General features: G+C 56.9%; 8 protein-coding genes across 20 annotated transcripts; 3 read left to right on the top strand and 5 right to left on the bottom strand.

Annotated features, from left to right (window-relative positions):
• Positions 1 to 14,339: 14,339 nt before the first annotated feature.
• On the bottom strand, positions 14,340 to 31,949 carry TMEM141 (transmembrane protein 141). 3 transcript variants are annotated; one of them, XM_053996396.1, is made up of 5 exons: positions 31,803 to 31,884; positions 31,632 to 31,698; positions 31,437 to 31,520; positions 31,129 to 31,341; positions 14,340 to 14,471 (listed from the first exon to the last, which is right to left on the bottom strand). In XM_053996396.1, exons 1-5 carry the CDS (start codon positions 31,854 to 31,856, stop codon positions 14,425 to 14,427), a joined length of 465 nt encoding a protein of 154 aa, XP_053852371.1. In that variant the 5' UTR covers positions 31,857 to 31,884; the 3' UTR covers positions 14,340 to 14,424. The 3 variants fall into 3 exon arrangements, with proteins under 3 accessions (XP_053852371.1, XP_053852373.1, XP_053852372.1); XM_053996398.1 differs by lacking the exon at positions 14,340 to 14,471 and adding an exon at positions 30,181 to 30,497 and having other exon boundaries at positions 31,803 to 31,949; XM_053996397.1 differs by lacking the exon at positions 14,340 to 14,471 and adding an exon at positions 30,181 to 30,497 and having other exon boundaries at positions 31,129 to 31,260.
• Positions 17,358 to 28,668, top strand: ENTPD2 (ectonucleoside triphosphate diphosphohydrolase 2). Its single transcript, XM_053996387.1, has 9 exons — positions 17,358 to 17,668; positions 23,349 to 23,466; positions 23,958 to 24,108; positions 24,733 to 24,892; positions 24,982 to 25,209; positions 25,528 to 25,794; positions 25,987 to 26,106; positions 26,384 to 26,518; positions 27,527 to 28,668. Exons 1-9 carry the CDS (start codon positions 17,558 to 17,560, stop codon positions 27,725 to 27,727), a joined length of 1,491 nt encoding a protein of 496 aa, XP_053852362.1. The 5' UTR covers positions 17,358 to 17,557; the 3' UTR covers positions 27,728 to 28,668.
• Positions 31,839 to 34,254, top strand: PAXX (PAXX non-homologous end joining factor). Of its 7 annotated transcripts, XM_053996395.1 has the most exons (7): positions 31,839 to 32,008; positions 32,102 to 32,162; positions 32,295 to 32,329; positions 32,411 to 32,601; positions 33,161 to 33,204; positions 33,668 to 33,761; positions 33,876 to 34,254. In XM_053996395.1, the coding sequence occupies exons 1-7, from the start codon at positions 31,923 to 31,925 to the stop codon at positions 33,896 to 33,898; spliced, it is 534 nt and encodes a 177-aa protein (XP_053852370.1). In that variant the 5' UTR covers positions 31,839 to 31,922; the 3' UTR covers positions 33,899 to 34,254. The 7 variants fall into 7 exon arrangements, with proteins under 7 accessions (XP_053852370.1, XP_053852369.1, XP_053852366.1 ...); XM_053996394.1 differs by having other exon boundaries at positions 31,923 to 32,008; positions 33,668 to 34,254; XM_053996391.1 differs by having other exon boundaries at positions 31,923 to 32,008; positions 33,133 to 33,204; positions 33,668 to 34,254.
• Positions 34,255 to 34,533: 279 nt separating this feature from the next.
• Positions 34,534 to 37,875, bottom strand: CLIC3 (chloride intracellular channel 3). Of its 2 annotated transcripts, XM_053996452.1 has the most exons (6): positions 37,839 to 37,875; positions 36,834 to 36,943; positions 36,359 to 36,484; positions 36,113 to 36,219; positions 35,618 to 35,793; positions 34,534 to 35,284 (listed from the first exon to the last, which is right to left on the bottom strand). In XM_053996452.1, the coding sequence occupies exons 1-6, from the start codon at positions 37,872 to 37,874 to the stop codon at positions 35,123 to 35,125; spliced, it is 717 nt and encodes a 238-aa protein (XP_053852427.1). In that variant the 5' UTR covers position 37,875; the 3' UTR covers positions 34,534 to 35,122. The 2 variants fall into 2 exon arrangements, with proteins under 2 accessions (XP_053852427.1, XP_053852428.1); XM_053996453.1 differs by lacking the exon at positions 36,359 to 36,484.
• Positions 37,876 to 38,297: 422 nt separating this feature from the next.
• Positions 38,298 to 71,431, bottom strand: ABCA2 (ATP binding cassette subfamily A member 2). Its single transcript, XM_053996095.1, has 49 exons — positions 71,282 to 71,431; positions 65,070 to 65,163; positions 62,685 to 62,796; positions 62,105 to 62,271; positions 61,765 to 61,892; positions 61,492 to 61,596; positions 60,843 to 61,052; positions 60,543 to 60,761; positions 59,595 to 59,929; positions 59,189 to 59,348; positions 58,849 to 58,977; positions 58,405 to 58,572; positions 57,575 to 57,671; positions 57,047 to 57,220; positions 56,864 to 56,966; positions 56,203 to 56,317; positions 55,667 to 55,857; positions 55,294 to 55,444; positions 54,791 to 54,995; positions 54,171 to 54,335; positions 53,696 to 53,876; positions 53,203 to 53,415; positions 52,691 to 52,887; positions 52,428 to 52,610; positions 51,830 to 52,008; positions 51,621 to 51,741; positions 50,613 to 50,900; positions 49,350 to 49,568; positions 49,094 to 49,196; positions 48,438 to 48,763; positions 47,772 to 47,985; positions 47,489 to 47,594; positions 47,080 to 47,191; positions 46,595 to 46,655; positions 46,166 to 46,340; positions 45,965 to 46,080; positions 45,338 to 45,485; positions 45,005 to 45,128; positions 44,110 to 44,242; positions 43,823 to 43,940; positions 43,525 to 43,703; positions 43,078 to 43,219; positions 42,632 to 42,766; positions 42,352 to 42,455; positions 41,992 to 42,084; positions 41,610 to 41,712; positions 41,337 to 41,474; positions 40,921 to 41,127; positions 38,298 to 40,694 (listed from the first exon to the last, which is right to left on the bottom strand). Exons 1-49 carry the CDS (start codon positions 71,345 to 71,347, stop codon positions 40,659 to 40,661), a joined length of 7,548 nt encoding a protein of 2,515 aa, XP_053852070.1. The 5' UTR covers positions 71,348 to 71,431; the 3' UTR covers positions 38,298 to 40,658.
• A 222-nt stretch (positions 71,432 to 71,653) lies between these two features.
• Positions 71,654 to 77,597, top strand: FUT7 (fucosyltransferase 7). The gene is made up of 2 exons (XM_053996094.1): positions 71,654 to 74,745; positions 76,257 to 77,597. Exon 2 carries the CDS (start codon positions 76,301 to 76,303, stop codon positions 77,342 to 77,344), a length of 1,044 nt encoding a protein of 347 aa, XP_053852069.1. The 5' UTR covers positions 71,654 to 74,745; positions 76,257 to 76,300; the 3' UTR covers positions 77,345 to 77,597.
• A 2,482-nt stretch (positions 77,598 to 80,079) lies between these two features.
• On the bottom strand, positions 80,080 to 85,758 carry LOC128817718 (POU domain, class 5, transcription factor 3-like). Its single transcript, XM_053996480.1, has 5 exons — positions 84,950 to 85,758; positions 83,245 to 83,356; positions 82,712 to 82,842; positions 82,022 to 82,186; positions 80,080 to 81,266 (listed from the first exon to the last, which is right to left on the bottom strand). The coding sequence occupies exons 1-5, from the start codon at positions 85,445 to 85,447 to the stop codon at positions 81,015 to 81,017; spliced, it is 1,158 nt and encodes a 385-aa protein (XP_053852455.1). The 5' UTR covers positions 85,448 to 85,758; the 3' UTR covers positions 80,080 to 81,014.
• A 5,020-nt stretch (positions 85,759 to 90,778) lies between these two features.
• On the bottom strand, positions 90,779 to 112,307 carry NPDC1 (neural proliferation, differentiation and control 1). 4 transcript variants are annotated; one of them, XM_053996739.1, is made up of 9 exons: positions 112,163 to 112,306; positions 99,156 to 99,299; positions 93,871 to 93,978; positions 93,581 to 93,754; positions 93,398 to 93,464; positions 92,358 to 92,475; positions 92,128 to 92,207; positions 91,931 to 92,027; positions 90,779 to 91,035 (listed from the first exon to the last, which is right to left on the bottom strand). In XM_053996739.1, the coding sequence occupies exons 1-9, from the start codon at positions 112,254 to 112,256 to the stop codon at positions 90,958 to 90,960; spliced, it is 960 nt and encodes a 319-aa protein (XP_053852714.1). In that variant the 5' UTR covers positions 112,257 to 112,306; the 3' UTR covers positions 90,779 to 90,957. The 4 variants fall into 4 exon arrangements, with proteins under 4 accessions (XP_053852714.1, XP_053852715.1, XP_053852712.1 ...); XM_053996740.1 differs by having other exon boundaries at positions 92,358 to 92,442; positions 112,163 to 112,305; XM_053996737.1 differs by having other exon boundaries at positions 92,128 to 92,442; positions 112,163 to 112,307.
• Between the last annotated feature and the right edge of the window lie 10,848 nt (positions 112,308 to 123,155).

Below are 123,155 nucleotides of genomic sequence, written 5' to 3'. Positions count from 1 at the left end.
TCACAGGGACCATGACTTAAACTCCCCCACATTACACAATGAGGCAGCAGCACATGGCAAATAGCCAGCCCTGGGAAAGCAGCTGTCAGGGAGCAGAGCAGGGGCTGAGGTCTTGGCCAACACCCTGGAAGACTACATGCACTATGTGGGTTCCCTTAGACCCAAAGCGTCCCTTTGTGGGACACCTGTGTGGCAGTGGGTAGAAGTGACCCCATCCTCCTGCTGTGCCATTGGGACATCTCTGGTTGCTCCTCCTGGGAGATGGGATCATGCTCTGGGTGGGAACAGGCAACTGGAGGGACAGAGCCTGCACTAGGTCTGGGCTGCAGTCACATCCCAGGGAGCCATCAAAACCCACTCACGTAAAAACACCCTTTGACTGCCCTGCCTCAGCTGTAGACGAGGGCTAGGCACATGAACCATTGAATCAGAGAATCAGAATCCCAGATGGTTTTGAGTTGGAAGGGATCTTTAAAGATGTTTTTGTTCCACACCTTCTCATGGCCAGGGACACCTTCCACTATCCCAGCTTGCTCCAAGACCTGTCCAGCCTGGCCTTGAGCAATACCAGGGTGGGGTAGCCACAGCTGCTCTGGGCACCTTGTGCCAGGGCCTCACCATCCTCACAGGGAAGAATTTCTCCCTAATACACTAAACCTTGAGGCCATTCCCCCTTGTGCTGTGACTCCAGGCCTTTGTCCAAAGCCCCTGTTCTGCTCTCTTGGGGTCTTCTTAGGCACTAGAAGAGGCTCTAAGGTCTCCCTGAGCCTTCTCTTCTTCAGACTGAAAAAGCCTAACTTACGCAACCTTTCCTCAGGAGAAATGCTTCATCCCTCTAATCATCTTTGTGGCTCTCCTCCATGGACCAGCACATCCCCAAAGTTGAAAGCCTGGACCATTCCATAGGCACAAGCAGCCCGGCACTTCACTTACGTGTATTGCTGCTGACTGGCTGCCTGGACACAGGACAGGGGAGACATGACTCCCACTTTGCCTTGTGGCTGGATCCGGGGACAGCACTGAGAGTAGCAAGTCCCTTTGCCCTGGAGCCTCACCTGGGCATGTGCCCTCCTTTTACCCCCAAAGCTTCCCTGCTTTGGGTCTAAGAACCCACAAATGGGCCATGGGCAGCCAGGGACAACCCATCCTCAGGCAGGTCCAGGCAGGCAGGTTTGGTTTATTTTGGCTACTGAAAACAACTCCTGCCCACGGAGGACATCTGTGAGTGTCTGCAAGCCCAAGAAGACTCCAGGTAGGGACATGATGGCAGTAGACATGTCCTCTGGCCCTTTCCCTTGGGGGTAAAAAAATATTCCAATTTTTATTATCTAAATTATGACATCTTCCTGTCAAGAACCTGAGGGCAGGCAGGGCCGCCTGCGCTGCTAGCCCTGGGCATCATGCAGCTGCCATGGGCAAAGGTCACAACCACATCCACATCTTTATGCCCACAGATGGGGACCCACAGGGCAGAGTGACACAGCAGTGCCAGCCCAGTGCAAGGAGGATGTCCTAGCCCTGGGTCCCCCAGGCATGGCCTCTTTGCTGAAGATCACTGCTCCCATGTGATGCTGCTCAAACTGGGAAAGAAGCAGTCTTTTGTCCTATTCGTTAAATCAAGAAACCCAAAAGACATTGTCTTGGCCCCTGAGGTTTTGTTTAGCCCTAGATGAAAATGCTTTGCACTGAGTTCAGTGCAGGTGTCTTAAACACTTCCCTTTTCTCTTTCTGGAAGCATGAGTTCTGCTGGGCAGAAGGCATACGGTTCTTTGGGATCCTTCCAAAATCTCCATTAGCTCTTCAAATCTTCCAAGACCTTCATTAGTCTTCAGGCTGAACCACTTTTTGGACAAGGCCTTGTTCCATGGGTGGATCAACCATCTCACTGTGCCAGGCTGGGAGCCACCCCAGACTCTGTGTCCAGTGTCCCATCCCCTGTGACAGTTGTGCCCTGGCCAGTTTGGACAGGCCTCAGCTGGTTTGACCAGGAAGGTAATAACCAAATAATCTAACAATTCCATCATTAAATATTTAGTATTGATGGCTTAGGAAGGAAATAATTTGGGTTTGTGAGAGACATCGTGGTGCTGATGCTCCTCCACCAATGCCCATGCCTTCTCACTGTTGGCTGGTGAGTGCCTGCAGCTACTTCTCCTGCCAAGCTTTTCCCACTGGGTTAGAGGGACCCAGCATCCCAGCAGCATCCCTGGCACCCCTGCATCCATGACAGCTGGAGGCATGTGGCTGATTCTGGGGATGTTCTTGGTGAGGTCTGCAGGAGCAGCTTCACCCCTGCAGTGTCCCAGACTCTGCACTGCCTAGACATCTGCACTTGTCAACTCCTGTTTTATTTCTCTATCCCAAATCCTAAGGGGGTTTTCCAAACCCAGCCATTTTTCACATTTTCCTTGGATAAGTAGACTGTTGCATCACTGCCAACTCCCAAAAAGTCATAAATCTCCTTAGCCTTCAAGGATCAAGGAATTAGGAGGAAAAAAACACCAAAAAAAAAAAAAAAAAAAACCAAAAAAACAAAACAAAAAAAAAAAACAAAAAAAACCAAAAACAAAAAAAAAACCACAAAAAAAAAAAAAAAAAACAACAACAAAAAAAAAACACCCACAAAAGCAGCTTTTGTAAGAGCACTACTGCACTACTTTTAGGAGAGGATGTTTATTTCTCTCCAGGGTCCTCAGCCTTAGCTCCCTTTGCTCAGCTTCTCGTGCAGCACCCACCTCCAGAGCGAGTACAGAATTACAAAAATAAAGGGGCTACAAAAAAGCTAAGTATTGCAAAACTTAATTGGGTTGTTGGGGCTGCGAGGCTTGGAGCAGCTCATCCCACAGGATCCAACACCCCCAGGAATGACCCAATTGCTTTGCATCCTGCAGGACAGCTGTGCCAGGGGGGGTCTGAGGAGGGACAGAGCACCCACTGTGTCTGCACCATGTCCTGGGAACAATGGGAGCTGGAGCCCCTCACCGGTTCCTGTGGCTTTTCCAGGGATTTCCACCATTTCAGTGGGGGCATGAGCTGCTTTTCCTCAGCACACAGCTGAGGAGCACAGCAGCACAGCTGTGGCTGTAGATGCACATGCTGTGCCAGGCTGTCCTGTGGATGTGGACATGGTATGTGTGCACACGCTGTGACTGTGGTCATGCATGTACATGCAAGGATGCTCATCCTGTATCTGTGCCCACATCATGCTCGTGGATTGCACTGTCCATGGTCACATGTATCCATGCTCACACTGTGACCGTGGTCACACCGTGGCTTTGCTCAAACTGTGGCCCTGCTCTCACCACACCAAAGCTGCCAGACCAGCTGCAGGCTTGAGAAATGGCTGGTGTGTGCCAGTGTCAGGTTGTGACAGCCACCTTGGCTGACCACTGTCACAGCTCAACAGTTGCTGGGTGCTCCAGCACTGCCTGTGAGCATGCTAATGACTCCCTCCAATGACAGATGGATGGGGGAATACTGCCACAGACACTGCTGTGCCAGTATGCATGGTAGTGCTCTGGGAGATGCTCAGCGATTCAGGCACTGCTAGAGAAATCCTCTGCTTCAGGCCCACATAAGGGCACGAGCACAGCAGCGCAGCTGTGGCTGTAGATGCACATGCTGTGCCAGGCTGTCCTGTGGATGTGGACACGGTATGTGTGCACATGCTGTGACTGTGGTCATGCATGTACATGCAAGGATGCTCATCCTGTATCTGTGCCCACATCATGCTCGTGGATTGCACTGTCCATGGTCACATGTATCCATGCTCACACTGTGACCGTGGTCACACCGTGGCTTTGCTCAAACTGTGGCCCTGCTCTCACCACACCAAACTGTTCCTCTCTCCTTCCTGGCTCTTTAGCAAGGCAAAGATGAAAGAAGCCTTGCATGGGCAACCAACCAACTGCTGGGGCTCGTTGTCCTCCCGTCCAATGCCCCCAGACACCCTGGATACATGAGCACTGTTGCTGCTGCACAGTGAACCCCCCAGACAAGGCTGGGGGAGGCACCTCATCCTGCAGCAGCCTGGAAAAAACGGGCTGGGGATAAAATTAGCTGGAGTTTTTATTACTGGGATTTTATTTTTAAAAGCAATGGAAAGTACATCACTGATGGGAAAACCCTGGAAGTCTGGGCTAGCCTGTGGGATAGTAGTACGCCTCTGCTCTGTAGTGGATATCCTGCTCACCCCAGGAGGGATGTGAGGTGGGAGCTGGCTGTAGGAACAATCAGCATGGCAGCAAGGACCACGAGGGGACTGATCTTGCCCCCTGGAATGCACCAGGGTGGTGCAGTGGCACATGAGGTAGCAGGGACAGCTGGGCCCTGCCAGGAGGCATCACATGGCCATAGGGTCCTTGGGAAACTGTTGGGAAGGACCCTTCCTGTCTAAGCAGTACTGGTCCCTCCAGCCAGAGAAGATACAACTGGGTGTCTGCAAACTCAGGACAGTCCTGAGATTGGAGAGAGATGGAGCCATTAGCTCTTCCAGGGTATGAAGTGAAGGTAGAAGCCAGATCTAACCCATCCTAAAGCAGGCAGCTCCCAGTGCTGGGGTGCAGCGGCTCCCTGATAAGGGATGGTGCTTCTGGAGGGTTGCCTGCACTGCAGTAGAGAGATTTTGACAAGTACAGAGAGAAGGAATCTACTGAAGGGTGAAAATCAGAAAATCATGGCTGGCTCAGGTCGCCCCCCAGCTGAAAGACAGCTGGAGACAGGGAGAGGGCTCAAGGAAAGTGTCCCATATGCTGTCACCTTCTTCATTCATGGACACCTCTGGGTGGCAGGAGGGCATGGTGGAAATATCACAGCTGTGTTACTGCTGGCTGCTCCCAGGCTTATCTGCTGGGAGCGATGTGTGGCAGCCAGGAATGTGGCTGGCACAGGCTCCAGCTGGATTCTGACATTATTTTTTAAACAAGTGGAACTTGAACCTGTAAATATCTCACCTGAAAGCTTAAGCCTACTGCTAGGAGCCTAAGCAAGTGCCTGGTCCCCTGGTGAGCTGTCCAGTGACTCCCAGGAGACCTGAGTTATTCCAAACACTGAAAACATTTCTCCTTGTGCAACAAACCCACTGCTGAGCCACAGAACCAGGCGTCCATCCTTTCCCTGCTCCTCAGGAGTGATGGTCCTGGCAGATTATTGAGAGGCACCTGAGCAGCACCTGCAGCCTGGTACAGGGCTCAGGCACTCCATGCCTCGGGCTGGAAGTGACTGGGATGTGGCGGCTGCCTGGCAGCTCTTCTTGACCCTGGGTTGGGGAAGTCCTGCTGTGATTGGGCACCCCCCCAAGCACAGAAGAACTGACATTGCTGATCTCGGGGCTCGCTTCCAAAGAGACACGTGTGAGGTGTTGGAAAGGGAAGCTGAATCCTTTAGCAAGGCACATAAATTCTTCCTGCATGACGAGGTGACCGTAGGAGACAGTGGCAGCCAAGCAGGCTCCCAGTACCAGTTTGGCGCTCAAACCAGCCCTCAGAGGCTGAGCAGGCTCATGCCATGGGAAGGCAGAGGTGTGGGATCTTCCACGGGCTGCAGGTCAGTATCTGCTCCACCATGGACCTCCGTAGGTTTCAGGAGCACAGCTGACTCTTCATGGTCATCCCCACAGGCTGCAGGTAATCTGTTCTGGCATCTGGAGCACCTCCTCCCCTCCCTCTCCACTGAACTAGGCTCTGCAGGGCTGTGCAGTGGTTTTTACTCTTTCTTAAAAATATTATCCCAGAGGACCCCCCATTCACTGCTGGTGGGCTCAGCTTTGGGTGGTAGTGGGTCCAAAACAGGAACAGCTTTCTGGTGCCTTCTCACTAAGGCGCTCTACAGACCCCCACTGCACAAACCTTGCCAATGCAGTCCCAAGGACACAATGTCGCCCTGGCAGGATGGGGACCAGGCTAGAGCAGAAGGGGGATGCACTGGAAGTGAGATGTGGATGCTCATCCATAGCAGCCTCTGCCCAGCTCCTGTCTGGTTGATACACACCAGGCAGGACCATGTCTGTCCTGACAGAAGCTTTGCACACCTAGGCTGATGTTAGCTCTCCTGAGGACACACCAACCTGGGCAGCTGCTCCAGCACCTGGTGCAGGGGAGTTTGAGATCTGAACCTCACCGTCTGCTCCTCAGAAAGGAGACAAGTGACTGCTGAGTGCCTCTGGCAAACTGCCTGCAACCCTAGGTGCTGTCAAATCTCACACTCATGCACTGTTTCTCTGCTGAGGATTTAACTTCAGCCCTGCCTAGGGACTTTGAGCAAAAAGAAATTCCCTTTTGAATTTGAGGAGGAGAAATGCTCCTTTTGAGCAAAAAGAATTTCCTCCAGCAAGGAAAGCTTTTCCCCACAACAGGGTAGTGTTTCCCTGCAGCACCTGTCATTAGCCCATGAAACCATGATTGTTCTTCCACCTCACAAAAACTAAAATCCACATGAAACTGGAAAATTTGCACTCAGTAGTTTAATCCAAGTCACCTGTTGAAACCTGAGAGCAGGAGGTGGGACAAGCATCCTTTCCACGCTCTCCCTGGGTGTGGCCGTATCCCTGCAGGTACAGAGGAGCACCTGGAGGTCACTGCCAGTTTCCTTCGAATGAACCTTTCCTTTTGTCCTAGGAGCAAAGCACAAATGTATCTTAAAAGGGGAGGGCCCTGGCCTTGAGTGAAGCATTAGCAGTCCGGAAGGCCTGAGATCATCCCAGAACATAGCTGTTCTCTATTTCCTTTCCCCTTGGGGTGACTCAATCACCTCTGCAATCTACTTCAGCCTCAGAGATGTGTTTGACTGGTGCCATCCCAGGTGAGGGTCCTGATTGCTCACTTGTCCTGCAGCAGAGAACATTTGTCATGAAACCTTTTCTTCAAAATATTTTGCAGATCAGAACCATAGAATGGTTCGAGTTGCAAGGGACCTTAAAGTCCATCTTGTTTCACCCCCAGCCATGGGCAGGGACACCTTCCACTGTCCCAGGTAGTTCCAAGACCTGTCCAACCTGGCCTTGGACACTTCCAGGATGGGGCAGCCACAGCTTCTCTGGGCACCCTTTGCCAGGGCCTCACCACCCTAACAGGGAAGGATTTCTTCCCAATATCCCATCTAACCACAAAGGCCATTCCCCCATGTCACTTCCAGGCCCTTGTCCCCAGTCCCTCTCCAGCTCTCCTGGAGCCCCTTTAGGCCCTGCAAGGGGCTCTGAGCTTTCCATGGAGCCTTCTCTTTTCCAGGTGAACACCCCCAGCTGTCCCAGTCTGGCTCCAGAGCAGAGGGGCTTCAGCCCTCAGAGCATCTCCATGGCCTCCTCTGAACCAGTGTTAGTGAAGGAGGGAGCTGGACTCCAGAATGGACTGGGACCCTGCCCAGCACTGAGTGTGATGCTGTGCCTTGGGAGCTGTAGAGCTGCCCCAGACTTGCTTTGTGCTGAAGCAACATTCTTCATGTTTCAGAGGTCTGCACAAAGCCAGATGACCTGCCTGAAGTGGCCTTAAGACACCCATGTGTCTGTTTTGGGACAGGAATAGGTACGTGCAGCCCTGGGGCATGTCTGCAGGTGTCTCTCTGCAGCAGGAGAGATCCCTATGCATCCTTGGGAGCATCCAGCTGCACGTCAGTCACATTGGTTGGTAGCACGTGGAGGAGGAGGAAATGAATGAGGCTTCCCAGGGTTTTTTAAGATCTTCATAACACATGATTTTCTCACATTCAAGCTGGTGGCATGCCACAATCAGCTCAGAAGCTCGGGTTTCTCCTGAAAGACAAATAAAAGTCCAGTTCTGCAGATATGTCCAAAACCTGAAAAGTATGACCATGAAAATCTCTGCCAGTCATAAATATTAGAGGTTTTTCATTGTCAGGATTTTGGATTATCTGACTCCCATCTTTGAGTTCTGAGCTACTTGAGAGAAAGCTCTTAAGATAGCTGGGAGGCCCTGGGGTGTACCAAGAATTCAGGAGGAGAGTGCATACAAAAGGTTCCAGGTTGGGAAATGGTGGTGAAGCAAGAGGGTTAAATCTGGGAAAAAATGGGATTAATAAATTGGTTAAAGCTGAATAATTTCCTGGCCAGGGTATGATTTAGCTCAACAGTAACAGGTGATTTCACTGCAGCTGTACAAAGCTCATCCCTGTTTCTGGACAGCCCTGTAGAGCCTCGGTTTTGCTGGAAGGAGACAAGTCTGGCTGCTGGAGGACTTGCCGGGAGGTGGATGCTAAGGGATTGTCTCTGGGAAAGCGAGGTCCCAGTGGTCTTTGCCCAAAGTGGGAGCTATCAGCAGCTGGGAAAGATCTTCTGCCCTTTGACCAGATGTCAGCAGGTTTGAGTGGGGATCCTGCAGGGTCTGGGCATCAGGAACAGGGAGGGATGATTCCAGGAAGCACCCAGGGCTGAGAGGCAATATGGGAGAGGGAGAGATCCCTTGGCGAGCCTTGACAAAGGGTCACAGCACTCGCTCTCCTGCCCTTGTGTTGCAGCAGGCCCATTGCTGCCAGCCCTGAAACGGGGCTCCTGCAGCCAGTCAGAAGCATTCCAGGCTGCTTTGGGCACCTCACACTGCCCTCCCTGCCACAGTGTTGGGAAATGAATCTGTGCTCTGTGTGCGACTGTCTGCCACTGCCTGTGCCATCAACTGCCTGTGCCATCACCTGCCCTGCCCTGCCTATGCATCATGCTGGCATTGCTCTGCTGGACACAAGGGGTTTGTTCCGGTACCAGGAGCAGTGACAGCTGGAGGCAGGAATAACAACAGCCTGTGACATCCCCAGTGCTCCCTTCAGAAGGGCTTCTGTACTCCTCTACCCCCACCAATGACTGGGAGCCCTGGGAGGCCTGGGAGCATGTGAGCACTGACTTCCCAAGGGCAGTGGGAGCTGAGTCCTGGAGCCCCTGGGCAGTGCATTTGGTTTTTGGCTCTGTCAGCAGGATGGCACCAGGAAGTCCTTGTCCAGGAACAAAAGATGCTCTTCCAGTTTGGGTCCAGCATGGGTGGCTTCGAGTCATCTCCTGACCTCCAGCAGTCAACTGGCTGAGGCTGCACACTGGAATCCCAATAGTCAGGGAAGGATCTGGCTGGGATCCTTGGGTGGGGAGAGGGTGGGAAAATGCCATTTGGACTAAGGCTGGGAAGAGAGTGCACATCGTGTCAGCCATGGCTGGAGCCCTCAATTCTAGCAAAGGAAATGGCTCTCCTGAGATTTCTTGCTGCATTTTGGGATGTGTAAAGGACTGGAAATGAGCCTGCTGGCTGGAGGGGTGTCCTTAGGGCTGTGTACCTTTGCATGGAGGCAGTGACCATCTGTCACAAGAAAAATCCATTACTGGGGCCATAAATTTAACTTTAGCATTGTTAAGGCAGTCACTGTTTTGACAAAGGACTGCTCCAGGCTTGTGGGGAGATCTGAGCCAGTGTGCTGGGGCTGCTCTCATGCCTCCTGATGGAAAACAATGGGAAAAGAGACAGGCAAAACCAAGGAGTCCAGACAAGATGTTTCTGTGATGCAGAGCTTTCCCCAGAAGGACTGTAGGGTGGGGAGGAGAGGGAACGCTTCAGGACAGCTCTTCTTGGTGCTCCCCACCTCATGGTGGGGCAGGGGGGGGCACACCAGGAAGCCCCAGATATGCTGGGAGCCTGTTTTTTATTGAAGTCCTGCCAAGAAGAGAAGTGACCTTTCCATTCCCACAGGCTGAGTTTCCAGTATGAGGTCTTGCATCAAACAAGTATAGTTTGATGCCAAAGATTTGCAGGAGCCCTAGGACAGGATGGGACAACTTCTCCAGCTGCAGTGCTGTGCTGCAGCATGGAGGGACAGAACGTTGCCACTGGCACGTCAAACCCTCCATGGGATACTGGTCCTCAAACCAACCCTCAAACCAGCATCAGAGGGAAGAAAGATGATTTTGCTCAGTGCAAAATGGAACCACTTCCTGTATCCTTTCCCAGAGCTCAAGAAAGGGGTGCTGGAGCAGTGTCAGCTTGTTGGCTTGGGACTTGCTGCTGGAGAGCTACAGTATAGCAATAGGAAGGTGGCTTATGCCCTAACAGAGATGCTTCTGCCTCCTGAACTTGCTGCTATGGCACAGTGCAAAGGTGGGAGATGCTCAGAGCCCTCCTAAAATGTTTGCTTTTCCCTAACAATTCTAGGGATTTGAGGGAACCTTTGGGCAGAGAATTTCTCTATGCATCAGCAATGGGAAAAGAGCAAATTCACTGCACAGAAGAGCTGATGCAGAGACGCCTATACAAACCATATCCTTTTGGGTTACTTAAATTCTCCGTGCAGATCAGTACAATAGCTGAGCATGGAGTAATAGGTTCTGTTTGGAACTTCAAGGGACACAAATCCCTCATATAGCCAGGTTAAATGTAGATAACTGGGGAATAAGAGACCACTTCATGTCAGAAAGGATGTGAGTTTTGGGGGACAGTGGAGAATAGTGCTTGTACCCACCCCAGGAAGAGAAGATACCCCCACGTGACCTACTTCCCCATGCCCTACTTCCTATCATCTTGTTAATTATGGGGACCTTTGCAGCATCCCAAGGCCCTGTTCACTTCAGGCTTCTGGGTGATGAGTAGCAGGGTTGGCAGAATGGCCCCTCAGCTGCCCCCAACAGCACCCTGTTCAGTCAGAGCCCCCTGATGCTTTGGTGGGGCTCAGCAGGGACAGCCTGGGTGTCTCAGCTTCCCCCAGGGAGTCCATTCTTGCTGTGGGTCTCCATGGGGCTGTGGTGATGGCCATGGGCTGCTTCAGTGAGTCTGTTGCTCTGAAAGCCAGGCAAGGGCTCAGCCTCTGCATGGCCCAGCTGCTCACCATGGCCATGACATGTTGCTTGTGGGGATGAGCTGAGATTGTTCAAAACATGGTTTGTCACTTGGAGTTGGAGCCTGTGGGTAGTGTTGGCCAGTTTAAGAAAAGTGACAAGCAGTTCCCTGCTTTTTTCCAAGCAGAAGATAATATTCCGCTCCATCCTGCCAGCTCTGTCCCCACCCCACCACTGTCCCCTCCCTCACACTGAGGATGGGGATCAGCCCCTTGCCACAAGGCTGCCCAGGAGGATCTGCGTGTGGTGCTCCCTTCCTTCATGTCATATGCTTCGCTCATGTTCACCCAACCTGTCCTAACAGGCTTAGGGACAGGTGAGCTTGCAGTGGCTGCATGGAGCCAACAGGATGTGACTATGATCCTGGGCCTCCATGTGCCAAGGACACCCCTGCCCTAGGGCCACAGCGTAGGGGAGTGATGTTCTGCTGGCAGGTGTGCTCTCCTGTGCCCGCATCCACAGGCTCATGTCACAAGCTTGGGGAGAGAGTTCATCAGTTGTTGTGCCAGGGCTGTGGGAACAGGGCTGTCAGCCTGAGGGGCTGCCATGCGCCTTGATACTTCCCAACCCTCTGTCCTGGCAGGAGAGCGCTCCAAGCAAAACATCCAGGAGAAACCAATGGGGCTTTTCTGGAAAAGCTACTTACTTCCTGGCTGATTCAATGCCAGGACAACAGGGATCCCTGCTCATGGACCCCCTCAGGGCTTGCATCACACAGACACTGTCCTGGAAAACAGGAGACAAAAAAGCGTTTAGAAAGTGAGGCAAGAATAGAGATTTGTACTTGGGTTTGATTTTCCTTCCAGGCAAGGATCCTTGCCAGGAGGGGGATTATAGCCTTGGGTACGCCAAGATCCTTCCAGACCTTCAATGTCTCTAAGAGGACAAGATCTGGGCTTGGAGCCAAGGCTGGAACACATCCGTAGGCTCCCACTAACAGGGTGCAGAGGCTCAGCAGGAGCTGCACTCAGTCAGGAGCTCACTCCTGACTGAGGGAGATTGTTGCATTCCCTTATTTTTTTACTCTACTAGTGTAAACACTGGTTGGATTTGCATCTTCACTGGCCAAAAATTGCATCTTCACAGACTCAAAAACACCCCAGAATACCTCATATGTGTGTGCTTTGGCCTTAGTGCTGGGACTGGTGTGGGCATCCCCAGAAATTCCTGACAGATCTTTGCTTCCATTCCAGTCCTGTCTGACTCCAACTTCGTGCAGGTGGAGATGTGGATAAATGCACCCTGAGCAAAAACATCTTTCTGGGTCCAGGTTCACACATCTCTGCTGGAATGCAGGAGAGACCCAACAGGAGGAGAGGCATCTGGGAGATTTCCTGATACCCCACACAGTATTGTGATTCCTCCATGCAAGGCAACAAGATACTGGGGAGTCAGCCCCAGCAGCTGGGGAAGCCCAGAAATCCAAGTCCTTTGGTTGGTGCAGGACTCACCCTGCCTGGAGGTCCCTGAGGAAGAGGCATCTCTGGGCTTGCACAGTGGCTTGCATTGGTCTGCACTAGCCAAGAAATACACCTGATGCCTCAGCTGAGTCCCAGGATACATCACTCCAGGTCCTGACTGCAGTCACAGACTCCTGAGGACTGAGAGCAGGTTCCCACTCCTCTCTCTGGCTGTGCCTCCAGTGCAGCTCCCAGGCAGAGCTGAGATTGCGAATGGGAGTGGGATTGGAGTCTGGATTGAGAACAGGGCTGGGAAATTTCTCCCATGGACCACAGCCTGTGGATGGGTGAGCAGCCTCAACCCAACCTGAGACCAAAGCAACAAGTCCCTGCCCTTATTCCTTGGTCTGTGCTTCAGAGGCAGATGGGGGCTGTGCTCCTTCTGGGAACACCTTTGCAGCCTCATGCTGTTCCAAATGTCTTTCTGGTTGCTACAGGCTGCCCTCCAGCCAGTCCCTTTCTGTGCCTGATGGTTCTTGGTCTGAGTGCCTGTCCTAGAATGACTTTATGATACTTGTATCCCAGTCATCTGTTCTGTTTATGCTGGATATTCTATTCTGTGCCTTCAAGACTGGTTCTGAGAGCAAAGGCAGGGAGAAGACGAAGCACAGAGTTTGTTATCAGAGGCTGCACTCACTCCTCTAAAAGCAACACTCCTCCACATTCTGCACTGGACTGTGCTGTCTGGGCACGGACGGAGCAGAACAGAGTGCTTCTTTGCTTTTTAGTTAGTTTAGCCAGCTGAGGCAGAGAAGTTTTCCCTGGACTGTTGCTTTTTCTTTCCCTTTTCTTGGAACTGTTCGAAGCTGCTCCGGACCGGGACCTGGGGAGCAGCAAGAGCTTTCACTTTGTGACCTACTCTGGGCAGCAACCTTTCCCAGTGCCGGAGGGACTGAGAACAGAGCGACCAGCCACAGGAGAGGCTTTCTGAATTTGTCATCTCTTCAGAGCACCGAATAAGTTTTGTCATCTGGTATTGTTCATTTCTTGTGCTGGGGAGTGCTTTGCCTGTTAAATAAACTGGTTTTTTCCACTTCTCTCCGAGGAAATTTTCCCCGAACCGGTTGGGGGGAGGGGCCGTGTGGGTTGGCTTTCTGGGGGGAGCCCCTTTTGGAGGTCTTCTCCCAAATTTGCCCTAAACCAGGACAGTGCCTCTGCAGAGGAACCCCACGGGCTTCCAGTGCTCCCTCAGGAGCAGGTCAGGACCCCCAGGGCTTCTGCCAGGGCTGAAACCAATGTTGTACTGCAGCAGCTCTGGAGTCTGTTGTGGGATTGTTTGTGCATTGCTCAGGGATGGCCTGCGCTGGACCAATCCCAAAGCTGTTGAATGTTTCTGGATCGAATGGCCCCCTGCACTTGCAGATGGCTGAGGAGCTTGCAGATGGGAGCAGAGAACCCTGTCCCTAACCCCTCCCTTTGGACCGCAGCCTGTTGCAGTGTCTACAGGCTCATTGTGTTCTTCCTGTTATTACCCAACCACATGTGAAGCTGCAGGGCCGCCCACCAGTGCTCCCAGATGTGCTTATCCATGTTTTACAAAGCCATTGAGAAGCCCTGAGTCCCACAAACAGCAAGCCCCACCTCTCAGAGCCACCAGCGAGTCACTTCTCCTGCTCCAGTGTCTCCTTTGATCCCCATTCAACCCTGCAACCCTCACCCAGCTGGCCCCACCTCCGAGCCTTTTGTTGGAAGAGATAGATTAGAAAACCTCTCTCCTTTGTCTGGGGAAGTGGAGGTCCCCTGCACTGCTGGGTGACTTAATGCACTCTCCACCTCCTCTGTGTACTCACATTCCACTCTGCCCCCAGGGATTGTTTCCCCTGCTCCACGGTAGGAACAAGCTTTTCTGCCCAGCTGGGATGGGTGCCAGCATGCCCTGTCTTTCCTGGGAGTCTGTGCCTGTGCCTCTCCTTGGAGGAAGGCCGTGTCTCCCTGAGTCACTGAGCTGAAGCCCATGTCCACACTAGCTGCAGGGGATGTAGAAATACAGACAAGAGTCTTCAGGTGCCTCAGGCATGCTGGTGCCGCATCCTTATCCAGCTTTACCTGGGATTAAGCTCTCTGTTTATCCAGGTATGGGGTGATCCAAAGACACCAGTACAGTAGGGAGTTGGGGCTCCTGAGAGATCACTCCTGTGAGATCAGGCAGGTTCACTTGGTCCCTTGCTGCTGTGGCCCCATCATGGTGGTGACACAGGCTGTAATCACAAAAAATTGGCATTAAATTGTGGGGAACTTATTGCTGCCCCATAGCAAACCCTGCTCCTGCACTTAGTGGATTGTCTGGTTATTTCAGGTTTCAATGCCATTTTCATATCTGGTTATGCTGAGGGGATCTGTCCCTCCCACTATCAAAGCAGTTCCCTAAAAATTCACGGCGTACCTCTGTCCCTGGGAATGGTCAAGGCAGGATGAAAGTATGGAGAGCAGCGCTGTGGAGATCAACAGAGGTGACAGAGGTGAGACACTGGCAGGCAGATAGATGGCAAGCAGGGTGGCAGGCAGATAGGTGACAGTGTGACAGGTAGAAAGGCGGCAGAGTAGTAGTGTGGCAGGGCAACCCGGCTGTGCTGGGCTGGCTCTCCACACAGCCGCTTGTTCATTGAACCTGTTCATTTGGGCAGATTGTATGCTTCACAACCTGAATCCTGCAGAGGTGTCATCTGTTCTTGCCTTTCTTTGATGGTGCCCAAAATCCACATTCCTGTTTCCTCCAACAAACAAGGCTGCTCTCACCTCCTGCCATTGGAGCAAGTTGCTACTTCATCTTCCATGGTAGAGAAAGCCTTCCCTGCCCCTCATTTGCTTTTTCACACTGAACTTTCTTGTGCTTGGAGCTGAGGCACTGCCCACCTGGGGCAGCCTCCTCAGCGCAGATACCTGCTCCTCCCCAGGGACATGGCTGGGTTCCCTGTCAGTGGCTGGGGCTGCCCACACACCATGGGCAGAGGCACTGCCACCCTTGGTGCCCTGCTCTCCAGCCTGTGGTGCCTTGACAGGGCTACATGGGAAAGGAAAACTGACATGAGCCCCTCTCCACCCCACCCATCCCCCTTATTGGGGCAACAGCTGGCGGTCCCTGACCCTGGCTGGGCTGAGCTCAGACAGCTATGTTGGGGTGCTCCCCGCCTGAATACCCCGTACTGTCATGGGGTATTTGGGTATTTTCTCTGGCTATACATGTGTTTGCTTGGCTGATATTCCCCTGGGAATGGGAGTATTTCCACCCCAGCATGTCCAAGTTTTGGTGCCTTCCTGTTTGCACTGGAAGCTTTGAGTATCCTGGGACACCAGTGATTGTCCAGGGCTTGGCACAGGCTCCCTCAGACCTCAGACCTCAGCCCCTACCCCCTTGGGGCTGGAAAGAGGGTAGCAAAAGTGACCCCATGAAGAGGAGGAGCAGCCCACCCTGGGGAGGAAAGGGATGTCAGCTCCCATTTCAAAGCCACACATGAACAGCCTGGGAATAGGATGGCCGAGTCTGCGCAAGACCAAGGTACAGAGGACACTCAAATCTCCCAGGAAAGGTGCCACCACATCAAGGACCACCTGACATATAGGAACTTGTTCCAAAGTCCCCATAACAAAAAGAAGAATGAGGAGCAGGGAGACCATCCCTACGCCCACAGGGCTCCTCCAACCCTGTTTCTGCTCCCTACCATCCAGAAAAGAGATTTTTTTTGTTCCTTTTTAGTCTTTGAAGACCTCATTACTTGTCCATCTAAAGGTGAAGCAGGAGGTTTGAGAAAGGGATTAAGTGCAATCCAGAAAAGATCTCTCTATGATAATCCCTGGTGCAGTTGCACTGTGAAGGATGGCAGATGACTGCCTCAGAAGGTGAGATGGGCAGCATGAAGAGTCAATAATAGACAGGTATTTTTCCCATAGAAACTTGAGAAGATGCAGCCTGGGAAGGCAGAAAGGCAGCGGAAATGATGCTGTGCTGAGCCTCAGGGACAGGACTGTGGTTTCCTGTGGCATAATCAGCAGCAAAAGGAAATAATTTTTTCACATAAATTAATATATTAATGTCTTGGAATAGATTAACATGGATTTTCCAGGGTTAAGTGCTTAATGAATTGAAGTGAGGAGGTAAGCCCCTGAAAACAGACTCACAGATTGAACACGGCAGTCCTGCAGAGAAGCCCTGCTCCACAGTAATGGGCACTGCCAGGGTGAAGGTGGGGACAGCACTGGTGTGGGACCTCCAGCTGCAGAACCTGCACAATAGAGTGGTGCATCAGGGCTGGGGGCTCCTGCACCACAAGCCCTGGGGAAGGGCTTAGCCCCATGAGCACCTCAGCGCCCCAATACCACAGTGACGGGCAGGGAGCTCTGCAGAAGATGCAATGCTGCAGTGTGTGCTGTGCATGGGTCAGCTGTGAGCGGCAGGAAAGTTCCTTGCTTCAAGAAAGTGTTGAGGAGTGAGGCAGGTGTGAGGAGCCTCAGCTCACACCCTCACTGTGAGGTTGTGACCCTCAGCCTGCAACCCAGCTGCTCTAGGAGCCCTGATCTCCAGCCTTCTCTCCTTGTTTATTATTTTGTTCACTTGTGTATTATTTTGTTCACTGTTGTAAGCAAGCTGCAAATGTCCTTCTCAGAGGAAGGAACCAAACCTCCTTTGGCTCGCTGCTCCCTATGCAAATGCATCACATTACTCACTTGTGACCATATTGAAAACAGCCTCAATATATATTTGGGCTCCTCAGGGCTGTCACGAAGTTCTTGGGATGATTAAAAGCACAGCCACAGCTGTTAATCATTGTAGATAAGAGGTTCTTTGAGCTTTTCTGTATCTCAGGATGCTCCCACGTCCCACTGAACCCATCTAAGGGCTAAGTCTCAGGGAGGGGGCAAGATGGGGTTGAGCCTGGAGTCAAGGACCATGCCCGGAGGGGTAGATGGGGCTGATCCCAAGGACACAGGTTGTGCCCAGGGAGGAGGGACAGGATTGGGCTGAGCCCTCCCAGTAACGGTGATGCTCGAGGGACAAAGCTGATTCTGGGGCCGGGGCGGGGCTGATCCTGGGCAAAAGAACCGTGCCTGGGGGAGGTAGATCAGTCTGGTCCCGGAGTGGAGGGGGCAGGAGCATCTGAGCGCCGGTCCGAGGCAGCCGCAGGACTCGCAGCCCGGGCCGCCCCGCGCAGTGCCACGGAGCCCGGTGTCCCGCCCGGGTGGGCCGCGGCGGCGGTGACTCAGCCGGGAGAGGCGGGCGAGGAGGAGGCGGGGGAGGAGGAACGGCAGGAGCCGCAGCTGCCAAGCCGCTCACCTGCCCGGCTCCGCCATGGCCCGCCGCCTGGCCGCCCTGCTCTTGCTCCTCGCACTCGGCTGCCTACTGGGCATCCTCGTCCTCCTCCTCGGCTCTGGGGATACACGGGGCCCGCCGGGCTTCAAGGTGAGCGGGGCGGCGCGGGGGGACCAGGCGCGGAGTGGCGGCGGGCACCGGGAGGTGCTGGGCTGCCGGGAGCTGGGAGAGCCGCCGTGGGCACGTCGGTGTACGGCATTCCCGGTGCGCGGGAATACTGGTGCGGGAGAGACGCCGGCATCGGAGCATCCCCAGCGTCACGAGAGGCGCCGGGGCTGAGGGGTCCCTCATCTACGGGGAGGGCCGCAGGGAACAGCCCCCGCCGGGTGCGCAGGAACGGAGTAGCGAGACCCGTTGCGTGGCATCTCTGCTGCGGGACCCCCCGGCTGCGGGACCCTCGGCCGTCCATCCCGTGTGCTTTAAGACGTGATCTTTGGGAGGGGAATCTGTTGGAGACACTGAAAGATAGCGGCCCCCCAGGTCAGAGCAGCCGAGTCAGCATCTGCTGCTGCTCTGCCTGGGCCAGGGCTTCCCTGCGCACCCCAGCATCTCCCCAGGCTCCGCTGCATTGCCTGAGCCAGTGCTGCTGGGTGACAAATTCACTTTCCTTTGAATACAAGCTGCTTTTATTTTTTTTTTTCCTTTTTTCGTTGTAAATTCGGATAATGAAAGAGGTTCCCGAACAATTTCTTCTTGGCCAAGTACTCCCTTTGCAGGACAAGTCTTTTGTTTTTAAAATAGTCCCAGGCTCTTGTCCTGAAAAATATTTCATCTAAAACCCCCTTTTTCTCATCCCAAGCAATTTACTTGGAAACTTTCTGAGCCAGCCGGCATGCCAGATGTGCTGCTGCCTTCTCTCTGGGTTTGTCAGATGTAATGAAGACTAGAATGAGAAGGCAAGCTGGCTTAGCCAAGATGACCCTTTTTGCTCTTAGTATAATTTCCAATTTTTAACTCCTTCTCTGTGACACCTTTCTTGGCCACCTGTTACTACATGCTGGGGCATCTTGGGCAGTGCCCTGAGCTGGTTTCAAAGTGGATTTTATCTTTTGAAACATGGAGGAATTAGATCGGTACCAAGACCCCCAAGTAGCACTTGGATCAGCCTGGAAAGCCTTTCTTCTTCCTGGTTCCAAGATGGACTTTTGGTTTTAAACCAAATTAATTCCCAGAAACTTTTCTCTTGTGCTTTTTTTGGTGCTTTTTCTCCCTCTGAGTGGTAGCACCTTCTAGTCTGCAGGCACTGCTGCAGCTTGGGGACAAGCATCCCTGAACACCCACCTGGGTCCTGACCCTGCTCTGCACAAGGCCTGGCCCAGGGACTCGGGGTTCCTGGACATGCCAAGTGCTATGAGGTCCAGCATGCTGTGTGCTTCGGTGTCCGGCAGTGCCTGTTCCCATTGGGCTGGCACCAGGAAGGTGCTGAGGAGTTGCTTTCAAACAAAGCCCAGTGCTGTTTGGAGAATGCAGAAGTTTGTGTTATTTTAACTCAGCCCAAAAGATACCTACATGGTTTAGAGGTCGGTCCTGCTATGGGAGACCCTGGGCACATCTTCTGATGGCCTGGACAAGATGAGGTCCTTGCTGATTCAGTGCATGTTAGCCGCTGGATAGTGCTGTTCACTACTTAGCTACAGCTCCACATTTTCCCTTTCCAGCTCCTTTGCATGGAATATAGCCCTAAAACCACCCTGGATTAGTTATCTTGCTGCTGAGGGACTGATCCTTCCCTCATGGGTCCGAAGTGGAGCTCACAGCCTGACTGCCCTGAGCTGCTGCCTGCTCTTGACTGCCCTTTTCTTTCATCTTTTGGCAAATGTATCTCTGGCAATTTCTACATCTTGTGGCTGCTGTGGCTACTGCAGCAGGAAGGAAACTTGTCACAACTCACTGCAAACCTGGGTGCTGCGTGACCTCACCACCCTTCAGAGAGGCAGAATGGTGGGAGGCCAAGGATGAGCCCCTCATGTGACATGGGGCAGCCTGGAGGGATGGGGGCTGGAGTCCTGTGCATGGCCATGGGGCACAGTGCAAGGCAGCAGCACATGGGGCATTCTCAATGTCCACACCTGCCTCCTCCCCTGGGCAGAGCCATACGCTGATCAGGAGCCCTAACTAAGCACTGCTCATGGCCTTTGGGAACATGACTGTCTTCTGTGTCCCCTCTGCAGGGGCTTCAGGACTGAGCAGCCCTGACTGGGGCTCGCCTGAGTGATGTTGCATTGGGGCAGAGCCCTTGGGACCATGGGTGACCTAGGAGGCAGCAGAGATAGGGCTAGCACTTGAAAACTGTCCCAGTGTGGGGCCACAATGGAGACCTCTCTGTGTCTCCCCTGCCTGCAGCATCACCAGGGTCTGGTCAGAGGGTTCTGTTAGAAAAATCCCTGTGCCACCAGGAGATGCTGGTGTTGGGGACTGTCCCACATGCATGAGGCCCTGCCAAAGCTCTGGGTGCCAGCAGGCAAACATGCCAAGGCAGATGAGAGGGGTGATGGAAGCCAGGTGCTGGCATGGGAGTGCGCCAGGGCATCCCTGTGTCTCCCCAGCCCTCATTTGCAGTGTGCTTGTTAGCAGGTGCAGGGCAGCTCAGCTGGCAGAGCTGAGGGTAGCACTTACACTGCAAATCACTATCGAGGTGGGCTTTTATCCTCCCTCCTGGGGCTTCCCACCTGTAGGGCCCCTGGAGCCCACCTGCCCATCCCATGGCTCAGCTGTGACTCAGACCCACACAGCAGCGCACTCTGCTCTGGGGAATGCAGTGGCTCTAATGCCCAAGCCCAGGTTCTAGGCAGGGACAGAAGCTAAGACAGGGACAGGATCTGGGGCCAGGGGCTGGCACCATTGCACACCACTGTAGGTGACCCCATTAATGAGTTCTGTGTGAATGCTGGAGGCATGGGGTACCCTTGGGACTGGAGGAGATGTTTCTTCATCACTGGGAACATACTAGGCTGCCCATGTCTGCCTCGGCGCCTTTGTGCACCATGAGCACGATTTCCACCCCTGCTTACCACTCCCAGGCAAGGACGTCTTCTCCACAGGGACAAGCTCAGGTGCCAAACCCTGTGCCCTCAGGACGGGCTGGCATGAGGCTGCGGTGACTCCTTTTCTGCTGGGGTGGCTGTGGGGTGGCAGCAGTTGGCCAGGCACTCTCTGCAGAGGCAGCACCATCGTGTTGCAGCACCTTACCTCAGCCAGGCCAAGTGCTGCTGCCGCCATCGCCAAGGCTGGGGGACCCACGGGATGCCCCTCAGTCACCACTCCACACCCGGTGGCAATGGGCTGGGGGTCAAAGAGGAGATACCCCCACCCTGACCCACAGGTTTTGGCAGCAAAGGGCACTAGGGTGTGCCTACATAGCACAGCCAGTTCTGCAACCTGCCCCAGTGGTGCCACTGTCACCCCAACATGTCACCTCTGCATGGGGCTTGCTCTGGGTGCGGGCTCCGTGCTACCTCTCACTGCCTGCACTTCCCTGGGCACGCAACATGGTATGTGTGGCCACGCACACCTATGCACACGCCCCTCCTAAATGCATGTGTGCACAGATACGTGCACCCATGTGCACACACGTTGGTGCGTGCACACCTCATCCGTGCATACCCACATGTAAGCACCCCCACATACCTGCATCCACAGGTTGCACACACCTTTGTATGCCCATGCACACACACAAACATGTGCAATCCTGCAGCATGTAGACCACATGCACACACATATGCATGCACATGTGCACATACATGTGCACCCCAGATATGTACCCCCATGAATATATCCTGGTACCAGCTCTCCATGGGATGGGAAGTGGGGCACAGCCAAGCCAGCCCTGCTGAGGGCAGGAAGAAACCCTGGGAACTGGCCTTCCCCCTGTCACGGTTGGTGGGTCTCCTCCTGCTCACCCTAGAGGGTGCCCATGTCCCTTCCTGCCATGGGGTGAGTCTGGCGCCCCCAGCATCCCCCCCCCAGGCTGACCCCACTCCTGGTGGGCGACACCAGGTATCCCTGGCACTACAGGTCATCCTTATTGTTTCATACTCCAGCATCTCTCAGCCCTTGCCACCATGTAGATATCCCTGTCTCCAACCTTGTCCCTCTCTGCGGACTTCAGCCCCTCCATGGCATCTCCGGGCTGGAATCTATTCCTAGGGTCTTGACTGCTCAGCCCCAGGTTTGGGGGTGACCTATCGATGCTTTCCCGGTGGGGACAGCCTTGTCACCCTGTTCCTGCTAGTGTCACTCCAGGTGATATCTAGGGTAATGTGGTTCCTTGTGAGCAAACCGGAGACATCTGCATGGTAACTACAGGGTGCGTGGGCACATGTACCACTGAGGTGGACAGAGGGGGTCCCCTGGGGCTGGACCCTCCTCAGACTCCCCTGTGCTTGGTCACTGACTGCTCACCCGGAAACACAGGGGTGACCACAGGACCCCAGGGAGGTGAGGCAAGGCAGAGGTTGCTCTGGTGAGAATGGACTGGGGTGCCACATGATGGGCAAGGAGGGTGTTGAGAGAGAGCCCTCTAAGCCTACCTGGAGCACTCACCCCAGCACCCAACCCAGGAGGCTGGGGTGAGGTGCTGGGGGGGACTTGTCAGCCTCTTTCCTCCTCTCTGCAGTGTTTGTCAGGAGCTGAAGCTACTCCACTGCTCCAGCCTGGCCACAGAGGGGGATTCTCTGCTGGCTTTTAGCTTTTGGCCCAGAGCATGAGCAAATCACTGGGCAAGTCTAGGAGGGTCACCCACGTGAGATGGTCCCCTGAGGGAGCAGGAGGTACCACTGGTGCAGGGCCATGGATTCACGGTGTAATTGAGGCTACTTAAAAGTGGGGACCTCAGGTGTCCCTGACACTTCTGTTGCCTGAGCTGGTGAAAACCAGGTGATAGGGACAGAGGTAGCATGGGGCACCCATGGCAGGCAGGGCCGGGGTGGCTTCCAGAGCCGGGCAGAGAGAGGAGCTGCCTGCTCCAGCCCTTGGCTCTATTGAGTCTGGGCAGGACAGGAGCAGACAGAGACTCAGAGGAGGTTTAAGCCTTAGATGGCTTCACCCCAGAGATGCTCAGTTGGGGTGGTGCTGGGTCCTGCCTTGCTTTCCCCCCATACTCACAGCCCTGAAGGGGCACAGTGGGGGCCAGCATGGGCAATCCCGAGACCATGGGCAGCAGGGGCCAGGCAGAGGGGTACGCCCAGGGGTGCTGCAGGCAGCATGTATGGTGTCCCCTCCCTGGGAGCTGGGTAACCTTGTTTGGCAGGAGAAGCAGGGTTATTTATAGCCAGAGAATAGCCAAGCCATACAAGGGAAGGAGGAATGAGGGGCCTGGCTGCCCTTCTTTGGACAAGAGTATCCCGAGGAGCCATTTCAGGTGTCTCTCCCCACCACCAGTCCCAGGGACCGGCTAGCATGGCTCATCAGGCAGCCAGGAGTGATGGTAGCCTGCAGCGGGGGAAGAGCCCCCTGAGGTGCACTCAAGGGGTTCCCTTACCCAAAAAGCCAGAATCCCTGTGCTGTTCCAAATAGCATTCCAGAATGGCCAGTATCCCACTCCCAGTGACATGCCAGGCAATGCCCTCTTTAGGCAGGTGTGGGCCCAGCAGTGCCCGGCTGGGCTGAGCAAAGCCTGCCTCTGCCAGATGATGCTCTGGAGCTGCTGGGCACTGACAGGGTAGGAGTGTGGACTGGTTGTGCACTGAGCCCAGTGCCTTCCCTTGGTAAGGGCTGGAGCAGCCAGGGGACCTTCAGCCTCCAGGTCTGACCCACTGCCTTCCCCCTGCAGTACGGCATTGTGCTGGATGCTGGGTCCTCCCACACCGCCATGTTCATCTACAAGTGGCCTGCAGACAAGGAGAATGACACCGGGGTGGTCAGCGAGCACGGCATGTGTGATGTGGAGGGTAAGGGCTGGCCCCGGTCCGGGGTTGGTGGCAGTGTCTGTTGCATCCCTGTGGCAGGGCAGCATGGTGTGAGTGGCCCTGCCATGCCCAGCTGCCTCCCTCTGTATTTACCAGCATAGTGATATGTTCTAAGGGGTTCAGCTCTATTCCTAAAATGTCTCCCAACTCCCCCCAAGGCTTGCAGCTGTGCATGCTTGTAGTTTATATTTTCCTGGCAGGTACTGAACCACCAGGGAACAATCCAGGTCCCCGCCTAGCCCAGTGAGGAGCCAGGGTCGGTTTTTCACTCTCCATTTATCAACCTTTCCCAGACTGTCAGCCAGCAGGGGTTGTGGTGTGGGCAGGGAGATATGGCTGGACCCTGGATGGTTCCATGCCCACAGAAAACTGCCTTTTGGACAGCCTGGGAGGGGCAAAGCTGCTCACCAGGCATCTTCCCACTGAGCATCATCCCCTCATCAGCAGGGAGCAATGCTGTTTCCTCTTCACAGGTCCTGGCATCTCCAGCTACAGCTCGAACCCTCTGGCAGCTGGGACAAGCCTGGAGCACTGCCTGAACCAGGCCCTGAGAGATGTGCCCAAGGAGAAGCACGCGAGCACCCCGCTTTACCTGGGCGCCACGGCTGGCATGCGCCTGCTCAAGTGAGTGCTCAGGGGGGCCCTGTTGTGCCACTCTGACATGCCAGCTTGCCACACACAGCAGGTATGGAGGTGGTGAAGGATGGCTGAAGTGCTGTCCTTTTGCTGGGAAAGCTCTCCACCACCTACCTGCCCCATGCTGTGTCCCCTGCAGAAGTGGTTCTGCCTTTCAGAGCAGGATATGCTCTGCAGGGCACAGCCAGCACAGTGCTAGTGGGGGCTGGTGAGGGGGCCAGCATCAGGATAACCCACCCAGACTTTTTGGATGCTAGGAGGAAAATCCCTTGCACCCACTGCCAGCCTGATGGGACATAGTGAGAATAATCACCCCTCAAAAAGCACACAGGGGGAGGTGTTGTGCTCACCTCACTCAGCCCAGGCAGGATGGATTCCATTGTCCCAAGCAGGGAGGAACACACTTCTTTCCTGCTACCTGCCTCCTCCAGCAGAGACAAAGGGAATTAGCTAGTGTTTTTTTGGGACATGCCTATGAGTACCCAGGCTAGGGCTCACCTCTCTTCTGGGTCCTGCTATGGCAGTGCTGGCCCTCAAGGGCTGTTGGGACAGGGAGTGCTCTGCAGCACTGTGGCACAGGTCTGTCACTCTGCCCTCTCACTTGGCCCACAGCATTGCGGACCCACAGGCATCGGACGCTGTCCTCGGAGCTGCAGCAGCCACGCTGAAGACATACCCCTTTGATTTCCGTGGAGCAAAGATCCTGTCAGGGGAAGAGGAAGGGGTCTTTGGCTGGGTCACTGCAAACTATCTTCTGGAGAACTTCATCAAGGTGGGCAGATAGTGACATCCAATGGGATGGCTGTGATGGCTGGGCAGCTCATCATACGCTTATGCCTGCTCTTGTCCTACTTGGCTCAGCGTGGATGGCTCGGAGAATGGATCCAGCCTCAGAAGAAGACCCTGGGGGCCATGGACTTTGGAGGTGCTTCCACACAGATCACCTTTGAAACCATGGACACAATTGAAAACCCCAGAAACGAAGTGATGTTGAAGCTGTATGGCCAGGCATACAAAGTGTACACGCACAGCTTCCTCTGCTATGGGAGGGACCAGGTCCTCAAGAGGCTGCTCTCCAAGTTTCTCCAGGTACAGTGTGTGCTTGATGTGGATGCTGGCTGTCACAACCCCACAGTTGCCCCCTCACCTCAGTGTTTACGCTGTCCCTCAGCCCTGGACCAGCTGCACACCTTTACCAGCCAACTTGGGTTTTGCCCCCAACCCTCTCCTGCGTTCCCAGGGCTTTCTCCCAGTATCTCCATTAGATGATGCAGCCCTTGGCTAGAGCCGAGACACCCCAAGCCATTTTGAGATACGTTTGTCAACTGTTCTGTGTCTGGCTGCTCAAGCTCCGGGGGAGTTGTGCTATGCACAGCTCATGCACCCCATGTGTCCTTCCTCTGGCAGGCTGAGAGCTACCAAGAAACTGTCTCCCATCCCTGCTGGCCTATGGGCTACAACAAGAGCCTATTGATGAGCAGCATCTATGACAGTCCCTGCACAGAGAAGGAGAGGCCAAGCCTTTCCCTCAACACCACTGTTACCTTGGTCGGCACTGGGAATGGGAACCTCTGCGCTCTGCATGTCAGCAAGCTCTTTGACTTCACCAACTGCTCCTTCTCTCACTGCTCCTTTGATGGTGTTTTCCAGCCGAAGGTTTCAGGAAACTTCATTGTAAGTCCCATAAGAGGAGGGTGGTGGCCCAGCTGCTGGCTGGGCAGCTCCCCAGCATCATGTCACAACAAAATCAGACCCCCAGCTCTGCAACAGCAGTTGTTGGTGCCCACCACACTGGCCAGAGTGTCTGCTCATGGTCAGAGAGTTTACTCATAGCCTGTCTCACAGCTGCTCCTTTCCCTCTATCAGGCCTTCTCTGCCTTCTTCTACACGGTGGATTTCATACAGACCGTGATGGGAAGACCTGTGCACCTGCCCAGCGACCTGAAGGATGCTGCAGAGACCATCTGTGCCACCAGTTGGAGTAAGGTGGGCTCCCTGGGCATCATGGGAAGGAGGGGGCTGCTTCATGTGGGGTATCACCTTGGCTTTGAGATAAGCCCTTGGAGGTCACTGGGTTTCCTGGCACCAATGGAACAGGAGGAAGGCAACTGATGGCCCCTACATGGGACTGGGAGGGGACTCAGGTGGGTATGAGTAACCTTGGCCTCACAGATGTAACCACTCTGAGCTTCAGGCCACAGACACAAGCCTGGCCACTGCTGGTTTGACCCTTCTTCTCTTTCCCTCTGTGCATCTCATCCAGCTGCTCCTGAAAGCCCCAAAGCTGGAGAAAAGGCTGCCAGATTACTGCGCTGTCAGCACATTTGTGTATTTGCTCACCACCAAAGGCTACAGCTTCAACAACCATTCCTTCCCCAACATTGCCTTCCAAAAGAAGGTGGGTAGCACCAAAATACATCCCCATCCCATGGGATCTCTTTGGAATTAGGCCAAAGAACCCTGCAGGAGAGATGATCCCACATGGAAAAAGAGCCAAGCAGAATCAAGGAACATCTCAGTGAACAGGAGCAGGATTGAACTCTCAGTTTTTGGAGGGATATCCTAGGGGATGGAAACAAATTATGTGAGCTGGCTGTTGGGGTGGTCATGGGATCAGGTCCTTCAGCCCTTCCTTGGCCCTCAAGACACCAGCCATCCCAAAAAATGCTTTGCTGAGGCTTTTTGGGAAGTTACCTCAGGGCAGGAGGTACTTTTGTCTGCACATGCTATGGGATGTGCAAGGAGATCAGGACTGGCCTGAGCATACAAGGTTTTACTCCCAGGGGATGAGCCCAGTTCAGCACAGGATGGTCTGGACTGCTCTGTCCCTGGGCTGGCTGGACCTGTGGTCAAGCAGAAGCTTGAGGGGGCTGTGGGTTCCCCCACACTCTTCTCCCTTGGGCTGATATTGAAGCTGTCCCAGAAGGGTCTGGAGCACAAGTCTTATGAGGAGCAGCTGAGAGAGCTGGGGGGACTCAGCCTGGAGAAAAGGAAGCTCAAGGAGGACCTTCTCACTCTCTACAACACCCTGACAGGAGGTTGTAGCCAGGTGGGGGTTGGTCTCTTCTCACAAGTAACATGTCAAAAGACAAGGAAATGGCCTCAAATTGTGCCAGGGGAAGTTTCAGTTACATTTTAAGAAAATTATTTCATGGAAAGTGGTCAGGCATTGGAACAGGCTGCCAACGGATGGGGTAGTTACCATCCCTGGAGGGATTTAGAACATGTGTGGATGTGGCACTTGGGGACATGGTTTAGTGGTGGCCTTGGCAGTGCTGGCATTACTGGTTGGACTCCATGATCTTAGTTGTCTTTTCCAACTTCAGTGATTCCATGATTCTATGGTCTCCTGAGGCCCATGCAGCTGGGCTGGCTGGATGGTGACCATGCCATGCTGTTTCCACAGGCAGGAGAAACCTCCATTGGCTGGGCCCTGGGCTACATGCTGAACCTCACCAACATGATCCCAGCAGAGAAGCCCTCCTCCCACAAAAGCATGCTTTACAATTACTGGGTCATCCTCATCCTGCTCTTCGTGGTCACCACCCTGACATCCCTGGTGACTGCCATCTGCCTGCTCCGGCACAGCAAGTCCAGCATAATCTGATGGCAGGAACAGGGTGAGCCATATCTGCAGGACCAGCACCATCCTACCTGCTGGAGGCTCCATGGTATGAATGCTTGGGATGTGGCAAGTGCTCAATGTCCCCCTCCAAAACCTGACACCATCCCAGAAGGATAGCTGTGTCCTTTTGCCCTCCCCTTGCCCTCAAGCTGCGGGAAAGGAAGGACAGAAGAGGATCACTGGCCCTGTGGGAGAAGGGCTTAAATGTTTCCCAGCACTACTCAGGGATGGACCCTGGAGCAGGCTTGGAAATGGGACATTCAGAGCTAAGACATCTTTTTGCCACCAGAGCTGAGGTGAACTGGACCAATGAGCCCAAGCAACAACAGGATTAATTTTCATTAATTTTCATGTGTATGTGTATGAATGGGGAATATTACTTACACTAGTCCTTATAGTCAACCTCACTAGCCTGACCCTGGAGCATCAGCCCTGCCTCCTGGGGAGCTCTGGGCATCACCCAAAGCTCACGTTGTCTTCCTGGCTGATGTACAAACCCCACTGACCTTCCTGAAGGCAAGGTCTTTTCCTTGGCCATTGGCCTCAGCTTTGGGTAAGGACTTGGCAACAACCAGATGTGGAAAGATGGCAGCTTCCAGGTCCCACTTCAACAACCAGACATGATGTCTTCACTGTCTCCGTGGTTCCTATGCCAGACTTGTCTTTGCCACAGCCAGAGACTCCTGCACACCCTGGTTCCTGCAGCTCTGTGGTGCATGGCCATGCTGGCACAGAGCCAATGAGCTCCCGCACTGTGGGGCTTTGCTCTGCACTGGGATTTGAGCCTGGCATCACCCCACACCAGGCAGCTAGGAGGATGCACCTTCATTTCCAATTGAGTAAGAACAGGGATGTACAAACATGAAGAAGGTTTGGGTTTGTTTAATTTTTTTAATAATCTGAAATAAACCTTTGTAACCACTGCTATGGCTCAGTGGCTTGTGATCAGCAACAGGCAGTTCAGCCTGGCTGTCCCATGGGGCAGAGCCCCACAGCCACATCCACATGCCCGAACGTCTCATTCCTTGCAGCCTGTCCAGTGCTGAGACACCGTCACAGCTCTGTGCACTCTACCAGCCTGAAGACGACCTCAAATAGACCAAGGTGGGCTGAAAACCTCACTCCAGACCCAGGCCCACTTGGAGGTGGAGGAGCTCCAGTCAGCCACAGTCACCAAGCTCGTGCTTCCCCAATGCTGGAGGTGCAGTCACCCCAAAGCCAGGAGCAGGCAGCTCAAGCTGTCCCTCACTGCCACAGTCCCCAGCAAAACAACCTGTCAGCAGCCTCCACTGCCAGAGCCCAGCGCTGGTGCTCAAAGGTGGCAGCAAAGCAAGCTCACATTTGCTGCTGCAGTCACTGGCAGCTTGGGACATGCATCACAGTGCTCAGCAGCTGCATGGGACTGGCCCCAGCTCTCCAATCCTTTGGGAAGCCTCTCCCTGCCCTGCACATTCCACAAACACTAGAGAGGAGTGGTTGCAGGGAGCTGCAGTTTCTCACCACCCTCTTTGCTCCTGCTGGCAGCACCAACTCTGCTCTGTGGGTTTAGTCGCTTCCCAACACCCTTCCCTGCTCCAGCTGAACTCCTGGAATGCCATGCTTGACTTAACACACCTGTTCCCTGCAGCACTTTACTTTCAGCTCTTCCACTGGCTGCTCTCCATCTTTCTGCACAGGGCAAACGTGATTCCAGTTCGGAGGATGCTATGAACCTCCAAGCCCAGCTTCCTCCCCAAGCTCATCTCCTCAGCACAGGGACTCCCTCCTGTGGTGACGTTCAGGGCCTGTCTAGTATCTCACATGGAGAAGGCACTTCTGGTTCCTGAAGCTGAAACACTGCTCTAAGAACCTGCGCAGCTCCCAGAATTCAGGCTGGGTTTCTTCTTCTAAGAAATTCAGCTGCAGCTGAATCAGAGCTGGATGTCCACCAAGAGCAATTTACCTAGTCAAGACTTGGAGTCTGACATGGAAAAACCCCACATGCCCCACTGTGTGCATGGGATTCGAGACAGTACCATTACCTTGTCAAGTAATTATGGATCTGGATGGGCAATCTGGGACTAGCCAGTGACAGGTGAGCACTGCAGAGCGGGGCCCTGGGCACATGGTCACCTCTGCTGCAGGGGAAGGGGACATTCCAGAGGCCACCCAGCTGTGGGACTCAGCTCAGGCCTGTTCAGGTAGGTACTGCTGTGGTGGAAGGGACATGGGGACTGGCTGGGCTCAGGAAACATAGGTGACACAGCAACAGCTCTGCTCTCACAACTTAGCCCAGACCTGTCTGCACCTGCAGTCTCAGAGCAATCCAAGTGCTGACTGTGACTGCCATCACTACAGAGGGACCAGAGCTCTCTGCTCCAACATTCACTGCAGAGGTTGCCTCAGATTGACATTCACCACCTGCTCTGCCCTTCACCTCATCCACAATGAGTGCATTCAGCTCTGAACTTTTATTGTACCCCCAGTGCAATGTGCAGAGGCCATGGGGCAGGCAGCAATCCCTGAGGTGCCTCCACCATGCTCTCTCTCTTGCAGGATCAACTCCTCTGAGCTTTCCAGAAGTGTCACCAAGCCCAGCACCCTCATGGTGGGCAGTGTGATGGGCAGCGTCAGGTTGGGGAGACAGGAGAGGGTGAAGCAGGACATGGGGACGGCAGGCTATGCTCTGCTGGCTACTCCACCACATCACCGTACCTGTTCCTCCTCACCAGTGTTGCAGCGCCGTCCCTGTCCTCTGCACTAGTCAGGTTTTCTGCAACAAGAAAGTACAAGTTCCCTGGACCTCCAACTACCCTGGTGAGTTTGCCAAGCATGGGCAAAGAACCACAGAGCCTTGGGGAAGCACGTAAAGCCTCTTCAAGTTGGCCTAGCTTTGGGAGCTCAAAGTATGTATGGGAGAAAGCAGCGAGCAGCAATGAGAATTGTCCAGCAGCGGCTGTCTTGATGCCCCTCCAATTCCGCCCACCCTACTGGGCAGCAAATCCCTCCAAACCTCAGTTGCTCTCTCCACCCCTTACCTTCTCCTTCCTCTTCTAGCAAATGAGCCTTTTGTGCTGGCTTTTGTGAATACCCAAAACAGGCAGGGCAGAAGGCAGCAGCAAGTGCACCCAACCCACATCACCAGCCCTGCTCAGGAACCCACTCTGCCAGGTGCACAGAGGGACAGGGGAGGCATGAAACCAGGTACGGAGCTCCACCCACCATGGGTGCTCCTGCTCCCACCCCTTGGCTACAGGGTGCCAGTGTGGGACTTAATAATGAGATTTTGGCAATGACACGGTCACCAGCTAAATTACAAGACAGGAACAGCAAAGTAACTATTGTAGCAGGGAAGAACGAGGCACAAGAAGCTCAGGCAAAGCAGTAGGAAGATATGACTGTACCTGAGGGCTGAGACACCCCACCAGTCACGGCGAGCTCTTGTAGGGACTTGCCCGTCTCCAGATAAATCCAGAAGTTGGAGCATTTCTGCGTCTCAGCTCTGGTTACCACGTAGCTTCCGAGGGACCCTGCAGCTGGGGCGGCCGAGATGCTCCTGGGAGTGCCAGCAGCACCACGGTGGGGACAGCATCTGCTGCCGCGAACCCTCCTGAGCCCTGGGGACCGGGGCACAGGGAGGTGGCTGGAGCCAGAGACGAGCCTCCACAACAGTGGCAAACAGCCCTCTGTACCGCTCGGGCTGGGCACTTACCCGCAGCCAACAGCAGGCTCCACTGCGGGCTGTACGGCAGTTTCTGCCGCGCCATCTTCTGCACCGCGAAGGCGGCCCCGCTGCCTGCCGAGACCGGGGCCAGGGTTACCGGACACGGCCGGGACGTCCCCGCTGCCCCCGGGGAGCGGCCAAGGACAGCCCGGGGGATGCCGGGGTGGCCGGACCGGCCCGTACCTGCCAGGAAGGTGCCGATGCCCTTCATGAAGGCGTGAGACTGGCAGGCCGCGTACTGCTGCAGTGCCTGAGGGGAGGCGTCAGCGCGAGGGCCGGAGGCCCACCGAGCCCCCTCATCCCCAGCTCCCCCCGCACTCCCAGGCCCCCCAGCCCGTCCCCCGCGGGGCGTACCGGGTGCTTGGCGGCCACATCATCCTCCACCCGCCGTATGCCCAGGTTCACCATGGCGAGGCTGCCGGGCCCGGCCCCGGGCAGGACCCACCCCTTCCGCCCGCCCCGTCCGCCGCGGCCATGGCGCAACCGGCAGGGCCCTTTCATGTGCTCCGAACCAGGACAGGCCGATTCCTCTGCTACTGCGGACCCGACGGCACCGTCTAGTGAGAGCGGGGCGGGAGAAGGAGCAGGTGGGAGGCGGGCACGGGGCCGGATGGGGGTCGAGCAGCCCTGGCCTGAGCTGCTTCCTCCCGCAGTGTGACCGACGCGATGGAAGTCTGGGCCGGGGAGCTCGGTGGCTGCCCGGCGCTCGGCTTTGTATGTACCGGGCGGAACAGGGGGCGGCGGGAAAGCCCAGGGCTGAGACCTGGGGTGCCGGCGGGGTAGGGATGGATCTGGACCCAGGCAAGGCCGTGTTGGACGCGCTCTCCTTCTCCTCTCCCTCTGCAGCGGTGCCCGCCGGAGGAGCTCGGCGCGATGCTCAGGTGGGTGCCACTGCCCTGCGACCTCCCTCGCTACGGGCCCCCCTCCCCCTCTCCCGCTCCCCTGACCCTCGTTCCCCGCAGGGCCGCCCTTGGTCACGGGGCTGCCGCGCTGAGCCTGGGCCCGGGTTCGGCCACGCTGCGACTGCCGGAGGAGCCGCAGTGCCCGGCCCTGGCCCTCGCCCAGCTGCCCGCCGCCGAGGCGCGCAGCCAGCTGCAGGCGCTGGTCTTCGGCATGGCCGGCTGCATCGAGAGCATGGAGAGGCGCCTGGAAGGTCCGTGGTGGGTTTAGAAGAGGGGAGGGCTACCAGCTCCTGCCCCCTTCATGGGATCGTCATCCCCACCTGAAGTGCCCTAGGTGCCCCAGCTCAGCCGCAGCAGGAGAGGGCTTCACCCCAGGTGGTTTCTTCTCACCGGTCCCAGTAGGCCGGCAGAAGAGCTGCTGCCCGTCACTTCCCTGTTTGGGCTGGCCCATTCTCAAAGCTGGCCAGGGTCTGCACCAGACCTCCGCAGGCAGAAGAGATCCTGCCTGGGCCCAGAGGATACAGTGGCATGTCTCTGTGTGGAAACACAGCCCTTGTCCTCATGGCCAGCGCCACACTAGCATCCTGAATGTGGGGGTCACAGATATCTTTCTTTGAGGGGTCTGGAAAGATTTTGGAGCAGCAGCAGTCTGGATGGAAATGCTAAGAGGAGAATGGGGCTCAGTTTGGCTGTGGAGGGAGCTCACTGGGGAGGCTTGAAGTGCTGCATGCAGAACTGGGGGGTGTTGTCACAAGCTTTGGCTCTGGCTCTTGTCTCAGTAGCAGTGGAAACATTAGCATCTTCCTGCAGCCCTGAGAAGAATGCTGCCCGGAGTCAGCAGCTCTTCCTGCCAGGTAGGCACTGCCAGGGGCACCTGCCCTGCTCCTGCAATCTTTTGTCTTCTCCCTCCTGGAGGCTGCTGGTCCTGTATCCGTGTGCTCTCCTGGACACTCTTGAGTGCCCTCAGCTGTGGCTGCTGGCAGCCACCCATTGTCCTGGTGCTCTTCCAGGCAAAGCAGGGGCAGGGCTTAGCGTGGTGGCTCTCAGGGTGTCTGGGATGCTCAGGTCAAAGGCTGGGCATTGCCAGCCTCAGAAGGAGGGCAGGCTTTGCTGTGCTTCCAGACTGGAGGCTGTGGTGGATCCATGGCTCCTTTTGGGAGAGGAGGCCATGTCTGGCCCTTTCTTGCCCTCTGTGGCTTGCTGGTCCTGCCAGGCTGGGCTCCTGGAGGCTCCCCCTGGCCATGGAGGGACTGGCAGAGCTGCCAGAGCTCCTAGGTAACCTGTAATTTGTGTCCTGTCTGTTCCTGACTGAGGCAGACCCCAGCCCCAGGAAGAGTAAGGCTTCTGGCTCAGCTTTGCCAGCCAAAAGGAAGGTACCAGGGGAGTCTCTCATTAACCCAGGTTTCAAAAGGTCAGTGCTGGGGCTGGATGCTGCTCGCTGGGCACCCTGCGGGCTCTGCTCCGAAGTTACGGGGCAGCAGGGCTTGGGGCTCGTGACTCTGATGTTTCCTCTGTCTCCTTCCAGCAAGAAAGCGCCATCTGGAGTGAATTTTGAGGACTCCTGATGGGTGCTGTCCTGTGACTTGATGACAGCCCTATGGACCCCTGTGTCTGACCCCTGTGACACGAGGAGGTGTCCCTGTTGTTCCGGACCTGCTGAGCTCCTTGACAACAGAGGCAGCGGTACCTGGCAGCCACCCCTCAGCTTTCCCCTTTGGGGGAACAGTTGGAGCAGAGGGGACACCAGCATGGTGGGGTTTTCCCCTGCAGCTCTTCCCTGCTGGCAGGGACCAGCTCCCGACTTCACTTACCATGAACTGGTGGAGTTTGGATGGAGCTTTGATACCGTGGAATGGAAAGATCACCTGTGCTTTGCTTCTTGCCAGTAAAGGTGTTTTTAGCCAGCTGGTCTCTCTGGGTGTATCTTTCCATTCTGCCTCTCCCGTTCTCAGGAAGCCTTGGGCCTGTTTCAGCTGAACCCAGATGTCCGGGCCTCAGAGAAGTTCCCTTCCCCGCCAGCTTTTTGCAAGTGGCTGACGGGTGTGTGGTTAGAACCTGGCCAACCTCTCTGGAGAGCTGGGAGTGGGGTTCTGCCTTGCTGGGCACTGGGAGAGGATGAGGATGTCAGTACAAAGCCTTGTGAGGGAGGAGCTGCTGGGGTGGTCACTCCAGACACACTGGTCTTACTTGCAAAGCTTTTATTGATTTCCAGGAACTCTGAAGCTTAGCTTGGGCTTTCCCTGCTTTACAGCCCAGTCTGTTGAGAGCTTCCTAATAGTGAGTTTTGGGGGTGCTGACCTGTGCCCATTGCCTGTGCTATCCCCCTCCAGCTCTGTTCCTATGTCTCTATGCCTGTGCCAGGTCCCCTCACCTGGTGCAGGTGTGAGGGCACCCTGTGGTGCCTGCTGCCCAGGTGGGTGGCACAGTGTGCCTGCCTGTGCAAGTGGCTGCAGGGCAGCTTGTTGTCCCCAACTCTGCCCCTGCCCCCAGCTGGGCACAGCTGTGGCACCGATGGTGCCCATGGCTGTGCCCCCTTGCCCTCATCCTCATGTTCGAGGGGCCACAGAGCTTGTCCTGGTTGTGAGGAAGGGTGGGTGGCACAAGAGGGGCTGAGTGCACTGCAGATTGCTGCCAGCACCTGTGTGCCAGTGGAGGGAATTTGGTTGCAAGGGGTACAGCTCTTCCTGAGCCCCTGCAGGCAGGGGCAGGGTGGGCACTGACCTCCTGCCTGACCCCAGCCTTGGCCCTGCACCCACAGGGCACGTGCCCAGCTCACTGCGGTGCCCGGACCACGGAACGATAGGCTTGTATAATCTCTTGGCTATTGGGGCAGGTGTATTTGAACTCCTTGGTTTCACTGGCACTGTTGAGGTACCGCCACACACCGTGCAGGTCCTTGGGGATCCCAAACTGGCGGTAGTGCTGGCACACGACCTGCAGGTACAAACAGGGGAGACTTGCCCGATACTGTGCCAAGGAGGGCTCTACCACCAGGGCAGGCACCAGCTGGGAAGGGTGGCAGGGAGCCAGAGACATTCGTGGCACTGCACAGTGGAGGGCTGGCACTTGGGATGCAGAGAGGAGTGGGATCTGTTGAAAGGCATGGTGCTGGGCAAGGCTCCTGAGGAGAGGGATGCTGGGGGGTGCAGAACTGAGAGACCAGCTGGGAAAGGAGCAGGGGCTTGCTGTAGGTACCAAGAGGAGAGTGAGGGCATAAGGATGCTAGGGAAAGGAGAAGGGCATGGTGCTGGGATGCCCGTGGCTTACCTGAACAATGTTGAGCTTCGGCAGCAGGTTGCAGTCAGCCAATGTGAGGTGGTCTCCATCAAGGAAATGGCGCTGGGAGGCCCGGAGGTGGGGGTCCTGAGCCAGCTCGTGCTCTAGAGGGGCGCTCAGGTACTCATCCAGCTTCAGCAAGGCCCGCAGCAGGCTCCGCTGCAGCGCTGCAGGGAGGGTGGCCAGGTCACAGTACAGCCCTGCTTGCGGGCATGGGGCCCCTGCTCTGCTGTGGCCTCCTGCCAGCCCAGCCCAGGTGTCCAGGCAGCACCTGTCAGCCTCTTCCCACCTGGCTCAGGCTGGCACCTGCCTCTGCCCTCCCACAGAGACCTGGCATAATCACACTGGCCCGCGTGGAGTGGGAAGTGCCTGGACAGACCCGACTGGACTGGGTGGGGGGACTGGGAAAGCTCAGTGTGGCCAGGCTAAGCTTTGGGGTGTGGCACCCAAGAGGTTGCATGGGGTGCTCCCCCATCCACTCCTCACCCTCGTCCTGGGCAGGTACCGGGTTCTTGATGAAGGCAGAGAATTTGTGGAAAATGTTGTTCCCAGCCAGGCTTGACTCCGGGTACTGCGGGACCAGACTGGGGCACCTGTGGGGACATAGGCACAGCTGAGGCACGTACCAGAGGCTGACAGGCTCATGTGCTGTCAGCCCCCTCATCCCTCAGCTTGTCCTGCTCTTCTCTGGGGGGGCCCCTTCCTCCTCTCAAGGCAGCACCAGCCACTGACATGGGGGGGCCCAGCTGGTCCTCCAGGAACTCCTCAATGGTGATGGTGTCAGTCTTGGGCTCGCCGTTGTAGAGGAGGACGGGCAGCTGAGCGCCTGGTGCGAAGTCCTTCAGCACATCCAGCGCCCTATGGGAGATGGGTACACCACTGATGCCTGGCATGTCCAGGGTTCTGCAGGGCACCGTGTGTGTGTGTATCCACACTGTGCAAATGTCCCAAGCAAAGGGAGTTCTGGTGGGCTGGTACACAAGGTGGTGCCCTCAGGCCCCTTCTGCCTCAGTGTGTGCCCAAGGAAATACCTCCCAACCTCCCCCAAGCACCAATGATCACCTGGGGAGGTACAAAAAGCTTCATGCATCCCATAGTGCCCACCCTTCACATCCCTTCCCAAAGTGTTGGGGACCTACCGACCCCCCACCCTGCACATGATCCTGGCCCCAGGGTTGGCACCCCTTGGGAGGGGGCCACCACTCACCTCTTCACGTCCACAGTGGTGAGGGTGAAGGGCACTCCTTTGAGCAGCAGCACCATGAAGAGCCGCTGGCAGAAGGGGCAGTGCCCTATGCTCTCCCCATCCTCGCTTGCCTGTGGGCACAGAAGGAGAGTTCAGCTGCCCTTTCACCCTGGCACGGTCCCAGTGGGGTCCGCCCCAGAGGATACTGGGTGAAGATGATAGGGCACATGCCCCAGCCCAGCCTGGCAAGCTGTGCTGCTGTCCATGGCACCTGCTATGCCAGGCAAGGCTCCAGCTCCTGGCCCCTGCCTGCTCCCAGAGCCTCAGTGCCACACCCCAGAGCAGCCACATGGCATAGCAAGTGCTTGCCGTGGCACCCTCTGGGGACAAGGACCTCCCGGCTGCGGCAGCCTCACAGTGCCAGGGGGACAAGGGCTTGAGAGCAGTAGCGGCAGCAGGGGTGGCAGGGGACAGTCCAGCAGCAGAGATGTGCCAGAGGAAGGTGACACAGATACTGGTGGCCCTGTCACCAGTGGCCCCAGCCACAATCCCAGGTGAGCCCTATCCTGGCCTGCACAGCCAGACAGATTGCCCTGGCCAGGTGGTGGCTGGGAAGGGCCTGGCAGGTGCAGGCAGATGCTGTGGTGCTGGCCTACTAGGCCCTGCTTTCAGGGGGAACCTGGTCCAACCTCCTCAGGTTTAGCCCCCACAGCCCCTGTGCCTGCAGGGCAGGAAGCAGCAAGCAGTATGCCCTGGAGAAGAGCTTGAGCTGCCCGCTGCCTGTACTGCCTGCTGCCTGTCCCCCCACCTGCCTGCTGCCCCTGCCTGCCCCACTGCCTGCTGTCAGCCTCATTGCCTACCCAGTGCCTGACCTGCTGCCCACTGTCTGCCCCCCTGCCTGCCCAGTGCCCCACATCTGGGCACTGCAGTGGGCACGGGCAGCCCAGCCACCCCACCACAGCACTGCCAGGGTTGGTTGTCAGGGCTACCAGTGGTCTGGGGCACTGCCCTGAGGACCCCCCTTACCTTGATGAAGAGCTGGATTTGGGGGTTTTCAGCCATGCTGCGTGGTGACTGCTGCTGCACTACTGGCTGCATTCTGAGTGCCCCAGCTGAAACCACCGCCCCTCCCAGCCCACATTCCTCCTCAGGGTGCACCCGCTCCCACCCACGCCTGGCCCCATGGCACAGACAGGACGCCCTGCCTGTGGCCCCGCCACCGTGGCTGCTGCCAACCCCAGGCCAGTAAGTACAGCTAGTGGCATTGCCAGCTGCTGCCACTCCTGCCTGTACCCCCAACCATCCCACACTGCTTGAATGATGACAAGCACTAGGCACAGACCTGTGTTGTGCCCCAGCACTCCCTGCCCCTAGCAGGATTCTGCGCCCCCACCCTGGGCACTACCACTCTCCTCCTCAGCCCAGGCTCTCCCAGGCACTCAGCCCTGCCATTCCCCCCATGCCCAACTACACAGCCTCAATGGATTCAGTTATTATTTTTTATTTAAAACAATCATTATTTTCACATTTCATCTTTTTGTTTGGTAGCAATATACAGGCAGCTCCAAGGCATCCCCACCCCCAGGGGCCCCACACCCAGGGCTTAGCATGGCACTGGCGCCATGCCCGCGGCTGGTGGCCAAGGACGTGGAGGGAGAGGCGAGGCTGGAAGCGGGGCCAAACTCAATGAAGTGAACGGTGCTAAGGCAGCAGGCACCCCCGCCCTGGGGTGCTACCTTCCTTGGGCTGGTAGCTACCTACCACCCTTGGACTGACTCTAGCACAGCAACTGTACCCAGGCAGCACTAAGCCCATGGCAGGTAGGCCACCGTGGCCACCCAGGCTGTATGGGCACCTCCACTGACCCTCAGAAGCCATGCGGATAACAGCACAGTGGCAGGGGGAGGACTGGGTGGACTGGGAAGACACTCTGTGACTGGGGTGCCAGTGCCCTTCTGGAATCTGGAACAAGAGTGTAGTGTGGCAGGTATGGGGCAAGGATAAAGCCCAGAGCACAGCAGCACTGCCCACCCTGGGGTGCCCCAGGCTGCCACCAAGGTGACAGCTGGGGACTCAGAGATGATGCTACCCCTCTCCCTGATGGCAAAGGGCAAACTTTGAGCTGGCTTGTCCCCCAGCATCCCCTGGGGAAGGCAGAGTGTGGCCAGCATAGGAGCAGGGGCACACTGGTGGGGGCTGCCCCCCTGTGCCCTCCAATCTATCCCAGATCCAGCCAGTTTCCCATATGCCATTAAAAAAAAGTCTGAAAAAATCTGAAAATAGAGCTTCTTCCCCCAGTTTTCCCCCTATTGAAAATACTGTATACTGTATCACAATCCATAGCAGGTGGTATATGGGCCTGATAGGACCAGAGGGCATGGGGACAGTTGAGGTCAGGCCCTGCTCCTGTGCCCAAGTGGGGCCAGAGCCAGCCTCTCCCCACCTCCCATAGCAGTCAGCTGAGGTGCCTAGTGGTGCTCAGGCCCTCCAGCCAAGCCTGTGCCAGGGAGGCAGAGAGGGCATCAGAGCACACAGGGCAGACAGACCATGGCTGCTCCCCAGGAAGGTGCATAGCCACCCTGGGGTGTTGCCAAAGTCTGTGGCACCCAGCAGTGGTGGGGGTGGGGTCAGCATCACAGGCCCACCTCTAGGCACAGCTGAAGCTTGTTGAGAGCTGCAGGCACCAGCCATGGTTCCTGTGGGTGACAAGGCAGCAGGACCCTCTGCAAAAAAGAGGGGCACTGCTGACAGAGGGTGTGCCCGCTGCTGGCCAGTGACACTGCCAGTCCCACTACTGCAGTTCATCCTTCCCTCCCACCACCCCAGGCACCACTGCCAGGCTGCCAGCACCCACCTGGACTGTCCTGACCTCGTACCTTAAGGCCACCCCACACCAGCTTCCAAAGCCAACCTGGGGTGTTGCAACCCCTCTCCCAGTACCACCAGTGACCCAACAATAAGAACCTAGTGCAGCTGGTTCCTCGTACAGGGCTGGACACTGCGGAACAAATGTCAGGGCAAAAGCAAAGTGGAAGGGGACACAACAGAAATGTGGCAGAGCTGCAGCAATGCCCTGTGATATGGGAAGCAAGGGGCAAGGACAGGCAGGAGGCAGGATCAGAGACTTGAGGGTGAGGGACATGATATGGGGCAGAGGGCAGAAACAGCTGGTGCCAGCATGTGAAATACCCTGTGAAATACCCCTCTGCCCCACCACGTGCCTCTGCAACAGCACTGCTGCCTGGGGACGAAGCCAGTGCCCAAGGCCAGGCAGGGCCAGGGCGAACAGACCCATGGTGGGCAGGATGTACTAGTGAGGCCGAGACTCCCAGTGACATCCCACTCATGACAGAAACCGGTTATGGATGAAGGACGAGAGCACCTGCCCCAGTGGTGCCCAGGGCAGCATCAGCCAGGGGTAATGTGGAAGCAGCCATCCATCTTCTAGCTCCACGGGGCCAGGCCTGGGGAGGTACCCACAGCCAAGGGTCCCCAGAGAGTGCAACATGGGTGTCCAAAGGCACCACTCACAGGCCTGTGTGTCTCTGCCCCAAGTGAGTGGGGCTGGCAGTGCTGGCACCAAGCCATGTCTTTTCCTTCACAGTCTCCATCCATTGCATGTTGAGGACCATGCCCCCAGCATCACACAGTGACACTGCTCCGGCGGAGCTGAAGGGGGCAAAAGCCACCCCAGCGGTGGCTTCCGAGGTCCATCCAGGCATTGCTGTACCCACTGCGTCCTCCCTGGCATGTGGCTCCAGCTGTGGCAACTCCGCTCCACAGGGCAAAGGGAGAGGAGAGGCCAAAAGGGTTTGGTGGCTTGACAATATGGTTGTCTCCCGGGTCTCAGCACAGAGTGTCCGTGTTGAAGGAGAGCTGAGCCTGAGCAGGGAGACAGGCAGGGCTCAGGGGCTGCCCACTTAGCCAGTGTACCCAGGGCATCTGGGGCCAAAGTCTGGCACAGGCGGCACAACAGAGAGCCCCTACCCCTCCCAGGTCCAGCCACTCTACTGTGTCACCTCTGTGGTATCACAGCACCCAGTCCCAGGGCCTGTGGCACAGACACAGGTGGGACCAGGAACACCCAGATCTGGGGACAACCTCTCACCCTCTCCTCCTCAAAGCTGATGAGGCCTTCGTCGTCAGTCTCCAGGTCCTCCTGCTCCTCCACCACGAGGGCCCGCAGCTCAGTGGGGGCAGTGCGGGGGCGCAGCAGGCTCAGCACATGCTCCAGGGGTGACTGCAGGACACTGCTGGGGCTGGTCTCCTGCTGCTCCAGGTTGTCACTTTGCTTCTTGGCAAAATTCACAAACACCTGAGGAAGGAAGGGGCAGGAGACTCAGGTATTTTCAAGCACCTCCACCCCATGCTTGCCAGGTCAGGACCCAGGGCATCCTGCCATGCGGTGGTTGCCACCATGTTCCCCATCTAGCTCCAATCCCTGCCCCAAAGGCAGATCCTGCCTGGCACTTTGGCACTCCCTGGGGACAAGCATCCAGCTGCCCATGCTGTCTCCAGTCTTACATTGTCCAGTGTGGTTTGGCTGACAGAGTAGTCTTCAATGCCCAGCACATCCACCACCTGCTCCATCTTGCTGAAGACCTGTGCCAGTGAGATCTGGTCCGACTTCAGCTGGTACTGGGCCTTGGTGTGATGACGCTCCTGGGGGGTGATCACCGAGGGGGCACTGAGCCCTCACTCACAGATTCCCTCCCATCATCCCATGGAGGATGAAGGCTGCTTGTGCCCTGAAGTGGGGGCTGGCAGGGGACAGCATGGCCACCATAGGCAGCTCACCTTGAGGACAGCCTCAGGGAAGTTACGGTTGAAGAACCTCACCACCTCCTTGACATTGAGGCTGGACTTGGTGCGCACTGTGATCATGTAGCCATCACCGAACCTGCACAGGAACAAGGCACCGAATGAAAACCTGTCCCCTCATCTGCACCCCCACAACCCTATGGAAGGGGACGATGCTCTCAGGCAGCCACTACTGGACACCAGGTCAGTGGCAGGGCACTTCAGTGACCCCGTTCCCTGCCCACCTCTAAAGCAGCACCCACACAGAGGGCTGGTATCACAGATGCCACACTGTCACCCAACCATGGGGATCCAGCCCCCTCCTGCCCAGTAGCACACACAGGCTGCTGGGCCCCATGCAGGCATTCTGAGCTCTTACCTGTTCTTCAGGTGCTGAATGCTGCCAAGACACTTGAGCCGCCCATTCACCATGATGGCCAGGCGGGTGCAGAGGGCCTCGCACTCCTCCATGCTGGGGTGACAAAGGAGGGTTTCAGTGGAGGGCATCAGAGGACAATGCCAGGGCTATGGTGGGGGTAGGTGGAGAGCTAGGCCTCCCAGGCCATCACTCAAGTGCTGTGGCCCCACCATCAGGGATGAGAGAAGGCAACAGAGGATGTCCCAGGCTCCCCCTGCTCCTCATGCCAGGGACCGGGGAGCCAAATGCTGGGGAGCCCTCTCCCTCCCACACAGCACCCCAGGTGCTCGGAGGCATCATGGGGACAGAACCCCTCTGGACCTGTGAGATGTGAGCACCACGGAGCGACCCGTTTTGATGACATCCAGGATGAGATTCCAGAGGAAGCGCCGTGCCTTGGGGTCCATCCCTGTGGTTGGCTCATCCTGGGGGATAGACAGCACCCTCAGACATGCCAGCCCTGGGACGGATCCTGCCACACCCTTCCTGTCCTGCGTCCAGCTCAGGCCACCATCCCACACTCCAGTAGATGCATGGTGTGTGATGAAGCAGGGGGTGGGCACCTCCCACCCGGAGTCATTTTTCTACCCTCAGGGCGCACCAGGAAGATGAAGGCTGGGTATCCGATGAGTGCGATGGCTGTGGATAGCTTCCTCTTGTTGCCCCCGCTGTAGGTGCTGGCAGGCTTGTCTGCGTACTTGGTCAACTCCAGTTTCTTCAGTGCCCACTTGACCACCTGCAAGGCATGGGGGACTGCTGTCATCCTGCCAAGGACACGGGTTGAGCTTCCTGGCACATCAGCTGCTGAGGGCACTACTAGCCATGTGCCAATCACGGAAGCCCCACGTCAGCCCCTGGCACAGCCGTGAGCACTGGTGAGGACCTGCGAGTGCGTGTGCCTGGCCCTAGCAGCCCTTGTGGGCACACTGCTAGGGTAGCACTGCCATGAGAGCAGCAGCACTGGCTTAGGCTGCTGCTGCTTAGATGCCATCCCTGTGGCACAGCACCAGCCCTTGGATGCTGCTAACTGCTTGCCCAGAGCCCTACCCGCTCCTCATCCTTCCAGGGGATGCCACGCAGGCGGGTGTAGAGCTCCAGATGCTCCTGGGCCGTCAGCTCATCAAAGAGAGCATCAAACTGGGGGCAGTAGCCCAAGCTCTGCTGGACCTGCAGGAGCTCCTTCAGGATGCTGTGGGAGAGAAATGAGGGTTTGTGGGAAGAAGGAATTATTTTTTGTGAGGACTGCTGCTGAGCCCCCTTTCACATGCCTTTACACTGGAGCATCTTCCCCCAGGTAAAACCCCACTGGGCAGCCTCAGCACAGGGCCACTGTCTCTTGACCCACATCCCAGGTTGATGGTCACCCAGGAGGACACAAGGCTGCAGAGTCCCACTGGGACACACAAGCTCACTCATGCTGCTTTATCCTGGGAGCCCTCCAAGCAGACCCCATCCCATCCCCAGGAAAGCAAGCAGCCCCCAGGCTCCCCTTACCTGTGTCCGTTAATGAAGGCCTCTCCACCCGTGGTGCTCTCATCCCCTGTCAGCATCTTGAATGTTGTGGTCTTGCCCGCACCGTTGACACCCAGCAGCCCAAAGCACTCCCCGGGGCGCACACCCACACACAGCCGGTCCACAGCCAGGATGCGCCCAATCTTGCGGGACTTGTACACCTGGCAGGGAAGGGGATGGGGACTCAGCCCACCAGAAGCCACCTGGACCCACTGCCCCACCCACATCCCTGGGCTGGGCTGGTCCCTGGAGTCCCCTTGCAGCCTGTTGCAGCCCCCACCTTCGTGAGGTTCTCGATCTTTAGCATGTCATTGTCGGCGTCACCACGCAGGACCCGGTGCCTCTCATTGGCTACATCAATGTCATCCTCAATGGGTTTGGTGGAGACAGGCAGGCGCCTGTGGGAGGGGGCAGAGGCAGGAGGGAATGTCAGAATGTGGGACCAGGAGCTGCACCCCTGACAGGACCGGGCAGCTCCCACTCAAAACTGTCAGAAGGGCAGCCTGAAGCTCAAGTGTCCCAATGGCAAATCTTTACCCCAACATCCCTGCCCTGTGCCACACTCACTGGGGCTTCCGGAAGAAATTGTATTGGCACATGATGGTGATGAAGAAGCCAACAAAGCCTTCAATTGTCATGGCAACAAGCCCCCGTGTCACAATGTCCCATTCGAAGGGTGATTTCATTTTATCAAATTGCCCTGAATAGGAGGAAGAGCAGAGAGCAGCTGGGGACACCTTCCCATGGAGACAGCTTGGTTGTCCCTCCTGAGTTAACCCATAACAATGACACCGCTCCCATGCTCACCCACCACAGCTGCCTGGGCTGACCACAACAATGCCCTCTCAGAGCATGGGTGCTGTGGAAATTATCTGGCAAGTTTTCAACCTCAGTAGGATGAATCAACCCAACTGAGAGTGGAATCAGAGGGATTGGTCAAAGCCTGACCCAAAACTGTTCCTCACAATGCCAGCAGCACCTGGATTATGTACAGAAGCTGCTCAAAAAAACAGAGAGCAGGGGAGCTTCTGCGGCCAGGATGAAGCTGTAAGTGGCAAAAGGCTTGTGTTGGTTGGGCAGTGCAGCCCCCAAGAAACCCTGTCTGTAAGGAGAGTCCCTGCAGCCCCCATCCCTCCTGTCACAGCACAGGCCCACCATGGCCCACCACAGGCAGTGTGCAGCAGCAGCAGAACCACACGCCTGTCAGGCCTCACACCATCTTCTCCCAATGGGGCTGCTAATTGGGATGGCTCAAGGAACCACTTTCAGCAATGCTGGCACCATGCCGCAGCTGACCCTCAGCCATGTCTTCTTCTGTGCCCCATCTAGTCCACTCCCTTGGCTTTTTGCTCTGGGCCTCAGAACACTTCCATGGGGCAGACAGAGGGGATGTGCCAGCATCATAGTCCCCTCCAGCTCCACATGCCCTGGCACAAGGGAGGGAGAGAACAAGAGGCCATACCAATTTTGGCATAGTACTCATTGATGTATTCATTGTAGGCCATCTCCATCAGGCCGTGGCCCAGGTTGTAGTTAGGGAACACAAGGAAGCAGCTCTTCAGGTAGCTGTTCACCACCTTCAGGTCCTGTGGGGACAGCAGAGAGAACATAACCATCACACAACCCTAAGGGAGTGGTAGGATCAGGATCCCCAAGATCCAGCCCAGTCAGGTCTCATGGCTGATCCTGCTGGAAACAGAAACTTCCTGAGGTCCTTCCCAGCCTGAGCCGCCCCACAAACAGATGGCAGCGTCACCCTTCCTGGTGGCCCTCAGCAGAACTGTGAATGCCATACCTTGTCGTGCTCAAAGAGCTGCAGCAGGAACGTGGCGACAGTGGCTGTGATGCCAATGAATAGGTTGATGACTATGAGGAAGACGTAAGCAGAGCTGGGCACCTCAAACCAGAAGGAGGCTGGGTACATGATAGGGGTGATGGACCAGCTGGGGAGGTGCAAAGAAGCAGCACACGTCAGTGTGGCAGCAGAGGGGCCCCCAGCCTTGGGCAAATGGGGGCCCCTCCCAAATGGGCACTGCCCATTTCCATCCTGCTGTTCCCAAGCTCTCCCACCCCGGCCCTCACAGCCACTGCACTCCAGCCAGCTATGGGGGCTGCACAACATCACAGAATGGTTTGGACTGGAGAAGACCTTTCAAGGTCATGTAATCCAGTCCCTGGCCATGGGCAGGGACACTTTCTACTAGTGCTCCAAGCTGTCCAACCTGGCCTTGAACTCTTCCACGAATGGGGCAGCCACAGCTTCTCTGGGCAATCTGTGCCAGGGCCTCACCACCCCCATTATGAAAAATTTCTTCTTAATATCTGGTCTAAATGGCTATCTTTTAGTTTAAAACCATAAGACCCCATAAGACTCTGGAGGCATCCCTGGTGCCTCCTGACCACCCCCCTCTGAGCAACATACCCATAGAGCAGGAAGAGGGAGAGGACAGCAGGGAAGTTGGTGGGAGAGGTATATGCTGGGAGGTCAAACACAAACAGGATGATGATGCAGCACGTGGCTGGCACCAGGTAGTTTAGCTGAAGAAGACAGAAACTTCGGTGACTGCCCACTCCCTGGCAAAGCCCCAGAGGCTTGCCCAGTGGGGCCACATGTCCTGCTTACCATGTCCCACATGTAGTTGGCCAACCAGTAGATGACGGGGTCACAGCCGCTCACAAACTGCAGGTGTTTGGCCTTGGTGGCCTTTTCGGCCACCAGGAATACCACAAAGCTGGCTGGGACGAAGGACATGGCCACAATGATGAAGATGGCAATCACCACATCTGTGCCTTGCAGGCTGGATGGGGAGCAAGGAGAGCATGGACTCCATCACCCTCAGTTGCCTGGGGAAGGGCCACCCACCCTGGTGTGGGACAGTCACTGCACAGATCAGGGCATGGCACAGGGACCCCCACATCACAGCCACCCTGTCCCTCCCCACCATGCAGCCTGTGGAGCAGAAGCCTCGGCCTTCCCATGCAACCACCAGTAAAAAGCCCCCTACCTCCCATGGGACAGCCACCCTCCCTCAGACCCTCTCCTTGGACCTACAGGTAATCCAGGGACAGGCTGGCACTCGTTTTGTTCATGGGGTGATTGGTGACTGTGATGCCTGCAACAATGACCAAGAAGAAACATGGAAGCATGAAAACTAGCTTGGGACACAGACCCCTGTTCCCAGTCTGCCTGGTCCTGGCTGTGAGCAGGATGGGTTTCCAACCTGAAGCTCAAGAGGAGCTGGGCCCTCTGAAGCAACTCAGCTCCTCAAGGCCAAGCCCTCCCCTCACTGGAGAGCACCCCTACACATGTCACAAGCCCAGGCACTTTCAGGCAGCGCTTTGGGACATTCCAGCCCAGGCCTTGCAAAGAGCTCATCCCAGCTCTCATGTCTCAGAGCTGAGGTGTGTGAACCCCTGTTCCAGCTGGACACAAGCCTGCTTGGCCCAAGGTGGACACTGCACTTTGGAGCCTGGTTGGATCATACCCTAATGCTGTTCCTGACATGCTCCTGCCCCCAAACACCTGCAGATCCTCACCATAGGCAGCAGGGTTGCCCTTGCTCTTGGGCAGGTTGGCTCTCAGGATGGCGTTATTGAGGGCATTGAGGTAAGTGGGCATGCTGTGGTAGCCCTTGTTGTTGTAGAAGACCTGGAGGAGGAGAGAGGAACAGTGGGAGATGGCAAGAGAGCTGGGCCCAAAGATGTACTGAGAGAGAGGGCTAGGATGGGATGGACAGCCACCCACAGGGCAGGCATCCTGTGCTCAAGGCTATAGGGAGAATAGGCCATTGCTGACTGTGCTGGGCCAGACCTGCTGACCACTCCCCCGTGGCTGGAGCCTCCCAAAGCACTTGGAGAGCAATGCAGAAGAGTAGTCCCAGGGGTCCTTGCTGCTCCCTTTCCTCCCCACCTATCTCCCCTGCCCTGAGGTGCAGTGCTGTCCCACCTGGGCCGTTCTCCGCACAGCAATCTTGCGCACTGTGGCGGGAGCCCTGGCTCCAAAGGACGCCGGGATGGATTTCTGCACGTTTCCAAACGTGAGCGCCCCATACCTGTGGAACAAGGCACTGCTGAGGAAGCTGCAACTGCTATCCCCCACCTCCAGGGGTAGAACCATGCTTGAGCATGTTGCTGACTCCAGCCAGCACCCTGAGGCAGGTGTCCCCAGACCCCTGGTTCTCACCCCTGCTCTATGGTGCAGGACAGACCCTCCCAGCCTCCCCTCTTGCCTGTGCAGCCGGAAACGGTCCGAGGTGTAGAGCAGATACTCAGAGACGTTGCGCCCTGTGATGTCTGTCAGGATGTCCCCTGTCACCACCTTCATCTGTGGGGGATGGCCCCCCACGCCACTAGGGCATGAGAAGCCAGTCCCCTGCATGGAGCACGTGCACTTGATGGGCTCATGGATAATGCGGGGCAGGGCAGGGGCTGAGGTCACGGTCCCTGAAGAGCAGAAGGGATGGCTCACAGCCAGGCTCCTGCCTGCTCCAGCTGCTAGAGACAGCATGAGTCGGGCAGCTGGGCAGGTAGGGTCCTGGTGACCAAGAGATGGACATGCAAAAAGGTTTGGGGGGACAGAGATTCAGAGGTGGGCCATGAGGCGTGGCTGGAGAAAGAAAGGGCTGGGGACCACATCCAGCAAAGGTGACGCAAGGCTGGCCACAGGGCTTTGTGACAGTGTCACCATCCAAGGGGCTCTACTGGCATGGCTGGGGCTCAATGGGGACAGTGTTCCAGGACCAAAGCCACAAGTTCTGCCCTACAAAGCTCTGCTGTGTTGCCAGGCCAGACCACAGGTACTCCCAGGGGTCCCTGGAGCTGCTTCTGTGAGGAGATGCATCACCTCCCTGCTGGAGACAAATTCCAGACACAAGAGCACCCAGCATAGGGAATACCTTTAACAGTGGAGAAGGTTGTGGAGTTCCAGGCATGGAGCAGGTCGTCATCCACTGACATGGGGTAGTCAGAAGGAGCCGGGGAGGGAGGTGGTGGCACGAAGTTGGAAAGCGGAAGGCCCTGGGTGAAGGAGTCGATGCACATGGCATCGAAGTACTTGGCTGCCAGCATTTTGGACTCATTGCTATTGAGGTTGAGGGTCTGCATGGGCTGGTCCAGTGTGTTGTTAAAGGGTGTCTTGAGCACGCAGGTGGCCCCCACACCAGAGGGCAGATGGAAAGTGTTCACCAGCTGCTGAGGGCTGGCATCAGGAGACAGCCTAATGCTGCAGGAGCAAGGAGTAGGAGACACAGATCTCAGCACTATGGCTATCTTCTTCCAGGACCTCGCTGAGGCCTTGGCACTTATCATGGGCACACACAGCCCGTGCCTCATACACTGAGCTGCTAGTCACAATGTCAGGGCTCACACATCTCCCAGAGACACCCTGGCCGGGACAGAGCTTACTGTCTATCAGGGGACATGGCACCAGCCAAGCCTGAGCCAGCCCTGGCACTAGGCCTACTGTGGGCTGCCCTCCCCACTTGCCCCCCTTACAGTCCCACGGATGGGCCTTGGGCACAGGGTGCTGGTCACCAGCAGTGGCAGCTCTCACCGGTAGTCATGCCGCTCCTCGTTGGCGTAAGGAATGAAGTTGCCCTTGGGCTGAGTGTAGTTGTGGTATTGGGATGGCGAGAGGATGAGGGGTGGCAGGTCACCTGTGGGAACAAGGACAGAAATCTGCTCGTACCCACAGCACCACTGCACATAAGGGAGACTGTCTTGGCCTTGTCCTCCTGCAGCCAGTGGCCACACTGGGAGAGGAAGAACAGGCCGCCCAGCATGCAGGTAGGTAGGTGGCCTGCATGCACCTATTTCGGGCACGGAGAGCGCCACAGTCATGGCCACGCAGACGAAAAAGGCAGGCAGGAGGATCTGCGAGAAGAGGGCCTTGGTGTTGCGCTTGGCGCAGTGGAAGCGTTTGATGATCAGACCATGGAACTGGCGCAGCTTCAGCCACGAACCTTCCAGCTTGAAGCTTCCCCGACCTGCCAGGTCACGATCCTCTGCTTCCACCTCTGCTTCTTGCTCTGGGAGGGAAAGGGACATCAGCCCTCTGGCACAGTTGCTCCCACACCTGCCTGGGCTCCCAGGAAGCTGAGCCAGACACCCAGACCAGCTCAGCCACCCCAAAGGTAAGAGCAGCACCCAACCCCAAGTGTACCACACCGAGCCACAGCAGCAGTGCAGGCAGAAGCATGGTATCTGGCTGGCAGGTTCCTCTTGGCCCCAAAAGGAAAAATTAGACAATAGTTTTAAAAAAAACAAAACAACCTAATTTGGTGCTTTTTCTAGGATCCCTCCATTTTCCCATCAGCTCTGCCAGCTGGTGGGGAGTCAGCACAGTCAGGAAGAGGGGACAAGACACAGGTGGGAGTCCCAGTGAGACAGTGGGAGCTCTGTCACAGCACTGTCCCAGCTCTGCCTCCCACAGCCCTGGTGGGGGGGAAGAGGTGGCACATCCCTAAAGTAGTCACAAGAGTTGTGAGATAATCCAGAACAGGATCTCTGACTACAGCAATAACCTCGAGGCAGGTGCCTGCACCCTCTCTATGCAGCAATCCCAGCATCCAGGCGGGGAGAACCTTGCACCTGGGACAGGGTATGACAGGTGAAGCCATCACCTGGAAGGTGATTCTGTGCCCAAGGACCAAGAGGAGAAATCCAACTGGTGACAGTGTGGGAAGAGGCCATGTTAGTGGGGCAAGTCTGCAAGGTGGCACTGGAGACCCACAGGAGGCAGAGGCAGAGCCAACACTGGCTGCTCTCACTGACTCCACACCTTGGCATGAGACCCTCATGCACAGCCTACCAGCATGGGGTGCAAACTCGTGGAAAGAGCCTGTTCCCAGCCCTTCCACCCAGACTGTGGCTCTCTGGGTGCTGTGTTGCTGGATGCCCCATTAGCCCCCTCACCATGGGCTCTCATCCCAGCAGTCACAGCCACCCATCTCAGTCACAACCAGATACCCTGAGGGACCGGGCCAGCTCTGCCCACCCTGGGTGAACCCTCCATGTCCCAGCTAAGTGCCTTCCCCAGCCCCTGCCACTGGCCAGGCACCAGTAGCACCAACCTTGCAGACTGATGTTATCAGGGTCCTGCCGGTTATCGAACAGGGGCGCGTAATCCCCAAAGAATTCAGAATAAGCCCCACCTTCATCGCCACGCACGGAGCCCACCGAGGACACTGAGCGCAGGGATGCCTGCGACTGCGCCAGCTTGGAGCAGGTCACCAGGTTGCTGAGCTCCACCTCGGGCTTCTCTGGCACGGCCGCTTCGGCCAGAGGCTCCCCGTTGGCTTCAGACTTTGGGCCCAGCTCAGAGGCAGGTGGCTGCAGGGCATCCTTGGACTCCTTCATGTCTGGAAGAAAAAATGTGGGTTGCCACCGGTCATGCTACTCTACATTGCAGCATGGCACCAGATGGGGATGGATCATATCACAGAATCACAGACTGGTTTGGGTTGGAAGGGACCTCATCTCATTCCAGCCCCCTGCCGAGTGCAGGGAGACCTTTCACTAGACCAAGTTGCTCCAAGCCCCATCCAACCTGGCCTTGAACACTTCCAGGGATGGTGCACCCACAGCCCCTCTGCATGACCTGTGCTAGAACCTCACCATCCTCACAGGGGAGAATTTCCTTCTAACATCTAATCTAAACTTTTCCTCTTTTAGTTTAAAACCATTTCCCCCTTGTTTTAACACTATCTGCCCATTTAAAATCCCCCTCTCATTTTTTCAAGCCCCCTTTAGGCACTAGAAGGTGCCATAAGGTCTCCCTGGAGCCTCCTCTTCTCCAGGTCAACACCCGCAGCTCTCCCAGCCTGGCTCCATGGCATAGGTGCTTCAGCCCTCGGAGCATCTCTGTGGTGTCCTCCAGAGACCTCTGAAGACACCAGAGCTAGCCACTATTCCAGGTGAGAGTAAAGCCAGAGTGGAGCAGAGGCTGTCTGCCTTTGGCTGGGATGGGCTCTGCTGGAAATCTCCTGGGACAGGAGACTCCTGCAGCCACCAAGCCCAGCAAGATCACACAGCCCTTCACTAGCCCCAGCAACACCTTGTGCCCCCCAAAGCACCCGTACCCACGTCACTGTTCTCCAGAGACTGGTCCTCCTCAGACACCTTCAGGAAGACCTCCTCCAGCGTGGTGTCCATCAGCCCAAAACTGGTGAGGTCCAGCTCTTCCAGGTTCTGCTCCAAGTGCTGTGGGAGCAAAGTGCTGTGTGAGGAGGGCAGATGTCCACAGTGCCACAGCCCCCTGCCTGCCCACTCTGCCAGCCCCTGCAGGTACCTGGAAGAGCCTCTCAAAGCAGCCCTTCTTGACAGCCTCACTGGGCAGGATGTAGGAGAGCTCTGTGTTGGTGTCTGAGATGAGGAGGCAGGAGGCCACATACTTCTTGATGAACTGGGAGACACGAGGCTCAGAGCAGGGGCTGACAGAGGAGTGGCTCAAGGGGCTGTGGCCTGGCTCTGGAGCAGAGAGACAGTAGCCATTGGTCAGTTCACACCTGGTCTCCCTCCAAGACCCCCCACATTTCCCCTACTCCCCAGTGCCATAGGGGCTTCCTGGTCACCCTGACTGGCCTGGGGATGGTCTTCTGCAATGTGGCCCACACTGGACATCTCAATCCACAGGGCAACCCACAGGCTTGACAGAACCAGCACCCGGAGAAAAATGCCACTGTGTAAGGTCTGGCCAAGGACCCAGCTGGGAAAAATTAAGGCTGAGCAATGGGACCTCCTACACCCCTGCCCCATCCCCTCTGCCCTCCACATGGCCTAAGGAGACTCAGGATGGGAGTACTTGGGCATTGACCTCTCCTTTGCTAGGCTGAAGAAGGGCTGGTGCCATCTACTCCTTTAACAAAGGGTCCCACTGCTCCCAAGACCTGTGCCATTCCTGGTGTCCGACTGCTTCTTCACCACTGTCAGCTTGTAGCCGTCACCATAGGTGCTCTTGAGGAACAGTGGGGAACCACAACACTTGAGCTTGCCATGGGAGATGATGGCGATGCGGTCCCCCAGCAGGTCAGCCTCATCCATGTGGTGTGTGGAGAGCAAGATGGTCCTCCCTGATGGCAGCACAAAGCCTCAGCAGAGGGGCCGTGGCTGCCACAGAAGAGCATACTAGGCTCTTTCCAGCTCTGCTCACCTGGCTTGTACTTGAGGATGAGGTCCCAGATGGCCCTTCGGGCATATGGGTCCACACCAGCTGTGGGCTCATCCAAGATAACAGCCCGCGACCCACCCACAAAGGCAATGGCCACCGACAGCTTCCTCTTCATGCCACCTGAGAGAGTCTGCACCTGGCAGTGCCGTTTGTTGGAGAGTTCCAGGTCCTCAATCATCCTGGGGACAGGGCAGAAGCACCAGGAATGCTTGGGGGGCTGTACTGGTGCCCAGCACCTGTGGGGAATATGTAAAGCCTATTCCCCACATGGTATCTGCAGCCTTCGGCTGCTGGGATTGCCCAGCTGCAGTCAGGCTACGGGACTCTTCTGCTCACTTCCACAGCCTGACACCCCAAGGGTGGGAAAACACTTGGTGGAGCTGCTCCATGGGACACCTCTGCCACCAGATCGCCCCCCATAGCACAGCCAGCAGGAAGGAGACTCACTCATGCCAAAGGCATGGATGAAGACAAAGGAGCTGGAGGGTGCCTACTTGTCCATCTCCTTGCGGATCTCCTCCTCTGCCATGCTCTTGAGCTGCGAGTAGAACCAGAGATGCTCCTCCACTGTCAGCCTGTCAAAGAGCACGTTATGCTGGGGACACATGCCCAGGTTCTTCCGGATCTTGTCCATCTCTGTACGGATATCATGGCCATAGATGGTAGCAGAGCCCGATGTTGGAGGGAACAAGCCAGTGAGGATGGACCTGGATGGATGGAGAAAGGCAACAGTGTGAGGGAGCTCATATTCCTCAATCTGGCCCCAATCCCAACCACCACCTCTGGGAGCATCTGCTGGGCCCCAGGCAGAGCATTATCAGCACAGGGCCACGAGCCTACTCCTGTCCCATGTTTGTGCCAGCCCCACATCCACACTGCTGCACTCTGGGCATGGTACCAGCTGTCACAGGGCCCTGCAGACACATCCCAAAGCCCCTGCAGCTGGCCAGAGGAACATGGTCGCTGTCTGCCTGGACAGGCACTCACATGGTGGTGGTCTTGCCTGCACCATTGTGCCCCAGGAAGGACACGACCTGGTTCTCGTAGAGGTTGAGGCTCAGCTTGTTTAACGCCAGCTTCTTGTCTGTCTTGTAGACTTTGGTGAGCTTGTCAATGCAGACGACCAAGGGGAGGTGGGTTGGCTCCTCCTCGATGCCCCTTGTCTCCTCTGCTGTGACAGTAGGATGGTGAGGAACCAGGGGAGGGCAGGGAAGCCAGGTTTTGAGTGGGGTTCCCTGGGAATGAATCAACCCGCCTCTATCCCATGGTGGCTATGCTGGCTTGCAGTCCCTTTCCCTCTGCTTCTCACCAATTTTCCCCCTCCCACGCCACAGTAGCAGCTCCCAGAGGCCACAGTGCTTGGCCCAGCATCCTGCCCTGACAAGAGCACAGGGGTCCATGGCCAAGGCAAGCAGAGCCAGGGCCACCCTGTGTCACCCACTGCGCCCCCAGCTGCTCTCACCCAGCCTCCGGCTTTCCATGGCACAGGCCTGATCCTCCTCCATGATGCTGAGGCGGGTGTTGCGTGACCATGGCCAGGTCCACTCCCAGGTCTCCACGCGTCCATTGCCCAGCCAATAAGACTTCTGGAAAGGGAAGTACCAGGGCCGTGGCAGGCCGAACATGCCTGCAACCACAGCCCCAGGGAGTCAGGGCCAACCCTACACTCAGGGCCATGCAGAAGCTGCTGAGGACTGGGTCAGAAATTGGTATGGGCACGGGCTTCAGGGTTTTCCCAGGTCAGGTCACCACTGCAGGGTGCGGGCTGTGAACACTCCAGCCAGCTGGGTTCAGGGCAGCTGTGGGCTGTGCCAGGAAACAAATTCCTTTGGGATTCAGGTTGGGTTGGCTCATGCTTCAGCTTTACAATGAAAAAAACAGGGAGTAACTGAGATGCTTCCACAAGGGGAGGATAAGGGGGATTGGTATCTCAGCTGTGGGACATCTGGCTTTGCTACCACCGGCCCCTGAATTGAGATACCTGGCTGACACCAGCAGATAAGGACACGTGGGCAGGTGTCCCCCAGCAAACAGGCTCCTGTAAGGTCTGGGGTGCCCTCATGCCCCTCTGCCCACACGTACCCGGGTGCACGGCCTCGATGTACCACGTGAGCACCCCATACACCATGGCATCCACAACCAGCATCATCATGGACAACAGGAGGTTGAAGTCATCTCCTTCCACGGGTGACTGGCTGAAGGTGTGCCACTGGATACCCACGCCAGCCACCTCATACAGCGCAAAGTACTTGGAGCCCAACCCAAATGCCGTGGTGGACATGAGGGACTGTGAAGAGGTGGAGAGAAGGGAATGGGAGGTCAGCAAGAACCGCAGGCCAGCTCCAGAAAAACAGGTTGGGGTGGATTCCTACCTAGTGCTGCCCCACCCAGCCCCATGGAAATGCTCCTGGCCCTGAGAGGCACCAAACCTTCAGGAGATACCTCCAAAGCCCCACAGGGAGTTGGTTCATACAGGCAATAGCTTGCCCAGGGCTTGGTGACAGCTTGGTGCCTTTGTACTGGACATGAGGTACCTGAGGCAAACCTGGGACTAAGTGTGTCCCCAGCTGCTGCAGCCAACTCACCGCAATGCACTTCTCGAAGGCCGTGATCTTGTCATGGGCCACTTCCTCCCGGATGGCCACATACATGTAGGGCACGTAGCTGAGGAAGTAGATGATGCCACCACAGGCAGAGGCCAGCTTGGCCTTGGAGTAGAGCACTGACACCAGAAAGCTGCAGGGAGGACAGCATCTCCTTGGATCCCACCCCACCAGGACTTCCCCCATTTCCACCATTTGGTTTTGGTAGTGTTGAGGCAAGAAATTGGCTCCCCAAATCAGCTGCTTGGAGGGACTTGTGCCCCTCCACTGTCCCTTGCCCACATAGCTCCCAGCACCCTTGCTCCATGGCACTGCCCATACCCCTTTACTGCCCAGCACAGACCAGGCAGCTCACCAGAACATGATGGTGGCCACAGCATAGATGGCAAGGAAGAGCCATATGATGAGGACGTCGCTATGCATCAGGACCTTGCCGTACTTGAGAATGGCAGTGAGTGCTGTGACCGAGATGGAGAGCTGGACAAAGCCAGTGATGAACCAAGCCACCCAGTGCACCGCATTGTTCAGGCCCATCATCTTCATCACCTGTGAGGCCAAAACTACTCAGCAGGACTGTTCCCAACCCTGTGCACCCATGCTTCCATTCTCACTGGGCTGGGAGGGCAAGGGGTAGCACCAAGGGAGCTGCTGGGAGTGGGCAGGACACAGCACCCTCTACTGGGATACCAAGGAGCTCAGCTCCCTCCAGTACTGGCCCCCATCTCATGCTGGGGACACTCAGAAGGACCAGCTCTGCCCAGGGATTTGGGATCTCCATCTGCCCTAGTTCATGTAACCCAGAAATACAAGGAAGGTGACCAGGGACACAGCACAGAATGTAGGGCGCAGATATGCCCACTCCTCCCCAAGAATCTCTTCTGCCATCCCTACCTCTTTCAGGCGATGCTCCTTCTCTGTCACGATGTGCTGGATCATCATGGCCACTGAATAGACCCAGGAGATCACCATGCAGAGGGGCATCATGTGCTCGATGACAAAGAGAAAGCTGATGGGGTAGAGGAAGAGAGGGGAGAACCTGATGGTGGCACTGCCACAGAGACCTGCAGACACTCTGGGGCAAGGGACCTTGGAGGGGCTCTCTCACTGCTCAGGGATAACCAGTCTCTAACCCAGCTCCTCCTTAGTGCCTAAAAGAACTTCTCCAGTGAGTCCACAGACAATCCAGTGTCGTGGCTGGCAGGCCTTTGCAGGCAAGTAGCAGCCACGGGCTCTGCCTAGGGCCCTGCCTAGCCTGGTGTGGATGGGGCCCTCTCCAACCTCCTGCCCAGGAGTATTGGTGGCTCTGGGACTTCTACAGGTGCTGCCTCCAGACTACTGTAATCCATAACCACCAACAGATCCATGTGCCATTCCTTTACTTTCCCCTGCCTTCCTGAGCCTGGTAGCCCAAGGAATTGGACTTAACTGGCTGCTCATCACTCCCCAGATCACCAATCTCATTCTGGCCCCCAAACTTGTTCCCTTTTCCCAGCTAAAGTATCCTGGCCTGCAAAGTGGAAGGAGGAAGATCCTGTAGGTGAGTGTTACTTACTCATCTCGGGTATAACATGGGTACGGGAACATCTGTACATAGTTGCCAGGCTCCACCACATCGTGGCCAACAAATGTGTTGATGAGGGCGCGCTCCATCATGTCTGCGGAAAAGAAGGAGAGGCCAGGCTGAGCGCAGAGGGGCCAGGACCATGGGCAGCTGTGGCAGGGCGCTGACACTTACCCTGAATCCAGACAAAGCCGTAGAGGAAGTAGAAGCGGCCGCCGGTGTTGGGGCCAGGCCGCCAGTATGCCCGCCGGATCTCGTTGGTCTTCTCTGTGAAGCTGGAATTCTGACGGATCTTGTACGTGACATGGGGAGGCAATGAGCCATCCCTGTTAGTCTGGAAGATGACGCCTGTGGGCAGCAGAAGAAGCAGGGAGTCCACAGGGGCCAGCCACATCAGCTGGTCCACAGCAACAGGCAGGGATGGGGAGGGCACCGTGAGGTTGCCATGGATGAGATGGGTGGCACAGCCGGGGATGTGAGACCCCCATGGGATGCGAAGGCACACAGCAGCAGGCTGCATCAGTGGGAGAGCCAGGACAGCAGCACAGGTCAGAGGATGGGCACCACGAGATACTCAGCCCCCTCATCCACCCAGCACATGCACCAAGGGACCCACATCCTGAAGCCTGTGGCTCCAGGGCACAGCTGGAGAAGGGCAAAATTTCAGGGACCCCTGAGAACAGCTGGTTCCCAGGGACATACTGGCAAAGACCGTGACATTGTCCTGATAGGCTTGATTCAGCGTGTAGTTGACAATGCTCTCCTCATCCGGGAAGCCTTTGAAGATGTCCACACTGACCTAGTGGCAAGAGAATCATAGAATCACTAAGATTGGAAAAGCCCTCCAAGATCATTAAGTCCATTAACCCAAACACTATCAAGCCCAGCATTAAACCATGCCCACCAGGTGTCAAATTCACACATTTTTTGAACACAGGGGTAGTACCACTGCCCCAGACAGACTGTTCCAGTGCTGACCACTCTTTCAGTGAAGAAATTTTCTGTAAAATCCAACCTAAACCTCCCCTGCTACAACTTTAGGCTGTTTCCTGTTGTCCTGTCACTTGGGAGAAAAGACCAACCCCCACCTGGCTGCAACACCCTTCTAGGTAATTGCAGAGACTTAGAAGGTCCCTCCTGAGCTTCCTTTTCTCCAGGCTGAGTTCCCCCAGCTCTCAGTTCCTCCTCATCAGACTTGTGCTCCAAAACCTTCCCTGGCTCCACTGCCCTTCTCTGGACATGCTCCAGCAGGCTAGTGAGATCCCACCACCCTGGATGGGTCCAGCACACAGAGCCTGCAGATAGTACAGCATGTGCCACCCAAAGCCAACCCCAGCCCCTGAAGTCAACAGTGTGTGAGCACCTCCACCCTAGACATCTACCCCAAAGCTCTGGACACTGCAGGAGCCACCACCTTCCCCAGGGCTCCTGTCCCACGCTCTTAAAAATGTCTCAGTGGATCTGACCCTCTTCAGCCCAGCAGAGCCTGGCTGCTGGTGGTTCAACCTTCCCACAGGTGTGCTCCACCTCACCTTGGCCATGAAGCGGACCCAGCCGCAGGCAGCATTGTCAATGGTATCCAGCTGCTGGAGCAGGATGCTGGCATTGGGCAGGGAGAAGTTGCCATTGAGAAAGTTGTGGAGAACATCACTGTCAGAGACATTCAGGATCTCTGGGTGCTTGTGGAGGTCAGCAGTCAACTGAGACAGAGAGGAAGACATGCAGGGAGAAGTTGGGGTATGCCCTGCCTCTCAGGTCACTGTCCCCCGGACACAGGTAGGACCCAAAGCTCCTCCTGAGCTGATGAGGAACAGTGTGCACACTGTGCAGGGATCCAGACTAGTCTCCACAAGAGAAGGTGGATACCAGGGAGTACCCCATGAAGAAGTTACAGGGTATCTGGGGGGAGGACAACCCCTTCTCCACCGCCAGGGCATTAAATCCCAGGCAGGCTCATCCTCACCACACTGTCCTACCTGCTGGAGCCAGTGGATGCGTCTCTGCAGCCTGCCCTCCTCCAGGTAGGCTCGGATCTCAGGGGAGATGTTCAGCCATGCCTTGGCGTAGTGGGTGACGTTGCCCACAAAGGCAAAGGTCTCGTTGGCCTGGGGGCCAAGCAGAAAGTCATACAGCAGGCAGAGGCAGGAGCTTCCTGCTCTCTGGGATGACTAGCAGTCATGGAGATAACCGCCCACTTCCCACTGCCTGTGGGAACTCCCTGTGTCTGGCAGTCAACCTCTTCCCTGCCGCACAGCCCATCTGCAGAGCAGGATGGTGGGAGAAGGAGGACAGGGGTCCCAACCTATGCATCCTCACCTTCAGGATGACCTTGTCAACTTCGGTGCCCACAGGTGCATACAGGATTTTGGGGTTGCTGGTCATCAGATGCACAAGGAGGCCCAAGTTTCGCTGCTCCTTGCTGGTGAAGCCCAGCGAGCTCATGTTGCCCTGTTTCAGTGCCTCAGGCTCAATGGTCCTGCAAAGGGAGTTCAGGCTTTCTATTCTGCTTCAGGCTCAGCACCCCTTGCTGCAGGCAGCCCCCACCCTTGCCCATGACAGGCCTTCAAACTGACTCCAGTGCCTGCGTGGTGCTGCCCAAGACAGAGAGCATCCTTGACTGTAGGACAAGGCTGCGGTACAGCACCCATCCTGCCTGCTCAGCAAGGGGTGACACCACTGGCCTGCACAGGGAGAACCTGGAGCCATCCCCCAGCGCTCCTACCGGTTGTTGCCGCAGAGGATGGGCTGCAGCCCTGCCCAGAGCTGCACGAATGCTGAGAACTGCCCCTGGGGGTTGTCAGTGCCAGATGGGCTCTCCCCAGTGCCCTCTTCCTCCTCTGCAGTGGCATTGCCAGCCGTGGCATTGGTGCTGGCCCAGCTGGTGCTGTTGGCCGTAGGTGGCACAGCCTTGCTGGCACAGGCTCCCCTGGGCAGCAGCTTAGCCAGTGCTGAGAGGATGTTCATGTCCTGGAGAACCTTCTCCATCTCCACCAAGTCCTCGAGGAGGGCACGGAGGCGGTGCTGGGTGGCTGTGCTGTTCACTTCCTCCAGCTTCAGCTGTGAGTATGTGTGGACAAGGAGTTACTCATTGCTGGGACAACAGGGTCTGCTTGCCTTTAGGAAGGGACCAACAAGGACCCCAAGCAGTAGCAACTCCACTTTCTTGGTTAAAAGGTTGGAGCTGTGCTGAGGTAGGGCCCTGGACTCGTTGTGCGGCTATGAGGCAGTGAGAATGGTGGCAAAATGCTGGCAAGGACTTGCGTGAGGACACGAGATAGCACTCAAGACAGGAAGGGTGGTCCTCTGTTCCTACAAAGGACACATCGAGCTTGGGTAGGACAAGGAGTTTGACCTCAGAGTCAGGCTTGAGTTGTGCCAGCAAGGGCTTTGCCGGTCCTGGGGAGAGAAGCTAGCAGGGACACCTAGGAAGATGCTGGGGACACCCAGTCCCATCCAATAGGCAGCATCCAAGCAAGTGCTAGAGGGGAAACCACCTGGGATCTTAACCATGGAGCTGGGGGTGGGGGGGTACTCATGTCAGAGAAGGGGTTGACCAGGAGAAGCCAGGCCATTTAACTGTTCCCCATCCCAACACAACACCATCTGAGTTTGAAAACCCTTCCCAAGTTTCATCCCTGCCACCAGCCTGCCCCACCTGCCCCACTCTCACCCTGCTGACTATCTTGGAGGTGTCCAGCTGCTTCTGGAGCTCAGAGGCCAGCTGGGCAAAGCGCTCCTGGCGGATGGTCCGGCTGCCATTGCAGGCCAGTGCCCGGTATGCTGCCAGCAGTGGCTGCTGCCTGGGCGACACGCGCAGGAGGTGGTGCAGTCCCCCTGGGTACTGCTCACATGTCAGCTGCTCCAGCACTGGCCCGGTGAAGAGGACATTCTACAGGGGAGGAAGTTGTAGGCACAGCGCTGCAGTACCTGCTCTGGCAGAGCAGCCCAGGTTGCCCCATGAGGTGCTCACCTCCATCTCAGTGACAATGGCCTGGGGGCTATCAGAGATGGCAGGTGCCACAGCAGTGCTGGTGAGGCCCAGAGCCTGGGAGAGCATGCGGAGCAGTGCTGGACGGTGTGGGGCTGCCAATGGGTCCTGCAACACCCTGTGAACAAGCCCTTCCTGCAGGCTCCTCCAGCCACTGGGTAGACTCTTCTGCAAGATGAAGAATGGGGACAGCTGATGGGGGCTCCCCCCAGGTCCCCCTCCTTGTGCGTCCCCAAGCATACGTTAACAGCCCCACAGCATCCATGGTCTCCACGGGGCGGGGAAGAAAAAGGATGTGCAGATGCAGGGAGCAGAGGTCCCCTGCATGCCAGACACAAGGGGGGAACAATCTCCCCTGTTCCCTCTACAGCCACCACCCAGGCAGCGCCAACCCCCACTGCAATGGTAAACCCAGACATAGGTACTGGTGCATCTCATAAAACTGGGAGAACTGGTGGCAGCACCAGGATGGACCCCAGACATCCCTGCTGCTGCTCTGCCCCCTGACAATGTTCTGTCATGGCCCATCTACTGGGACAGACAACCCCAGATCATCTAGGGTGGGATATGGAGGGGACAAGAGGGTGGGCTCTACCCTACCATGTCCCCTGCATGCAGGGCCGCTCCTCACCTCCAGCTGTGTCATCTTCTTGCTGGGGCCAAACCCATCCCACAGGTCTCGCTCCTGGGTCTCATTAGGTACCAAAGGAAAGGAATCAAAAAACTGCCGGTACACCTGCACCAAGATGAGAGCATAACTGCCAGGTGCACCAAAAGTGGAGCACCAGTGCTGCACCTGCTTGCCCAGCAAGACCCTGGCATGGGGTGGCAGGGTAGGACAAATCCAAGCTCGGTGCCATTCACAGGGTAGCAAAGACCCCTGCAAAGCCCAGAGGTCACCCACCTCCCGCAGGTCAATGTTGGAGCCCAGGAGCAGCTCAGCTGTGCTGTTGGGGAGGGAGAGGTTCTGCATCAGGAAGCGCCGCAGCTCACCCTGGTCTTTGGCCGCCCACGCCAGTGTGAAACTGGACCCTGCCAAGGAACAAGGTGGGAGGTCAGAGCAGCCCACCAGCATAAGGGACATGGCATGGCCCCAGAGCTGGCCCTGCCCAATGCAGCGATGTAGGACAGTGGCAGGGCACTGCCACACACCATCACTTTGCTGGGTGTCGGGCCAGCTGGGCCAGCTGGCGCTATCTGTCCCTGCCCAAACAGGTAGTGAGGGCAGGCAGAGCACAACACACCTGCTTGGCTGCTGAAGTGGGTCTCCATGGAGCTGGGCTCAGGGCTGCTGAGGGCCTCCAGATGCCGGCGCAGCGACTCCAGCTCCTCCTCCAGTCCTGGATGCTGCGGGTCGAAGAGGCTGCTTTGCTCTACTGCCTCGCTGAGGTGTTCCAGAATCTGTGTCACCCTGTGAGAGCCCAGCACCGCCCTGGCTTCAGGGACAGAGGGATGGGGACACTTTCCCCAGAGCTCTGGGGGAAAGAGCCCCTCAGGTGCAGGGGACAGCAGTACTGTCTGAAACGGGGCACCACTGCCCTTGCGTGCGCACTGAATCCAGTGTGCCAGGGTTCAGAGAGCACCTCAAGGTGTCTCAAAGGGTCACCTCTGTCCTCCTCCCAGCACTGAATACCTGGGAGCCCACAGCTGAACAGATTGAGGTGTCCCCTGCACCAAGGACATGGTGGTCTGCACCCAAGCAGTTCTGGGGGATGCTAGCTTCTGCCTCAGCCCCAGGGTGGCAATGTCAGCGTGGAAAGGGGCAGGTTCTGTGTGGGAGCATGAGGGGTAGGAGAGGAAGTGCATGGTGAGGGCAAGACTTACGTGGAGTTGGAGTACTGCAGAAAGCCAAACTCATCACGCTGGCCGTCAGGGCACAGGGATTGCATGACTGGCAGGATCCCGGCTGATGTGAGTGGGGCCGCCGTGTAGAAAGCTGGAGCCAGTAAGAGTGCAGAAGAGACCAAGGAAAGTGCAGGCAGCAGGGAGGAGAGGCAAAGAGGCAGGGAGGGGGAAGGGGCCACCAGAGAAACAGACACTCAGTTCAGAAAAGCACACGCTGGGGTCTGTGAGCCCAAGGGAGGCTGGCGGCCGCAGTCAAAAGTCAGCAGCTTTCCCACCAGGGCTGTCCTGGCTGGTGACTCTGTGGGGCTGCAGGCAGCTCCAGCACCCCTGGCTCTAGCCCTCTTGCCCCCATCCACTCTTCCCTGGGTGATGGCTCCCTTGAGCCCCACGACAATGCCAATTTCTGCCACTTCCCCCCAAAATGGCCACCAACCTCCTCCAGGCTCCTGGCCCCTCCTGTTAGTAGCCTCAAAGGCAGTGGTGTATCTCCAGAGGAAACGGAGGAAAAATACAACAGGGAAAATAATTTGTCACCTGCAGCTCCCAGAGCCCCCAACCTCCCCCCAACCCAGCTGCCCCGAAGTGCAGCATCTGGAGGTAGGTGGAAATGGAGACACGGAGTAGGAAGATGGGAGAAACAAGAAGCAGCAAAGGGCTGGCAAACCTTCCCCCCTCCACTGGCACTGAGCCATCATTCCTGCTGGGACCCTCCCGTGTCCTTCCCCAGGGCAGGACAAGCCCAGAATGCCACTGCCCGATGGGAACCACAGGTTGTCATCGGGCTGTGCCAGTCAGGCACCCTGCTTTCACCACCCTGCCAATGACCCTGTGGTTAGAGATAGGTCAGTGCTGTTAACAAGGCCACAATTGGTGGGCACTGGTGAAGATGGGCTTCTGGCAGGAACAAGGGACAGGTGCAGCATGGGATAGGCCAGCAGCCTCTTGGGGTGGTGGAACCCACACTGGTGGCCATGCCACAGTTTGGTGACAAAGTCAGTGCATGGCATCTTGCTGGCCTTGAGGCTCTAGTGCCACATTCCAGCTTGTCCCAGCCATGAGGGGCCAAGACCCTGGTGGTGGGACCTGGTGGTGGTGCTAGTGAGAAGCCAGCCCCAACCCCTTGGTGACTGGGCAATACTGGGTGACCACAGGCAACCACATGGGTGACAGGACCCAGCAGACTTTTCTCCAGGAGGCAGGCAAGAAGGAGGAGTAAGACAAGCCTCCACCTGGCCTGGAGAGGCCTATTCAGCCCAGGAGGCTGGGGACATGGCCACCAGCGGCCCCAGCATTTGGGGAACCCAGCACCATCAACCAAGGGGGTACACCATCATGGCTGCTCAGTCCCCAGGCAGAGGCCATACTGTGCTGCCCAAACTCATCTTCACCAGCTGTGGAGGAAGGCAAGGGGTTTACAGAGGCATAGATTAGGCCAGAGTGAGTTTATCTAAACCAGGCTCTTCCTCCCCAGACTATGAGGCCAGCACCGGTAAGGGAATGGGGGGAGGCGCCCACCCGTCCCACCAACTTACAGACTGGCGCATGCAATTGAGGCATGAAGGGCAGGCGGGCAGGGGAGATGGCGGGAAAGAAAAAGAAAACATGAGCAAAAAGGAACAAAAAACCAAACGAAAAACCACACAATGCAGAGCATATGTCAGCGCCAAGGCAGGAACCCCAGCAGCGCCTTGCCGCAGCCGGACCGTGCTGGCAGCTGGGCTCTCCCTCGCCGGGACACACTGAAACACAGGCTCAAACCATTGTCACATGGGGTCACCTCCAGGGCCCAGCATCTCCCCTGGCCCTGCTGTGCCACCTGTACCAGGGCACCCACCAAGGTGGGCATCCATGGGCCCTTGTGAGTTGACAGCTTCACTCCACTGCCTCTTCCCAGCTGCACAGCCCACAGCCACCAGAGTCCAGGCCAAAGCTCCAGCTGGAATTCTCCCAGAGCCCTCAGCTCCAGTCCCATCAATTTATCATCCTGCCAGGCCTCTGAGCACACCAGGGCCAGGCGTAGGGCTTACTGTAGGTCACTTCCGCCCCCCACTGGGGAGCCCTTCCCAGAGCCACTCCAGCTGACCCTCAACTACTTAGGAGGACTGTGGCTGTTCCAGCACCATCCAGCTCACCCTTCCAATGACAGTCACAGGCTGGTTGGTGCTGCAACCCCCAGGGGAGCCTCACCAGGCTGGGACAGACTCTGCTACTTCCACCAGTCCTTGGCTGTAGCTCCTGCCCAGCACAATGTCCCCCAAAAGGCCTCTCTAGGTCCCCCCTGCCCTCAGGCTGGAGCACCTCCCCAGGGCCTCAGGGTGTCCCCAAGTGTGGGAGTGCCCCAAGCACCACCTTGCTGGGACTCACCTTCCTTCACAGGAATGGTTGGCTTCTTCTGCCGCAGCCCCAGGAGGATGAAGAAGAGCACCAGGGGGATGAAGATCTCGAAGGCCAGCACCCACTAGGGATGACACAGAATGCTTAGGGACAGAACACAGCCACCTGGGAGAAGCACAGGCAGTACAGGGGCCCCCAGGCATTGGTGCAGTGCAGCACTGTGTCCACATATTGCAAAAGGCTGTCACAGGTCAGCCAGCAGCAAACAGGTTCCTAGGCATCCCACAACCTCCTGCCTGCACCACCCTGTCCAGAGCACTGCAGGACACAGCAGGGTATGCAAAGGGGATGGATCCCTCTTCCAGCAGTGCAAACAGGCTGCTGGGGCTTGAGCTCAGCCTCGATGGTCCACCATAGCTGGAGCTGCCCAGGGAGAAGACCTCAAGTTCTGAAGGCTAGTGCCCTCACAGCCTGGAGCAGCATGATGTCCCCTTGTCACCTGTGCCACTGTTGGATCTCACAAGGCTCAATAGCTGAGTGGAATAGCAGAGTTCAGTTCAGCCAGGCCCTGGCACCAGCTCCAGGTGCAACTGGGCCATCCTGGTACCCATTCCATGCCCACACAAAAGGCTCTGGCTGCAAGGAATTTCCACTGACAGCATACGGTAAATAACAACAAATCCCCAGGAATTTCTGGCTACAGTGGCTCAGAAGTCCAGGCTAGGCTCTGTGCCCAGAGGCCCTGGGGATAGGCGTCAGTATCTCCAGCTATGGGCAGGAGCAAGCATCTGGCACACTGCCAGCACAGCTGCTACCACTTTGCACTGGAGTGCCCAGAAATAGCACAGCCCTGCTGCCCAGCAGTAGGGAACCACTGCAGGCTCAGAAACTGAGGCACAGGGTGAGGTGAGCCAACTTTGGCTCACTCCAGGGCCAGACCAGACCCAAGGCAGCTGCTGAGACCCTGAAACTGCTGCCACCCACGGGCACAGCAGGGCCCAGCTCCACTACCAGGAAGGTGCTTTCTACACAACCCACACTGGCCTCCTCCCAGTGACCAGTGCCAATGGGCAAGCTCATGGGGAGGCAAGAATGGACTTTAATCTGAAGGATGCAGCTGCCAACAGGCGACAGGGTCAGGCCCTGTGTCTCCAACCTTACCTCCATGCTGCCTCACGCAGGGGCTGTCAACACTCTGTCAAGAAAGTCAGAGCAGCCCCAAATAGCAGTGAGCAGAGGGAGCCCTGCACCCAGGTTGCTGCCAGCAAATGGCCACAGTGCTACTTCTGTGGGATGAGCACAACTGCACCCATGGATGCTGCACTCGCCATGCCAGAGTTCCTGGTTTTGGACAGGAAGAAGAGCTGAAGGAGATGGAAAATGCCCCCAGGAGCAGTGCCTGAGAACCATCATCTTTCTGATAACACCAGTCTCAGGGATAGTCCCTGGCGTCACTGTTCCTGCACAAGGCAGGATAGCAGGGGACACCCTGACACACACTGCTGTCCCGTGGCCCCTGCCCCACCCCCTGTCTGTTTACCAGGCACACAATGGGGCCTCTGTGCCCAGGCACCGGGGGGACCACCCCCACACACCCACGCTGGCCTGTACCAGGCTCGTGTGGGGACTGTCCTTGGTGGCAACAGCTTGATGGAATCTGCTTGTTGTTATTTATTTTTTCACTGTTTTATCACTGTTATTTATTTTTTTGACAGGGGTCATTGACTTTTGCTCATCTCCATCCCCAGAGATGTCCCTTGTCCCCACCCCTTGTCCCACAGCAGAGTGTCCCACACATTTGGCACCCACAGTGACATGGTGATGGGCAGACATGGTAGCAGATGGCTATCTACCAGGCTGCACCTCTAGGACTGACCCTGCCTCCCTGGTCCCCAGGGGCACTGCCATGACTTCCAGAGAGGCACCAGGTGGGTACACCAGCACAGCCTAGGGAGGGTGGGGTCTCTACCTGCAGGTGGAAGACAATGGAGGACATTTTGGGATTGTGTGAGGAAGCAAGGAGGAAAGGCCAGGATGCAAGCAGCTGAGAAGGAAATGCTCCCCAGTAGGTGGGAAAGGGCCAAGGAGAGGAGAAGAGAGGGGCCAGACCCTGCCAGCAGCTGGCATGATTGCACCAGCTAGTCTGCCCTGCTCTGTCACCCATCCCCTGCCCCCCTCCTCTCTTGATGAGCACACAGGTGCAGGACGGAGGGTGGGACACTGGTCCCAGGAGCCCTTGTACCAGGTGACAATGGCTGTGGGGGCCACGGACAGCTCCTGGGCGGTGCCATTCTCTTTCCCACATCCCCTGCCACGTGTTCATTTCAGCCTGGCTGTATGTGAGCAGGATGAGGTCATAGGCACTGTCCAGATTTGCACAAGTGCTGGGTGTCCACCTGCCACCCTACAGACAGTGAGGTAACTTGTCCCATGTTCGGCCCTGCTCCTTGGCTGGAGGCAGGGGTGGGGGAGTCCTGCCCAATTCCCCCAGCAGGGAGGCAGAGCTGGGTGGGCACTACAGCAGGGTGCTGGCCCCTGGCAGGGGAACATGTCTTTCTGGGAGCATTGGGACACTGATTCAACGCCTGTGCCCATCCTCTGCCACACTGTCAGATGGGAGCGAGAGGCTGCTAGGAGACCAAGCAGGAGGCAGCAGTGCCTGCTGCAACACACAGTTCCCACGCAGTCAGGTCAAAAGGTCACACAGGCACCACAGGACAGTGGTGCAAACAAAGCAGAGTAATTGGCCCGGCCTAGCACAATGGTGCCACCATGCCCACCCCTCCAGCCACCACTGGGACAGCTGGGAGATGTGCTGGAGCCAGGGTCAGCACAGACGTGGTTGTCAGATCATGGAAAACTGCACAACTCCACTGGGGTCCCCAGGATGTGGCAGCACTCAGGTCCCAGTACCCCAGGGGGCAGTCCTTATGGGGACAGCCAGGCCAGGCAGAGGCAGCTCTTCCTGTCCATTGCTGTCACCCAAAAGTCCACTCAGTTCCCTCCTGCCTGCCCCCAGCAATGCATGACGCCCACAAGCCACAGCCTCCAGCCAGCATGGTGTGGGAGAGGGCAGTCAGGAGCTGGGCACCCCTATACTAAGACTCTCAAGCTGGCAACTCCAGTGACATCCCTGCACCCCAAACCTGCCATGTCAGCCCCCCTGCACACAGCATGGCATCTGCAAGGGGGTTTATTGGCAACATCACACACAGCATCCAAAATCCCCTCACATACCCCCCAGAGGACAGGGCAGGGTCTGCCTGTCCTCCTCATGAGAGGAAGGAGCTGCTAACTACTCCATGCCAGCCTCTCTGCCCATGCCAGTGCTGCCCACAGTGCCAGCAGGAACTCTGAGGGATGGGGCTCTCAAGTCCTGGAGGATCCAACTTTTCCAATAGAATTTTAAGGATGCAGAAATTAAATTTTCATGGCTCCACACTTTAATCAATGTCCACTTTTGCCCACAGCCAGAACATAAAGGCAGGTAAAGCCATGGTCACTGGGAAAGATGAGCTTGAGAGCTCTGGGGCAAAATAGGCCCCAAAATGCATGAGGCTGTGCCAAGCTGCCCAGTTCCAGTGGAAATCTGACCATGGACTGATGGTCACCACCCAGGTGGGGCCTGAGAAGCTTCCTCAAGCTAACCTGCCCAACAGGGACAGACAAGGCCAGGTCCAGGGGCTGCCAACTCCCATCCTGCCAAGGCCTGGCCACCCTCACCTCTGGTCACTTCCAGTTATGTTCATCTGTCCCACTACCCCCTCCCTCCAGCATGGACACATCCCCGACAGCCCTGGAACAGCAGCCTGGCACTCAAGGCACAGCCAGCAATCCCCAGGGCTGCCATGGGCACCCCCAAGAGACCCCACAGCCCGGGCTTCCCTCTGCCAAGAGCCACCGATGCTGTTCTGCTCAGACCTTCATCATACCAGGGATCCGGCCTGAATTTATGCACTGGGAAGAATAAAATCAGGGCCACACCCCATAGCAGTCCCTGGAACAGCTCAGCCACACTAGGCAAGGTCCAAAGCCATCATGGGCTGGGAACAAGGCCTTACAAAGGTGCCACTGACCAGGGACAGTGCCTGGTCATGCTGCAGGTCTCCCTGCACCCACCATCCACCCATAAGTGGCCTGGCCAAGCCCTCACCTAAATAATTATTATTATTTATGAATAAATTAATAAAGTCTGCCTATGAATATGAAAGTCTGTCTACACTGTGAATGAAGTCTGTCCCAAAACCACAGCTGTACCCTACTGCAATCCTGCTCCTGAACAGCCCCTGCTGCCAGGGACAATAGGGACACTCCCAGGCCACCAAGATTCATGGGCAGAACACAGAACTGCTCCAGTAGTCAAGTCCCAGCCCAGAGGCCTCAGTCAAACCTGGAGTCTCTGCATCCCACCCCACCCTGCAGCACTGGGTTTGCTGCTCCACCTATTGCCGGCGGAGCCTATGGTGGCAAGGACTGACCCAGGGGAGCACCTGCAGCACTAAGCTGTGCCAAAAGACAGCTGCTGGCGCCCATACTCTCTCTCTGAGGCTGGGAGAAGCCCAGCAACCCCCAACTCTGCCTGCTCCTGCGTGAACACCCAGCAGCTGCTCCAGTCCCCCAGCCTCTGGCTGCTGCATTAAGATCACCCCAGTGGGAGCTGGTTTCTCACAGCGAAACATTCATCTGCGGCCATTGCCAGGACAGATTCGCACTGGGGAACCCACTGCCGAATGCCAGGTGCAGCTGCCACACAGGACCTGGCTCTGCCCTGGCCAGCCACCACCGGCAGCTCAGACCAGCACTGCTCAGAGAGGGCAGAGCTCCCCACGGAGTGGGCAGAGTGATGGCCCTGTGCAGATCAGGGACAGCAAGTGACTCTGGGATTCACACACAGCAGTAGCACAAGGAAGGAGCTGATATACACAGGGCACCTGCATCCTCAGGGCACAGCTGTCCTAGGAACTGCATCAAATACATCCATGAGCACCCGTGGCACTGGGACCAGCTCTCGTCCTGGTTCACAGCTGGGTCCCCTGCACTCACAGCATCACTGGGTGGGCAAGGAGGGGCTGCTCTATACCCTACCACCCTGCCTGAAGCAGTGACACTCCAGCAACAGTCTGTATAGATGGAGGCGATGGGGTCTGGGCTTCTCATCCTCCTCCTCTGGCCACAGCTTCCTGCACTGCACCCCTGTGCTGCCCACAGGGTTGGTAGGGAGGGTCACAGAGAAATGGGTCCCCAAAAGCTGTGTGCACCCCCACTCTGTAACCCGATGGCCATGGAAGTCAGGGCCAGGTCAGCCGGTGTGTGCCAGGGCCCAGCTGTGCCAGGCTGCTCATCCTTATGGGCAAGGGTCCGGCACAGCCCCTGCTGTGGCCATGCAACTCTGCCCAGGGTAAAGAGGGGAGATGACTCAGCCAAACAGCATCATCCCCCTCATCCATTCTGGGGGCACTGGGGCTGTCAGTGCAGGGAAACCTGCCTGCAGCGCCAAGCTCATCCCTGCTCCTGTCACAGGGGCCTCTGCTGCTTCGGTTACCGGGACACGGGGTCTGGTGCTGGCGGCTGCCGGTGAGGAACAGGAGGATCGGGCCTGTGGGATATTTGGGAAGGGAAAAGCCATGCCAGCTTGCGAGCAGCGGCTCGTTCCCCTCCCCCATCCGCTAAAAATAACCGGCCTCCCTCGGGCCGCGCACCCACCCCCGGCTCGCAACTGCGGGATCCCTCGGCGGGCTGATGGATGACCCCACACAGGGAGCCTGCGACAGGGTGGCAGCAGCCCCGAGGCCCCAGCACGGTCTTGCCCCTTCTGCGAGCCCGCGAGGGACACACACCAGCCCCCCGGCCCCCAACCCCACGAAGTTGCCTTTTCTCCAGCCCACGGAAGATAGGCGGTTCCGACCCACATATGGACCGAAAACCTATTTATACCCGGCGGGTATCGGGGCTCGAGGAGCGATCCCACCCGGGGGGGGCGACATCCAGCTCCGGTCCTGGGCTCCTCCTGCGACCCCCGGGACCGGTAGGCCTCACGGACACGACAGCGAAGCGGGAGAGCCCCAACTGTTGCTGCCACACAGGGGCCCGGGGGCGCGCCGGGCCGGAGGATTCGTGCACGGATGGCCCGAAGCAGGCGGACATCGCCGGGCCAAGGGCCTGGGGGGACCCTCCGGCACCGCTTCCGCGCAGGGCCCGGCCTTGCCCCTCGGGGCTGCAGGGCCCCCCCCGCCCCCGCTCACCGGGCTGCGCCGCTTCAGTGTCACGTTCTTCCAGAGCAGAAGATGGAGCTGATGCAGGAACCCCATGGTCGGGTCGGGCTGGCCCTGCCGAAGGGCCGCGCTGCGCTCAGCTCCGCGGTCACCCGCCGCCCACCGCCATCCCCTCCCAGCCGGCGTCTACTGCCTGCCGTGGGTCGCCGGCCTCGGCCCAGGCCTGGCTCCGCCGCACCCGCCCCGACCCTGCGCAGCACCAGCACCACCCCCGGCCCGCAGCGGCCGCCCCTTAAAGGCACCGCCGGACCCGCCCGCTCCGCCCACACGGCGGCCCCGGCACGGCGGGGCCCGGGCCTGGCTCATCCCGGCAACAGCGGCCCCGGTGCTAACTGTACAGAGCGGGGCTGCTGCCCCAGGGGCCGGGGAATCCTCGCTCCCCTCGAGCTGCCGCCCTCCCGCCCCTCAGCCATACACAGGTCACCTCCGCGCTTCTGCCCCTGGTGCTCCCCCAGGACAGGAAGGACTAGCCCGTGGCTGCGGGATCTGTGTACCAGGGTGTCACGGCTGTCCCTCCTCTTGGATGCTGCCCACCCTGCTCCTGCCTGACCTGTCCCACGGGCATGTGCAGGGTGTTTTGGGATGGACCAACCTGCTGCCACATCTGTCTCCTGGCAGCTCTGAACCCAGGGCTGGATGCCCTCAGCAGTAAGGACTGAACCAGGCCAGCTCTCCTCTTTAATCCCATCCACTCTTCTTCTATCCATCCTTCCATCCATCCTTTTTCCTGCCATTCATCCATCCTTCCTCCTATCCATATTTCCTTCCATCTGTCCATCTATCCTTCTTTCCATCCTTCCTTCCATCCTTTCTTCTTTCTTTTCCTCCTTCCTGCCATTTTTTTTCTTCTTTCCATCTGTCCTTGCTTCCATCCATTCCCCCATCCTTCTTCCCCTCCCTTTTCCTGTCCCTCTGGTTCTCTCCGTTTCCCACCTGTCCCTCCCTCTTCCTGCTCTCCCTTAACCTTCTCTCCCCCTTCCCTCTCCTTTCCTCCAGCTCTCGGTAACCATCTCACACTCCATGCTCTTCATGGCCAAGTGTAGCCAGCAGCAGTGAATCTCTCTCTGGCTGCCCCAGCCCCAGTGGTGCTGCCAAGGGTGCCTGTGCTCAGGGCAGGTCCTTTGGCAGCTGCCCGGGGCTAACAAAAGCTCTCCTTGTCCAACACAAAGCAGCATTATTCCCCAAACTTCTGGGCAAAACACTGCTGAGGTCCAGGAGGACAAAGGATGCCTAGTGATGTGGTGGTGGAGAGGCTCTGTGTGCCTAGCTCCATGCTCTGGTAAGGATGACTGGTTTGTGAGGGTTGCTGGGTGCGGCGGCAGGGCTACGGGCAGCAGAGATGCCCAGAACTGAGGGGAGCTGGGCTTTTACTAGGTCCCTGGGGAAGGAGGGATGCAGTCACCCTAGACTCCTCACAAAGAATTGTGCGTGGTTTACCCACAGCCCACACAAGGAGCATCTCCAAGCCCCTGTCCTGCAGCAGGGTCCCCAGCTTGGAGGGGCACAGTGAGGGGACCCATGGGTGGGTCAAAGCCCTGACCTGGGTCTCCTGCACCTTCCTTCCTGCTGTCCCTGGGTGGGTCTTGGGGAGCTTCACAGTTGCTCTTCTGTTTGACCATGGCCATGGAAACCCCAAGAAGCCAGCAAGGGACAGACCCAGCAGTGTACCATGGGGCAGCACAGACCCAGAGACACTGTGGCAAAAATCCTCCAAGGACCCAGGGCCTGAAGCCCAAGGCCCAACCCCTCCCAGGGCTAGAAGCTCCAAAGACCTTGTGGCCTATGGACAAGGCCCATGGACAAGGGGTCCTGAAGACTTGGGAGCATGGAGCCCTGAGCACCTCTGAGGGGACTTCCTTGCAGGGTGACCAAGCTCCTGTCTCTGTATGAAGTCATCTGCAGATGGCAGTACCCACACACACATACACACACACGTCTCTCTGCTCTGTGCTGGTGCTGTCCAGTATTCCTGATGGTCTCATGTCCTGGCCCCTGGCCTTGATCTCTGCCCAACCCACCAGGCAGCACTGGCCCTGGCTCCCTGCCTGGCTCAGAGCCATGTCCCTTGAGCCACAGGGTCAGGGTGTTTGGATCCACTGGCTGCAAGTCCTCCCAGGGCATTGTCCCTGCACACAGGGTGTCCTGGGGCAGTACCCACACATGACAGCTATTAAGTGCCGGGGGAAAGCTCCCTGCTGCTCTATCTTGAATACCCTATGGAAATGCTGTCTCCAGTGCTGTCCTCCATGGAGGAGAATGACCCCAGCCCATGTGGCCCTGGGTTCTCAAGCTATGGGGCAGCAGCAGGATGATGCTGAATGCTCCAGCCAGGCAGAGACTACTGCCCACAGACAGCAAAGCTAGGACAGGCAAGGCTGGGAATGGTGCCCTGGGAATGGACTGTAGTATCTGGGCTCTCAATCATGCAGGGGAAGAAATGCGGCTTTTCTAGGAGTGAGAAAAGATGACAGGAAATGGACATGGCTATGGAAGAAGGAGCACCCTCCCTTGGGGTTGCAGTTGGCCTTTGAGGGCTCCTAGGGTGTCATTGAAACCACAGAGCCCTGCTATACCGTGGCATGGTGGCATGGCATTGTGCCCAACAGGGATCCCAAGAGGCTAGCAGCCAGCAGGAATGAGGGTGCAGATCCTAGGGGCACTGGAGCAGCCTGAGAACCCCCAGGGAGCCCTGTTTGGAGCCCTGTTCCCAGCTCCGTGTGTGCCAAGGCGTAGGGCATACCCTTGCCAGCTTCAGGGACAGTGCTGCACACCTTGATGCTTCTCCCCTTGCCTCTGCCTCAGTTTCCCCATCTCATTTTGCCTGCCAGGGCTTTCATGGAGACTTGGGTGCTGAACAGCAATGCCAGCAAAGGACAAAACTGAGTCAGACATAGAGCAGGGCAGAACTGGGACAGAAGCAGAGAAGACAGCTCTCTGTGTGCACACAGCTGAGGCTCACATGTGCCTGCTTCCCCTTTTGGCTGGAAACGTCCCAGACAGGACAGTGCCCAGAGCTTGGTGGCACTTCAGGGCTGTTAGTTGATGTTTTCAGGATGAGTCAGTGGGAGTTGATATCCTGTTTGCAACCAAGCTGCGGTGGCAGATGGGTGGCACCGTGTCAAGACTGAGGGCACCTACCCAGCCACAGGGCACCCACCTTGTTCTGGGCCATGCACCCGCCATGGGGTGCCCATTTGGCCAGAAGGTACCCACCCTACCATGGGGCACCCACCCAGTCACAGGGTACCCACCCCCCAGCGCAGTGCAGGGGAAGTGCTGGGAGTGGGGTGTGCCAGCTGACACATGGGGCAGGAAGGACCTGCTCTGGGGCTAGGACAAGGCAAAACTGAAAAAAGAGGAAGCCCTCAAGTGCCCCAGCCCAGCCCAGCAGCACCCAGGCAGACGCATCTGGCACCTCGCACACCTCCATCACAGTAAGTCTGAGTCCAACATTACTGACCACCGAGGGGAGAGGGGCTGAGAAATGGGGTGGCCCCTGCCACTGCTAGAGCAGGGGTTTTCCTTTCAGAGCATCCCCAAAATGGGGGCAACATCCCCAAAACAGAAGCAACATTCCTGCTGCTGGCAACAGAGACCTGCAGCACTGATGTGCTGAGTGGGGAACCAGCAAAGTTTTCCCAGCCCTTTCTGCTTCCCATGCCATATTTGTCTGGAGCTTAAACTTAGCTCATGCATTTTAGCAGGACAGACGGACTGGGCCAAGGTGGGGAAGGGATTTTTTTGTAGCCAAACTGCAGTGCTGGGGTGGGTGGGTGGGGTGGGTGAACTGCTGTTCAGGAGACCCCAATACTGGAGGCACTGGCTCAGCCCCAGCCGGCAGCAGGGCTTAGGCAGCCCACATGTTTCCAGAGGTTTCCACAAAAGGAGAAACCACATGTGGTGCTGAATGCTCTGAGCCTGCAGTGGGACCAGCACTTCAGAGGGGGCTTAAGCTGGTGGCTGGTCCCCAGTGCAGCCAACCATCTCCCTCTCCACCTCCGCCACTGCTCTGCTCCCAGCAGCACTGCCGGTTAAACCACAGAAGCCCGAGGCAGGCCGATGGGCACCCTGGCAGGGTGAGCATCCCACAGCTGGGGGGCCCATGTGCCTGCAAGCCGAACCCCACCAGTGGCAGCCCCAAGTGCTGCACTGTCCTCCCTGCTCTCCCTGTCCTCCCTCCCCTCTGTGCCCACACAGTGGGGCACTTGCCATCTCTGTCATCCTAAATATAAAATGTGAGTGTTTGGGCCTCAGCCTGCTGGGGCTCCTGATGCCCTTAGAGACTGGAAGTGCACCCTGACCTGGGGAAGGCACCTCGAGCCTGGGAATTTCCTTGCCATTGTCACAGGAGAATGCTGAGGTGAGTTGGCACTTCTTGGACAGGACACTGCCAAACTTGGCCCTCATCAGAGTTTTGGACTTCAGAGTCAGTCACCCCATTTCGCAGCTAAGGTGTCACCGTGGGGCTATTCAGGTGGGACTGGGACATTCCCTCTTGTCCTTTAGTGCACAGCAGTGGCAAGGCTGGCTGCATGTCAGGTTTGACCTATTCTGGGCAAAGCAAGAAGGACTGAGACTGTGGTTGTGTGTCAGGTGGGGAAACTGAGGCACAGAGCAAGCAAGGACTGCCTGTAGTGGGGCCAGCCAGGTGGGGCAGAGAGGCACAGGTGGCTACTTCCCATCCACTCTGCACCTCCCAGCAGCATTTGTGCTCCCCCAAAGGTCACTAGGGACTACAGGAACATGAACAAAGGCCACCTTGGGGCAACACCACATGCATGGGGAACTCTGTGGCACAGGGAAGCAGAGGGTCCTGGAGTGATGCTGAGGCCCAGGGTTCATGAAGAAGCCTTCCTCTGGCCCCTCTGGCCACAGTGCTTCCCCATCACTCCTCATCCCTGGCAAGCCAAGCTGATGGTCCTCAGTGGCCTCTCGTCTCTCACAGGTGTCAGCTCTGTCACCCGATGAGGTGACAGCCAACCCACCAGCATGCCCTGGGCATTGCCGCTGCGATGGTCACCATGGGGACGGCCTGGTGTGAAGGCCTTGGTCACTGCTGGGGTGTTTGTAACCACCCTCTGGAACCTGAGGTTCTTCCTCAACCCCTCCAAGGGCTCTGGAGAAGACTCTAAACACAGGGAGCCATTGGTGATCCTGGTATGGGAATGGCCCTCCAAGCAGGTCCCCAGTGTCAGCAGAGATGTGTGCCATGAGCTGTACAGCATCACAGGCTGCCAGCTCACCACAGAGCGGCAGCTCCTGCACCAGGCCAATGTGGTGGTGTTCCCCCATTCCAGGCTCCAGCCTGGCCGGGACAAATTGCCCAAGGAGAGGCTGCCAGGGCAGAACTGGGTGTGGGTCTCCCTGGAGTCCCCCTCAAACACTAGAGCTCTAGCAGCATGGAACAAGACCTTCAACTGGGTGATGACTTACAGGCAGGATTCAGACATCTTCATCCCCTATGGCAAGCTTGTGCCCAACCGGTCAGCCACTGTGAACATCCCTGCAAAGACCAACTTGGTGTCCTGGGTTATCAGCAACTACCACAGGACTCAGAAAAGAGCTGAAGTCTACAAAAATCTCTCCAGGTACCTCCATGTGAATATATATGGGAAAGCTAACAACAAGCCCCTCTGCAAGGACTGCCTCTTGTCAACAATATCCAAGTCCAAGTTCTACCTGGCCTTTGAGAACTCCATCCACCGGGACTACATCACAGAGAAACTCTGGAGGAACTCACTGCTGGCTGGCACCGTACCTGTGGTGCTGGGGCCACCCAGGGCCAACTATGAGCAGTTTGTTCCTGCAGACTCCTTCATCCATGTTAACGACTTTGGCTCCCTGGAGGAGCTGGCCACCTTCCTGAAGACCATGAACTCCAGCCGCTACCAGCAGTTCTTTGCCTGGCAGAGGAGGTTCAGTGTGAAACTCTACACTGACTGGAGGGAGCGGATCTGTGCCATCTGCACGGCCTACCCCCACCTGCCCCATGGCCACCTCTATCCTGACCTGCAGAGCTGGTTCAACTCCTAGTGTGTGCTGGGACCCTTGGTGTTGCATCGCTCTGGGGAATGGTTTCCCCCCCGCCCCCAGAGACCCCTGTAGCTGTAACCATGTTAGCTTAACCCTTCCTTCTTTTCTGGACCCGATTGGCTGGGAGCCAATTGTCCTTTCCTGAACAGGAGGGTAGAAAAGGCCATGCTCCTCCATTGTTCGCTCTCTTGCCCGCTCTTTTTCCCCCTCTTTCCCTCTTCCTCCTATGGAATAAATGTCTTGGACCACATCAGGGGTAACAGCCTCTTTTGGAATCTTTTGCCTTAACCCTGTAATATTTCCCCCCAAAGCTCTCTCAGATCTGGGCTAGGCTTGTAACTCCAGAGGGCTGAGGGGGTAAGTATTAACACCTTGGGATGAATGCAGGCAGGGGTGGGAGATGCGTGAGGCACCCCCCCTGCACACAGGATGTGAAGCAAGGACAGGAGCCCCCACTCTCCTCCCAACCCAGCTGTTGTCACACTGCAACTTCTAGCAACTCCCTATGACTTCATTTCTTGTGAAACAGGACTTATCACTCCCACCTAACACTGAACACCTTGCCAGGGTGCTGGCAGGATCAGGTGCTTTGGAAATTAATGGCACAGTGCTGCTGAGGCTGTGCATGTGGTGTGGGCAGGGCAGAGGGATGGTGGGTGGTTCAGGGCTCCCCAGCCTTCCCCTGTGATCGTCGATGTCCCTCCAACACCTGCTGAGTGCCAAAGTTCTGGCAGCAGAGGCCCTGTGGTGACATTTGAGGCTGGGCTGGAGGAGCAGGCCTCAGCCCAGGGGGGTCCATTACCCCATGGCCAGGGAGGAAGGACAGCATCTGCTCCCCCTCTTCCTGGCAACACCCATTTCCTGTCCCCCACCCCTGAGCCATGGGTGCCACTGTGCCAGTGAGGAGCCACAGGACAGCGGGTGCTCTCAGAGCAATCTCAGTGCTGCCAGGCAGGCAGAGGGACACTGTGGTTTGTCACTCCCTGCTGTGACAGGAAGCCAGTGAGCTGACAGCCTCTGGAGGCTTGCACAACCCTGAAGCAAAGCCAGTCCTGTGGGCAACTTGCACATGCACACATTGCACTGGGGAAACCCTGCACCTATGGGCACCCTGCACACCCAGCACAGAGGGCACCCTGCACCATAGGTATCCCAAGAGGAAGTACCCATCTGGGATCAGTGGTGATATCAGGGCTGAGTGACAGGATAAGGGGTAAGACATGACTGCTCCATCTGTGCCTCGTTCTTTGCCTCTCTACTCAGTGCCGTCAACTCCCTTGATATAAACAATTATTTTTGTCACAAGCTTCCTTTCCATTTTTCTTCCCTCTGGCCCTGAAGTCACCAAACTCCACCTCTACCAGCCTGTGAGCTGCTGGGTGCCCAGAAGGACTGAGAGTCAGCAGAGGGGACATCCCTTCCCTGGCACAGCCCTGGTGAGGTGGCAGCTGGATGAGCACACTGTGCTCTTCTGACTTCTGCGGCTTCAAGTTTCCGCTTTGTTTTCTGGGTCAACCAGAAGCGGAACAGGAGGGGCTGTGGGTGCCCACAGACAGATGCTGGGTACTCATGGACAGAGGGTGCCAGGGTAGCAGGAGGTGGGGGGGGGGGGGGCAGGGTCCCATGGTAGGCTGCAGCTCTTGTGTGGCTGCATGCAAAAAACGAGACAGTGAAAATGTGCAGAGAAGCAAACCTTTGGGAGATTATATCTGTCTCATATTTCTGCTCCTGACCCTGCCAGCTTCCTGCACCCCTCAAGTGCCAGGCAGCACTGGGTAGCAGCAACAGGGGGCAGTTTCCGATGGATGCCACACATGGCTGTGCCCCTACCCTGTGGGCAGGCAAATAGGAGGTTCTGGGGAGCAAGCAGGGATGCAGAAGGGTGCTGGCCCTTAAGGCTGGAATCTAGCCCAGCCCAGACTTTTGCAGGGTCCCAAGGTGCCCTGTGAGCAGCTGCCTTTGTTGCCCCTATTCCAGGCAGCCCTAGAGAGCAAAGCCCCAACTACCACTCATCAAGCTGAAAACAGGGCTTTCCAAAAGTTTCCCTACAGGCTTGATTGGGTATTTCATTCTGCTCAGGGGAAGGGGCCTTGAGAGAATGGACTGGGGGTAAGCCAACTGAGAGACTGTGGTGGGAAAAAGTGAAGAGTCATCCCCCAGACATCCCCACTCTCACCAGCTCAGCTCCCAGTGCCCAATAGACATGCATGGCTGGGTTGTTACCACCCCACGAGAGACTGCCTCAGCTGGACCACATATGGCAACTTCCATCCCTCCCCTGTCAGCACCACACTACAATGAGGACAGCCTCAGTTTTCCAGACCTCTTCCCCACCCACCCTGCTACATCCTCCTTAGTCCTTCTTTGTCCCTGCCAGCTGCTGGAGCAGCCTACAAGTAAGCTCACACTGCTTCCAACCTTCCCAGAAGCAGTTACAGCAAACCAGCAGCTTGAAGTGGGTGGAAGATGACCCCCTCCCTTCACTTTTGACCCCCTCTGCTCTGGGGGGCAACAGCTCTGACAAATTGGTACCACTCCAGGACCAAGCTGCCACCAGTTGTGGAGGGAGACCAAGCTGCAGGCAGCCAAGAGCTGAATGTTGCTGGCATGATGGGGACATGTCCACCTTCTTAGGGTGCCTTGCTCCAGCCCTGCTGTGCCCCTGCATGCAGCCAACCCTCAACTGCTGGGCTTTGGGAGCAGGGATGCAAGGAAAGGGTTAACTCATTCTTGCCTCAAAGAACTCTGAGGTTTATTTCACTGCCAGAGGAAATGTGATTAAGAACAAAAAAAATTTAAAATCATCATTAACTACAGCAGGCTGGAAAGTGTGGGGTGCTAGCAGCATGGACAGGGTGGTGTAAGCCCCCTGGGCTGGGCCCTCCAGGGAAAGGTGGTCTCTGGGCAGCTGGGATGGGGCGGGGGACAGCGGCTGTAGAGCGGGGGGGTGGGGGCTTGGGAGTGATGCTGGGCACAAAGCACTGGGGAGGACCCCCCATCCCAAACAAGCCTTATCAGCTGCCCCACAGAGCAGTGAAGCTCTCTTGTGCCACAGGGTGAGGGGTGGTGGGGGGCTCATCTTCTCTTCTTGCCCCAGCCCTTGGCTCATCATGGCCGCCCAGGAGGGTGGGCAGAGCCACCAGAGCCATTGGCCCTGCGCATGGCACCCCAGCCATTCTCTACATGACAGGGCGGAAGGAGACACCTGGGAAACTAGATCACTACAACAATTTTTGCTTTTTAAAAACTACAACCAAAAACCTTTAAAAAAAAAAATAAAACCACCACCTCCCCCCACCCTTCCCAAAATCTAAAAAATACTTTTTTCTGCGTCTCGCAGGAGAGCAGCTGGGCTGGGGCCAGGCACAGGCTCAAGAGCCCTGGGCACATGTGGCTTCAGAGGGTGCAGTGGGGCAGGAGGAGCTGCCCCCAGGAGAGGTCAGAGAGGGGCCAACACTGCTGGGACCAGTAAGCTCACATAACAGGGAAGGGCTGGGAGCATCTGCAGAGAGCAGGCACCATCCCTGGGTCAGGCTCTCAGCCCCTCGCACCCCAAAAGCTGCACACATCAGCCCAGCGAGCAGAAGCAGGGCTATGCCTGTGTGAGCCAAAGGCAAGGGGGGCTGCCTCAGAGCCCCAGCCCACCTGCAGTGAGCCCACAGCCCCTGGTTCAGTGGCTGCTGTTACTCATGGAGAGCCCAGGCTGCAGCGCTTGTGGGAACATCTCAGCTTTGTGGAAGGTCGGCATGTAGACAGGAGGGGAGGGTGCCAGGCTGTAGCCCTGGGATGTCACTGGGATGGGCAGAGTGGAGGGCACCAGGGGCTGGTTCATGTCATACATCATCCCCTCTGCCTCGTTGCTGTAGGGCAGCAGCAGCCGTTTGCCTTTCTGACGCCGGTTGCAGAACCAGACCCGGACCACCTGTGGGAAGGGAGACAGAGAAGGGTGAGGGGGTGACCCAGGCACACCATGTGGGTGACAAGGAGTTCCTTCTGCTGGTGGCATCTCCACAGCACCCCAACCTGTCAGCGCAGCCACCTCCCTGTCACAACTCCTTGCTAGGCTCAGTTCAAACAAATTTCAGCCATGACCACTTTCCCACCGCTTCCAGAGTTGAGAGATGACAAAAATGGCATACATTAAATAGGAAAGAAGATAACAAATCGAAAGAAAGGCTTCTCTCCAAAGGCTGGTAGTATAGCTAGATGAAGTCAATACGCAAACTTGTGCATTGCTAGTGGGTTGTGTTTTTTTTTTCTTCTGGTGCATTTCCACTTCAGAAGAAAAACATTGTAACTATTCGTGTGGGTTCTTGGGATCAAAAATCAGCTTCTCCAGAGATGAATTAGTATGAAAAAATTACTTTATCGGATTACTTTCACATATTTATGTACATATACACAAACATAGATGCCTGTAGTTGGGTCTGGGAACTATTTTTGTCTCTCTTCAGTTTTAAATATTAAATCTGTGAACAAAAGCCTTCTCTGGAACCAAGTGGGTTTTTCTTTTTCATATTGATGAACCATATATATCCTAACTGTCTGGCACAGCTAAAGGGAAGTTTACATCTCTTCATATGTACTTCATTTTGCTCTGAGCTAAAGTATCAAACTGTCAGGTGCTCAGGAGCTGACATCATTAGGGCACCCATCTTCCCCACCCTCCCAACCTACATCTTTATCCAGGTTGAGGTCCTCAGCGATCTGGGAGATCTCCTGTGGACTGGGCTTCACACACTTGCGGAAGAAGCTCTCCAGTGTCCCTTTCACATTGGTCTCAATGCTGGTCCTGCGTTTTCTCTTCCGGGCTTGCGCTAGTACTTGCTCTGCATTGCACATCTGGGAATGAGAGAGGGATAATGTTTTGTTACCAGGTGGAAGAGTCTCCACCAGGCTTGGGACACATGTGTAGCTGGCTGCAGAGCTTGGGGTACAGATTGTGTCCCTGTGACTCTCCACTGAGCATCATTCCACTGTGACTGGGGCCATTCCCAGTGTGCCAGCACTGCCAGCAGTGAGGCTGGACACATATTTCTGCATCCCTCACAGGTTTCCCAGGGAGTAGCAAGTGGCACAATCAGTCTATCTGAGATTCCAGCAGGACCTGGCTACTCAAAATGGGAGCTGCCACAATCACAACGTGTCTGCAGGGGGATTGGGCTTCCTCCCCCAGCCTGACAGAAGATGAAACCCAGTGGTTTGCCCTCAAGCCATGCAGCAAGATGGTGCTGTGGCACAAGATGCCTTCTGTTCCCCTCTTCTCTCCCTGAAAGCACCTGGGAGAGAGGGAGGAGAATGGGTTATCAGCAGCTACCTGGCTCAGGGCTTGCAGGTACCTGGCTCCCAGCCCCCTCAGCCCTGCACCTCTTGCATGTTGTCTGTGTTCTCCGCCTCGTTGAGCCAGCGCTGCAGCAGCGGCTTTAGCTTGCACATGTTCTTGAAGCTGAGCTGGAGCGCTTCGAAGCGGCAGATGGTTGTCTGGCTGAACATCTTCCCTGCACGGGCAAGGCAGGCAGAGTATTACACACCACACAGCTTCCCTTGCCAGCAACTCCCCAGGATCACCCCCAAGACTGCCCTGTTCCTGGGACACCAGGAAAGGCATTCTCCCTGTTCCTTCAACAGGGATTTAAAGCCCTAAAATACGTCTCAGTAAGCAACTGTAGCTATTTTAAACCAGTTCCCTGTGAGCTCGAAGCTCACCGCAGACCTGGAGATACCCCTCCAGGAGCCCCGCCCCGGGACTGGGGATTGATGCTTCCTTTGCAGGTCGTTAAGGAGCAGAAATCATTGTCCAAAGTGATTTCAAACCCCTCGCGGGCCTCTCCCTTCCCACCGACTATGGGGTAACGCAAGGGCTTCCCCCCCACCCCCCCCCCCCGCCTCCGACCCCTCACCGTAGAGGGTGCCCAGCGCCAGCCCCACGTCAGCCTGGGTGAAGCCCAGCATGATGCGCTTGTGCTTGAGGTCCTTGGCGAACTGCTCCAGCTCTCCTGAGGTTGGTGCATCCTGGCAAGGGCAGAAAGACACTGAGAAGGGACAACTCGCGCCCAGGGTCCAGGGTCTGTTGGGGTCCCCGAAGGACAGCGGCAGAAGAGGGCTCGGCTGAGCCCTCGGGAGCACTGACACCGACCAGGCTCATACAGGATCCATCCCGACCGCGCACACTGCTCAGCTCGACCCAATCTGGCACGGCGGCGGCCAAGGGTAGCACAAGTGCACCAAGAGCTCCTGCTCTGCCTCAACACGCCTTGGAAATGTTCCCTTTGTCCTCTGGCTCGCTCCCTCTTGGCCTGGCCAGAGGCAGCACAAATGATCACACTGGCTGAGTCCTAGGTTTGCCCCATTCTCACTCATCCACGACACGTGCGCACGGGGACGTTCAGTTCTCCCGCGGCATGGGCCACTTCCCCACGGCTCTCGGGCTGAGGCAGCCCCTCACCAGCCTCTCTCCCGCCTGCGTCCGGAGCAGGGAAAAGACTCCCGTGAAGAGAGGGACAAAAGCGCCCCTGAGCCGCATGAGATTGAAGCATCTCTTTGCTACCAGCCGGCTCTTCCGTTCTGGCAAACGGCTACCCAGGCGCTTCCCACCTTTCCTGCCACGCAGCCTTCAGCCTCTACGGGGTCATTTTGAAGCCTTTTACCCAGTTTCCACGTTTTCAGCGGGGTTTCGGGTTTTTCAGGAGTTTTTCCTGTCACCGAGCCACGGCTATTAGCTTCTGACGTTTAATCGGCACCGGTAAACTCAGAGCATCCCTCCCACGGAGGAGGGATGCCGTCCCAGATCACCATCCTGCAGCTAGAAAATACCATTCACGACCACTTCCCACCCAGAGCGGCCAGTTGCGGCCCGAGGACACACACGGATCGATCGTGGCGTGGACCTCCCGCAGCTCCGACCCGCTGGCGGCAATGCGAATTCTCCCAACCCCATCAGGCCCCCGGCATCGGCCGCCGCTGCTCTTCTCGGGGCGGGATCGCGATACGTCAACATTGAAAAATATTAAAAACTAGCGCAAACCACAAATTTAGTCGTGCCGGGAACCAGCCCTGCTGCCCCCGTCCTCCTCCCGCCCTCATCTCCGGGCTGTCTCTGCCCCAGCAAACTTCAGTGCCCGAGGAGCTTCGTTCGGGAGCAGCGGCCGGGGACGCAGCCGACCGAAGGGGACTGAGGGAGCTGGCCAGGAGCCCTCGGTGACCGCGCTGCGCTGCCCCGAGTATCACGCCGGAGCCGACCTTCCATATCGCCACCCGGGACGGCCCCGCCGCATCGCGTAGGGGAAGCTGCTCTCCCGAGTTCCCAAGACTCCCCTATCTTACCCCAAAGCAGTCTCCCCAAGACTCTCCCTCTGCGGAGAGTCTGACACATGCGGGACGAGCCCCAGCGCTGGGTCAGGGCTTCTCCCGGGGGCACCCGACGGTGGTCCCCGACAGGTGGCACCGGCGGGTCTCGGCGGTATACGAGAGCAGCCGGGCAGCTCCTGCCGTCGGGGCGGTGAACCGCGGCTCCAGACGGGAAGGAAAGCCCCATGGGCACACTGTGTGCAGACGGCGGGAGAGGGGCAGCGCAGCCCGCCCCGTCCCCGTCCCGTCGGGTCTCACCTCCTCACCACTGTCGCTGGAGTGTCCGCCCTCGCTGGCGGCGCCGCTGGAGCTGCCGCTGCTGCCCAGCCCCGACGGGCCGCCGGAGCCCGGCTGCAGCGCGGCGGGGCAGAGCTGGGGGCCAGGGAAGGCAGGGGCAGCCGGGCCAGGGAAGGGCGGCCCGGGCAGGGCGGCGGGGCCGGAGGGAGCCGGGCCGGCCCAGGGCGGAGGCGGCCAGGCCGGGCCGCAGCAAGCGGCGGTGCGGGCCTCGGGCTCGGGTTGGCTGCAGGGCCGGCCCGGCCGTGCCTCCACCTTGGCGGACGGCGCGGGGGCGGGCGGGGGCAGCCAGGCGCGGGCCGGCGGCGGGTCGCGGGCGGGCTCGGGCTCGGCGGTGGCGGCGAAGGGGAAGAAGAGCGGCTGAGCGGGCGCCCCGTCGAAGCTGCCGCGGGGAAAGGGCGGTCCGGCGTCGGTCAGAAGGCCGAAAGGGGCGGCCGGCAGCCCCCCGTCCGGGCTGAACATGCTGCCCGCTGCCCTAGGGCTCCATGCGGGGGCTGCCGGCCGCTGCCTCCCTGCTGGGGCGCCGCTGGGGCCTCTGAGAGCGGCGGGGCCGGGCCGGACCGGATGGAGATGGGCCCCGGCCCCATTGGGCCCCGCATCGGTGGGTCGGGCGTGAACTTGATCCCCCAGGGGGGCGGGGGGCACAGAGAGAAGGTGCTGTGGGAGGGGGCTGCGCCGGCCCGCACCCAGCGCCGGCGGGGAGGTGGACGGGGCGGCCCCGATGGGACAGGGAGGGGGGGGATACCGATCTTGCCGCGGGGCCTGGCACCCCTCCAGTGCCGGAGGACTCGAGGACACCCACGTCCCTCGCACCCTTCCGGCCCCACGCTCTTCGGGGGGCACCGCGCCAGTGTTAGGACAGCAGCAGCCTCGGGGTCTTCCCACCTGGGAACCCCCGACACCTCTGCGGAGTCTAGGCAAGAAATGAGATGGCTTTGGGGAGCTGTTGGCGGCATGAACCGGAGCCAGGGGCTCGTGTGAGGCAGCCTATCCAGCTGTGGCAGCCACTTGTCCCCAGTACAGAGGACAAGCCGCGCGATGCCGGTGTCATCGTGCAGCAGCAGGGGTGGTCCAGGGCTTGACCATCACCTCTTGCCACTCTTAATGCCTGATCTTCTTGACTGAGCCTTAGCTTCTTGGGGAGCATGGACAGAGCTGAGGCTTCCGAGGCCCCTTAGTGTCACCATTCCTCTCCTCTTCACTCTGCAGAGAAGGGTTGTGGCTTGGAGGAGCGTGTCTGTCCCTGGAGCCTCAGAGCTTGGAGTGTGCTGCCGGGGAAGGAATTGCCGTGTCCATCGGCTCCACAATGAAGCACACTCCATTATTTTCTCTATCTTAAAGATTTTCCCTTCACACTGCCCTTCACAATGGCGCTACCTGGGCTGGCTCCAGTCATTTCCCCTTCCCCCCTGGCTCAGCACCGGGAATCTTCCCGATCCTGATACTGCCATAACATCAGCCCCTGCTTGGCTCTGCCCGATGCCAGTTCCTGTGTACGGGCAGGTACCTACAGCATGGGCACCCTCTGACCTCAGCTGGGGCAGGGCGAGGAGTGCTCCTTTTGTCAGCACCCCGTGATCCCAGCCGGAGCAAGGCAGAGAGTGATCCCGCTGCCGACACTGCTGCCTGTTTATTAACCCAGATTACTGGGAGCTGCTGCCGTCTCGCACTGGAGATAATGGCGAGGAGATAGGCTGGAGTAGCCTCCCCCGCGGCGGGATGGGAATGGGGCTGTGGGCGGGGGAACTCGGGAAAGGTGCTTGATGATGTCTATGAAGCACTTGCTTTGGCTGCCGAGACGGCTGGAGCCCAGGGACTGGCGCCCGGGGAGCGATGCCCTGGGACAGGGACCCAAGGGCTGGCAGAGAGAGACTCATACCCACAGCTGGCATCCAGGGACTGGCATCTAGGTACTAGTATCCACAATGCCAGCAGCCCCTGGCCCAGCACATGGCACTGCTACACGTCAGGGGAAGTGGAACAGCTAAGTCTCCTGGTGATATTCCTCTTAGGGAAAAAAATGGCCCGGTGGATGAGCTGGACCTGTGTTCCTGACGCCTGGCAGGACATGTACCAGGCTGCCCATCCTGGCTGTGCCAAACTGCTCCAGGAGGGAGGGCAGCCCCAGGAAAATGAACTAAGGATTCAAAAACCCTGTCAGTGGGGACATGGGCAGCCCTGAGTGAGCCCTGTGGCTTCTGGACCTCGGGGGTCCCATGGCCAGAGCGGTAAAGCATCTTGCCCAGCAGGGGACGGATTCAGTCTGCCAAGGGACTACCTGGACCGTGCTATTGAGGATGCTGGACCCAGTGCTGTGCGGGCAGACCTGCCCACTGTCTGCTATGCTGCTGCCTGCCCCACTGTCAGTGGTGCAGAGGAAATCTCTCTGCGGGACCCTGATGGCAGCCATCAGCCATGTTCCTCCCGGGCTCCTGCTGCGGCCCAGGGTTTCAGAAGCTCCTTGGCTAGGCAGTAACTCCCTTTCCCTTTGATTTATTGTTCCCGGGCTGGACCCCCTCCTCCTGCCAACCTACTTTTTCTCTCCATCCCCCCGGGAAGCCTCCCAGGGCCCCCTCCCCCCTCCGCCTCTCCTTTCCCCCTCCCCGGCCCTCAAACGCATTCCTGGTCCTTTCATATACAGACGGAGGGGAAGGGAGACGTTGACTTTGAACCGGCCCCTTTGTAGGCACGGGGGCCCATTGTGGCAGTGATGGTTTTAGCTGGGGGATGTGGAAGGAGTCAGTGGGGTTTCTCGGTGTGTGTCCCCCCCCATACATTTCAATGATTTTGGGTGATTGGGGGGGGGGGGGGGGGCTGTGTGAGGTTATTGTGTAGGGTCTTTGAGCACCAGTGACCACATCTCTTCTGCCTGCTCCAGAGGAGATGGATGGATGCATCCTTCCATCAGCCCATATCTGGAACCTGCTAGTGTTCCAGGCTTGGTCTGGCTCTGTCTAAGGCAGCCAGGGATCAGTGGGATCCTGCTAAGAAAATGGGAGCAGAAAGAAATGCGTCAGCTTTACTGGCTCGCTGAGATGGCAGCAGGCTGGAGTGGGCTGAGATGTACATCTGCTCATCCTCCCTTTGCCGAGTGTGATGGTATGGCACTGGCGCTTGGGATTTTAAGAGAGTGGATGAGGACGGATGATGTTTTATTCATGGTCAGGCCACCCTTTTCTGTGGCAGAAGACGTAAAGGCCATTGGGGGCGGCGGGGGGGAGGCTGTGCTGGATACCCCTGAGTTGCCCACCAAAGGGGGGCTGCAGTCCTGCACGTGGTGGGTCAGGGTCCCATGGTGAGGGAGCCACTCCAGGACCATCTAAGGAGAGCTGGACAGGGGGTTAATCTCCAAAAACCCCATGCCTGGAGGAACACCAATCTGCTCCCTGTCAGCACAGCTTGCTGGGCTGCAGCTGGCCTAGGAGGACAGTATGAAGTCAGTGCTTCCAAACCTAGCCCAGGGGAAAATCACAGAGGGTGTTTTGGTCCAGTTCTGTCCCCTTCTTACAAAGGCCCTGGGCTATAACGTGGGTCTCACCCACACCACCACAGCGGCTGAACACACCGGTGGGCTCACCCTATTGTGTTACAGCTGGTGGAAGTGAGGAGGGGGCTGAAGGCCTTGAATGTCTGCATCAGGTGCCCTTGTCCCTGGATAAATGACTCCTCCATGCCTGGATGTCTGGTAGGGACAGGGATTCCCAGGGCACACAGGGCTCCTGTGGCCTCCATGCCTGGAGCGAGGGGGTCTTCCCAGGCAGAACAGTCAAGTTTTACTATAAGCTAGAGCTTCCCAACGTGCCTGGATGTGCTCCAAGAGAGATTACTGGGTTGTGGGAGCAAAGGAAGGATAAAATTGGGGACCTCGGCAGAGAGGAGTGGGTTCCAGAGGCTGGGTTTTCCCAGGACTGAGCCCAGGGGGCATCTCGGGTTATATGGGGTGTGCATTGCCCAGGGGTGTAGCTGGAGACTCCCATGAGAGAAGCATCCTGGGTGGGTGCTTTGGCGGTGAGTCAGCACCCACCTCCGGCTGCTGAAACCTGGAGAGATGGTATCAGCCTGATGGGGGGGGCTGGCGTGATCAAAGGAACTGGGCAACACACAATGCAGGGACTCGATAGCCCTTATCTGTCATCCCCGAGGTGCTAAGGACCCTGGGGGCAAGGGGCGGAGGAGGGGTGGGTGCTTGCTGCAGGGCTGGGTGCAGGGGCTCCCATCCGACCTTTTGCTGGAGAAACTTGGCAAATAGTGAGAGACAAGAAAATGATCCCCGGTTCTTTTTGTGCCTGGGAAAACCCTTGGGAAGGGTTTGAACACTCCTCCAGCTGCAGGATGGCTGCTCACTGTTCCCAAGGGAAGGTTTGGGGACCCACAGCATCCTCCCTCCTTGTCCCCTTGTCCCACCCCGCTGTCGAGAGGAGCCCTCCAAGCCTCGGGCTCCACACCACACACTTGCATGGGTCTCAAACATGGTCGTTTAATAAAATCTCCTTTTAAAAGAACTACAATTCATACAACAACAACGAGAGGTGTGGGAAGAGTGGCAGCAGCCCAGGGGAGGGGGAGCGCAGGACATGGGGACAGCACCTGTGCCGTGATGGTCTCCATCAGCTACTCTGCCAGGGACAGGGATGGTCCCACGCCACCACCACTCACCAGCACATCCCTGCCACTGCTGCCTGCCCTGCCCATGCCTGCCTGAGTGTGCAATGGCTCCAGTGAGCCCAACCGGTGACCTATGGCTGTCACAGTCCACAACAGGGTCTAGACATGAAGCCACTGTGCAAAGTAACCCAAACCCTGTTCTGGACCTTCCACTGGAGGGGTTCATGGCCTATGCACCCAGGAGGGTTTGAGGAGCAGCACTGAGCTCCAAGCAAGAACATGTTGGTGAGGCTGGATGAGGGCAACAGAGGGGTGCAGGGAGTGTCTGAGGCCCGAAAGGTGCCTGGGATGGAGCAGTGGAGACTGTCACCTGCCACAGAGGGATACTTGGAGAATGCACAGTGCCAGGCTCCACAGGGATGCTGCCAGGGCATGGGCTCTGTGGGGTTTGAAGCAGCACAGCAAAGCCCCCCATGCCTTGGCTACCCCTCTCAAGCCACCCCAGCTCCCTCCAGTCCTGTTCCTTCCTTCCCCACAGCCACATAAGGTTAAAAACAAAACCTGGAACACTTTTTCTGAGCTTTTACTCCACTGAGGCCTGTGGTAAGAGAGAGCCCATCCTCTGCCAGCACAGACTGATGTGGGCTCCAGGCCACAGTGGCACTGGGACTGTCCTGAAGCCCAGCACTCCTAAAGGGGTCAGAGCACAGGGCAGCACCTGAAGGAGTACCCTGGGGAGTGATGCCAGTGCCTGCTCCTGCTTCTGCCACTGGCTCCCACAGCCACTATCTTGCTGCCAGGAGCTGCCCAGGCTGGGGTGGAGGAGGCAGAATGGGCACTGAAGCCCTTAGTGATGCCACCTGCTCCAGGAAAAGGCTCCATCCCTGGCAGAGCGGCTCTGGGCAGGCTGGCAGCCCTGATGCCAGGCACGAGCATGCCCAGCCCTCCCAGCTGTCTCCTGCTCTCTGACCCTCTCTCTGGCTCCTTCCCAGCTGCTATGCATCAGCCTAGCTTCAGCTAGGGCAGCAGCCCCCTCCTCAAAGCCAACTACAAAGGGACAGTGCCGCAGCCCCCCACCCTTCCCCCACCAATTTCTGTGCCAAAGCAGCCGCCCCCCTGTGCCCGCAAGAGCTGTGAGCAAACGGCAATGCAGGGATGCGATCAGATCACAGCAGCAAAGAGGACAAGGACGCTGGAAACGGGGGCGATCCCCCCCCATAGCTGTTAGTGGGTGTTTATTGGGCAGGTGTTGAACAGTCTGGCAGCGTCCCTCGGCCCAGCTGCGGGTGCTCCTCCGGCACGGCCACCCCGCTGGGCACGGCCGCGGGCACAGTCTGTAGCAAGCTCGGGCGCAGGAGATGGGGTGGTTACTGGTGCGACTTGGGGTTGGAGGGGTGTAAGGAGGAGTCGTCAAACAGCGGGTTTCTCACTTCCATTTCTCCGGTCTGCCGTGGCGGCGGGAGAGGGATGGGGGAAAGAAAAGGTGAGAGGTCAGGAAGCAGTTGGGATTCAGCTGCCCCATCCCAAGAGGTTTGAGTCTGAACCCCAGCCCGGCAGGGAGGAGGGAGGGGAGGGGGGCGACCGAGTGGGCTGCAATGGATGACAAACACCAGGACTCCCATCACCCTGGAAAGGTGCTGCCTCCCTGGCAGGAGGGAATGAGTTGGGGTGATATGTAAAACCCAAGGTCTTGGGTGGGACGGGACCCCACAGCTGGGCTGGGGACCCCAGGACAGCAGTCCCAGCCTGGCTGGCAGAAACAGAGTTTCTTCTCAGACTGGGGACCCCAGGACGGGCCCTTCAGCACGGCTGGCAGGAATGGGGTGCCCTGCCCAGACTGCCTGCCTGCGATCAAGTGCCCTTTAATGGGCCTGTAAAGACCCACTGATGACCCTCGATCTGGGCCCTGATGGCCGCGCTCCGCAGCTATTACCATGTAAAAGGCTCCTCTAAGTCCCTTTGTGCTCTTTGTACCCAGGGCTGTTATGAGCTGCCCTTCCCCGAAGTCCCCTGCTAGCCAAGACACAAGGACGAGCCCCCCCAGCCCCGGTGCCCGGGAGCGGGTCGCCACAGGGATGGTGGGTCAGGTGTGCCAAAGGGCTGCTCCAGTTATCTGCTCCCGAGGAAAGCCTTGTGCCAGGACATGCACTCCTGCCCACTGGAGAGCTTCAGTGGGAGCTGGCCAGGGACATGGAGGGAGCAGAGGGGCAGAGGTTGGACCACCTCAAAGTTTGATGAAGAACATGTGGAAAAGGCTCCTCAGGCAGAAGTGCACGTTCCAGGCACATGTTAGACACCCCCACATGCACAGGGACCCCTGGCTTTCCTGCACCCACATACCGGAGCCAGCCCGGGGCACTCATACACGGTGAAGTCCCCATCCTCATTCTCCTCATCAGATGATGCTGAGTCTGGCAGCTTGGGCTCCTCTTTATGCCTGAGGGGAAGAAGATGTAGAGAGGAGGTGAAGCCCAGTGGGATGATTAGAACCATCCCAGTTAATGGCAGGATACTCTGTCTGCTACCAGGCTGCTTACTTCTCCAGGCAGAGCATCTGCTGCTTTTGGTGCTGGTAGTGGTACATTTGGGCACTCTGAGCCAGCGTCTTGTCCCCAGGCTGTGGAGAGAGCAGGAACAGCTGTGAAGATTGGGCTTTGGAGGGCCCCAGCCTGGCTGGTGGAGGGTCTCCACCATGTGGGAATCCCTCCAGCCGAGCACTGAAGCCCGAGTGCCAAACACCCCCGAGGGAGGGATATGGGTGCCTTACCGAGATCTTGTCATAGGGCAGGGGGCTGGCTACTCGCTGGGCTGAGTAGTCTGCTTTCTGTGCCAGCCTGACCTCCTTCTGCAGCCTGCCAGGGAGGGGCATTGGAATCAGGGTATCACTAAGGTTGGAAAAGTTTTCTAAGATCAAGCCCAGCCATTAACCCAGCACTGCTAAAGCCCACAATTAAACCACGTCCCCACGTGCCACATCCACGTGTTTTTTGAACACTTTCAGGGATGGTGACTCCACCACCTCCCTGGGCAACCCTTTCTAACGCCTTATGCCTGACCTTTACATGAATCTTCCCTAATATCCAACCTAAATCTCCCCTGAGACAGCTTGAGGCCATTTCCTTTCATCCTGTCCCTTGTTCCCTGGGAACAGAGCCTGACCCTCCCCTGGCTGCCCCCTCCTGTCAGGAAGTTGTGCAGAGAACGACTGTCCCCCTGAGCCTCTCTTTCTCCAGGTGAGCCCTCACAGCTCACTCAGCTACTCCTCAGCTGGAGACTTGTGCTCCAGACCCTTCGCCAGCTCCATTCCCTTCTCTGGACATGCTCCTGCCCCTCAATGTCTTTCCTGCCATGAGGGGCCCAAAACTGAACCAAGGATTTGAGGTGCCTCACCAGTGCCCACTGTGGGCACAATGACTTTTCTAGTTCATCCTAGAAGATGTGAGGAGCCATAGGAGCAGACGACTCCATTCAGGAGCCAGTGACCCTTGGAGGGTCAGCCCTGTTCCCTGTGATGGTGACAATGACAGGCATAGCCACCTCCCTCTCACGGGGCCTGGGCACAAGGCACCAACGTGCTGGCAGTGCCAGCACCCAACGCCACAGTGATGCCCACACCAGGTGCCATCTGCTCCCAGGAGCCTGCATCTGGCACGGAGGTGTCACACTACTGTCCCCCTGCCCCAGCCAGCTGATGCCGTATCTTGGTGGGACTATTGCCTCTCTTCCAACCCCTCATGCCTGGGAAGCATGGGAATACACTGCCCTGGGCATAGGGTCACTGAGGGACTGTCAGCAGCCCCAGCTCACCTGCACCAGCAGATGGCTGCCACGATCAGCGCTGAGATCCCGGCCACTGTGCACACCACAATCAGCCCTGCACAGGTGGAGAGGACAGCAAGGGACAGCAAGTGAGCTGGCAGCATGGTGACACCAGCCCATGCTTCCCTAGTGAGGGTGTGAAATCCCTTCCTCTGAGTCCCACGGTCTCACCAAGCACCATGTTGTCATTTTCAGGGATGGGGGACGCCTCCACCGGGTACTTCTGGACCGTGGCAGTGGTGGGGAGCGTGGTGGCTACCATGGTGTCAGCGGGACCCTGCTGCAGATTCTCCTCTCTCAGCCCACTGGCCACACGCCGTCTGCCGCCGTTGGGCACCAGGGTGGCTGCGGGAGAAGACAGAGCAGTGATGCCCAGGCACCTCCAGAGGGCAAACTTGCCTGTGGTGCAGGGTGTGGCTGCCAGGTATCTGGCACTGCTGGGAATGGGGATGAGCACTTACTCCTGGGTCTGCCATCCCGTAGCAGGTGATGGCGAGGAGCCTCCTGCCTGGCCAGCACATCCGCGAGAAAATCAATTTCTGCCTCCAAGCTGGGAACAGAGGTCCGTCCTATGGGAGAACGGGTGTGAGACAGGCACTGTGGGGTGCAGGTGTGCGCCCACCCCCAGGGTCAGACCAGTATCACCAGGAAGGGGCTCCTGTCCCAGCTCCAGCAAACATGGGTGGTGTTCAGTCTGAGGCCCCTCAGATGCAGCTCTCCGAAAGCTAGGACCCATACGTGTCCTTGCTGCTTTTGTGGGATTTTCACCCCACAAATGCTGGAGGATCAGGAGCAGCAGCATCTGCCCTCGTGCCAGAGGCAGCAGGTCCCACAGGCTCTGTGAGAGAGGGCAGGGTGCCAGCACCGAGTGTGCAGGACCTGCCCTGTGTCCCTGCCCCTGGAGTCACACAGCAGCTCTGAGTGAGGAGGGATGGGAGCTGGACCAAGACAGATACTCCCCAGCTGCCCTGATTCCTCAGGGGTGAGGGCTAGCTTCAGCACAGTGAGTTACAGTCAGAGGACACCTGGTTTCACCCCAAACACTGGTTTTCACCCCAAATTCACCCAAGTCCTGTATAGCCCAGGGTGGCTGGAGCCACCCCAGAGCAGGGCTCAGCTTGGCTGTTCAGGAGAGCATGGGAGCCCTTGCTCCGGTAGAGGGGTTGGTTCCTGCCCAGTGCCTGGTGGGATGCAGCTCCTTTGGGAGCCCCATGCAGCAAGGGATGTACCCCCAGGGGCCAAACCCAGCAGCATCTCACAGGTGGCTGCCCAAGCCCAAGCCTCAGCACGGTGCCCACCAGGGACATCTGCCCCTCAGGGGGCTCTTGCAGCATCAGGCACAGGCAGGACTCCCACTCTGGCCTGAGGTGACAGCATTGCAGCAAGAGTGGAGTCGCTCTTCTCAGGCTCTTCAAGCAGAGTCCAGCTCTGACACTCACCACTGCTTTTAACAGGATTAAACTCAACTTCAAAGTCAGTAGACATCCCTGTCCCCATCTCAATCCCCATCCTGTTCCTGCTTCCTTTGCCCATTCAGACTGTCGCCTCAGAGAAGCCCTGGGGCCTAAATCCAGACACACTAAGGCAAGGTGGTACTGGCAGCTTGATTCTCAGATAATTCAAGGTTATAACAATTAACATCTCCTCTGGAATCTGTCCTCACATCCAGTGTTTGGAAATAAACCCTGATTCCCTCTGTAGCCATGCACAACCACCACCTTGCTGCCCCATGACTCAGAGCCACATGAGGCAAAAGAATTTAAAAGGGGGACACTTGCTTTAAACAAAAGCACCAAGAGTCACTGTCCCTACATCCTCCATTGCCCTTGTGTCCCCAAACTGCCCCCAGCCTCCCCTTGGCCAGAGCCCTGTGTTTCCCTGGCTCTTTGCACCCTGTTATTTGCATCCCAGAGCAGCACCATGGTGAAGTGGTGCCAGGCTGGGGCTGTGCCTGTGCTGTGCCCAATAGGTGAGTGCCATGGTGACAAGGTGCCAGCATGGGGCCAAGGTCTCCCAACGGGCAAGGGAGTTGGCATGGGACCCAGTGTGACAGCCCTGTGCCTTAGGGGGACATCCTGGTGCCCAGGATGCGGATAGCCCTGTGCCAGGGGACATCCTAATGCCTGGGATGGAGACATTTGGCTCTAGCTCGCCTCTGCACTCTGGAAAAGGTCTGTCTCCACAGGGGACAACTCTGTCCATCCCATGTGTGCCACCACCAGGCTGTGCTGGTGTTGGATGTGATGTGGCTGGAAAGAGGAAAATAAAGTTGAAAAAGCAGCCAGAGCAGCTGCCAGGTCCCTCAGCTTCCCACCCTGTGGGAGTGTGTGAAGTGGCACACAGGAAACTGAGGCAGCAGTTTGGGGTCCTGGCGTTGTTGCAGCACCTGGGTTGTGCCACTTACCTGCACTAACCAGCTTTATCATCAAATTCTCTTCAAGTGGCTAAAAGCTGCCCACCTCCTATTCTGTGTGGCAGCTAAACCTCCCCTCACTAGGGGAGGTTTAGCTTCCACAGCTTCTACCACACATTTGAGGGCACTGCGGGCTGGATCCTGCCAGGCACTGTGGGTGTGTGAGATGCTGGCCCTGAGCTACTCCAGGGAATAGGGGGCCGGGGTGAGCCCCAGTTCTTGCCAGACCGCCCCAGGAGCAGGAGCAGAGATGTCCAGGCAGGGCACACAGGGCACGGACGGGACAGGGCACACAGGACATGCACAGGGGCACTCGGGGGTGCAGGCAGGGCTTTAGCAGGCTGCGGGTGCCCCCTCATGGTAGTTGCCACCAGTGCTGCAGCAGGACGGCATGGCCAGGCAGGCACACAGCCTCCCTCTGCTCTGCCCCTGGCCTCTCCTCAGGGCTTCCATCTCCTCAGGGCTCAACCCTGGGCCACACACCTACCCTGACAGTTTGGGGAAACAGGGACCAAGGAAAGACACATAAGGCTTCTGCCATGGGCTGAAGAAACCTGTAACTGACAGTGTCCACAGGAGGGCACAAAATTCTTATAAATCCACTAATTTCTATAGTCCTGCCCCAGGATGGCTGATGTCCTTTTTGATGCTGGCAGCACAGCAAGCAGGAAAGGAGGAACACCCATGTCTGTGAGCTGAGGCTCCTTTTCCCCCTTTTCCCAAAGTGCTTCCTGCAGCCCAGTGGAGCTCCATGCTGGTCAAGCAGAGGCAGGGATGAGACCCACTATCTCAAAGCACATCACTCAAACCCATCACAGCACACACACACAGCACCATGGAGCGTGTGGGATTTTGAGTGGCTCAGAGCCCTGCGCAAGACAGCAGCAGCCAGGTGCAGACAGCCAGCTGTGGGATGCAGTGTACCCAGTGTACTCAGATTTCATGCTCCCATCTCACCTCTGTGCTGATGCTGTGTCAGGTATGCCAAGAGCCCTACACATAATGGCAGGAACACTCACATGCCCTCCTGAGACCCCAAATGGTGCTTTTCACCTCAAAAAGCTGCTTTTGGGAGAGGATCCCTGGCTCCTGCCAGGAACTGTGGGGATGGCACAGTGGCAGGATCTCAGGATTGGCTTCATCAGCAGTCACAAGTGGCTCAAGGATGTGTAACCCTTTAAAGGGTCTGCCTACATAGCAAAAGGGCTGCATGTGTATTCCCTTTAAAGGCTTAGGCATCCTTGGGCTACAGTGGTCCCCTGTTTGCCTTGCATCTCCCCCAAAATGCAGCTATCACAGCCCCTCTTCATCCTCACAGTCCTCTCCAGTGCTGCTACCAGACAAAGGTACAGGCAAGATGAGAAAGAAAGCCCCCACGGAAAAATAAATGGTGCTTCCCTGCCAAGAGAAGCTGGGCATCCTCAGAATGTTAAAATGGGGGATTTGGGAGGGGATCCCCCTTTTTTATTTAACACAGTCCCCACACTTTTGCTGCCACAAGCTAGTGGCATTGCTTGGGACAACAGGATGGGACTGGGAGAGACCTTGGTGTCACCATCCTCCCATGGTGGGTCCTTAGAGGATGGTACCATGGTCCTGCATCTTTCTGCGTAAGGATGCAACTGTGGCCACATCCTTCAGAAAGGAGCTGGGTTGCTATGGAGACACCAGCGCATGTGCAGCCCTTGCGAGAGGGGAATTTGCTCTCAAGACTTCACATTAAAAAATGAACTATAAACTGCTAAAGCTATTCAGTGCCAGTGGGTGAAGAGCCCGTGGCAGGGGCACTGACTGCTGTCAAACACCAAGTCTAGACCCTATTCCTGTGCCATCCCCTCTTATCCTCCCAGCCATCCCTCCCGTGTCAGCCTAAGGGTCTTGCTTTGGGGGTCTCCCCTCTGATTTACAGGGTAATTCTCCTGCCAGGAGGAATGGCACTGAAGGCATGCTGGGTTCTGATATCCTCCATGTGCCCACCTAGGCTGAGCCATGGGCAAAGGATATCTCCAACTGCACCCCAATAGGACCCTGAACATGCTCAACAACACAAAGCAAACCCTTAAAACCCAGAGGACCTTTCCATGTCTGCATGGAGCTCAGATGCAGGGGGAGCTGCTTCCCTGGTTCAATGACCAGTGCTTGTGCATCCTGCCTGGCATAGGACAAGCCACTCTGCATGTTTTTAGAAGCTCCCCAGGAGTTGGGAACCCCTTAGCAGGAGGCTTTTGGGGGCAGTGGGAGTGAAGAGCAGGTGGAGAAGGGTGGGCTGGGAGAGATACCAATACATTCTGCACCAGGAGGTGACTCAGAGGTGCTCCAGAGGACCTTGCGTCCAGGCAGTTCCCAGCAGAACCTACCAGGAACAGCCTGAGGGCATGGCCAGTCCTGGCCTCTTCCCCAGCCACAGAGGCCACCCCACTTTATAGCAGTAAATAATTGCGTGGAGCCATAATTATGATCTTAACTCACCTGCAAGATGAGCCCATGATAAGGGGGCACAGAAGTAGCTCTGCCACGGCTTTCCAAGCTGCATGAAGAGTTGACTGTCATGCTAAAAAATGCCTATGCCTGGCCCCCAGCACTGTCTTTGCAGCTGAACCAGGGACACAGATGCCAAAGCCGCATTGGGAGCACCCTTCAAATATTGCAGTAGCAGTGGGATGGGTGACCATGCTGACCTGGGCTACCACAGCCCCTTAGATCCCTCGGGGATGGAGCCAGGAATAACACCCAGTGTGACCCTCTGTGCCCTCGTGTGCAGCCAGGGAGTGGTCCTGCCAGTCACAGCTGACTGCAGCCCTCCCATGATGGATGCTGGGCATCACCCAAGGCAGAAAGAGCAGTCCTGAACCACAGGCCAACGTCTCAAACCAAAGGGAATCAGGCACTGAAATCCCAGACACTGGCACCAGCTCAGCCCTGAGCTGGGGGATGGGTGAGGCCATGGGCAGAGTAAGTCACTGCTCTGTGTGCTGAAGGCGGCTCCCCTGCTCCTGCAAAGCCTGAATCCTGGCATAGCCAGGCAGACCCTGGAGATCCCCAGAAGCTGCCTGTCCTACTCCTGTCCTTGGCTTCCCATGGTGCTGATAGGGCCAATCATCAGAGCAGGATGCACATAGAGCAGGATGGGGTTGCCAGCCCAAAACCACCCCACCAGGTGAGGCAAGTGGGGTGAGAGGGAGAAGAGCAGCTGTCCCCAAAGAGATACAGCTGCCACGGAAAGAAGGAAGAGGATGGGGTACTGCTGGGGTGGGGGGCTGTCCTGAGGCACAGAACCTCCCAGAGCTGCAGAGTAGGTGTGCAGGCAGAGGGGTGGAGGGTAGGTGCACCTACCACTGGGTGAGAGCTGCTTCTGGACACAGTGCCCACGGTCGTCCTCCTGGAAGGGGGGCAGGCAGGGCCCACAGGCACCTGACCCCGGCGGGCAGAACTCCCGGCGCTGCAGGGCACAGTCCAGGCTCCGGGGACACAACGCTGCTGTGGGGGCAGGAAAAAACAGCTCAGGAGGAGAAGAGGGGTCAAACACACCCCCAGGTCTGGTCATGGCTTTTTGGAGTGGGACCCAGCTGCCCTGGGCTGCCCATGGGTGCTCCTGCTGCAGCTCTCAGCTATCAATGGGCTTCACCACAGCTGCCCCAAGGCCCCACTTAGCCTCCACAAAGCCATTACCAGCTGGAATTAACCACGAGCTTAATTACAGTAGAGTTGGATTAAATGATCTTCATGGGTCCCTGGGTCCCTTCTAACTTGAAGTAGTCTGTGACTCCGTGACACGCACAAGGCAGTTGCAGTGATGAGCATGCAGTGCCCATACCCCTCAAGAGTCCCCAGACCCAGAGTGCCACCATACTGTGGGACACAATGTGGGAGTGCTGCAGCACCTGCAGGATCTCCTGCCGCTGCCTGCACTGCATGGGGAGATGAAATCCAGCCAGCACAGACCGATGCTGGTGTGGTGACTGTCAAATCAGAAGTCCCAAACTCCCCCAAAGCCTCAGCGGGGTGTGACAGTGCTGGTACCAGCACTTAGGCTTCCATCCCTTCAACATTCCCTGCAGGAAGCAGTGGGAGCCAGCCCTCCCTGGCACTGAACTGCACTCCAAACCTCGTTCGCAGTTTCATGTGGCATCTCATGCCCATATCAGCCTCAGGGAGTCTTCACTCCCTGGGTACAGGCATGAGTCCCCCAGGCTCCAGCCTCACCAACCCACTGTGTCATGGCAGTGCCATCATGGCTGGGTCTTCACCCCAGGAGGTGGACCTCCCTGGGGGACACAAGGTCCCTGTGTCCTACACAAAGCTGGTCCTGGGCCAGGTGATGGTGGCAAACCATGTGCAGAGCTGGAGACAGGAACTGTGACACGAAGGGCCAGCACTCAGGTACCACCTGTGGCAGGGAGCTGTTGGGGGGACACTGGGGTCCTGGCTTTGATGGTGACACTGCTGGTCCTGCGGCAGCTTGAGTGTCTTTCCCTCACAGGCTGGTGGCAGTGTGGAACCAGGTGCCCCTCAGTGCACCCAGCACTCAGGCCGGGCACAACTGTGTGGGAGGAAGAGCTGGATGGGGTCACAGCTGGATGGGGTTGCACACACTGGCTGGGGGTGCGGCACACAGCTGCCCTATTCTGCTCCTCACCTTGCTGCTGCCCGCAGTGTTCCCACAGGCAGCAGCGGGCAGGGAGCAGGACTGTGGGGTTGCACTGGAGCAGGGCCAGGCTGACAATGAATCACAGCAGGAGCAGGCTCCCAGCACCGGCTCACGCACCCCAAGCAGCCCCTGCCAGCCCTCGCCACCCACACCGGCACCAGCAATGCACCGGCCGCCTACGCGTCCTGCGCCCATGCCTGGGGACGGCAACACCGGGGACAGCCCCAGCGCACTCCACAGCGAGGGGTGCCACAGCTGTGGGGGCTGTCCTGAGCACCCCCGGCCCTGCAGAACACCAGGCGCGAGGGGCCCAGCACCCTGTACACAGTTGAGAGTCCTAAACAGGACAGAACTGGCAGAACACAAATCATGACAGTTCTGCTCCCCCAGCAAGGGCGCAGGAAAGATATCACCCCAAAGCCACACAAGCGGGATATGCAACCCCCTGCCTTTGCATGGCCATATTTCACCATCAAACTGCTCCCTGGAGAGTGCAGCTGCTACTAAGAACCCCCAGCCTGTGCCCAGGCAACTCCCCACTGCACTCCATGAGGAAGTCATCACCTTCCCCACTTCGGCTGGCACTGGCAAGGGTGCACCAACTGTGATTTTAATGCTGGCTAACCCCCATACCAGGCACAGCTGCCTGGAGGGAGTGCGCTCAGGGTGGGGGAAAGTGCCTGCTGTGCCCATGGGAGCCGGGTTTTTTGTGGAACTGTTTGCTCCCTGGGGATGGTGTGGGGCTTGGCCATGTGGCTGAGGTGCAATTAGTGCTTAATGGGCAAATAATGAGATGTCTAAGCACAGAAATTGGACTTGGCTCCTGGCTTCACCTCCCCAGCATTACTATCAAGGCCGCTCTGTTTAAAAACAGGGCAGGAGGAGGATGCGGCACTGTGCAGCCTCAGGATGGGGACATGTCGCAGCCCCATGGGGCAGTGGGGAATACACCTCTAGGGGCCCCTGTCTGTGCCACAGGCCTATGGAAACACTTCCTCCCAAAACAGGTGCTGCCAAAAGCTGATCACCAGTGGAGGAAGTCACCCTGTTGTGGGTCACCCAGCAGAGCCACTTTGTGAGGAGTGATGGGGGCAGAGCCCTGAGCCAGAGCAACTGGGTACATAATGCCCAGGCTGGATCCCAGTGAAGGCTGTTATCTCTGTTTGAGGAACGAGCTGTGCTTGCCCAGCTGTCACTGGCTGCAATTCAGAACTCCCCATGTGTCACCAGCCAGTGACTGGGGAGCTGGCATCGCTGCGTGGGCACCCTGTGGATTGAGGGGGCCCACAGGGGCTTTGCCACTCCCTGAGCCCACCTCAAAGCCCAGCAGTGAGAGTCCTTTGCTGCTGGGAGTGGGCACCAGCTAGGTGATGGGGACCGGGCACTCTGTGTGCCACCACCCAGGTGCCACATGGCCACCTCCAGCCCTGACCGCTGCCACCCTGTGGGGCTGTCAAACTGCACTGCCCCAATGCTGCCCCACCCTTGCACACTCACAGATTCCTGGGGGCTGGTGTCACCTGTCCAGTGCTTGAGCAGGCAGGCGGTGGGTTCCCCAACACTTTGGCCATGGGTCCCCCCTCCTGAACACTCACCCCGAGGCAGGGTACTGGGGCTGGCACAGCATGTTGGTCCCAATTCCACCCAGCTGTGGCCATGTCACCACCATGCCACCCACCTGTTACCAGTGCCAGCATGCCTGCTGCAGCTCTCAGTCTTGCCTCTGCACCTGCAGGGCTGCTGTTGAATCTGGGGAGTTTGTGATCCCGCCACCCCAACCATGGTCCCTGCTTGGCACCAGTGCAGCCCAGCATGGCCTGGCCACAAGTGGGATGGGCAGAGGGACCCAAACTGGGGTCCAGGTGGGGTCCTGCGAGGACCCTAACCCTGCATGGCCCTGCCAGCAGGACAGTACAGACCAAGAGGAGCAAGCCATGAATGATATGGAATGTGCAGCCAGCACCAGACACGGCACAGCCAGGATGCTGCTGTCCAGATGTGCCAGGGGTGTTTGGAGGAGGGGGATGCTCCAATTGCTGTCATTGGCCTGCCATGGTGCTCAACTCCTGTGCAGGTGGGCAGGGAGCCTAGAACAGCACAACTGTGATGACCCCTTAAACCGAGCTCAAGCCCGGGCTGAGCTGCCAGTGCTGGAGGAGCCGAGTGACTCCCTGCAGGCAGGACCCCAGCCCAAGGCCAGTGGGTGCATGGGACACAGCAGTTGGCACAGACAGACAGCAGGTGGGCATGAGCTGCAGATATGTAAGCAGGAACAAACCTATGCCCAGGAGGAAACATGGTCATGCGAGCAGCAAGGCCTCTGGATGTGTTATCCATGGGAGAAAGCTGAGCACACAGCTCCATCCCCAAGGACTCAGCCTGAGGAGAGCTGTGCTGGGCACCCAGGGTGGCACTCGGGACCAGCAGAGTGCTTGTGACAGGGGGTGCCCAGGCAGGGCATAGAGCTATTGGCAGTCACAGACTGGATGGAGCAGCTCTTCCATACTCATGCCAAAACATACAGGTGAAAAAGAAACAAAAATAAACCCGAGGAGGACATTTGTGTGGCCAGGGAAGCAGGGACTGCCCCCGCTGCGTCACTGCTGCAGATAGATAAAAGTGAACATAAGAGGATCATTAACTAGCGCCGAGCACTGGTGCGAATGTTTAAGGTTCTGGCAACGCCAACACCCAGCCTCCCTCCCAGCTGCCAGCCCCAGTGCCAACAGTGGGAGCTGGCAGAGGCCACTGGGCATGGGCTGAGCCCACTGGGCATTGGCTGCATGGCCACATGGGCACAAAGCAGCCTGCCCAGGACCACCGGGTCTGGCCCCTCTATGGCAGCAGGACATGGCCCCGGGTGGGACATGGGCAACGGAGGGGGGATATCGGGGTGTCTGGTGAACAGGGTGCAGGTCTCACTCCCATGTCGGGCCCTTGCATACTGGCAGAGGCTGAGGGAAGACCACAGCAAGGCCATGACAGAGCCCCAGCAGCGGCAGCAGCCCCCGCAGAGCCTGCAATGGCGTGGTCTCTGCCAGCTCCACTCCAAGATCATTCCTTCTCCTCTTCTTCCTCATCCTCCTCCTCCAGCCAGATAATGTGGGAACTGCTGAGGGCCCTGCCTACAGCCTGCCTGGCAGTACTTCCACTGCCAGCTGGCACTGGCCGTGGCTCCCTCCCAACTCTGTAAAGTGCTCCTGGCTCTGAAGGAGCACTCTGGAGCAGGCCCAGGGCAGGCTGGTATGATGCCCCCACCAGACCTCAGCCCTCGAGGGCTCACTTATCCCTGTCCAGAGTCTCCCTGGGCAGGGGCAGTGCTGCTGTCCAGCAGCATGCAGGAGCAGGGGTTGCTGAGGCACCCCAGCACCTCACCTCCACTGCCCCATGCCCAGGGATGTGGCTTCTGAAGTGAGTCAGTGGTAGTGACTGCCAGCAGCTGCAGTAACAATGCCAGGCTGGACGCTGTACACACCAGCCACGGGTGACACACACCAAGCAGAGGTGACACACACCAGCCACAAGTGACACGTAGAGTGACTGCAGATGGACACCTTGCTGGTGGCTGTGGCTTGGTGGGCTTCCTGACCCAGCTGCATCCCCCTGCCCTGCTGTCTCTTGCACTAGGAAGCAGATGGATGGGGACTGGGGGTGAACCCCCGGAGCAATGCTCACTCCTGGACACAGCTGGCACCACTGCTCGGGCAGTCCCTGTGCCACTGCCAGCAGCTGCTCACATCACTGCTGTGCTCCTGTCCCTGAAAATGCAGCAGCCAAGCCCCCTCCCACCAGAGACAGTGGAGCAGGGCTCTCTGCAGCACTGACCCAGCAAACCAGGAGTGGGGGGATGCTGGTCACATCACGTCACTGCTGGGAACAGATCATGGGCACAGCCATGGCCACCAGTCTGGCCCCATGTCCTGCAGCAGCACCAGTGTGTGCTAGTCCACCAGTGAGGGAGCAGCTGGAAGTGCTTCTTTGTGCTTCAGCAGATTTGGTCAGGCAGATGCAACATGCCAGGAACTCCCATCCCTGAGGCCACCAGGGCTCGTGTCCTGGCTCCCAGCTTCGGCTGGTGGGTGATGAGGTCTGGCCCAGCTGGCAGGGATGATCTCCAGCACAGTTTCTGTCATGGCCAAGAAACAGTGCCAGCAAGAAACGTGTGCCACAGGCTGGGGACAGGGAACAGCTGTAGGGAACCCCTGGGAGCAGTCCCTATGCCCGCACAGCAAACGCCTCTTACTGCACCCTGCTCCCACCGAGGGGACAGTCCCACTGATGGGACAGTCCCACCAGACACAGCCCCACCCAGGAACTATGTAAAAAGGCCTCATCCTCACCACTCCCCCCACTCCCATCTCCCACCCCCATCCTTACCCAGCTGCTGCTGCTTTGGGGCCACTAGCCCAGAGCCCTGGGCTACAGGCAGCACAGACAGTGTGGTGGGCACCCATGCTGCAGCTCTGAGGCCATCATGATGGGCTTCCAGAGCCTTGTCCTGCTCCACGTTCAATGCCCAGGGGGAAAGGGAGCTGAGTCAGGTTCCTGCAGAGTTGGGAAGATGCCAAGCCCTCGGCATCCCCAAACACATTGCCTCCCAACCATCAGTGTTCCCCAGAGACTGTCCCTGCTCTAGAGGAGCACCCCAAAATCCCAAGTTGCTCCTGTGATTCCAGGCTGGGGCAGAAGCAGGCAATCTCCAGTAGGCTGAGGGAATGGAATTTTGTGTCATCACTACTCAAAGCCCTTAAATGGACCAAAAAAATCCCCGTTCCTTGCCCTGGCAGCCTGCCTGCTGTGCAAACGAAACAGCTGGATTGGCAGGGTTGTAGGAACAGGAGATAGCACCAGGATGGTTGGAAACAGCTCCAGCAAACCACAAATCCAGACCCCAGCAGAGACTGGGCAGAGCCAGGAGATAGTAGAGAACATGGCTCTCCTAGCCTGTGGCCGGTGAGGAAGGCATCAAGCCAGCAAGACCCCCCTGGTATCCCAGCCTCAACAATCCTGGATGCTGACAGCCCCAGCCCCGCAGAGGCTGCCACACCCAGGATGTGCACACTGCATCCCCTCCTGTGCCCCTGTGCCAGGGGATCTCCAGCCACAAATGCCTTCAGATATTCAGGAAGAGAAGAAAGAATAAAAAAAGGCAAAAGGCAAACCAGGTGCCATATGCCATTCCCCCAGGCCTACCCACCCAAATCTGCCACTGGCTTTCCTTCGTTGCATGCACACCCACCCATGCCGAGGACCCCAGGCTGCCACCAATACCACCTCATCCCAATGCATCTGGCTGCTCTTTTGCAGCCCGAACCACCCACTTCAAGTCTTGTTTATCAGGTTTTTCTCAAGTAAATACCAATGAACTTTGCACATGCACTGAGCCGGCTGGGTCTGGGGTTGGGTTCTTTAATTCCCTTCTTATTGGGCAGGTTTTGCACCACATCACAAGTGAAGCAGCTGGTAGTCAGGGCTATGGTGCACAGCAAGCACCATCAAGGGGCCTCTCCTCGCACCCCTGAGGTGCTCCAGAACTCTCCAATGAGCAGCACAGCACTGTCTTGGTCCTTTGCTGGGCCAGCATCACAGGGGATGGGCAGCCCCGGCACCACAGACCCACCTGAAGCACTGAGCAGTCTGGAAGGAAGGGGGTGGGGTCCAGCTCTCTCCTAAGGGCATTCCTGGGCACTGACCCATCTGCAGGAGAGCACCCCATGGGTACACACTTGCCCGGTGAGCTGCAGCAGAGCCACAGCCCTGGGTTAGCTCTCTCTGTGTGATGGCAGGGAGGTGGGAGAGCGCAGCTCATCCCACAGCTCAGCACCCAAGGAGCTGCCAGGCCAGGGACCACCACAGCTCGGTCATCTGAAAGCAGCCACAGGCTCCCACGCACTCTCACTACTGGGCTGGAAATATCCACCTGGAGCAGCAGCACCACTGCACCCGCCAGGGCCAAGATGCTCTTTAGCAAAGCCAAAGTCATCCCACACCACCACCAGAGACATCCCGAAGCCGTTGGGAAAGAGGCACCAGCAAAATTTTGCTGATGACTCCAGCAGCTCAGAGGTGGCATTGTTCAAGGTGAGGATTCTGTCTGTCTGTCCAGCTCCCTTTGTCTAAGCTCCCATCAGCCCATTACCCTGAAATAGATGCCTGGGGACACAGCTCCTCACCCATGGGTGCTGGAGCAATAGGAGCCAACCTTTATAGCTGTTGGAATAGCCATTAGAAGAACAGCCTTTGGAACAAGGGCAGGCAAGGGGACTCCAGGTGGGCACCCTCCATGCTGGTGGACATGCAAGAGCAGAGGCAGGCAGAAACGCAGGGGCTGCAGCACCCACCCCGCTGGGGTTGCACCTGCAGGTACACCCGCACTGATTCAGCGACCACCAGTGATAAAGACCTGCAGGGCCATTGTGTCCCATGGGGCAGAGCCCAGAAACTAAGAGGCCACATCAACACAGAACCTGGGTGTCCATGGGATGCACAGCTGCATCCTAGGGGTGCTGGTGCATGCAGCATCCGAGGGCTCTTGATAAAGGGATGCAGATGGTGCTAAAAGAGCTGGACCCAGACATTTTGGGGTATTTGCTGCATAGGAAAGGTCAGCTCAGGAAAACCCTCTCCTTCCTAGCCAGGAAGCCAGGAATGATGGCTGCAGGACGGGTCATGTTACAGCAGCTCACCAGGCTGCCCTCTCTTCCAATTTAGGGCCCTCTCACTCTCTCTGACAGGTGTGAGATGATGAAGCCGCCGAGGCAGAGCAGCTCTTCGCCCACAAGAGAGCAGCCATGGGTGCTGTGGGTGCACTGGAGACCTGTACCTTCCACACCTCCTGTCTCCACCTCCACCACAGTCTCCGTTCTATAGGAATGGAAGAGGGGCCAGGAGCCCAGGGAACCCCTGTATCACAATGAGTCAGGGTCCCTGACAGCACTCAGCTGACATGTCACCTCTCATGTCACCCACCTAGTGCGATGGGTTCCCACTCAAACAGCGAATACCTCTCAAAAGCTTTGCCATCCTCTATCTGTGCAGGAAGTGCCCCAGCATGTGCCAGAGTGTGCATGGGTTAACCTGGGCGGTTGCAGCCCACGTGCTCCAGGGCAGGATAAGGCAGGGACCAGGACCCGCTCTGGCTGCGTTTCCTTCCTCCAATTCAAACCTCACTCCAGGCACTTAACGGCCAGTTTCTTCCTGTTGCAATTCTCGTTAGCTCACAAAGTGGCTAATTACAGGCCTGCAGCTGCCATTTGGAGTGGCAGCAGCGCTGGGTTATGCCCAAGCACAGGAGGGAGATACCTCAGCGCTGGCAGCGGCATTGGGGCCAAGCCCAAGTGTTTTGGGGCCAGCCAGCCCAGGGGAGCCACTACCCCCCTCAGGGACCAGACCCAGAGCTCTTGGTGGGGACCAAGCACCAGGGCACAGTGTTTATGGATTTAATGCAGGGATGGGACTGATGGCACCTTCTGAACTCTGTGCCCAGGGACCCAGCACCTTGCACATGGGGAAAGGCCATCCCATCAGCCCTCTTGTCCCTGGGCACCAAATCACCCATCCTGTCCACAGCATGCCCATTGCTCTTGTCTGCAGCAGCCCCTATTAACTTTTTCATTCCTGGAGCCTCCACTACGCTATCACCCCTCCTGTCTCCAGCATCGCCACACCTCTCCTGTCCTCAGCACACTGTCCATCCCATGACCCCTTAAGTTCCCCCTGCCACACTGTCACCCTGATATCCCACATCACTCCTCTAGTCTCCAGCATCCATCACCAACCTCTGTGTCCCCAGTGCCCTGACCATACTGTCACCCCGTGATGCCGTGCCCCCCCCGGAAGCACCCGGCAGGGCTAAGCCGATTACGTCCCTTAATACCCCCATGGCCCAGAAGAGACATTTCAGGCAAATGTCAATGCACCTTCCCCTGAGCTGTGGGAAGACTTGGGCTCCCTGGGGACTAAGGGATCCCTGGGATGAGGGACCAATCTCCAGCACTGCCAGGAAATCGCAGATCCAAAGGACCTGACCCTGCACAGTGCAAGCAGGCCCCTGGCTCCAGAATCCAGGGCTCCCCACCCTGAGCTCCAGCTCTCCACACACCGGCACCCCCAGGGTATTGCTAGGGTACATATGGATTTGTGAGTCCCCACAAAGGTACAGCAAAAGGGATGAGGGACTTTCACCCCATCTCTTCCATAAACTCTTCCTTGATGCTGATTCTGCAATTGGAATTATCAGACATCTTTCCACCCATTCCCCCTCCTCAGGTCTGCAGACGGAGCCCCGCCCATGTCCCTGGCATGGGTGCCAGCTCCTTGGAGCCCCATGGGATGCCTGTGCCCCACATCCCAGGTCCTCCACACCTCATGCCCACAAGGGCTCCTTTCCCACAGTGGGAACCAGCTGAGCACAAGTAACCCCAGATAACAAGGTAGAGACATTATCTCCAAGAATAAAACCACATGGGCAGCACCCCAGTTGCTGCGTGGAGAAACACTTGGTCTGCACCAGTGTGGCAGACGACACCCACCACAAGAGGCTTGAAGGGATGTGGTGGCTGAGTGGGACTACTGCCCACCACTGCCACCACTCCCAGGAGAGACCCAGACAACCTTTCCTGTGCGTCAAGAAAAAACTGGGGCTGCTACCTGCAGATTGACTCATAGGATGTTGTGGGGCTGAGATCACTCCCTTCACTCGGCAGGGCAGCCAGGCCCCTGCAAGCACCACGGGTGCAGCACCAGTCCCGATGTCTTGCTCCCAACAGTGGCTTGGAGCTGCCGCAGCTTCAGGGGTCAGCATGGGGGTCCCTGGGGCTACTGCACCCACTGTGTCCCAACCCTGTTCCCAGTGCAGCGATGGACAAGCAGGCAAGGAGGAAAAGCTAAGAGATGGACAATCCTACCACAGGCTGAGCCTGGGAACTTCCCACGGGATGGCTCCTGCCTAGCCATACCCAGCTGGGAAGTTTGAGCAGCACCTGCATCACTGCAGAGCAGGGGCAGCCAGTATCAACACCAGCATCTGTGCTCCCACCCACGTCCCTGCAGAGCAGCATGAGGAGGAGCAGCAGTGCAGAGCCAGCAGGTCAAACGTGGCCAAATGGGTCACTTGGAGTGGAAACAAAACTCAGATTTTGCTGAGCATCTTCTCCAGATGTCTGTGGCAGCAGGATTCAGGATTGTTAAAAAATGGGGTTCTAGCCTGTCATCTCATTTGGAAAACTTTTTTTTTTGTTTGTTTAAAATAATAACAATGATAATAATAGATGAAATTTGGCAACCTAGTTACTCAAGAAGCGGGGAGAAATATGGCTGTCACTCATGCTCCGGGAAATGAAGCAAGGCAGGGCCTCTGCCCAAAGCCTGGTGTGATGCATAGAGACACGTGGGAGAAAAAAGCCCAGCTGAGGAGCAGCAAGCAAACCTAAACCACCTGCAGCACCTCCAAAGCACTGCTGCCCTTCCTCCAGCTTGGATCAGGCTCACAGCAAGATGAGGATGTTACTGAGCCACGTGCAGCTGCATCCCAGGAGATGGCATCTGCTGCACGGGCTCTGGGTTTCAGCACCAGCCAAGGAAAGTGAGGAGGAGGAGGAGAAGGAGATGCCAACCCCCATCTGAAGAAGCTTTGATGGAGCTGCAGAGGCAGGAGGATATGGGTATGGTGGTGTAGTACCTTGTCCCTGGCTCCCTCATTGCCAGGAGCCAGTTTCACCACAGAATAGGAGCTGCTCCTGGGCTTGCCACCTCCGCCTCACAGCCACCCCCAGAGAAAGCCAAGCTTGGCCCCATCTGCCCAGGAAAGGCAATTATAAAGTGAGAAGAAACAGCCAATGCTTCCTGTGCCCCACTGCACACAGAGAAAGGTGGTGGGGTTGGGACAGAGACTCTTTACCTGCCCAGCATCCCAGGGATATTTCTTCAGCCATCCCCAGGAGAAACCTACCTGGAGCTCCCCACTGCCACATGCCATACAACCTCAAACTCCTGGCAATGGGATGCTGCTGTTGGAAACAGTGCAAAGACACTGTCCCCAGCTTCTCTCAGGGGAAAGAGGTTGAGCTGAAAATCCAACACCACATGTGCCAAGAGCATGCAATATCCCAGCACTGGAACAGGCTGCTGATGTGCTGCCAGACTCCTTATGCTCACCTCACCTCCAGCATCCTCCTAGGGCTGGGAAGGGAGGGGAAGGGAAGGGGAAACTGTCACCATCCCCTGACAGCACCTGGGCACAGCCACCCCAGCAGCCCCTCCAGGGATGTGGCCCAACCAGCACTGCCAGGCCAGATGACCCCACACTAACCCCTAAATTCAGGAGGAGCAGAGATTATGCTGGATCACCAGTGGCTCATCCGAGCCGCCCGGATCTCCTTCCTCCCATCTCAGCCTGTGTCAGCAGTACCTCTGGAAGGGCCACCCCAGCCTTGGCTTGTGGGAAGAGGGGGAGTGCAGGAGCATCCCCACCTCTGCCTCCAACCCTCCAATGTAGAAACACACAGACGTTTTGATTCACTGGGAGATTTAAAAATTATTGCAGCTTCCCGCCGTCTCTCAGAGCACGCGGAAGCATGGCGAGGCCACCCGGGCCCCGGTTGACAGCACGCTGCCTGCCCGGCGTCCGCCTGCCCGGCGTCTGCCCTACCGGGAGCCAAAGCAGGGAAACAATATCAGATCCGCAAACAATGCTGGGAGCCAGGAGGCCCTTCCCGGCTCCTGCGCCAGCGAGGCGGAAAGCACCTGCCCGAGACAGGCCGTACCTAGCTAGGGACAAGGCACCTCCCCGGGGCGGGCAGCCACAGCCTTCCCCGCAGGCAGCAACGGGGCCTGGGGCTGCCTGGGGTTTTTGGGCCGTTGTTTGTGCCCATAACAGCCCCGCGCACCCCAGCAGTGAGCACAGAGCAAGGGGACACGGAGCATGTCCAGTGCCAGACACCCCAGGAGGAGAAATGTCCTAACCCAGACCCCGAAACTCAAACAATTCAAACCTGAACGCCCCGAAACAACCCTTCAGCAGACAGCAGGGCAGCTTAGGGCGGTGCTGCACGGGAGGGCGCGAAGGCCACCCATTCCTTCTGCCACGGTGGAGATCAGAAATGTCACCGTCACTGGTGTAGCGGGGCGATGCTGCGGCCGCTCCCGGGGCAATGAGGCAGGTGGGCAAACAGGGCTCCCTCCAGCGCAGCCCCCGGCGGCTCCCCAGGATGGCTCGGTCACTGCAGCACCCTTATTTTTTTTCTTTGTTTCGGTGTTTTTTGATGTCGTTTTAATTTTTTCCTACCAATAAAGGTGCTTCATGAGGGCCGCTCTCATGACTGTGTGCTCCTTCCCCACTCCAGAATCCACATCTGTAGGTCCCTCCAGCCCCCTCAAACAGCTGCTGGGGACCAGCCCTGCGGCGCTGCCACCCGCTGCCAGGCCCCTGCCTGCAGCAGCGGGCAGGAGAGCGACGGGGAGCGCTGCGGGGTGTGAGAAACCCCCGTGGGGCTTTGTGGCTAGGGCACCTCCTATCTTGCTCCACCCAAGAACACGAACGCCCACGGATGCTGATCCCTGGTGGGGATGGGGATAATGAGGGAGAAGAGGTGGGGCAACCGCACCAGGGTTCGTCGTGGGAGAGGACACGAGCATCCGCGGGGAAAGGGAGAGGACACGGACACGGGAGTGGGGGGAACGAAGATGTACTCACCGGCACGGGCGAGACGCAGACGGAAGGACCCGAGGGCGGTGAACAGCAGCAGCAGTGCTCCGCGACGGGCGGCAGCGCCCCGGGCCGCCACCATCGTCCACGTCCACGTCCACGGACACGGACACGGACACTGGCGGGCGCGGGGCCGCGGCGGCTGCGGACGGCGGGGCGGGGCCGGGGGCGGGACCAGGCGGATGGGCGGGGCCATGCGGAGGGGCGGGGTCATACTGCGTTTGGGCCACACCCCCTCCGCCAAAGCCCCGCCCCCCTGCGGCCCCGCGGCGGGACCGCTCCGGCACCAGCGACCCGAGGATGCTCCGAGCGCTGCACTCAGAGCCCGTTCCAGTGCCTAGGGTGGCTCCAGAGAGCTGGAGGGGGACTTTGGACAGGGGCCTGGAGTGACAGGATAAGGGGGAATGGCTTCCCACTGCCAGAGGGCAGGGTTACATGGGGTATTGGGAAGAAATAGTTCCCTATGGGAGTGGAAAGGTCCTGGCAGAGCTTGCCTAGAGAAGCTGTGGCTGTCCCATCCCTGGAAACGTTCAAAGCCAGATTGGACAGGGCTCTGAGCAAGTGGCAGGTGTCCCTGCCATGGCAGGGGTTGGACTATATGACCTTGAAACGTCCCTTCCAACCCAATGCAGTCTGTAATGCTATGTTGGGATCTGGTTATTCCCCAGTCCCACATGAATGGCATACATTGGGAGTGTAGAGCTGGGGAATCTCACATGTGGGTCATGTGGTTGCTGGCTGGAGGTGTCTCATCCCTGCCTGCTCTGCAGCTGGGGCACCTGGCTTTGAGTGCTGGGTTTGTCAGACCTCCTCTGCAGCCACTGGCTTTGGATAGAGGCGTGCACTGCCAAAGCACCCCCTCCCTTCCCAGTCAGAGCCACATTCCTGGGTCACTCCCTTGCAAAACCTCTTTCCATATCCTGGATTAATCTCACATCTGTAGGGTTTGCTTTTCAACCCCTATGTCCTCTTCAGAGTACAAATGTCCCATCTGGCTGCAGGACAGTGGGTGCTTGGTGGTGATGTGCCTCCACAGCCACAAGCCCCAGAGATGCCACATGGACACCCCAGTCACACCAACAGCTATGTCCAGCAGGAATGTCAGGTTGTCTCTGTTTGCTGCAGAGCTCCCAGGTCACCCAAGGTTTTCCCCCATGGAATCAGGGGATGCTGTGCAAAATCCTGGCATCCAATCTCTGGCCCCAGCACAGACCTCTGGGCACAGACCTGAGGCCTTGGCACAAACACAAATGACATGATGCTGTATGGGACCTGCTGTCTGGGATCCTGCTGGCCAGCATGTGCTGCCTAATTCTCAGCATAGGGATTCCCATGGCTGTGCCCTGCTGCATGGCTGGGCTCAGCCCCAGCCGACACACTCGCAGCAGGAGCCCCGTTAGAGCGTAAGGTGCTCTGGCAGGCTGTCAGCCCGCTCCGAGCCTGTCCAAGGAATGCTGAGAGCAAGCTGCCATGGTGTGGTGTGACAGGGATGTCAGGCCTGGCTCTGGAAGGAATTGCCACCTGCTCGTGGCTCCCCCTGCCACCATGGCTGAGCAGGAAGGTGCCAGGTAGAGGTGGGTGATAGCATGGCATGCGGCCAGCCATGTCATCTGCTCCCAGAAGAATTGTTACCTCTTAAATTTACTTTATTCCTTAATTTCCTTGGCCCTTTGCTCCTGTGAAAGGGACTGTGAAAAAAAAAAAAAAAAAATCCCTGTCTGGGATTCTACTTCCCCAAGAAAAAGCTGCTGTCATAGTTTAGGAATGGCACTCCCCAATTTAGTGCTCCTGCCCAAGAGTCTCCCAAACAAGATGCTGCTCCCTCCCTCCCTTCCTCGCTTCTACGGCCTCCTTCCTGCTCTGGAAATGGAGTTGAGAACTGGAGGCACAAAAATGTGAGTTGAGAGAAAAACCATGGACACAGCACTTCTGTGGGGACCTGTCATAGTTTGACATGGGAGGAATTTAGGGAAGTGACCTCAGCGCTCCCCAGCATCACACTCAGCCATGGGGTAGGGGCACTATTTCTTCATCTGGGAGCAAGTGGTGGGTGGGGAGATGAATGGGGCCATGGGAGCCTCGACAACAGTGGGGCTGAGTTGGATCCTCCAGCACTGATCCATCAGTGATAAGCAGGACTGGCAGCAAGGTGGGACCTGATCTCCTGGTAGAGCCAGAGAGGGACCCACTAAAGCCATGGTCACCACCCTGGGAGCTTGCAAGATCCCGCTGGATAAAAGCTTGGGAAACCACCTGTGCCTCTACCCTGACTGCAGGCACTTCCAGCCCTCTGGCAGGCATGTCTCCCTTTATTCATAAGTTATATACATGTAGATTGTAAAACATACACATGACTAGACATTTTAAAAGGATAAGATAAAGATTTAATAAACACTCGTTCAAAACATTATTTATTTTTTAATTAATTTGTATATATTTGCACTAAATATATAATGCCAAAGTATATTTGCCCAAATATACTTTCCTGCTGCACACTGATGGGTTATCCTGTGTACCCCTGGAGTTGCATGCACTCTGGCTTCTCTGGAGGAAGCAGGGGTCTCCCCTGAACTCTGAGAACAGGAATTCATGATTTTTTTATCCCTGGTGACACTGCTGGTCCTTTCAGCAAGCTCCACCAGTGTGTATTGTGGTGTGGTCTCAACTATCAGTGTCTTGAGTTGCTGAAGACTAAGCACAGACACAGTTGGGACTCACGGTACCCAGCCCTTCCCTGCCACGAGGATTCTCCGTCCTCCCCCCCTGCCCATAAGCTCCAGAGGTGCATTCCCAGCCCAACACTAAAGCTGCTACACTTGGCAGGAATGACCAATGAACTCCCAGGTTTCCCTGGCAGTAGGAGAGCAAAGGGGTTGCAGATTGCTCTGGCTCACCCCTGCCCTAGGAATCATAGGTAAAAAGGGATGGGAAACTCCCATTTTATTTCCAAAGGAGCTGCTGATTTTGTAGGTGTCTTAAAGTCTGGGCTCCTCACCGAGCCTTGCCTCGTCCATGTCTTCTGGGAGGATGTAGTGCAGCCTAACCTGAGTGGGATAAAGCACATTGGGTTCCCACTGGGAAATCTTGGCTCCATCAATCACAGGACACCAGTTTCCATAATTTCTCCTCAGTAGGATTCTTACAGAGTTTTTCTTGTAAAGTAATCCCCACTGGGCTGAGGTCCAGGGAGGACAGATTTCACTGTATCTGTGCCTGGATCTCCCTGCACACATTGAGCAAAACATCCATTCCCACCCCTTTATTTACAACCACCAGGTACCATCCCCTTGGCTCTTGGTTGAGAGCCCCTGAACCCTTCCTGAAGGCAAATCAAGAACCAGATCCATCTGCTCTCCCACTTGCACTTCTGCTTCATTGCCATTTCACATGTTAATCCTGTTCCCAGGATTAACTTTTGGCTCCGGAAACTATGAAGATCAGTTCACTGACAATGGTTTTCCTACTTATGCATATGTTATTGCATTAAGGGAAAGACGTCCGGCTCTGTGGTGTCTGCAAGTTTAGCCCAGACAAGATTATCTAGCACTTACCAGGAGTGCAAACAGCTGAGTATTACTGCTGTGCTTTGCACTGTTTCACCTCAGAAAGGGCTCTGCTTCGGAATAAAAGCTCTTTCCAGGGAACCTGACAAAGCCCTCATGTAGATAAATGATTAAACAAAAAAGGCTTAACCAGGGGCATCGGCATGCCAAGGCAATGTGTGGACAGCCAACACAGTTTGTCCATCTGGGCAGTATTTATTTCTTATGGAAAGAGTTCCCAGAATTGCTTACTGGGAGAACTCCTGTGGCCAAACAATTAGCAGTGTTAAAGAATCCTCTCCTAGTCTATCCTGGAGGATGCTACCTTCCATCCTTCTGCCACCCCTCTGGGAGGATGAGGACCTGTGCAGTGCTCCACACTGATACCCAGCTTTATGGATGGGATGAGACACACCTGACCCATTGAGGGCTGTACCTGCAGAGCTGGGCTCTCTGGAACTGGCACTGTGAGTCCAACCCAGCACTGGGGGACTTTCAGTCACTGAGAGAGATGATGCTGTGAATTAGGGACACAGCCCCTGGGTCCCCCCAGGCAGTAAGAGGTCTGGAGGTGCTGGTGAAGGGGAATGAGAAGCTGCCAGCTGAGCCCCCACCATCACTGCCTGACCAGCACCCCCAGGCTCTTCCTCTGTGTCAGGTCACTGAGAGACCTGTCCCTGCTGCTGGGAGGGTGGGGGTCACTCAGTGTCTCAGGTCACTCAGCTGCTTCCTCAGTGACATCTTTAACACCGGAGAACATGGCAGGACTGTATTGTGGACATACACAGGGGTCTCCTGATGGTCCCAAACACTGTTAAACAAGAACAGATGCAGTAGTAGGAGAAGATCAGGAAACTGATGCACTAGCTTCTCTCTTCCCTCCAGGTTTCCTGTCCTGCAACTGGAGATTGGTCTAAAGATCCCACAGAATGTGACAGGTCAGACCCTACCTGAACAGCTGCTGCCCTTCCTGGGAACAAATTGTGTTTACACCTTTAGTGAAGATACAGAAAGGTATCCTGCTTCCATCACAGATTGTGGAAGCAGACATAAAAAAAACCCAACAAAACAAAACAAACAAACAAAAAAAAAAAAAAAAACCAACAAAAAAACCCCCAACCAACCCACATACACACACACACACAAAAAAAAAAAAAAAACAAAAAAAACCCACAAAAACCAAGAACAAAAACCCCCAAAAAACCCCCAACCCCTCCCCCCCCCAAAAAAAAAAACAAAACAAAAAAACAAAAAACAAAAAACCAAACTTTATATGTTACAAAGTGCCTGCTGGCCAATACTGCACTGGGGATGTTAGCCTGACAGCCTCATGTTTGCACTGAGAAAACAACATGAGGCAGGTACCTCTGAGAGTGTGGAGGACCAGAATGGCATCCAAAGGTGACTGTGGTTCCATCAGGCTTGAGAGTAGCAAGGGAAAGCAGAGACACTGGCCTACAGGAAAGGCTTTGGGTATAACAAGAAACTGGAGCCTAAGGATAAATGAAGATGAGATACAGAATATTTTGAGTGTGAAACTAACGCTACTGAATTTGCAAGAGGAGCAGGCCAGGAGATGATCAGTGATTCACACAAGTCTGTAAGAACTCACTGGTGCTGACAGAGTTGTCATCAGGTCCTTCCAGAGAGAAGGGCAGGAACATCTGCCAGGAGCATAGAGAAGGTGGGTGCCAGGCTGAGAGGATTGAGCACCCTCAAACAACGTTGCAAGGGCTCTCCAAGAGGGAACAGGGCAACCCTGCCATGCTGTGGATGTGCTCTACAATGCAGAGGGTTGGGGGTGCTGTGGGTTTGTCCTGGTGCCCAGCAGTTGGGTAGCTGGGGGTGTGTGAGCAGCCAGCCCAAGGCTGGGGTGCCTGAGCATGGATGCCATGGCACTCATGGACACACTCTTCAGTGCAAGGAGACATGCCAGTGGGACGGGAGACACCTTCAGGGATGTGATGCCAGGCTCTGAACCAGGAAGGGAATAGAGATTGAAGGACAGGCGTGTACTTTGCATGCTGGTTTGGGTTGTGATGAAGAGTAGGAGCTGGTAAAAAAGTGTGCAACCACAGAGAGACGGAAAGAACCTGAGGGATAAGATCAGCTGGGAGACCAGTGTGGGCTGGTGTCTTCACAGCTGGCTCATGGGAAAGATCACAAGCAATTGTAGCCTTGTGTAATACTGCTGTAGAGAAACTCAGACAAGTACATGGAGCTGCCCATGGGAGCAGATGTTCCCAGAGTCACAGAAGCAGGTGGTGTGAGCTGGGCGGAGGTGTTGGAGCACTCAGGAGGAGGGATGGGAGCATGTGATGAAGAGAGAGGCCAGCAACAAAACATTGAAAGACATGACCAAAAGATCTTCCTAGACCTAGACTGCCTTTGTAAGGAAGGAAAGAAATTTCTGCCTAAGTGGTGTTGGAAGCCCACCATAGATCCCCTAGCCGTTTTGGGGTGAGGACAAATTACCAGGAGACAAATCCTTTAGGCTTAGGCTCCAATTTCTTCCTTCCAGGAAGAATAGCTCTTTGGAGGGGCAGAGGTGCTATAATCACCTGTCTGCAATGGTATTCTAGTTATCCTTGGATATGAGGACAACATAACCAGCATAAACTGAGCTGATGGGGTGGTTTTTTTGTACCTGTTCCTTTTGGTTGTTTTTAGAAGAGCTATTTGGGAAAATAACTTCAGAGCTCCAGTAGGCAGGAGGCGATGCCATTTGAAGTAAATGGGAAGATCAATAGGGGCAGGTTGGTGGCTGTTGCTGAGAACAAACACAAATCAGGAGAAGTGAGGTGAGCTGGTTCCTGCAGCTGGGCACATTTGGGAAGCTAAGCATTCAAGCATAAAAGAGAAACAAAAGGCATCAAAAAATCCCTTCTAAGCACAAGGGAGAGGCTGGTGAAACAGCTTCTCCCATACCAAACAAGCAACATACAGACACCAAGGAGGGACTCTGGAAAGAGTGGAATGTCTACAAGGAAAGAAAAGAGCCTGTGTTGGAAGATGAAGGAGTGCAGGGAGCCTGTGAGAACAACTTGCAGAGTTACATGGGATAAGTATTTGTCCTTCAGCCATGTAGGTGGGGACAGACAGTCCTGCTGTGTCCTCAGTACAGCACCCTGGAGGTCAGATATCACCTGCTCCCAATGTTCCAAGAGGACAATGACAACTTATGGCCAGTGACAACATGAGGGCACTGGGACAGCAGCATTAGGGAGGGAGGAGACTCTCCAGAGATTTGCTGAGGGAGGGAAATGTGGCTGCACCTGGACTCAGGAAGAATGAACTTGGTGTCTGTATGTTGTGTATCCAGCAGTGAGGGTGCAAAGTGGTTTTGTAATGAGAGAGAAGAGGAATCTAACCCCAGACATTTGCAAGGCTTCAGGGGAAAGAAAGAAAATTTGGAGGGCACAAGAGCTCTGGGACTGCAGAGCAGTCTGCTTGCCTGCAGGATCCCTGACTGGAGAATCAGGGAAATCTTGAGCCATTAGTGTGGCACAGGATGTCAAACTGGCCATGGGCACAAAAGCGTTCCAGTCTGTGTGGGAAAATATTGATGTTGTGCTATGTTAGTGAGACCTTTCTGGGTGCTGCACAGGAACCCACTTGAGGAGGAAGCTGAGCTGGGCTGTCAGGATGCCTGAAGAATAGAGAGTCCACTGGAGAAGATATAGTGCAACATGGTCAGCCTGGAGAAGCAAATCCCAGCTGGGAGATGGCTGTATCAGAAAGGAGAGCCCTTTGCCCGAGCATGCTGCTGTGGGCCACCCTGGAGCAGCAAGCCTGCAAGAGCTGGCAGCTGAAACCCAGTGCCAAAAATTACTTTGCCCAGGAATTAGCTCCTTAGATCTAATTCACAAGGGTTTGGACAGGGTTTGGGATATCTGTGTGGTTTCGATATACTCCTAGATGTATATTGAAAGGGGAAAGGCTCTTCTGGGCTCACAGCTGCCAGATCCCATGGTCAGTGGCACTTGGGGAACTCTGGGGTCTTGCACAGTGCCTTTCCAGGAGATTTGAGGCCCAAAGTGCTCACTTAATACAAATTAAGGAGGTGTTAAGGGCAAATACAGGAGGTGTTTGGGATCCTAAATCCATTTGTCATCACTGAAAACTTTTCCCTTTACCTAGAATAAACCTATCTTAACTACAATTCCGTGTTCACAGAGCCTATGAGTTGATTTGATGAAGCAGACATGGAAAACTACATGGCTGGTCCACTGGGAAGGTACAGACACAGACACACCCAGCAGAAGACCTCTGGGGACATCACCCACCCTGTACCCTGTGACCTCTCCATAACCAAGGGCATACCGAAGAGCTGGTATCCCCAGGACAGCACCACAGTCTGGGCTACCAGAAAACCAGGCTGGTGTTGTGGTCTGTGGTGGGCACAACCTTCCCCAAGAGCATCTTGTGTCAATGGGCAGGAGCCACAAGAGCAGCAGCACACACAGACAGACAGACAGACAGACAGATTCAGCAGCTCGGCAGTGAAGACACGGGAGGCTCCAGGTATGGAGCTCCAATGTGCTCTATGGTAGGACAAGGCTGAAGGGGTTCAGGGGACAAACACAAAGCAAGGTCCAGGGTATAAATACACGGAAGGAGGGGGCGGAGAAGAGCCTCAGGGATCCAATGGTCTGAGGGGTCAGGGGTGGTACACAGGAAGGGACTCATAGGGAATGCCAGGATGGATGGGCAGGGTTACACAAACCAGTGGGAAGAGGGAAGGGAGAACTCTCTAGAACATGAACATATAAGGGTAATATGGGTAGGGAAGACCAACGGGCCAATGGGGAGGACAGAACTAGGACAAATTAACATAGTGCTGCAGAGCACCATGGGGGAAGCCTCTTTTCTCGCCCTGACCTGTGAGGAGTGCCCAGAGCCTATAGTGCATCTTTCCAGGGCATTCTCATTACTGTCTCTCCAGTTGGCTCGTGGGCCTCCACAGGTTGGGTTCTTTGGCAGTAGTTGCCTTACTGAAAGTTGGAGGATGCAGGGGCATGAGGCACAGCAGATTGTGTGTCCCACCACAGTGAAACTCCTCTGCCTGTGAGCCAAGGCAGGAGAAACTGTCACAAGTGCTGTGTGAGTGGGATGCAAGTGGCATCTTCATTTCATTCTCCAATAACTGTAGGGCTTTGCAATTACATGTGCTGATCTGATAGTCATCAGGGAATGATCAGCCAGCCATTGGCAGGGGCTGTTTCCCTTTCTGCTAATTAAGTTGCATTTGATTTGCAATCAAATCTAATTAATCAAGTGAGCTTGAGGTAGGCTCAAGGGAAGCACAGGCCAGCTCTACAGTCTTGCTGTTCATGAGGAGCCACATCCCAGGGACACTGCCAGGAACCGCCCTGTGGCATAGGGCAATAAGGGACACGTCTGCAAGGTGAGCAGTGCTGCTGGCAGGTGACCTGCGAGGCTGTGGACTTTGAGACATGCACCAGTGTATTGGGTTGGCATGGCCAGGCTTTGGGGGGGGGGGGGGGGGCTATAGGGGTGGCTTCTGCAAGAAGCTGCCAGAAGCTTCCATTATGTCTATCAGAGGCAGCCCCTGGTGGCTCCAAAGATGGACATGCCACTGGGCAAGACTAGGCCAATTAGGAGTGGTGGTAATGCCTCTGAGATTACATATTTAAGAAGGAAAGAAAGAGGTTTTTGTGCAGTTGTAATTGTGGCCAGATAAGAGCAGGGTGAGAATATGTGAGAGGAAAGCTCTGCAGAAATGAAGGCCAGCGGAGAAGGAGGGGAAGGAGCTGCTCCGGGTGTCAGAGCTGAGATTCCCCTCAGCCTGTGGTAAAGATGATGGTGTCCCTGCAGCCCAAGGACACCACAGGAGTGCAGAGATCCACCTGCAGCTCCTGGAGGGGCCTATGCTGGAGCAGGGAGATGCCTGAGAGGAGGCTGTGACCCCATGGGAAAGCCATGGTGGAGCAGGATTCTGGCAGGGACCTGCAGACCTGTGGAAAGAGGAGCCCACACTAGAGCAGGTTTGCTTATAGGAGCTATGACCCCGTGGGGGATCCACGCTGGAGCAGCCTGTTCATTGAAGGACTGACCCCATGGAAAAGTGCCTCACATTGCAGCAGTTTGGCCAGGACTGTTGCTTGTGAATTGGACTCACATTTGAGAAGTTCATGGAGAACTATTCCCCATGGGAGGGACCCTATGCTGGAGCAGGGGAATGACTTCTGTCCCTGAGTGGTGTCCCATTCCTGTCTCCTTGCACCACTGTGGGGAAGGAGGTAGAACAGGTAAAGAAGGAGGCGTGGGGGGAAGGTGTTTTTAAGGTCTTAACTTTACTTTTCATTATCCTGCTCTGATTTTGTTAGCAGTAAATTCAATTAATATCTCTAATTAGAGCCTGTTTTGCCTGTGACGATATTTGATGAATGATCTATCCCAGTCCTTATCTTAACTCATAAATCCTTTGTCATATTTTCTCTCCCCTGTCCAGCTGCAGAGGGGAGAGATAGAGAGGCTTTAGTGGGTGCCTGGGGTCCAGCCAGGGTCACCCCACTACAGCCAGACACCCTGGGGTGTGCTCAGACACACATGGAGTGTGCTCCTCTGGCTGCCAGGCCAGGAGAGAGACAACGAATGCAGCCCTGACTGCTGGCTGTGGAGGAGGGGCAGGGAACAGAGCAGGGCAGAGACCCCAGCACGGGGCTGCTGGCTGCTGCTTCTCTCCTGCTCCTCTCTTCACAAGAGGTGTGCCTGGCAGCTTCAGTGGTTTGGGACAGTGGTGTGATTTCAAGAGACCCCTGGATGTGTATTGAAAAAGGAAATGCTGTTCTGGGCTCACACTCACCAGACCCCAGCAGCATGTGGGGAAACCCGTGGTATCACTCTGCACCATCCAAGGCAGATAGACAAGCCTGGTCCTGATGTCTGCATGTTGCCTGAGTGACTCCTGCTGTGGTGACCACAGCACTAGCTGGTGACTGGTGCTGCACCCGTCACATGCAAAGGAGCATCCAGGAGCCTTCTAACATATGACTGCTCCAGGCAGGTTGGTTGGGCACCCTTGCACTCAGTTTTTTTTGGGATCACCAAGAGCCCGCAGGTCCCAAGCAGCAAGTGGGACCTGGCTCAGAGGCTGAAATTAAAGTGTCATCCTTGTGCTAGCTGGTGCTACTCTTACAACCTGAGATGATCCCACACAGTCACATTTTATTTTCAAAAAGAGAAAAAATGAAATCAAGAGGATTAACTATCACATATGGCACTGAGATTGTCTGGAAAGACCAGTTTAGCTTCCCACTGAGTGTTTAAACTGATATTAGCAAATACAAGCCCTAAACAATATTGGGAAGCCTAAATGGAACCCAGCACGATTGCATCAATTTAAAGAATCTGACTAGAAGTAGCATAAACATTCTGTAACTTACTGAAGACAGCTGAAGGCAACAATGCAAGAC

The sequence above is a fragment of the Vidua macroura genome, chromosome 21 (assembly GCF_024509145.1).
Source record: "Vidua macroura isolate BioBank_ID:100142 chromosome 21, ASM2450914v1, whole genome shotgun sequence".
NCBI lineage: Eukaryota > Metazoa > Chordata > Aves > Passeriformes > Viduidae > Vidua > Vidua macroura.
Note: the sequence above shows the minus strand (reverse complement) of the source record. Positions and strands in the feature narration are given on the sequence as shown.

Coding starts and splice junctions, on each gene's coding strand:
- TMEM141 (XM_053996398.1), bottom strand. CDS start 31,949: ATGAAAGGGCCCTGCCGGTTGCGCCATGGCCGCGGCGGACGGGGCGGG. Junction 31,521..31,631: donor CATCGGCACCTTCCTGGCAG/GTACGGGCCGGT, acceptor CGGTCTCGGCAG/GCAGCGGGGCCGCCTTCGCG. Junction 31,342..31,436: donor GAGCCTGCTGTTGGCTGCGG/GTAAGTGCCCAG, acceptor CCCGGTCCCCAG/GGCTCAGGAGGGTTCGCGGC.
- FUT7 (XM_053996094.1), top strand. CDS start 76,301: ATGCCCTGGGCATTGCCGCTGCGATGGTCACCATGGGGACGGCCTGGT.
- NPDC1 (XM_053996737.1), bottom strand. CDS start 112,256: ATGGTGGCGGCCCGGGGCGCTGCCGCCCGTCGCGGAGCACTGCTGCTG. Junction 92,443..93,397: donor GCAGCCATCTGCTGGTGCAG/GTGAGCTGGGGC, acceptor CCTCCCTGGCAG/GCTGCAGAAGGAGGTCAGGC. Junction 91,036..91,930: donor AGTGCCCCGGGCTGGCTCCG/GTATGTGGGTGC, acceptor CCGCCACGGCAG/ACCGGAGAAATGGAAGTGAG.
- ENTPD2 (XM_053996387.1), top strand. CDS start 17,558: ATGGCCCGCCGCCTGGCCGCCCTGCTCTTGCTCCTCGCACTCGGCTGC. Junction 17,669..23,348: donor GGGGCCCGCCGGGCTTCAAG/GTGAGCGGGGCG, acceptor TTCCCCCTGCAG/TACGGCATTGTGCTGGATGC. Junction 25,795..25,986: donor AGGTTTCAGGAAACTTCATT/GTAAGTCCCATA, acceptor TCCCTCTATCAG/GCCTTCTCTGCCTTCTTCTA.
- LOC128817718 (XM_053996480.1), bottom strand. CDS start 85,447: ATGTTCAGCCCGGACGGGGGGCTGCCGGCCGCCCCTTTCGGCCTTCTG. Junction 83,357..84,949: donor CCAGCGACAGTGGTGAGGAG/GTGAGACCCGAC, acceptor TGCCCTTGCCAG/GATGCACCAACCTCAGGAGA. Junction 82,187..82,711: donor ACACAGACAACATGCAAGAG/GTGCAGGGCTGA, acceptor TCTCATTCCCAG/ATGTGCAATGCAGAGCAAGT.
- PAXX (XM_053996389.1), top strand. CDS start 31,923: ATGGCGCAACCGGCAGGGCCCTTTCATGTGCTCCGAACCAGGACAGGC. Junction 32,330..32,410: donor GAGCTCGGCGCGATGCTCAG/GTGGGTGCCACT, acceptor CGTTCCCCGCAG/GGCCGCCCTTGGTCACGGGG. Junction 32,602..33,132: donor CATGGAGAGGCGCCTGGAAG/GTCCGTGGTGGG, acceptor TTGTCTCAGTAG/CAGTGGAAACATTAGCATCT.
- CLIC3 (XM_053996452.1), bottom strand. CDS start 37,874: ATGGCTGAAAACCCCCAAATCCAGCTCTTCATCAAG. Junction 36,485..36,833: donor ACCACTGTGGACGTGAAGAG/GTGAGTGGTGGC, acceptor CATCTCCCATAG/GGCGCTGGATGTGCTGAAGG. Junction 35,285..35,617: donor CGAAGCTCAACATTGTTCAG/GTAAGCCACGGG, acceptor TTGTACCTGCAG/GTCGTGTGCCAGCACTACCG.
- ABCA2 (XM_053996095.1), bottom strand. CDS start 71,347: ATGGGGTTCCTGCATCAGCTCCATCTTCTGCTCTGGAAGAACGTGACA. Junction 48,764..49,093: donor GAGGAGCGGCATGACTACCG/GTGAGAGCTGCC, acceptor TTGCTCCTGCAG/CATTAGGCTGTCTCCTGATG. Junction 41,128..41,336: donor GCCAAACCACACTGGACAAT/GTAAGACTGGAG, acceptor TTCCTTCCTCAG/GTGTTTGTGAATTTTGCCAA.